The sequence below is a fragment of the Phoenix dactylifera genome, chromosome 3 (genome assembly GCF_009389715.1).
Source record: "Phoenix dactylifera cultivar Barhee BC4 chromosome 3, palm_55x_up_171113_PBpolish2nd_filt_p, whole genome shotgun sequence".
In the NCBI taxonomy this organism is placed as follows: domain Eukaryota; kingdom Viridiplantae; phylum Streptophyta; class Magnoliopsida; order Arecales; family Arecaceae; genus Phoenix; species Phoenix dactylifera.
Window position 1 is genome coordinate 18,343,172 of NC_052394.1, and position 144,179 is coordinate 18,487,350.

A 144,179-nucleotide genomic window follows, 5' to 3' on the forward strand; every position below is an offset into this window, starting at 1 on the left:
GGGCGTCGGTCTGATTCGCGCTGTTCTTCCTCGCTTCGGCCTCTCGTGCAAAAGGCCACGCACCTTGTTGTCGCTCCTCCCGCGATGCAAACGCGATCTCCCACGCGGGATGGGGCCTCCATCCACTGCTTTGCTGCTTTTTAGGGTAACGGGGTTTCATTAATATAGTAGTTGCCCACTGCCTTTTTCTTTTGACTTGGGGAGCCTCAGTTCCTTAGGCTGGGGGCTTCGAAAACCGGGCATCATTTTATAAAGATTAGCGTCTCGGGGGTCGTTCTCCTCTCGCACACCTCGTTTCCAGTTCTGGATGGGTTGCTAATATAGCCTTTGTTTGTTCTTGTTCATTTTGTTCTGGTTACGCTTCAAAGTTTGGTTGGGCCTTGTTTCGTGTAATTTCGGAATTCGGATGCATGGTAGATTCTTTGATTCGTTTACGAGTCTCTTGGGCTCCAAGGAGTGGATTCGGGTTGCTCTAGCTCCACAGAGAACAAGTCTTGACACCGACTTTGCTGCGATCAATGTCTTGAAGTGACTAAGAAGAAATGGCATGCACAATATATTCCTAAGTGTTAAAGAATATATAGATTTTTTTTTTTAAAAAAAAAAGTTCTGTTACATGCCATGAGTAGCATAGAGCAAATATTCGGTACTAGTAAACAGTGGATAAATAATGTTTAGACAACAATTGTGCGGATAATCTCCAATTATAGAAGTGTATACTTTGTTAGTATCTATGATTTATTGGAAATGTTAGTACTTGATAGTTGATGCAATTAAAGGATATCTATAACCTTACTGAATGGTACGAATTAGTTCCACTAGTTATATAGTATGAGGTACAGGGTAGGCCCACTGCTGATGGGTTAAAGAGCTGTGAACGCTAAACCTAATCGTCAAATAAAGGCAGCGTTAAGACAAATTCCATAAATCTTATGCTAGCGGTCCTGCAATTAGATTTACCATCATATAAATCATGCTCAACCATTATTTGTCTTTTCTTTTTTTCTTTGAGAAATAACCATGAAATATTAGAGTTACACCAAGTGTTACATATTTATCTCTTCGCAGATCATGAAGGAAATTTTTCCAATACAAGTTCACATCCTCTGTAGCTGAGAGTATAGCTTGGAGATCTGGAAAATTTCAACAATGTGAATATCCAGAGAACAATTACAAATAAATCATTCACAAAAACTATGAAAGGCTTAGATAGAGCGGGGAGGATTAATGTTGATCGCCTAGGCTTTTTGACTTACTTAGTATCTGAAGACCCCTCTTGCATGCTGTAAGAAGTTATCTTACCATAGAATCTGTTGTTTCTACTAGTGCTCTTGTAACAATATGAATATATAATGTGTTAGCCTGGAGATGTAGTTGGGTGCTTATGAAGGGTCGACTCGAACCGACCTAGTTTGATTTTGAAAAAGAATAAAGAGTGGTTTTGGGGTTGAGAAGCACCCAAAATCATCCGGCGTTCATAAATTTTCTCTCGCTTCTTTTTTATGAGATGGCAAAACATCTCCCTCTTCTATGCAAACTAATCTCTATGCTCTAGTGTAAAAGGAGAGAGAAAGAGAGACAATACCAACAACCATCCTCTCCTTCTCCATCTACTCTTACCATTAGTATTTATAATGTGAAACGAGGGTTTTTCTCGTGAGATCAACTCCACTGCAGAAAAACGAACGTGAAATATCCAAAATCAATTTTAATTTTATTAAAAAAATTTTGCAAGCAGTAACTCTAAACTTGGCTCATCTTTAATCTTTGTTTACCCCATGATTTTCTAAAATTTAGCAAAAGTATATAAAATCAAGTAGAATATTCGTTAAGGGCACCAAATTGTTAATAGATTCCAGACTTAAAACAATAATATAAAATTAGATTGTGAATCAGCCTGTTGACATCCCTAATATGGATGGATGCCCATAGTTAACCATTTCTTAAGTGGAATGGAGGCCCATCTGGCATAAAGTACCTAGCTTTAAATACTCGAGGATGTCCGATACTCAAACGCAGAACCTCCTCTTCTCCTCATTGCAGCAGAATTCATATTATTTGCTTGAAAGCAAACAAATTAAAGAATTCATACAAACAAGACTGTATACACATATGTGTTTGTTTTCGAGTACTTTAAAGTGAATATCAGCCTATACCTATTTAGAGTACCACTACTACAGCACTACTGCATTACTGGAAATCTATCAGCTATTCGCTGGACTTGTGTCTCCTGGTGGATCAGGAAAGAATTTCGCCGAGGGGGAAAAGAAAAGGCTACAGCTTTATCCGTCCCATCAGTACCGATGTCACTTTATCATATCTTCCCTTCTCTCTGAATGCTCGGGGATGTTTACGTCGTCGTGTGGCGTTTGACATCGGGCGAGGACCGCCAGACCGCGGCCTGTCGGACTTGGCGAGCAGCATCCGCGAACCCTCTCCTTCCCCCCCAGGAAGAGTGATGGGTGGACCCGACGGCCCGATCCCTCCGCTATTTGCCTCTCCTCGATCGCCAGCGCAGTGACATCCCCACAAGTGAGTGCTGGCTAATGGAGATCTGACTCTGTAGACTTTTACGCACCTGCGAGCTTATTTACTTGGCCTCATGAGCTTCCTCGATCTTATCTGTGCTCAGAGCCTCCCCAGACCTTTAGACGGACGGGTGGTCGAAATTAATCTACCTTTGGTACGTAGTACATGCAAGCAAGTCGTGCCGACCAACTGTGCATGCACGGATGATGGGACCATTTCTAGTTTCAACGCTCATTACTTTGAGATATAAAGATGATTCTGAGAGAAATACGAGTATCCAGAATGTGATACAAGAGTGCCATTGTGGCTGCACACTTACATAGAGCGACGGACAAACCATGCATGTCTATGGAAACAAAATGGGAACTGAATTAGAATTACTCGAGTTAAGCACTTGGGAAAGCTGAAATCTCCTAGAACTTTTGCCTATAGTTTGCTGTTGGCTGATGACTGAAACATTCTTCGAAAACTAGATAAAAACTGAATCGTTTAAATCCTAATTAAAACAGCTTTGTTGCATTGTTGTATCGCACAACTGTTATAACATCATTATTTTCACTGTTCACAACATGTTATAACGACAAAAAGTGAGCAAATAATCAGAAATAACGTATATGAAATAGAATTGTTGTTAAAAAGGAAACAAGAACATTGTCTAAATGACCATATTTAGGATGATGCACGATGTGGGTGCCAGGATGGAGAGGCTTCTTCCTAATGACATGGGATACGAAGCAGTCATTAGTTAATAAACTCTTGCTGAGTTAAATTTATGTATCTTAAGTAAAAATAGTATTGTAAATAAAAAATAATGGTTTTTATAGATAAAATGCCTATCTTTAATTTATACCTTACCGCATAATGTGCAATTCTAATCCCAAAGTATGTAGTCAGCCGGGTGAATACTATAGCATTGTTTTGGCGAAATGGCCATGAATATAAGTCCTGGCTAGATTGTTAGCCACTTTAAAACTTGAACAATTTAATGTAGGTTGGTTATGATGGCTTATTAACAGAATTAACTTTCCAAAAGAAGTTATCAAGATATAGGAAAGTTATTTATATGAACAACCATGCAAAAGAAATTGTTCTACTAAAATATCGTATAACCACCATCTAGGAGAAGCCATTGCTGGAAACAACTTCGTTTCCCATGATAAAGGTAAGAAGAGAACTTCATCTGGGCACTTTCTCACTCTCTACGACAACTGCAATACCATATTTGATCATGAAACCCAACCATAGCGACATAACTTAGAATTAGAATTAAGTCTCTAAGGCGCTAGAATGTCTTTCTATCCTAGTTAGTGCATGTCTTGCTGCTCCAAATTATGTCTTAGTATCTTAATTATTTTGTATTGTAAATTTTTAACATTGGTTCTCCTTGTAATGATGAATTATATTAGTATATTATTTTACTATATCAATTGTTAACTACTGTTCTGATAATTACATCTTCTATCTCCGAGACCTTGGCTTTTAACGCAGTTAAGCCGAGACCGGCGGCTCCAGCATTGAGCGCAGACCGTCCTTTCCACGCGGAAAGGGGCCCACCTAGTGCTTCTCTAACTTGGAAGAAACCGTGAAAACTTACGTCGGAGAAAGTAGCGGCGCCGGCGACAGGAGATGAGGGCATTGAATGCACGGTGGCTCGGCGCCGGCGACTGGAGATGAGGGAGGGCATCCACACGTCTCTTCTTCGAATGGCTGAGCAAGCAGCGGCGACTTCAAACTATATCAAACCGCCTCTGCTCCATTGTCATCTGGATGGCCCTCCGGAGGATAGTAGTAGGATAGCCCAGCATGCGACTCTTCAGAAATCATCTCCTGAGCTTCAGCTCTCCCTCCCCACACACCCTGCTGCCTCTACCACATGGCTTTCTTGGAGTGGTGAAGTCCGACTCCATTCAATTAATGAAGGAGGTAAACTTTTCTTCTATTCTTTTTTTTGCTTAAGAACTTTTCTTCTATTCTTCCCCGACGAAGACTTTTATATGGAATTGGAGCGGCGCAGGAAAACTTGTCTTCCTCCCTACAGCCAAACGTCTTTTGCTGCAGTATATGTTTTATGTGATGGGTGCATTTGAATGTGGCGCACACTAACATACATCGAGATTTATTTTAGTTATTTTAATTTAATCTAAACTTTAATTCAAGATAAGCCTCGATGATGGAATATATTTGGTGGTGGTCATGATAAAAATAAATTCTACATAACTCGTAATAGAGATAATGTCCATCTTAGTCTCTGTAATTAACTTTGTTGTGGGTGAGGCACATTATAAAAAGACATCCTATGGACTTGGTGTCATGCCCCATCCCACTAGCACAAGCGAGCACATGACAAATGGCCGCAAATCTTGTAAGGTTTGACCTATAGGATATGCAAGGTCTAAAGAAAAAATTCCACTTAATTATCAATGCAAATAAACTAGAATAATTAAAGATCCTTAAAATGACAAAGAAGTCCAACATTATTTTTAAACTCGATTCATAGTAGCTAAATAATATTTATTTCAAAAAGGATCACTTCTAGGTCCTAGTTCTCTCGCTCACGGCCCATGTACTAAATTTTGGCAACTTAAAAAGGACAAAAAAAAACAAAAATGAGCTAACAGCTCAATAAGTCACCTCTATCTTTAATTCGATTAAGCATAATATGATCGTAATATAAGAGTTTTCATTTATAATTAAAGTCATGGTGAAAAATATAAAGTGTATATATATATATATTTCAAAATGATCAATGCATCTCGTTAAAAGATAAAATTTTCGATCAATGCATTCAATCCTTCATACTCTCTCCTAATATTTATGACCATGGTTACTATAAGTCTGTGGCAAGCAATAAAAAAGTCTAGATCTTGACTACATCATACGACCCATCAACATGCATCATTGATCTAGTGGCCCAAATGGAAATATCTCTAAAATCACATGGAAAATATACCCACAATAGCGTGTACCAATGATTACCCCACTAGCATGGCATAAAAGGAAACTAGCTCCTGACTACAATATGCTATCAATCAGTATGCACTAGTGATCACTCCACAGGAGGTGCAAAAAGGAGACTAGATCCTAAACCATATAATCATAGTTAGACTAGAGAGGATACATCATAACCCATAAAATCGGCTATATTCCAATATAGTTAAAATGTAGTTCATGCCGACAAAACTTATTTCATGCTTAACCCGGTAATTCAAGATTTACTTGTGCAAAGCATACAAAACATCAATTATAAATTTGCATGAATATTATTTATCTATAAAATTCAATACTTATATTAATATCTGTATGTCAAGTTATACATAACAAAACAATTCACCTGCATGATCAAATTCTACAATAGACGTACCTATTGCTCAACTTATAAAGTACTAGAAAAACTCTCCAGCCGACAATAAACCCAGAAAGTATCTATCAATCCAATGATGCCCCATAATCTAAGGACCATATACTAAATAGCTTCTTGCTTGGACAACTACACCCCTACCAATTGAGATCCTCGAGTGAAGAGGAACATAAAATAACAAGGGAGATAAGGAACAAGATCCGTTAGGTGGTGGTGCCCGGCAACCCAAATGCAATCTGAATGGCAATAAGCAAAATCAGGAGTAGAGGTCTAATCCAAGTAGAAGCAATATAGTTGCACGATCAAATATGGCTAGATGGAGGTCAATCAATAAAATGACCACCATAGGTGATCGACAGGTGGAAGGCAATGATCAAGGCCGTTGATCGCTCAAGTAATTGAGATCAGGTGAACATCGAGTGGTGGCTATGACCACAAGATGGCCTCCATGGAGGGGTGCTAGAGGGAGAGAGAGTGCAAGGAAATGGAGAGGGAGGGTTTGGCAACCAGGACCACAAGATGGCGGCTCGCCAGATTGAGCAGTCAGAGAAAAATGAGGAGGCTGCAAAGGAGAGATAATAGAGGAGGGTGGAACCAGATGTGAGGGTTGAGTGGCTCAAGTTGACCGCTGGCCATAGAGACGACGACAGGATCAGCAGAGTTGGGAGAGAAGGGCGAGAAAGGAAGATGAAACAAGGTGGCCTCAAGGAAGATGAACCTACAACATGGGGTTAGAAGGGCAATTACTCTGGAAGGATGGTAGGATCATGGATTGAAGGCAAGAATGGTAATCTAGATTGATATAGCGTCAGAAATACCAATACCAATATTAGATTGATATAGCATCAGAAATACCAAATATGGAAATTGGTTCGATTTACCAAGGTAACAATTGATACAGAGCATCGGTCCGATATAAGTATGATATATGATATTGCTTTGTATAGGATGGTATGTATTAGTATGACAAATTTTGGTCAAGTTGACTCTCAAATTGTTTTGACATGGGCCTCTGGTGATATACTTCTATTATATGATCTCTCACATTAATTAGGAAGAAAATGCGCGGGCTAATTGGTGGGCGAACATCGAAGCCTTAATTGTTTGTTGATTCCATTAGTTTAGGCGGTCTTCGTCAATTCATGAGAGAGTTGATTTTTTTTCCTTCATGGGTACAAATTCTTGTACAATCACAAAAAAATACTTATTTTTCCGATTAAATGATATCAATTCTTTTTTGAGTGATGATTATATTTAGATAGCTATAACAAGGTATTAGATAATTTATGCGAGTTGTTAGAAGAACTTCCTCAAAACATCCCTAATCTTTTGGAGCAAATTTGTTTTCAAGTTAGAAATAGATGGTGCCTTATTATCGAGGCATGGAAAAGAACCCACTACTCCTTCACCGATCATGACACGCACCATATCGACCAATCTAGATTTTTTTCAAGGGAACACAACTGTGCACTTTCTCGACTCTGTTGTCGAGACCCCTTTTGTCTCCTTGTTTCCATGGAGATCTAATTTTCTACCGTTTGACTAACTATTACATATTTGAAGATTCAAATTCACGCGCGGGATAACATATAACTAGCATTAAGGGGCTCCAATCCATAACCCAAAAAATTTAAAATAAAAAAACCTTAAAACTTCCGTACCAAGTTAGCTGGTCTTTGAATTCGGAGCTTGTAACAGAGCTGTATACTGGATGATCTCGTATGTGGCCAATCATTCTAAAAATATTATTTAAAATATTTTGTAATTTACTATTTTTATTTTTTTAATTGTGCTCGTAATCGAATGGCATGAATCATCTAGTTTAATAAAAATAATTAAAATTTATTTATTTTTTTAAAAAAAAGACACAGATATCAGCTCTGCATTACTCAGGATTGACCCCAACCGAGAAGGTCTCCGCAAGTCCAGCTACTCCCCTGCATTCATGCTCTCCCCATCCGTACTCGAGCCTGAGCCATCGAACAATCTCTACTCATAAGTGACATCATCGAGCAGGAGCTCGGGATCCTGTCACTCGCGGTGTGGGTACCAAACGTCTCCTCCTGGCTCGCACCGTGGAGCCGGAGTGACGCATGCTTTGGTTGGTACGGAGTGGGTCCACGTGGTCGGCAGAGCGCCGCATTGGATGCCGAGAGTTCAGAACGGTCCTTATTTATCTAAAATAACTGTTTGCTCACGAGACCAGCGGCGGTTAGTCCATGGGAGGTGATGGCAACGTGAACTTGCGGCCTAGCTACGAGACAAGAGGCCGCCTGCATTCTTTGTTTCCGACAACTAAAGCTCCTCTTCGTGGCGCGGTGCCCCACCCAAGATCTTGACCTCTCAGTCTACACTCAAGGCCGACGTTTCCGGAGTAGCCCCCACGAATGAGAACCACAAGACCCCCTACCGGACACACCTATGGTCGCCTACCTCCAGCTGGAGGTTTCTAGGGCTGTTTCGCTTTTATATATCATTGAAATGCCCGTGCTTCAGTAAATTTAATAATAAAAAAATATTGGCTTTTTTATAAAACATGAAAAATAATGACTTTATAAAAAAAAGAGAGAGTGGATTTTGTAAAATTTATCTTACACGTCTGAGCAAATGCTTGTTTCGATGATATCACCTACAATCATTGAAACAAAAGCCAAACTCTTCGGCTTGAATTTTTAGTAAATTTTGATATAATTTTTTTCTTATTTTCAGGTCAGATTCTTAGCAGACACCTCTTCATTTGAGCATACTCACAGTTGACTGCCTGCCATTCATGAACTCATCCAATCACTTTAACTCAGAGCTCGTTCGATCTCTTCAGCTTAGATTTGGCTGGCAACAAGAGCGGATCTTCAAGAGAGATGGGCCACATGAATTTCTTTCTAAATTTATGTCTTACATACCATTGCTCATTTTATAAAAACTATTATATTAAATACTAATTTTATAAGCAGTGATTATTAAATATGTGCACTGTAACGCTGACAAACCGATTGCTTCTGAGCCATCATATAGGTATCTAGCTCGCTTTAATTGTTAAGAAACCTCTATGTCCAATATAACAACAATTTTAAGACTGCTTCGGATTAAAACCATATTTTTTTTTGACTCTGACAAAAAAATAATCAAAGTGCGGAGCAGCACCTGAATTAACCCGAAGACTCGAGGAAACACTCAATGTCTCTATGATAGCATAGTCCTACCAAAGTGCCACTTAAGCATGTTTTTTGTTGGTATGCAAAGATATTGGCAAAGTGGAGATCTAGAATCTCCCTGACATGTCCAATCGCGTGGAGAAGGTGACAATCGAGGACAGACAAAGACCCACCAACGTTCTTCCACAAGGTCCCAATGAAATGGATGACCATAAGCTCCTTGACTAACTTTTCTAATTGCTTTCTTATTTGGCCAACAATGGACTGGTCTTCGACTTTTACTGCAAGCGTTCATGCAGCTTTAACAGATCCGAGGGTGACCGCGAACCAGAAACGAGGAGCTGTTACTGTGGTGTGGTGGCGGATGGCTATCTTCGGTGGATCTGCAAGAACCCTTGGGTCGAGATATCTGGCGAAAACCATCCAATGCTTAAGTTAGAAAGAGATCTAGAGATATTTTAATGAAGGGATGTTTTCTGGCGAGGGAAGAAGATGCCCCTCTTTCCAGAATCCCCTCATCTTTATAGAAGGGGGTGTACCGGTTACACGCAATCGGATGTCCTTGCGCAAATCTTGGGTTAAATAAATTACCTTAAATGACAAGGGATTTCAAGCTAGCCGACGATCCGTTGAGATTGCGAGGATTCAAATATTGATAGTCGTTGTGGCGGAGACTGCGGGATTTGATTCCGGATATGAAGGATTTGGTGATCCCTTCTTTAGGCGAACCGGCTTGACTGTTGGTGGGATCGAGATCGGTCTCAACTTCTGACTAGGTCTCCTTTGACCTCGAGGTCAATCGGGCTTTGCTCAGCCGAGATCATGCCTGCCGAGGTCATGCCTGTCGAGACTGTGCTTGCCGAGGCCATACTTATTGAGATTATACCTGTCGTCGAATTTGGGTGTTTTAATCGTACGTGTGGAGTGGTCCATTTTGTCCCTTATCACTTCAATTGTTGTTAATCTGCCATCCTACTTTGCTCGCAAAGAATTTTCTATGCTTAATGATTTTTCCTTCTACTTTTTTTTGTTTTTTGTGAATATCTTTAATCTAAAACTTTTGAAGTTTTCACCTGATGGGATGTGAGTGCATGTTCCCTAGTGCGTGTACGTGTTCGAGATAGGTTTCATGTTCAGATATGAAAGTGAGGTCGTTTTTCCTGCATTATTCTGAAAAAAAAAAAAACAGAGAATATCTCGCATATGACAATCTGAGAAAATAGATGTAAAATGCAATCAAGCAAGAGAAATTTTTTTCAAAAGATAAAAAATAAAAATAAGTCAAAGGGAACTAGCAAAATAACTAGTCAAATGAAGATAGAAGCTCAAGCTGGGTGATCATATCCTGGCTTCTAAACAATGGTTTTAGGGTTCGAGTCTTGAGTGATAATATCCCTTAAAGTTGCAAACTTGAGAAATTTACCCTGAAAATTTTCTTGGAGCAAATCTTAGATTTTTGAGTCGTAAACCAGCCTAAGTTTTTTCTCTTATCTTTTGATCAGATTTCTCTCCCGGTGTCAAAAAAAGGGGTCAAAGGAACGATGCTTCATCAACTATCATCTAGAAAAATTGCGTTAGGCTCCAATCCAATGACAAGGAGACTCATGGAATCAACAATTCATGCATAACTATCTAGAATTAATGCAAATCAATGAATCTATAATTACCAAGAGTTAGACCATACTTATTTACATAGCTCATTGACTTTCTTAATAATACTATAGTCATCCATCAGAAGCCATCTCCCATAGTTGGGTCATTTGCAACAATTTTAATATTGTAATATGTTGCTCCTTTTGGTTTTTGCAATCTTGGACAATCAGCAAGATCAATTGCTGTCTTAGAAGTATAGCTTTTTAGATAAGATTTCTTCAAGTATATTCAAAGAACGTTGCTTGGCAGCACTGCACTCTTTCCTTCTCCTTAAGAGCACCAATCCTCCCCATGTTATTTGGGGGTTGGTGCGGTATTGGAGGTCAGGTGGGTGATAGCCAAGCCCTGTGTTCTTGCCCAATCACTGTACTCGTTCTCTGAGCATGGAAGGAAGGGTGCGGTGTGGCCTTTTCTATGTTTAAATCAGCAGCTGCCAATGTGCCAACAAATGATTTATATGTTGCTAGTAACTCAAATTTGCTGAGATTATGATCCACTTTCAGCTCAAGACTAGACTACCTTTCTCCTTCACTTCTTTTTTGAAAATAATATTGGAGCATCATGAATTTTAATAGCCTGAATCAAGCGCTCGGGAGAAACTTCTATAAATTCAAACCTAGAACCACCCAAGTGGAGGAGAGGGGCAACTATTGAGCTAAAACCTAGTGTTTGGCTTCATTTTAATTCCTTTGTTTCAAATGTATGATATATTTTTAAATTACCTCCGCATTTGTTTAATTATCTCAATTATTCATCTAACTGATTTAAATTGTAGATTGCATGTTTTAATAAAGAATGCTTACATGATACCCATAATTAGTCTCTCATATTTGAAAGATATATTACATGAAGCAGCAAGAATTTTCTCAGTTAATTATATACAAAATTCTCTTTTTTAAATTAATAACTTGTTATTTGGAAAAAAAATCCAATAAGATCCAAGTTAACCTTCTATTAAACTTAGTTAATTATAATCAAGTAATCAATATATATTCCAGGAAAAAAGTCCTATTGGTATTAACCTCTGAATGTAAGTTGACAAACTATTTCCCACTCCGTCTAATATAACCAATATTCTTCTTGGCTACAGTTCTAGCTTGTCAGGAATATGGTTCATGTTTTATATATATTCCAGGAAAAAAGTCCTATTGGTATTAACCTCTACTTGATCACATTCTTCTTACAAACTATAGATTTCGGGGTTGATTTTCAAGTGGTGCATTGCAAAATTAGGGCAATTCAGAATAAAACAACAGCTAAAACCAAATATATTCATCAAAGTACTTGAATAACCAAACGAGAATCTTGGAAGACAGTTTATTGCAACCAGACATCATTTAGTATATTGAAATCATCGATCAAGCAATCGCTACATTGCAAGATCTTGCAGCAATGTAAATTTGTTCGTGCCTTTTAGCGTGTTCTTCCTTTCTGCATGCACTTGGACGTCTGGTCGGGTCCCTGCAATCCAGGCTAGAGGCGGTGCGGGCGACTTATACTGCCTACCAGATCTAGCCTGCGAGAAATGCTTAAACATTTAGAGAGACTATTCCCCCTCTGGGGGTGGTGGTGGAGAGAGCGATGCTTTGGGCGATGGAGGTCCTTCAGGCGACTCACTCGGATGGACTCTTGATAGCTTGGGATATATGGGGCTCTACATCTGCTCGTAGAGCGTCCCGCATGATGTTTTTCACCTAAGAGCTCCCACCCCTGAGTTTTCTCAAGGTTAACTTCGATGGTTCCGTCTTGCAAGGCAGTGAGAAGGGAGGTGCGGGCTTTGTTGTCAGGAGCCCGAACTCCAGGGTGATTGTTGCCGGGGGTTTCCAGCTTTTTGATATATCGGTGTTAGGGGCGGAGCTGAGGGCTGCATGGGCAAGTTTGAGGTATGTACGTCGTGCATTGCAGGCTAGGGATGTTCTCCTGGAGGGCGACTCCGCGACGGTCATTGGATGGCTTTCACAGGCTTCAAGCGGGGTAGGCGAGTACGACCCATTGGTGAGAGATATCCGGGTCATGGGGTGTGACGGGATGGTTGTTCAGACGAGGCATGTGTTTAGGAAGACGAATGGGGCAGCGGACTGGGTTGCCTTCTTTGTCGCCAACCACTCAAGGAACCACCTATGGGTGGAAGAGGCAGAGTTGCCTAGGACTCTCCGTGATGTTTTGCTTTTTGATTTTCTTGGTTGTATCCGTACACGTTATGTATGATACTTCCGATTTTAGCATTAAAAAAAATAACTTAGAAAAAATGATCCTAGCCACCTAACTTGATCGAATCCAGCATGTCACCTAACTCTAAAGATCTAGAATAGTATAACACCACAGGATCTTGCCCAAAAAAACTAGTTAGACCGTAGTATTTAGGTTTCTTGGCCCTTTTATAAATACCGAAGATTTATCCATTGCATAGTCGATATCAGACTAAACCTACACTCCCACAGATTCTCAATACTCCATTTATTTAGGATCCTCCCATTTAGCATTACTCGTTAACTAACCACTTTGTGATCAACTCTTGGGAGGGCAAACTAAGGTGTCATCTCTTCAACACCTACGAGGCAACCAAGTGATCAATGGCCAATCATCGGTTCAAGCCATCTAGTAATACACTGGATCCCCTGTGCCACAAAACAGCAGTGCCCAACGATCTGTAGAGAAAGAGGGAGGGTGGGGAGCACGAGACATTCGGGAGACTATCTAGTATCTATCACGTCAGGCCGTGCTCTTAAATTCCCATAAAATAAAAATAAAAAAATAAAAAACGAGCAACGTAGCGTTTGACATTTTGCTGGTAGGCCCTCCCACCACCTTTTCCTCTCCAATCTCTTTTATTATCATTATTATTTTAACCTCCCTCGAGTCCCCAAACTCCCAACCGCTCGACTCCTCCTTTTTTTGCATCGCGGGGCTTTTTGTCTTTTGCGGCATCGCCCTCCTCAGCTTCCCACGCTGGGGCCCGCCAAGGAGCTGCCGGGCCTTGGCCTGGAGCTTCGGCGCGTTAGAAGTCCACCGTCTTTTTACGACCCACGTGGCCGGCCGCGTGGCCCAGATCAGCAGATCCAGATCCGGATCCCTGTGGGAATGTTTGTCACCGAATATATGACTCCAACTGGCCTTTAAGCATTTCCAGGGGCTTGGTACGGCGGCTGGGATAGGGATGGAGAGGTTGGATTGGATAGAGATCTGGAGCTTGTTTGTCCATGCTATGTCGCCGTGCTCGGTGAAGAATCTCTACTGTGCGATGCAAACTCTCTCAATATCCGTCGGTGAGGCATCTCTTAGAGTTCGTGTTTTTTTTAAAGATATTTTTGCTTCTTATCTTCATAATTCCCACACTCCAGTACAATAAAAAGGCGAAATAATAGCTACATGGATTGGGGAGGAAAGAATATATTGGATACAATGCTGAGAAATGCTGATCATCCATCTCCTGGACAATATGGGCTCGTTTGGTTCGCGGAAAGCATTTTGCTTCCTAGAAATATGATTCCTGGGAAACAAATTCCTAGGAAGAGGATGCCTAGGAAAGTACTTTTGGCATGTTTGGTTGACCATGGGAAAGTGACAAATTTCCAAGGTGCTTATGTTTGGTTGGCCATCTACTTTCCTAGGAAAGTTATATATAATTCCTATTATGCCCTTAATAAAAATTAAGTTTTTAATGCCTCTTTAATGCTTCTTTAATGCTGAAGGGACTTTTTGGGAAAAAGTAAAAATGGAGTGATTCCCGCCTCATGGGAAAGTAACTTTCCCATGTTTCTCATGGGAAAGACTTTTCCATGAAATGTGGGAATCACATTTCCATGGGAATACTACTTTCCCTTCTCTCTCCTTTGAAAACTCCAACCAAACAAGAGGCATCTCATTACTTTCCCGTTGACCACACTTTTCCCCCTTCTTTTCCCGCGAACCAAACGAGCCCTATGAGCTTTCTATGCTGGTCTGCGGTCAACGCTGTGATGAAGAATGTGGTATAATGATTAAGCCGAAGGTTGATTTTTTGTCGCTAAGTACTTCAAAATGACATCCTCAGATTAATGATCCCTTTCAAGCTCTAACTTCAAGGTAGAAGGTACAGAACATAAAAAGCAGCTGCTGTTTGAGTGGTCTCCCTCACTTTGTCAAGTATTTTCCTAGCATCCTTCCTATTTTTGTAAAAACGATCTCTTTCTAACTTTTCTCTGGTGCAACATCATAGCAACAAGATTGATGTGATTAAAGGGAATCGGTACCGCACCCTTTTCTAGGAGAGAAAAAGGAGAGATCTACTTGAAAAGTCTGTGGTGTATTGAAAAGCTCAGACCAGTGGCTGTTTTTTTTTTTTGCTGAGACCAAGTGGCTGTTTAAATAAGAAGCTATATGTAATAGTTGGGCGATAGTCTCGACGAATTGTTAATTGGAAAAACAGAGCTAAAGACCAACAGGCACTCTTAGCTAGTTAGCTTTTCAGTGTATCTCTTTCTTTTCTCTGGTAAACAGTGCAAATCTCTCTCTCTCTCTCTCGCCGCCCACCCCCCCCGCCCCCCAATGCACACATTATTCAACTACCATATTTGCAAAACATGAGATTCACCTTCCTCCTTCAAGAAAACAACTTTGAGGTTATGTTTAAGTTCTTAGTATGACAAAGGCAAAACAAGTTCAGCCTATGGCCAACATGATTCTAGCTAGATTAGGTGACACTAAATGAAGACAACTGAGAGCGAGTTATCTTATATCTTAATTTGTAATGGAAGTTGCTCTAATTTCAACCCTAAGCAACTTTAGGTGCTCGCTTTTATTAGCTACCAGTTGAGTTTGATGAGATGCGAAGAAAAATATAGGCCTATAGCATGTCAACAGCCTTTTTCAGCTTATTCTCTTTGAAAAGAAAAAGGTTGCCGACTTTATCTACAATTCTTCGAGGCTATCATGCCTTTGTGCAGACATTGTACAACGGGCGGTCCAAGGCACACCCGATCGACGTCATTCATTCGGATACCGAGGCTACTACTGTTAAATAAATAAAAATAAAAATAAAAAATCTTCGGCCCTATCTTTTTGTTTGTTTGTTTTTTTTAACAAAAAATGAAGACTATTTTGCCTCAACAAGACACCCTCGCACTGTTTTGTTAGCACCCAAATTGTAACAAAAAGTTTCATCTTCTGTTTAAAAAGAAGAACAGTAGTTCCATGACCGTCACCCCACAAGGTCTAATTGGTATCTCTGTCGACCATCTCTACAATATTAATAGGTCTTGTCACGTAAAACATTGTCACCAGTTTGGTGTCGTATCTTGTCATGTCGTGATGCATGTGGATTATGGCAGCGAAGCATGAGATGATTGAAGCATTATGGGCAAATGCCAATAATTTTCATGGGCATGCACGGCTCGTAGCATTTGAACTGTTGTGCCTTCCATCTTCTCCCATTTCCTCACCCGACGCCATCTGCTTCGCTTCTCCTTGTCCGCTAACGCTTTTCCACATCTCCTCTCCCAGTCTTGATATGAGATCCTCCGTCTCTTTCACGTTGTATATATCCGTGCCATGAAGACTAGATGTACCTGCTCCACGTGACACTGTCATAGGGAATAGCTTATTAATTATATAATTGGAGCTATTAGGTTGGCTTCCTAAACCTTCTGCAAGTGATTACCATAAACTTTCTTCAGTGGCTTGGCCTGGGAAGCGTATCCCTGTCCCTGATAGGATAGGCTTGAGCTTGTCCAAAAACTACCTAAAAGCATTGCCCCAAAAACGAACGCTCATATATATATATATATTATAGTATAAAATTATGTCATGTAGTGAATGTTGGAGCATTGTGCTGCAACATTTACATGTGCATGCAATTATTTTTCTTGAAAGTATAACAAAAATATATGAGTTATATTTTACTTCGCTTATGATAATTGGATACAAAATTATAGATGTCTTTCGCTTAAAAAACTCATCTCCTTTTTTTTTTTTTACAATTTTTTTGACAAAAATAATGTAATGTAATGTCATATTGTACATATGACGGTTATTATTAATTCTAAATCTGAATGTGGGTAAAGTATGGACCGAAGGTAGCTTGATGCATTACCTGGTTATCTTTCTGATGATAGCTGATGTGAGTAGATGTATTTATTCAAGAGATGTATGAGATAGCCGATATAATAATAAAAAAAAAGAAGGTGGCTTGAAATTGTAGAAACTGTCAGGTTAAACACTAACCCTATTCTTGACGGATGGGTGAAGGAAATTAACCTCGAGGTAAAGAATTGCTTGATCCTGTACAGTTGAGGAATTTAAGCTGAAAATTTTAGAGGACACTGAATTTATCCCTGGGCTGACAACATCTTAGAACCAATCTTTTTGGGTAGATAGGTTGTCCGAGCCTATGTCGAAATCGAGGCTTCCAAGGCAACAGCCCATGTTACTTGCAAGAAAATAACAGGCCTTTCTTCTGACGAGAGATCAGAGACCTGGTTGGTGTAGGAATGACTCCACCGTTATACGTGGGCTAAGCACGAGAACCAGACGAAGCTAGGCCCACCAACCAAGCCTTAATTGGGCCAGGCCTGTTCAAGCCCTGGAATGCAATGTTCGTAGCCCTGGTTGCACGTCTTGTTCACGAAGGGACATACAGCTACATGAGCCGCGCTTTTACTTGAGAAATTGGTATTCCAGAACTCTAGTTATTTTCACATGAATTATAGAGATACGAAAAAAGATGGGAAGAATATATATCACTATCAAGTCTAAAAATTATTATGCCACGTAATTTTTTTCCCTGTTATCATTATGTTAAAGTTTTTTTTTATTTGGACACATATAACCAATTGAAACCCTCGGCATGCGACATCCGCTGAGCTACAAAAATTGTGCACATGCATGCATCTAGCTTCATGGGTTGTTTCATTATAGTTTTGGGCTTCCAATGCCAATTTTTTGTCAGACTACAGGTTGATCGGTACATATTTTCATGCACTTAGGCTATCACAGAGGCCGAGGCCTTGTTTGAATCGTTTGACATTTGCTATTTGGATGGGTAGCTAAGAAACTATTTCACTTGGACAATATTCCAATTCCAAGTTCATGACGTTTGTTTCTATGCTAATAAATGGTGCATTTTGTTAATCGTATCCCACATTTTGTTGCGATAGTGTTAAGACCACATCCCATTTGGACTTTTGAAGGTTCACTTGTAGAGAAATCTCTGGAAGTGCATGGCTTAGCCTAAAAGAAAAGTTGGGAGAAAGATGAGATTGCAAATAAGAAAAAACCATGCCTTGCAAAGTATATATATTATAGATATTTAAGCAAATTTGATGAGGAAAATGTCAAAATCTATAAAACCATATTATAAAGATACATTTTTTTGGCTCCAAAAATAGAAATTTGGTATAGATATTATAGATAAAAAGATTTTAGTAAGCATTGGATGGACAATGTAAAAGGAAATCATAGAATAGGAGGTTTATCACATCCATAGCAGATATATTTTACTAGTCATCGCCTAAATTAGAGCAGACATTGTTAAGATCATTCCTATAAGGAAAATAATTGACATTATAACAAGGGGATATATGGTACAGTTAATCTATTACAAGGAGAATGAATGCCAAAACATGCGCAAGCTCCAAACAATCCCTTAATGAAACTAACAATTAAATTTGTGTACAATCTGTACATTTGAAAAGAAGCTAATAAAAGAAATAATAAAGAAAATCACAGCAACGTTTGAGACGCTCTAAAGCCATCAAAAGAACTAAGAGGAATCATTTGGTCGCATCTAATGCACGAATCCCATCAAGATGGATTCGACACTACCATGGCCTCTCGAGAAAAATTCATGCCTCAACATGGATCAGTTACTTTTTAACAAGCCCGGCACAGAATTAGGTCTTACTTACCTTCCATTCCAAGTAACGTTGAGCGATGCTGGCGCCGCCCCACGGTGCGTCCCGGCGACCACGGACATCCGCTGGTTGGCATTATTCAAGTACTGCTTCACAGCCCCACCGGTTGGGCTCTCCGCCGACGCTCCCGGCACGTCCGGCCCCAACGCCCCGCCGACGTACTGCTGCACCACCAGCACTGACACCGTGGCCGAGAAGTCCGAAGAAGCCAGCAGGTCACCAATCGGCCCCAGCTCCGGGCACTCCATCCACTCCGCCAGCGCCGCCGTCATCGGGGTCGCCTCCCCCTGCCCCCTCCCCACTATGTACAGATCGTGTATGCTCTCCATCGCCCGCAGCGCCGCCACCGTCTCCTCGCTGCTGTTCACCACTCTTTCAGTGTACGCTACCGACTCGTTGCTCACGTTGCGCAGCCGGAACTCGTTCATGCACTCGTCGTCGAGCTGCCGCTGGCGACTGCTGTCGGTGACGATGGTGATGACTCTGGAGTCGCGGGCGGCGGCGGAGGGGGAGGTGGGGACGGCGAGGTCGTCGCCAGGGAGAAAGCGGATGACGAGGAGGGTGACGCCGGGGTGCTCGACCATCCGGGAGGCGTAGGCGAGGGCCTCGCGGTCGTCCGGGCCGCCGAAGAAGAGGAGGGCGACGTGGTGGGTGGGGGGGTGGGCGGGGGCGGCGCGGGAGGCAGCGGAGAGACCCCGGTCGACGAGGACGGCGACGGAGCAGGGGGCGGTGGCGAGGACGCCCTCGTTGAGGGTGCGGATAGCGGAATTGATGGGCTCCATGGCGCCGTCGACGGTCTGCTGCTTGTGGAAGGGGAGGACGATGAGGGTGACGTGCTTTTCCTCGGCGAGGGCGCAGATGTCCTCGTGCATGGAGCCGTACGTTGAGACGGTGGTGATGGCCTGGACGGAGACGCCGCCGGCATGCTGCTCGTAGCTCTCGAAGGCGGCGAAGATGTGGTCGGCCTGGGCGTGGGTGCCGGTGGTGGATGCGGAGTGGCCGCTGCTGTGGGGCTTGGAGGTGGCGGCGGCGCTATGGGCAATGAGCATGGACGAGGCGCGGTTGGTGAGCTCGACGAGGTGGAGGGCGTACACGAAGATTGGAGAGCGCTTGGTGGGGTGAGAGAGGTCGAGGAGGGAGATGAGCGCGGGGACGTTGCGCGTGTTGTGGACGCAGGCCAGCATGCGGAGTTCCACGTCGGGCTTCGAACGCTGGAGGTTGCGCCGCTTGTAGCCGATCAGGCGGCGGGTCGGCCGGTGGACTGCCATCACCACCGGGGTCACCATCGCCGTCATCACCACCGAGGCCAGCACCATCACCGCGAACGACTCGTCGTCCAGCACCTGATGATAGAGCCCGAAATGAAACACACAAGAAACCAGATTTTTTGTTGACTTGTAGAAAGAACTTAACGATGAACAGGCCAACCTGATCAATTCAAATAAAATCCAATCATCCAGTTTTCAGCAATATTTTTAAATATTATATTTTGTCAAAAATAACCTTATTACAAATCATTTATGTTTACAATATAAAGATAATTGAGATTACAATTAAATATCAATGTTATTTTTTGTGTAAATAATATCAATGTTATTTAAAAAATGAATAAATAACTGCTATAATAATCACAAATAAGAATTTCTTTTATTTTGAAATTGTGAAGTAATATTTCTGCAATGTTAATATTTCTGGTCCAGTTATGCCATATGGAGAACCAATTCTACCGGTAAAATGTTTATCATTTTACATGATTATTAATGGAATATGAATATGAACAAAAATAGTTGCTGCATACTGAATTCAATTTCTTTATAATTTTTCATTTTGTATTGAAATTACATTTTAACTATTGTGGAGGTTTGAAATTGTTCATTATATTAATAGAACAAAAATATTATTTAAATATATGCCACCACCTAAGAAGGAAAAAGATTTGTTGAAGTAATAACGAAGAACATGGAAACTTGGTTGGCTTGGATATCTGATGATCCGAGTTGATTGATGGCTCAAGAAATTTTAGTGCACAATTAGATATAAAATAATTATAATAATATACAATACAATATCTAAGTAATGTATAAATACACATTAGCATATATATTGAATATAAATATAAATAAATAAATTATATAAAATGAAATCATATAATGAATTTTAAAATAAGTTAAAGTAAACTAAAGATAAATATAAAGTACGAAATAAAATTTTTCATAAATTTAAGTGCATGCAATACAAATCGAAATATATTTTATAAGGATATTTCTAAATATTAGAAGATCCAATCAATGTTCCAGCCTAGAATCCTACTGAACCAATCCGGATCAGACGATTCTTAACGGTTTATTTGGTTATTTTTATAGAATTAAGCTGAAAATTCTATAAAAAACTTTCTAAAAATCTAACCAGTAGAATAGTCAAGTACCTCTTTGTCCCTTCCGATGTTGAGGACGATCATCTCCACGAGCCCTCTGGTATTCATTAGGAAACCCAGAGCCACCCCGTCCCGGAACGACATCGTAAAGAAGATCGCAATCAAAACGGTGCCCAGAATTTTCCCCACACTTGCCAGGAGGAAGACCACGGCCAGAGGCACCACCGCCTTCATGTCCCTTACGGTGGCCAGGTTCGTCCTCAGTCCACTAATAACAAAAAACAACGGCAGCAACAACCCGGTCACGAAGTCCTCCAGCTTCTCTATCAACGCCACCCCAAGCGACCCGTTGGGTATCACCAGCCCGAACACAAAAGCCCCGAAGACCGAGTGAATCCCGATGGCGTCCGTCGTCAACCCGGCCAGCATGACGCCGGTCAGTATCAGACACACGTAGAAGTCGCTGACTCCCTCACCCTCCGGCGTCCGCTTCATGACCCACCGCATCGCCGGCCGAACGGCGTAGAAGCAGAACAATACGAAGGCCACACCCGAGAGCAGCACCCAGAGGGACGCCAGCGCGTTCCCGCTGGAATTCCCCTTCCCCGCGGAGTCGCCGCTGCCGGACTCCGCGAGGGCGATGGAGAGCGCGAGGAGGATCCATGCGCACATGTCGTTGACGATAGCCGACGACATGGCAATGCGGCCTATCTCGGTGTTGAGGAGCTTGGACTCGGCGAGGATGCGTGCGAGGACGGGGAAGGCCGTGACGGCGAGAGCGACGCCGATGAAGAGGAGAAAGGAGGCTTGGTGAATGTTCTGGGAGACGTGGCGCTGGAGGCCGTAGGAGGCTGCGACGCCGATGCCGAACGGGAGGACCATGCCGGCCACCGCGATGACCAGCGCCCGCCGCCCGGTCCTCTTTATGACCATAACATCCATCTCTACGCCGACTAGGAATAGGAAGTAGAGGAGGCCGACGTGCGCCACAGTCTCCAGCGTTAGCAAGCTCCTGGTCGGGAAGACCGATTCGCCGATAATTTTCACCTTACCCAGGCACGATGGTCCCAAGAGTATGCCTCCCTAAGAGTCAATACACATGCAGCATTTGAAAGTAGAGGAGTCTTTTATTTTTCAGTTTGAATGGGACGGTCGAATTGACCAGAGGAGAGAGATGAGGAGGTTACGATGATCTCGGCGACGACACGGGGCTGGTGTAAGGGCTTGAGAAGCAGGACGAGGACGCGGGTGGTGACGACGACGAGGATGACCTGAATGATGAAGAGGGGGAGCGAGTATTCCAATGGGTTGTTGCCCTGCCAGATGCCGTTGGTGGTGATGAGCGTCGGGGAGTAGCAGACGACACCGCCAGTGACGGGCTCCTTCATCTGATCGGTGAGGTTCGCGGATGCCATCTTCGGTCATGTCAGTGTTCTTTCCACTATGCCTCGTTGTGGAGGTTGTGGCTAGGGGAAGCAAGGAGAGATGGAGGAGGAGCAGGAAAGAGGGGGAGGGCAATTGGGAACGGTAACGGTCAGGTGATGTCTGGTTTGACTTTGACCAGGGCAGGAACGTAGCCACGTACGCTGCTATTTCTCGGTCGGTAGCCCGACAGTTTGGGGTGGAGAGGTTGTGATGGGTCTATTGGTCGTCCCGAGATCAGCGAGGGGAATGAGAGGGAAAGAACTCGTCAGTTGATATGGTTTGTAGTGTAGGGCACGTGTGATGCAAGGGAAGGAGGTACGTCCGGTGGCAAGGAAGGTTTGGTGGCTAAGGTTAAAATCTCATTAGGATGCTGTTTTTTTTTTTTTTTTTTAAGTCAACTAAATTATGTTGGGGGAAGAAGGAGTGATGGATAGAGGAGAAGAGGTATTAAAATCAGTGGACTGGTTTTATATGTTTCTGTAAAACAGGGAAAAAACAGAGGACTCGATTTTTTGTTCTGTTCTTCAGGAAATATATAGCAATGGCGGCAGGCATATTTCAGCCTCAGACTACCAACTAATTAATGCCTCCTTGAGGCTTACAACGTGGACTCCCTAATCAAATAAATAACTACATCAAACCAGAAATTAAGGGGATAAATCGCATCTAAAAACCAACCTTATCTAGGAATTTAACTATGATTGAAACTTTTCTGAAACTCTGCTGAAACTCTACCGAAACTCTTCCGAAATATGGTTAAACATTATCTGATGTGTAGTAACAATTTTTGAATCAATGTTCAACACTCCCCCTTGATTAAAAATTGCACACACCAAACTGCGATATGAAATATGAATGCTTCTCCCAAGGGGGTGACTTTGTTAATATATTTGCTACTAGTTCATTTGTGCCAAAACTTCAGAACTATCAAACCACTTGCAATTAGGTCCCGAATGAAATGAAATCAAATGTCAATGTGTTTCGTTTTTCCATAAAATTGCAGAATTTTTGGTCATGGAAATTGTTACCTTATTGTCACAGAAAATTTCAGTTGCTTCTTTTGGCTCTTGTTTAAGATCAGTAAGGATTCTTTTTAGCTACACGGCTTGACACGCTGAAGATGTTACTGCTACATACTCAGCTTCTGATGAAGACAACGCCATGGTTGCTTATTTTCGTGAGCTCCATGTGATAGCCCCTGAACCAAGACCGAAAACACTTTCCGAAGTATTTCTCCTATCATCGAGTGAACCTGCCCAATCACTATCAGTGAAGCCAAACAATTTGAAGTTGGAAACTTGTGAATACCATATTTCAAAATCCACCATGTCGGCAATCTAGAAAGCATGCCAACGGAGAATGCAAAATCAAGCCTAGTATGAGTTAGATAAGTCAAACCACCAACTAAGCTTCTGAAACTCCTTGCATCTGCCCTTTTTGTCCCTCTTCAAGCTGTAACTTTTTATTAACATTCATAGGAGTAGCTGTCATCTTGCAATTCAGCATATTAAACCTTTTAAGAAGATCCGTTGCATACTTCCTTTATGAGACAAATACTCCATCTTCTCCTTGCTTCACCACAAGGCCAAGAAAGTAATGCAGCAAATCAAGATCAGACATTTCAAATTCCTTCATCATGCTGAATTTAAATTCAGTGTTAAGAGAATCCGATGAGCCCAAATAAACTATGTCATCAACATAGAGACAAACGACTAGAAAATATGTATTACCTTCTTTCTTCATATAAAGAGTTGGCTCATTCTCACTCCTTTCAAATCCATTTTCTTGAAAATATGAATCAATTTTGTTGTACCATGCCCGTGGAGCCTGTTTTAATCCATAGAGTGTTTTTTTTAATTTATATACCTTCTCTTCCTTGCCATGAATAATAAAACCTTCAGGTTGAGAGACATAACTTCTTCCAGTTTGCTATTCAGAAAAGTAGATTTTACATCAAATTGATAACCTGGCCAATATAATTGTGCTGCCAAGGTTAAGATGATTCTCACCGTTTCAAACTTTGCCACCGCAGAGAATGTTTCTTTAAAATCAACACCTTGCTGTTGAGAGTACCCATTTGCCACAAGTCTTTTGCTTTGTGCTTTTAAACCATTCCATCAGCATCATAGTTCATTTTAAATATCTATTTCAAACCGATAGGTTTTCTTCCTTCCAGCAAATCTATCAAATCCCAAATTTCATTTTTCTCTATTGCCATAAGCTCTTCCTTCATTGCATTGCACCATTCTTCTTTTTCTGTTGGTTCTTCAAAGGATGTAGGATCTGTAAGATACAAAGCAAATGTGCAACTTTCATGAATTTCCTTCAAGGATATGAATTTTCTGGGAACCATTGCATCTAAAATTTCTGCCTGAGATAAATTCCAGCTGCTGGAACCTGAGAAAGATGAAATTGACGCATCGGAGGGGTTGCTGGTGCTGGAGGTTGACGAGGAAGGTGCTGAATTTGCTGTTTCATCTAATAGATTCTCCATCCATATTTGAACTTGATCTTTCTCATTGCTGCCATGCTAATTGCAGCTTACATCTTCATCAAACACAACATTTCTATTGATGATTTACACTAATTGGGTTATATAGCCGGTATGCTTTGAATTGCGTACAATAACCAATAAAAATACACTTTTTTGATTTTTTATCTAGTTTATGAAGATTCTGTGAGTTAATCAAACTATAAGCAATACAACCAAAAATTTTTTAGTAGCTTACTGAAGGCTTTGTACTCCTCCAAGCTTCATATGGTGTTTGATTCAGAATTGCCTTTGTTGGCGAAATATTCCGTTGTAGCAACTGCTTCTGCCCAAAACTGAATTGGAAGTTCTTTGGCTTTAAGCAAACTCCTTGCCATCTCAACTACGGTTCGGTTCTTGCGCTCAGCAACCCCGTTTTGCACTCGTGTGTAGGGTGCTGTCAATTTCCTGTAAATGCCATGTTCCTCACAAAACTGGGTAAAGTCCTTAGATAAAAACTCACTGCCTCCATCTGTGCGAAGAGTCTTTATGCTTGTATCATCTTGCTTTTCGACCAATGCTTTGAACTTTCTGAAATTCTCAAAAGTTTCTGATTTATACTTCAAAAATTACACCCAACTAATGCGGTTGTAATCATCGATAAACAGTAGAAAATACCGACTCCCACCAAATGATTCGGTGTTCATCGGTCTACACAAATAAGCATGAATTAATTCAAGACAACTAGAAGCCCTTCATGATCTTCCAGTTTTCTCAAGGTCAACTTCGACAGATGCGTACTTGACGGTGGCAAGGGGTGGTGCAGACTTTGTCATAGAGGCCCGGACTCTAAAGTGATTGCTGCTGTCGGGTGCTAGATCTTCGACACCTATATTCCGGGGGTGGAGCTCAGGGCGGCGTGAGCTAGTCTGGGTTATGCACGGCGTATTTTGTGGGCTAGAGCAGTCCTTCTCGAGGGTGACTCAGCCACGGTGATCGGCTAGATCCAGGAAGCACTGGTGGTGTAGGTGAGTGCCACCCCCTACTTCAAAATATTCGGACCATGGATAGTGGCGACGATACTTTCCAAGTCGAGCATGCTTATAGAGAAGTTAATGGGGTTGCGGATTGGGTGGCCTTGTACGTGGCCGATCACTCGAGAGAAGTCCTGTAGGTCGGAGAAAGGAGCTGCTTAGAGCGGTCCGAGATTTTTCTGTTTTTTATTTTTTATTTAGATGTATCCATACTAGAAGTGTATGCGCCATCTGCTGTAGCAAAAAAAAAAAAAAAAACTTGGCTGTAATTTCCCGTTGTATATTTGTACGGTTCTGCATGGTCTGCAGCTCTCACGCAAAAAAATAATGCACTACTTGCAACTTGCAAATAACATAGAGCTCAATTGTTGGCACCTTCCATCGGCCGTTAAAAGTTGCCTCAGAGTAGTGTTTCAAGGGAGATTTCCTGCATGCAAGGGAGGACGGGAAGGAGAAGTGAGATGCATTAGTGTAATTGTCGGACAATGCTTCTTTTGCTATTTGCTTCATGGAGTCAAGCTGCGATTGATTTATGATATCCGCTGACTTTTAGGCGAGTATATCTCCTACCGGGCCACTCATGTCTACAGAGAGGCTAATAGTACGACCGACTGGGGTCGCATCCTTCGTAGCTCAGTACTCCCACTACAGTAAAATTAGATAAAGCCGACCCATTTTTGCCGACGCTAGGAAAAAGCGTCGGCAAAAGTTACCACCGGGTCAACTTTTCCCGACGCTTAGTAAGAGTGTCGGAAATTTAAAGGAATAGACGACGCTTAAAAGCGTCGTCACAGCCCTCTAGCGAAATCGTCGCTGGAAGGGGTGGGAACTGGACCTAGAACGACGCTTTTAAGCGTCACGTTTGGCCCTTGGAAAACACGACGCTTATACGCGTCGAATATATCCAGCGTAGAAGCGTCGATCAAGGACGACGCTTATAAGCCTCGTCTAAGGGTAGAATCCCTCAAAACTCAGCGCCCGACCCCGATCGAACCCTCATTCTGCGCTGGCTACTTCCCCTATTTCTCCTCTCCGGCTTCCGTCTTCCTCCTCTCCGGCACTGCCCTAGTCAACCGTCTTCCTCCTCTCCGGTGCCGACCGTCGGATTCCAAGCCTCCTCTCCTCCTCCCTCCTCTCCGGCGCCGACCGACCAACCCCGATCTCTTCCACCTGAGGTATTTTTCTCCTCCTCCCTCTTCTCCCTCCTTCTCGGAACCCTCATTCTGCGCTGGCTACTTCCCCTATTTCTCCTCTCCGGCTTCCGTCTTCCTCCTCTCCGGCACTGCCCTAGTCAACCGTCTTCCTCCTCTCCGGTGCCGACCGTCGGATTCCAAGCCTCCTCTCCGGCGCCGACCGACCAACCCCGATCTCTTCCACCTGAGGTATTTTTCTCCTCCTCCCTCTTCTCCCTCCTTCTCGGAACCCTCATTCTGCGCTGGCTACTTCCCCTATTTCTCCTCTCCGGCTTCCGTCTTCCTCCTCTCCGGCACTGCCCTAGTCAACCGTCTTCCTCCTCTCCGGTGCCGACCGTCGGATTCCAAGCCTCTTCTCCTCCTCCCTCCTCTCCGGCGCCGACCGACCAACCCCGATCTCTTCCACCTGAGGTATTTTTCTCCTCCTCCCTCTTCTCCCTCCTTCTCGCTTGTTCTCCTCCTTCTCCGCCTCTTCTTGTTCGTGTGTTCGTGGGTGTTTTTTTCTTTTTTTACAGATTCTCTAGCTTTGCCTCCGCCCGAGGATCTCCTCCTCATCCCTCCTCTCCGGCGCCATCCGAGCAGCCCTCAAACCTCAATCGACTCGGCAACCCTGATAAGTATGATCGTTGATGCACATTGAACAATTATTATTAGCAAATAAGAAAGAAGATACTCTAGAAAGTTATCTGTTATTGGCATCTGCAAGTGGGACTCAAGAGGTATTAGCGTATGCACATTTATCTGTTAGTGTTATGTAGTATGCTCATATGTTTGCATTTCTGAACCACTCAGTTACTCAAATATGTTCTAGTGGTGTAATATGTATAGTTGAGAGCATAAATTTAATTTTCTGCCCATTTTGGTGGAATCATCTAGCATAGAGACAGATATAGTTGCAGTTATCCTCTGCTTTACTTTGGGAATGGCTTGTTTTGGTCTGCCCTCTGCCTTAAGTTTATGCAACATTGACCACTGAATGTCGATGCTGTTAAAGTGACCTGCTACAACTATGCTATGGTAATGTTCTGCTCTTTGTTTGTTTTGGCTTTCGTAATGTGAAACAGCTGTCATCATAATTGTGGAATGGAGCTTTTGGAGTGTTGTATGGTAGCAAGTGATTTGATCAATTCGATTGAGACTAATGCAATAAATAATGTAGTTTTCATCTCATCAATAAACACTTATTTTTAATTATTGTCACACTCAGTAATCTGGATAGATAAAAAGAAGTTGGTGAAAGAATATTCCAGACTAGATGATCTTGACTCTCTTTTTTATGCTTGTCAGACATTTGTTCAGAAGATGCTTCTATCATATTATTGGCAATTTACATCTCAAGGATGAGTGAAACAACATTATAGATGCAATATATAATATAAAATGCAAGACTTCTTATTGAAATGCAATATCAATAAGATCCAAGGAAAGATGCGAGTGATTTCAAAACTTTTATTCAAGGTATTGCATCTCGGTACCGAGCCCCGTACCAGTGCCACTCTGTTACTATATCAGTATGCCTGGTACGGTGTCTGGTTCGATGTACCGAGTGTTGGTATGCCTCCCGTATTATGTTTCAGTTAACTTGGCGTTGGCATCAAGCAACAAATACTTTACATGTTAATAGTAAGGAGTGCTACATCTTAGGTTGTTTGTTTGAAAATTTAGTCATTTTAAAGTCCAAATGTTAGTTTTATTTTATTTGGCCAGAGTATATATTTGAAGACAAGAAAAAATTCCTTAGTTCTTCTTTCCTAAGTTCTGCACAAAGATCCATATTTTTCATAGCAATGGATGCATCAATTTGCTAGATAATAAGAAGTAATCCCAATATCCCATGGTACTTTATAGATGTTCCTGCTTGCTGCAAGGTCACCCTTGTTTTTCATTACCCTTGTTTTTCATTTGAGTCTGATTCACCAGTTTGTCAGCTGATATATGTAACGACATATTATGTGGTCTAGTGTTCAAATGCAGCTCAGGAAGGTCTTTGTAGCTGGATATTTCATTCCTAGAAAACTTTAAATGGTTGAGGATGCAGGATTAATGATCTACAACAACTTTATACTGCTAGGGGATGAAATTATTATCTTGCTGCTTTTAGAGTTGCATTTGGATAACAATTTCAGAAAGGAACTGCTGCATTTGGATATCTACACTTCTTTTTTATGCACACCAGGTAACAATATGCCCCGGGGAAGACGATTTAGAGATGTGGAGTTCCAGCATTCTCAGGTGGGATCTACTTCTGATCAGTCCCTACAGTCCCAGCAGCCATGTGAGCACCAGCAGCACGAGTCAGGATCTCAGCACGAGCCTCCTGCTGATTGCCCGGAGGATGAGCTCCGGATCCAGGGTAATTCGATTTAAAGTTCATATTTTATGTTCTTATTTGTCTTCAACTTTATAAGACATATTTTATTTAATTTTAATAGATGGACAAGGGACGGTGAGGACGAGACGGGGACCCACTCAAGCAAAGGATGTGTGGAAGCTTCCTCCGGGTGAGAAGATCATCATCCGATGCAACGAATTGGGGCAGCCCATCAATAGAGCTGGAAGTCTTCTATCACGCTTCTTAGGATCGGTTGCACGCAAGGGTCAGCTGTGTCCGCTCAACTATACGAAGTGGAATGACATGCTTCCTTCGTATAAGGTTGAGCTTCTTAAACTTATAGAGGTAATGAATTGAATTTATTCTTTTTAATTCGACACCTTCTGTATGTTAATTTGCTTTGTACCATAATTTTATTTTAGAGGTTTAATATTATTATAACATTCTGTACCTTGTTGTAGGGTAAGTTTGTACTCCCTCCAGAGAGCCATGATTGGGTGCTAAAGTCCCTCAACCGCAAATGGGAAGAATATAAAGCAAAATTGAAGACGGACTTCAAGCGCGAGGGTATGACAGAGGAGGAGGTTGCTCGTGTGACTCCTCCTGATGTATACCCTCAGCAGTGGAGGGAGCTTGTTCACTACTGGTTTTCTGAAAGAGGACAGGTCATGTATATTGTTTCAATATCTTCTATTATCTTTATTACTAATATAGATTGCAAATATATACATTGAATCATATTATACTGTGTGCTTTTATTTTGGCAGACATATTCTAATATTGGTAGAGCTGCACGAGCATCTCAAGCAGTTCCTCATACTTCAGGCTCGAAGAGTTATGCGAGACGTAGAAATGAATTCGTAAGTTCTTTTGAAACTATTTGAAACTCTACTAACATATAGCACGTATCATGATATATAGTTTACCAATATACTTTCCATATGTGTAGATAGTAGAGCATGGAAGAGAGCCTGGTGAGGTAGAGTTTTATAAGATGACCCATACTCACCGAGATGGCAGCTTTGTCCGGGACGAGTCGAGAGATATAGTTGTATGTATTCATTTTTTATTTAATCATAAATTTTTTATTAATTTTACTTCTTTTAAATTATTAATGTGACTGTTTATTTTTTTGAGAGAGATGTAGGAAAGAGCTACAAATCTTATTTCAGAGCGCGTCGGGGAGTCATCATCATCCGACGCGGCCAGTCGCGTCGAGGCTCAGGTCTATGCAGAATTGATGGGCCCAGAACGTTATGGACGCGTGAGGGGTTACGGTATCGGAGTTACCCCCACTCAGCTGTCTGCAGTGAGCCGATATACCCAAGATGCCAGACAAGGTACTAGCACTGCAGAGGTTTGTAGTTTGAAGACAGAGATGGCACAGATAAAGCAGTCATATGAGACAAGGATAGAGGAGATGAGGCAGAGTCATATGACTGATATGGCGGAGTTGAAGCAGAGCCAAGAGTTGAAGATACAATCTTTGCAGGATCAGCTTGACCATATTTCATCTTTTTTGCAGAGATTTGCTCCTCCGGTACATAACTAAATATATTTGAATATTTTATATAATTATAATGTATTCTTGTATGAGCGTGATGATTTTCGTATTTTTCTTGTAGGTTGATGATACTTCATCTACTCGTAGAGATGATGATGCCGTCGATCCTTGATACATATCGTAGATTGTGTACTTAGGAATTTGAGATGTATATTTTTAAAATGTTTTTGAAGTACAATGTAATCAAATATTATAATATGAATGTAATCAAAGTTCTTGTTTGTGACGTGTATTTTGTTATATATGTGATTTAGTGTATTTGTTTTGTTAGAATATAATGTGTACAGGGTATTAAAAATTACTTTTAAAAGCGTCGGCAAAAGCGACCGGCACAACACGGGAAAACTGGCACGCCTTTGAAGTTTGCCGATGCTTAAAAGCGTCGGCACAACACTGGGAACTGGCACGCCTTTGAAGTTTGCCGACGCTTAAAAGCGTCGGCACAACACTGGGAACTGGCACGCCTTTGAAGTTTGCCGACGCTTAAAAGCGCCGGCTAACGCCACAGTTAACGACGCTTAAAAGCGTCGGCATAGGCCACATTAGCCGACGCTTAAAAGCGTCGGCATAGACCGCCGACGCTTTCTTCACGCGTCGGCCTAAACCGGCCCCACGCCCACCTGCCCGACGTCGGAGCCACGCTTTGGGGAGCGTGGGTGAGAAATTCGCCGACGCTTAAAAGCGTCGGTATAGGTGAAATATAGTGCCGGGAGATATCAATTATTTTGTAGTGTCCGGAAGTTTCACTTGGAATAACCTATCTTTGGTTCTACTGTCCTTGTATTCTCTTATCCTTTTTAATCTTATTAGCTACATTCATTGTGTGTGGGTGGCCGTTGTAAATAAATAAATAAAAAAATAAAAATCACTGCACCAGTACTACGATTGGATAGAACCTATAAGCATCGAAGACACGGCAATAAAACCAGTTTATTTCAAGTTTGTAAGCGTTTGCCAAAAAAAAATCACTCCCTGGTTTTCTCTAATTTTTTTTTTAAAAAAAATTACACCCTGCTGCCTTTGGCCCATTGCTCTCCCTTGTTCCCAAATGGCGGCCAAGGCTTCCCGGGACTGTCCGGCGACACGAGCATGTCGATCGCTGGGCCTCCGCCGCGCTGCACCACCAGCACCGATGCCGTGGCCTCGAAGTCGGTCGACGCCAGCAGGTCCCCGATAGGTCCCAGCTCCGGGAACTCGCTCCAATCGTTCAGCCCCTCAATCAGCCGCGACTCCATGTTCTGTCCCCGCCCCACCACAAAGAGGTCATGGCCACTTTCCTCCACCCTCTGGATCGCCGCCACCGTCTCCTCCGCGTTGGTAGCAACCACCTCCTCGTACTCCACCATTCCCCTGCCCCACCTCGCCTGGAACTCACCCAAGGAATCCTCGTCCAGTCGCTGCTCCCTCTCCCCCTCCGTCATCACCGTCAGCACCCTCTCGGCCTTAGGTGACCCCGCTGTCGCTGCCGCCGCCCCCAGGCGGTGGTGGTGCTGTTGTTGTCGGCTCTTCCCGCCCCCGTACATGAAGCGAATCACCTTGAGGTTGATCTTAGGGTGCCCAGCCATGCGTCCCGCGAATGCCAGAGCCTCCCGGTCATCGGCCCCACCGAAGAAGAGCAGCGCCACCCGGTGCCCTGACGTGCGACGGTCGCCTGCTCCCAGGCCCCGGTCGATAAAGATGCCAACGGAGCACGGGGCGGCTGCGAGGACGGCCTGGTTGAGGCTGCGAATCGCTTGGTGGACCACCTCCATGCCACCGTCGACGGTCTGGTGCTTGTGGAAGGGGAGAAGGATGAGCGCCGCGTGACGGTCCACGGCCACGGCAATGATGTCCTCGTGCATGGTGGCGTAGGGAGAGACGGCGGTGTGGCACTGGGCTGTGACGCCGCCGGCATGCTGCTCGTAGCTCTCGAAGACGTGGTTGATGGCGTCGGACTGGGCCTGGATGCGGCCGAGAGCCGGGAGGTGCTGCTGGTGGTGGGGGTCCTTGGCGGCGGCGGGGGGGGCAGCAGAGTTGACGGCGAGCATGGCGGCGGCACGGCCGGTGAGCTCGACAAGGTGGAGGGCATCGACGTAGATTGGGGAGCGCTTCGTCGGGTGGGAGATGTCGAGGAGGGAGACAAAGGAGGGGGCCTCACGAGGGGTATGGACGCAAACCAGGATGCGGAGCTCAGAGTCCGGGTTGGTCCACCAGATGGTCCGCCGTTTGTAGGACACCAGCCGTCGTACCGGCTTTACCACCACCGTCAACAGCGGGCTCACCGTCGCCGTCAACAGCATCGACATGAGTACCAGTATGGTGAAGGTCTGGCCCTCGATGACCTACAGTGCACATGGTGGGGATAGAAGAAATAGAATGAAAGTTGGATTCGAACGTAATAACATGAGCATATAAAAGAAATTTCCTACACTAGAAAATAACTTTGAACATTTCTCAACTTTAAATTTTAAATATTGAACAAACACAAACATTTTTCTGATAACCATTTTATACTATATTTTTCAGGTAACTTTCATTTATTAGATTTTTCCTAATCATCATTCTTTTGGTCGGATTAAAACTATCCTCGAAGAAGAAATTGGATAATTACGTTGTTAGTGCTGAAACAAAATATTCAATATAGGCTGTATTTTATTTGCAAAGATAGAAGTCATAAATGGTACCAATTTTGTATTTCGGTCCATGTTCCTATTTGATAACTAATTTTTGGATGCATAGATAAATAATATTTCAATAGATATCAAATTTTCATAAATGATATAAAACTACGCATAGGGGACGTAGATATCACTTTCAAATTTGTGCCTAGGTAATAACATAATTTTTTTCATATATTCGATTTATGAATATATGCTGCACCAAAAATATATTGATAGAAAATATTAACTATTATTTTTTACATAAGATATTTTATATAGTGTAATATAATGTATAATTTTTCTATTATTAATATGAACCTTTTATTATTATAATACGTGACTGTAGTTATCATATACAGTCAATAAAATAACTATATTTCATGATATATTTTATGTTAAATATTAGAAATACGTATCAGTATATTAATAATATCAGAAATATAATATATTATAATAATTTGACATTATAAATTCATATTATAATATAAGAAAGCCTAAGTTATACAGTGCATGTCTCGGTTATGCATGTACATGTTTGTCTCTGGCAATGTTAAGGAGGACCAGCTCGATGACCCCCTTGGAGTTCATAAGAAGTCCCACGGACAAGCCGTCATGGAGAGGCATCTTGCACAAAGCGGCCATGAGCATACTCGCCAGAACCTTGGCCGCTGCGGAGAAGAGCACCATCAGCACCAACCACGCCACCCCGTCCCAATTCTTGATGGTAGACAAGTCCGTCCGGAGCCCGCTGATCACTAAGAACAATGGCATCAGCAGCCCGTCCACCAGGTCCCCCGCTTTCTCGGCGATGGCCTCCCCGAAGGGTCCGTTGGGCACCATGATGCCGAGCGTGAAGGCCCCGTAGATGCCGTGCATGCCGATGCTGTCCGTGATGAATGCCGCTGCCAGGACACCCACCAACATCCCGGACAAGTGTAGCTCGTTCGCCTCCTCACCCACCGGCGCCTGTCGCGCCACCCACAGCACCACCGGCCGCACGAGGATTCGGCACATCACGTAGAAAGCGATCGCCGACAGCACCGAAAATATCGATTTCTCCACCTCCGAGTCGGTCTGCGCGAGCGCCACCGCCGTCGCCAGCAGCATCCATGACACGATGTCGTTGAGGCCGGCGCAGGAGAGCGCGATCCGGCCGACGTCCGAGCCGATCAGCTTCATCTCCGCGAGGATTCGGGTCAGCACCGAGAAGGCGGTGACGGTGACGGCGACGCCGATAAAGGCGAGGAACGCCTCTCGGTGGGTGCTCTCGTGGAGAAGGTCGTGGACGATGGGAGCCATCTTTGACGAGATGGCGAGCGGCGGCAGGACGCAAGCCGCGGTGAACCCTAACGACCGGGGTCCCCCGCTGCTGAGTGACTCGAGCTCGACCACCTCGAGGCCCACCAAGAAGGTGGAGTAGATGAGGCCGATATGGGCGATGGCGTTGAGGGTTACCAGGCTCCACAAAGGGAAGGTGGTGAGCCCGAAACCCGGGATCCGTCCCATCACCGACGGGCCCAGCACGAACCCACCCTGCACCATTGGGTATATCAATTACAGCATGCATGTAGACAAGCACGAGCGTGCGATTGTGTGCGTGTGCGTGGTGGGGTTGTGGAAATATTTTAAAATCTTTTACCTATATTCCAAGTATTTTGAAATATATAATTTCAATAAAATAATATAATATGCTGATTTTTGGAAAGACTTGATGCACGGATAGGGACATCTAGATATAGATTTTTTTATATACAATTATAGCTTAGATTTTCGATTTGCAACTTGAATTATTGAAATTTGTGCTGGGTGTAAAATATTCAATTTACACCATGTGTATATTACAACAATAGCTGATATACATGGGCATACGTTATGCACATTTGAGTTAAACAAAATAAAGTAAATTAAAATTAAATTACATTACTTACAAGCTATAGAAATGAATTTAAATAGAAAAGTAATATCATGTTTGATAAAGTATTTTTGTGCAAGCATGATTTAATTTGGAAGAAATATTTTCATATCTTTATCATGTTGTCTATTTTGATGCAATATTCTAATTTTTTCACATGTTATCTTTCCTCTTTTACTAGTCGGGAGATATTATATATTATGCGAAAAAGGCCAAGTTTGGTTAAAAAAACACCATCATACATAATCTGAAGAAGTTATTTCTCAAGTTCGAAATTTTGAATTTGCTATATACGTGTGTGCATGGGTATATATATTTAAGTAATTAAGAGAAACGAAAAGATTTAATTTACCAAGATCTCGGAGATGTAACGAGGTTGGCGGAGGGGGCGGAGGAGGAAGTTGATGGTGCGGGTGGTGGCGATGATGAGAATGCATTGGAGGAGGAAGAGAGGGAAGGAGTATGCTAATGGGTTCTCGTCATGCCAGATGCTGTTGTGCATGGTCGTGGTTCCGGCATAGCAAACAAGGGGAGTAAACTCTGCCTTTCCTCCATGGGAACTTAGAAAGTCGACCGGCGAGCTGCTCGCATACGTCGAATTGCTCATCGATAACTTCCGTTAACCAGCAACCTTGTTGTCGGGGAACGGAGCGCTTTTGGAGTGCAAGCGGCCCTTGTGTTTGGGGGAGGGGAAAGAGAGGGGGTGCAAACGTTGGAAGAGGCGAGAAATAATGCTATTCTTTTGCCGAGTTTGGAAGAGGGGAGAGAAGGGGGTGCAAACAATGGGAGAGAGTGGTCTTTGGGGTTGGCAGAGGCGAGAAGTAATGCTATTCTTTTGCCTGATTAGACCGTGCTTGAGGTTTGTCTTTACGGCGACTTTGTAGGTGGCGTGTGCTTTGGGTCAAAACAGCCCTTTGGTCAAATGTATTTAATCATCAATAAAAATTCGTTACTCGTGGAGCTGACGGTCGTCCACCGAGAGTCATTGGTTAAGGACGTCAAAGCTGTCGTCCCCATTGAAGCTTGCATTGGAGATTTCTTGCTGTTGGGAATAGGCCTGAAATGAGCAAAGTGGCAAATAGATTCATTTTTTAGCAAAAGAAAAAAAAAAATCATGTCGGATGCTAGCTTCATGGAGATGCATGAGGTTACTGGTTAGATGCGTGAGACATGGAAAAGCGTGACTGAAAAAAGTGCCATTTCACAAATATATTTTTAGTTGGGTAGAGTAGTAACGTTGGTTGGTTGGTTTATGAGTTTTATTTTATATGTTACTAGCAATCATACATGTGAAAACCACATCATAGAAAACCTCGGATAAAGGCCGCGATCATGGAGATCTTGGGAGTAGGCAAGCGGGAGAGTATGTTGACATATCTGGGCGTGCTGATACTTGGACGACGATTACGTAGAAGAGACATTTCCTCTCTTGAGCTCAACATTAGACGCAGGATTGAGAGGTGGCAGATGCACACACTTTCCATGATGGACAGAGTCACATTGGTACGGTCAGTACTTAGTTCTATTCCAATATATCTTTTGTCCAACTCTATTCTCCCTGAAGCCTCGTTGAGGTCAGTTGAGCGGCTCATTAGGCATTTCATCTGGGGGAGGCGTGGTGACAGAGGCAATATCCATCTAGTGGCATGGGATGTGGTTTGTCAGCCGGTCAGGCATGGTGGCTTGAAAGTGCTGTCGTTGGTGGCGAGACGGGAGGCGTTGGTTATGCGGCTTGCAGCTAGTTTTATATTGGAGTCCAAGAGTTTATGGTCCTCCCTGATGAGGGCTAAGTATGATGCACTGACGGTTGGTGTTAGGGCAAGGCGACTCCATTCCCTTATCTGGATGGAGTTTGTGCTAGAGCTCCATTGGTGCCTCCGGCAATCCGGTGGGCCATCGGGACGGAACGTCGGTGGACGTTCCTGAGGATAGCTGGACGATTGAGCTACCGATTAGTAGACTACCGACCATGGTGGACTCGGGCAGACTGATGGGACACAGGGTTTATGATTTGCTGGTCCCATGTGAGGGGAGATGGGATGAGGATATGATATGGGTGACTTTTGGGGAGCAGTTGGTGGAGAGGATTTTAGCCTTACCGATTTTGTCCCGGGTGGAGCCAGACAGATTGGTCTGGCTACCGACAGGCCGGTCGAGGGTACGTGCCAGAGATATTCATGCTTGGGCTAGTAGGGAGTCGGATAGGCAGATTGATGGTAGTTGGATATGGAGGATGAGGGTGCATCCCCGGATGGCAATTTTTCTTTGGAAGGCGGCCTGGGGCTGCCTTCCGACCAGGAGTATGTTGGCCAGGCGGGAGATGAGGATGGCTTCGCTTTGTGAGGTGTGCTTGGATGCTGAGGAGACTATTAGCCATATACTTCTTTGATACCCTACAACTGTGTAGTGTTGGAGATGTGCATCTACACTACTCCCTCCATTGTGGGAGTCGCTGGAGGATATGCTCCGGTATCTGAGTGAGTCTATTTGGAGGCCGAGCGCTGCAGAGACATGTACTCTAGCGGCTTACTTAGCCTATCACATATGATTGGACAAGAATGATCATCTGTTCGAAGGCGAGCGATCATCCCCACGGGCTGCGATGGAGAGTAAAGCTGCAAATGGGTCGGGTCGACCCGGGACCCGACCCGACCCGACCCGCTTTAGACCCGACCCGACCCGAATTTTAGGACCCGCGGGGCCGGGTCGGGTCCTAAATTTAGACCCGATCTATTTTTCGGGTCGGGTCGGGTCCATCCAATCTTGATCCGGGACCCGACCCGACCCGTTACTATATAAAGCTAAATGCCTAAATCCTGCCTTCTCGCCTTCGGCCGCCCACGTGGTCCTACTCAGGCGCCGTACTGCATTCTCCAGTCCACTGTCCATTCTCCATCAGTCCGTCGTTGTCCGTCTCCATTCTCTCGATCTCTTCTCTAGAGACTTCTTCCTTGGACGCTGGTTCTCTTCCCCTGTTCCACTTACCATCCGATCTTTCATCCTTGAGGGTTTTGAGGTTCTTCGGTTCTTCCATCCACCGATCACTATAGGTACTCCATGAGTCTGTCCATCTCTATTCTCTTCTCTAGCAACTTCTTCTCTGGTTCTCCGCCACATTCCATCTAGTCTTTGAGGGTTTTGAGGTTCTTCAGTTCTTCCATCCACCGACCCCCGTTCCTTAGGGTTTCCAGGTTTTCTTCTATTGACTAAACTACTAGCCTACCCATTCACACCTTTGCCGCTTCCATCAACTGATCAACCAACTCCGAGCGGTGAGAGCCTGAAATCTTGCTGCATGGGAAAGATTGACCTCTAAGGCTCTAAATCCCTCTAGATCGACAGACTCCGAGCTTCTTTCCTCAACGATCTAGTCTTCCTCAAACCCTAACTCCCTCAAAAGTTAAAACCTCCATCAGCTTCTTCAAGATACCTCATCTCAAAGACTAAAACCCTTTCTATTCCGATTTCTCTCCTCTGTCTCTTGATTTTCCATCCTTTCAGCAAGAACTAGAGAATCTCCAAGGAAGAGAAGAAGAAGATGCACGGTAAGATCAACTTCTTTTTTATTTTTCATCTTTTTATATTTTTTCTCTCTCTTTTTTTTTTTCTCAATATAGTTTTGATTTGCTCGATCTACTGCAGTGTGGTGTGGATCCCTCTGCGAAGAAAGACTGGTAAGACCGTAAGAGTGGTGCTGCAGCAGCCACTGTGGCTCCTTCCATTTCCACTGCCCTGCAGCCCAAAAAACCAAAAGAAAAAGCTAAGCCACTATCTTTTTTTTTTTTTTTTTAGTTCGTTTTCTCTTAAAAAAATAATCTTACTATTTATGAAAATGTTAATTAATTAATTTGAGTTTTTTACCCGATTTCGGATGGGAAAGGGGAGGGGGGCCGCCCATTTCTTTAGCCGTCCCATCATCATTAAGGGCGACATGATATTCGCCACGTGTCATAGATGCCATTTACCCGGACCCGACTAGATCCGGACCCGACCCGACTCGAATGACCCATCGGGGTAGGTATGGACCCGACCCGACCCGATCCGTTTTTCAACCGGGTCAGGTCTGGGTCCAAAATTAGGACCCGAACATGCAACCGGGTCGGATCGGGGTCACCTAGGACCCGACCCAACCCGACCCATTTGCAGCCCTAATGGAGAGAGCCCTACGGCAGGCGGTGGAGATATCTATGATGGCCACATCAACACCACCTGGGAGGGCCAGGGATATCTGGGGTACATGTATTGTTGTTTCAGCATCCAGGTTCAGTTACTTCTCTTGGGTACCCCCACCTCTTAGTTATCTTAAGGTGAATTTTGATGGTGGCATGGTGGAGGATGGCGCCTCTTGGGGCGTGGATTTTGTGATCAAGGACCAGGAGGCAGTTTTATTGTAGCTGGAGGACGGAGCACACCTGGTATGACGGTCGTGAGAGCGAAGCTGCGGGCAACTTGGGAGGGCATTTTATATGCGAGACAGGTGCTGGGGGCCGATAGCCTTTTTCTTGAGGGTGATTCTTTCATGGTGATTGACTGGATACGAGGAGTAGATACGTATGAGGATGAACACCCTCTGATACAGGACACACAGATTGGTGCGGAAGCTGACCTCCTGTCAGATTGCTTTTGTATATCGGGAGGCAAATAGTGCAGCAGACTGGGTCGCCTCTTATATTGCCCGGCATACTGGAGAGGTTCTTTGGACTAGCCTAGATTGCATCCCACACTCTTTATTTTGTTTACTTTTTTTTGATATGCCAGGCTGTATTCACGTTAAAGGTATATGAAATGAAATACTATTTTAATAAAAAAAAACCACATTCTAGAGAATGGAGAAGAAGGAGCGAGTTAACCTCTTATATGGCCAACCATTTCGGAGATACTTTTTGGGTGGGGGAGAGAGAGTTATCCGGTGTGCTCTGAAACTTGTTATTTTTCAACTTTTTTAAGTGTATTCTTATCCGCACTGTATGATTCGTCCGTCCTAGGAAAAAAAAGAATGAGCAAGTTTAATCATTTTATTAGGAGTCAAATTAAAGAAAGGGATACAAAATCTACTTTATTTAGGAGTTTTGGAAGAGAGGTATGATGGGAAAGAAGGCGAGAGTTCTAAGTCCATGATAGCGAGACAACTCATTTTAAGGATAAGAATGATTTTCTTGAATAAAAAATTGACAAATGGATCCAAGAAAAATTATCTCTTGATTTTGATACTATTATTTTTGTGAGGATTACTAGTACAAGGGTGTGTACGTTTTCATCACCTACATGTCATATAGTCTTCATACATGTGTTTCTTTTTTTTTTGTGAATGGACTTAATACATGTGTTTTGACTAGTCAAATAATGCGACTGGAAAATACAAGCTTCCCACTTCCCGGCTGGTTTAACCTATTCCATCCCAACTCCAATATTCTCATCCATCTACCCAGTGTTCTACCCTAACTCCCGCGTCCATCCTCCCGCCGTTCCTTAAGCCAACAAGATGCCTTATAGTTATCCTTGATAAAGTGTAGACACGAGGAGATTGTTGTCTCCATCAAAAGTGTTTTAAAAGATCATCACTAAAGACATAAATTTTAGCAACAAATTATAAATTATCACCAGTGATTTGACCAATATCGACTTTGATAACAAAATTATATCAGCATAATATATTATTACTAAAAATATAGATGTCATTAGACGAATTTATAAGTTTGTCATTAAAGATGTACATCTACAGTTACCTATTTAAAATATTATTACTAAAGACATAAGTTTTAATGATGAATCATAAAATCATTATTAGTGAGTTGACCAAAAATAATTTTGGTGCTAAAAGTATTTTTCTACCTTAAAAAAGTTCTATTAAATGATTATTTTTTTGTGACAAAATGAGAAATAGTTCCAAAAATATATATATTTTGTGCATTTTATTTCGTCATTAAAGGTACAAACAAAAATAGTTTATTATAATCATTCATCAGTAAATACAGAGTTTTTTGTAACTAGATTTATATTTTGCCACTAAAAGTCCATCACTAAAATTCAGAATTCTCGTGATAACATAGCATCAACAACATACTTTATCTCTGGCCGCGAAGATTAGATTTCTCATGACAACGTTTCTTGCTTCCATGCCTCACTTTGACCTTTCTATTTTTTTTTGATAATATTTGATTATAATTTAACAAAATCTCACTAAATCATAACGGTTTATGGTTAGATAGCAGAAGATCTAATTCCCAATATTTAGATGCGCATCGTAGAGAATCTCTCCCGTGGGCGCCAGCCCTATCCCCCTCCATCCATTTATCGGCACACGAGGCAAGAGAAACCGGCGTGCGCGCAGAAATAAACCGGAGAATTTCACCTACCCCTGCTACTGTCTCAGATTAAAGATTAATTAAAATACGCTTGGATGGATCTCTTACATCAGCTGTCGCACTGCCCCGGTTTCTTCCCATCGTGTCGGTTCCTACTTCCCTTTTCCACATGGGACACCATCCATTTCTCCTTTTAGACTTTGCTTTTTAGCTTTCTCCTCCCGTTCTCTTCTGCTACTATTCTCCTCTCCCTTTGCCCTCTCGAAGGTGCGAAGATGCTGAAGCGACTGCTAACGAAGAGCAAGAAGAAGGCCCCCTCGGCCCTCTCGACCTTAGATCGTCTCCACGAGGTAATTATTCCCCTCTCTCTTTTTTCGGTGGTTTCTTTTCTTCGTTCCTTTTTGTGTGGGGAACTAAAAGAGGGGGTCAAATCCATTTTTTTAAAAAGGAATTTTGTTGTTGTTTTTAGTTTCCGGAATAGTAAAAGCGCCCATGGGCTCTTTTTATTTTATTTTGGCTCCCGTATGTGGAGGCTAAAAGATTTGTTGCATAAGTGAAATTTGAAGATTTCTTTGGTTGTGGAGAGGTACAGAGATCCAGTTTTCAAGACAAGTTGGTCCGTTTGGCTGTGATTTTTGTTCTTTCAGGAAGAAAATCTTTTCTTTTTGGGTTTTTTTTTTTCGCGCATTTGATTTGGTGGCCATGGCAATTATTTGATTGTTAGATCGCATGGTGGTTTTGGTTGATATTTAGGGAGACCAGCTTTTCTGTACCTGCCCGAGTATTCAACTTTACTTTCATGAACAAGTTAAAGGTGTCGTGCTCTTGCACTTCCAAAAGAAGCCAAAGAGAAGATGATAAAGCTCCGACTGTAAGCTACAGTATGCAGGAAAAGGATTGAAGGATGTGGATAGAACTTTGAAAACCAGTCTAGATGTAATTTAACGCTTGCATGTTAACTGAATTTTTATTTGTTTTTGTTGTTCAAAAAGATGATAGGAAGAGGATGAACTAATTGCTTACTTTTGCAATGATTTGGGGAGAAGTGTATTAAATGCTCAGTGCAAGTCACCAGCTAATTTTGCAAGCAGTAGCTCTTATTATCATCTATTTTCTGTCTACAAGCCTCTGTTTCCCCCTTCCAAACGCCTCTTTTATCTGAAGTTATAACTTATGATTATTCTTTTTTCTTTCAGCTGCTCGAAACGTTGGAGAAGAAAGAGCATGTTCTTCAAAAGAAAATCTCTATAGAAGTAGAAAAGGCTAAGGATTACACAAAAGTGAAAAATAAAAAAGGTATGTGCGTCTATCATTTTTATAACATCAGAGATAATTTACTCATAATGTTAAAAATTCAGAGATGTTTTTTCATTTAGGAAGTATGGTTTCCTTGCCTTGTATGTGAAGGCATGACAGTCATAATTCGTAGAGTGCATGTACATGGTCACTGTAGTAGCTACCTATGTGAAAAATAATTGTGATTAAATTATCAGAGAATTGGTTATCCAACTTGTATGGCAAACATTTGTGTAATGTATTTCAACTGCACTATTTAACCTTGCTGTGGATCACAAAATCCATTCTGTTTCTTGCTACTAAAGTTAATAGTACCAAGAATGTGATTGCTGTCCAAAGATGTCCTTGAAACATGGTATATAATATCGTACTGAACCATCCGGTTTGACATTATTTACTGTCTACTACTTACGAGAGAAGCGAAGTAACTAGCTAAACAAAACATCCAAGGCCAACCATAATTTTGGAGGGTCTTTTCTCCTTAGTTACATAGTGTACAACATAGTCTAAGGAAACATCTCTAAAGAGCAAGGTTTTTAAGTGCCTTTGGCATGGGGTGTATCAATAGGCATGTACCTGTGCCATGCTGAAGCATGTTTGGAGCCATGTCAAAAAGATGAAAAAGAGAGGACCTAAAAGTTTAAAAATTTCTATCTTGATGAAAAGAAACTAAGAAAATATTTGAAAGGTTGCCATGCCAACCTAGGGCCAGTGTAGATACTGGCTTGACGTGGTCCATTCCGACTGGCAGTTGGTGGCACTTGCTGTGGAGTCAGTTAATTGTTCTTTTATCACATCTTCACAACTTATTTTGCAAAAGCAGCTTTTGCTTTCTTGCAGCTGCTATTCAATGCTTAAAGAAAAAGAAGTTATATGAAGCACAGATAGAACAGCTGGGGAAATTCCAGTTGCGAGTTCATGATCAGGTATAAGTATTAGATGTAAACCAGAATTCTTTTCATTGCACAACTATTACTTGATATAAATATATTATGCATTTGTATGCAGATGATTACGCTCGAAGGGGCAAAGGCAACTACAGACACCATAGATGCTTTGCGAACAGGATCATCTGCTGTTAAGTCCATTCAACAGTCGCTGTAAGCTTTCATTTGCTTCTGACCTCCAAAATTGGGTTTTGTTAAGTGAACAATTTACATATTAATCCATTCAGTAGGACTTGTATTTGCATTGGCTGAACGAAGTTCTCAAATTAAGCTTCTATAATATCCAAGTCACTATTTGAATCGATATGGCAGAGGAATTCAATTATGCTCATCCATTGAGGTTCTTTGCTGCATGCTTCCCGTTGATTCTAAACACTTGGTTAAGTGGCTCACCGTAAATAGTGTTGTGTTTTACTTTCCAAACCATTTAAGAAATGAATTTTGTTCTATGAGCTTTACAAATTTCATAGATTTTATCTATTTTTTTAATGAAGCTGACATGCTTGCTCCTTATCAATTTCACAACACGCCAATCTATGAATGTATATAGTTGCATTCCTTTGAAATGAGCTGCACTCTCAATATGCTCATGCAATTCCATTTGTTAAAGATATGGGACAAGCATTATGAGTTCAAGATGCTCATTATGAGTTTAAGCTGAACACTAATCCCAATGTTGGATAGTTTTTCAAGCTGGTGGCCTGGTTCATTGATGAAGCTCTGTTAACATACTATACACCATGCTAGAGAAATAACCCGGCAACAATGATGCAGGAGTGTTGATGATATAGAGAAGACCATGGAACAAGCAAATGAGCATTCAGAAAATATGAGGCAGATACAGGAGGCGCTTGCAACGCCAGTGGGTGCTGCAGCTGACTTTGACGAGGTTTAGCGATGTCTTCTTTTAATTTTTCTTTATAGCTGCACATTTCTTGTAGCATTTCCATTTTATTACATGAACTTAGGGAGAAATTATCACAAAGCAACTCAATTACTGGAACAAACACAGGCAATAGAGTGGACCACAGAAACTGGTCTAAGTAGAGAATGAAAGAACCAAATGATTGTATTTTCATTTGGAAACTTTGCATTAATGATCCTTTTTTTCCCCCATTGGACTTTCATCACCAAAATTTTCATGGTAATTATTTAATTTTAAGAGCTAATCCATGTCATAACCAACAGGATAGGAACAGTTGATATCATTTCAAACAGAAGTTACAATCTTAACGTAGAACTTGATGACTTTTGGACTGCAATCTTGATTTCTGGCAAGGAGGTGTCCTGTTTCCCAAGATTTGAGTTGGATATTGGTTAAATGTACTTAAAATAAGTCAGAAACTTTTCACTCAGTTATATGAAAAAAATCTTGGAACAGGATGAACTTGAAGCTGAGCTTGAAGAGCTTGAAGAAGAAGAATTGGAAGAAGAGATCCTCCAGCCACCTTCTGCAGTCCCTGCAGCACCATTGCCCAATCAGAGTCAACCCAACACGGAATCCCCACATCCAGCCAGTGACGTGGATGAATTGGCTGCACTTCAGGCAGAAATGGCTCTGTAGCTTAAGGATGCATATCGGCATGGGTTTCAAGGTCTCTTCATTTATCTGGCTATCCATCTCAAACCTTGCTTCTGATCCTTATGATATTGGCCCCGACTCTCAGGCTTTGTTGTACATAAATATTAGACAAATAGAACCTGACTAACTACACCTGTATCAATATTGACCTCAATGTATTAATGCTTGAGTAAATGAACTTTGTTGCCTCCTATTACTTTTAACTTGATTTTCTTTTTTCTCTCTCTCTTTCTTACAGGTTTTTTTTATGCACATGCGTGCACTTGTGCTCCTCCTGGATTGCTTTATTTAATTTTTCTGTAGCAAATTTGAGAGTTCTATATAGCAGTTTTCTTTATCAGCTTCCGCAGTAGACTAAGCTTGATGAAGAGAAATTTCAGATAAAATGTTCAACCTTAAAAAAGTGAATTATGATTCTTTATGAATCATAGCATGTAGAATTGTTCTATTCATCTCCAGCTGCTATATCTGGTCTCATGCGTCACCAGAAAAGAATGAGAAAAAAAAGAAAAACAAAATCTCTTACGTGCCTTGCGGTATGATCTCGCAGCTTTACAAATCCACCCTCCTGTCGACTGTCGAGCCAACTTTCAGATACAGCAAAACCCGGCGTTTTTGGTCCGTCTGGGAATTGTAATATCACAAAATCCAGTATTCTGTCCATGTAATAAGTTCAGCTCTCATTTTCCCCTTCTCCTACGAACCATGCAACGGCAAAGGAGATCAAATTTGAGTTTCTTTTTCAATACAATTGTAAAAGAAAAGGAGAGGTGGTCGCACGAATTGTTTCCAAACTATACAGATGGAAGAAACAAGGATTGGAAGATTCACATGAGAGAAAATCTTGCTAAGAAAGGTTCGTCTCAAATCCTGGTGGAAAATTCCAGTCCATCTGGGACACAGTTGCGGCTCCACGTGGCATTTAAGAGGACTCCGTCAAATGAAATAATTTTATTTCACCCCACCGAAGGAACACATCCGTCTCCTCCGCCGCCTCCCATTTCCCCAAGAACCTCTCGTCTTTTACCCATTAATCAGACGGTCCGGATTTCTCCTTTCGTGGACCAATCCATTAATCTCTCCATCCCTCTCTTCCCCTCGCCGCTCTCCCTCTGCCCGCTCCAAGAAAAAAGCCGAAGCCGGAAGAAAGATAGCAAGAAAGCGATTAAAGGCTTCTTCCCCGCCGCTGTCGCTCTCCATCTGCGGTCACTCTCGTTCTTTAAGCGAATCGAATCACCCTTTTAGCCCGCCATCGGCCCTCCAAGATTCCCATAAATAACTCCGCCGTGTCTTCTTTCTTCTTCTCGAGCGGAGATCGGAACCTGTGATGGCGGGATTCCAAGAAGCATCGTTGAACCCTAGAGACTGAAGAAACCCTAGATCTCGATTGGTTTACTCTTTGTTGCTGCTCCCATTGGATCGGAGAACGGGGCCATGGAGAGCGTCGCGAGCTCGAGACTCGTGGCGGCGTGCGTGCTGGGGGGCCTGGTGCTCGGGGCCGCCGTGCTGGCGGGGAAACTGAGCCGGGGGTTGCCGGTGCTGCCGCCGCTGGGGATCCGTCGGAGGAAGAAGAAGCCCGTCCGGGTGTACATGGACGGGTGCTTCGACATGATGCACTACGGCCACTGCAACGCGCTGCGCCAGGCGCGAGCCCTCGGCGATGAGCTCGTCGTCGGGGTCGTGAGCGACGACGAGATCACGGCCAACAAGGGGCCACCGGTCACGCCCCTCCACGAGAGGTCGATTCTTTTGCAGCTCTAATAGCGGCCTTTTGTGAAAAGATCTTTAATCTGCTTCTTTTTTTTGCCTTATATGTTTGAATGGCAGCTGGGGATTTAGAATTGATAGCATTCTTTTTTCTTGATAGTTGTAATAAATTTCCTGCATTCGTTGTTATCATAATCTGACATGTTATTGCCTTTCTTTGCATCTTTTATTCTTGATATGTGAAGAAAACATATTGAATTCGTTGTTATTGAAATCCGACTTGTAATTGACCTTTCTTTTCCTTTTGTTTTTTGGCTTTAATATGGAAAGCAAATGACGAGTTATTTTCTTTTTGATTTGTTCTTGTTTACAAATCACCATGTTTTTTGTGATCTTGATTATTTGTTAATATTTTAATTATGTCTTGCATCGATATTATGTCATAGATGCTGATAGAGGAGCAATTCTTCGCCAAGTTGCAATTAATGGTTGAAATCACATGATATATTACTTATATTATCTACACATGTTTTGATGTTCAATTGATGGTATATTGATGGGCACATTCCAGTTTTAGACCATTTGAATGAAAAATTTTTCTCACTATTTATGGATTCTTCTTCTTCGCCAAATTTCAATTAATGGTGAAATCACATGATATATTATTACTTTTATCTGCACATGCTTTGATGCCCAATTGATGATTATTGGTGGGCACATTCCAGTTTTGGACTATTTGAATGAAAAAAGAAATTTCTCATTATTTGCAGAGCTGTTGGTTGTCCATCTACTATATATGTAGTAGGAAAGCCTTGAGCACAACATGCATGCTGGTCTCGAGCTTGTTCCATGTTTGGGGTGTGATTCAGCATCCCGCCAGCCCAGAGAAAGGAGGAAAAAAAAAGAACCACCATATTACATTCTACTATCTCTCTCTCCCCCCTCCCTCCCTCTCTCTCTAACACACTTTAATAGATGGGGCTCACCAACTGATCCAAGTCCCTGATCAAAGCATGTGCATGACATGCATAGGCCTCCAGTTTTCTTTTAAGCATCTTCTTGTTATTTCCTCCCTTTGACATTACACAAATTCACTATTTTATTTCCACCTATGTCCAATAGACTTAACATTGAAGTGTTCTCCTGTTATTTGTGATTAACTTTTATGCTCACCAACTGATCCAAGTCCCTGATCAAAGCATGTGCATGGCATGCGCAGGTCTCTAGTTTTCTTTTAAGCATCTTCTTGTTATTTCCTCCCTTTGACATTACACATATTCACTATTTTATTTCCACGTATGTACAATAGACTTAACATTGAAGTGTTCTCCTGTTATTTGTGATTAACTTTTATGCTCACCAACTGATCCAAGTCCCTGATCAAAGCATGTGCATGGCATGCACAGGCCTCTAGTTTTCTTTTAAGCATCTTCTTGTTATTTCCTCCCTTTGACATTACACATATTGACTATTTTATTTCGACGTATGTACGATAGACTTAACATTGAAGTGTTCTCCTGTTATTTGTGATTAACTTTTATGCATTCTTACTTGGCCCTTTCTAGTAAGAGTTCTCTGTTATGTTATAAGCTTTCTAACACATACTCTCCCACAGCTTTGAACATGCTAGTTTACATCCTTCCCTTTGTTTTCTAGATCTATGGACATAGATTTTTTCACCTCTGCCTCCTGGAATCTTCATCGAACTGCTTGCACAATGTTTCTTTCTCCACTACTTTGTTGTCAATTATGTGCAACTCTTGCTCGTTCAATATACTTAGTCCATACCATCTTTTCTTGCTTTACCACATATTCTCGATACTCTTATTTTCATCGTGTTCCTTTTATTTGCTCGATCCTAATCATCACTCTTAAAATCTCGAACCATAAAATGTTTCATTGTCTTACTTGCGGAATGCTTGCTCAAGTCATTAGTGAACACATCAATCACATGATGCCACACATTCATCTCTCCACTTTGCTCATTCCATACTAATTTAATTTTTCCTTGGAATTTTTATCCCCCAGCTCATTTAATGACCAATGCGAAAGAGAAACGAAGAAGAAACCAATCTCCACCACCCCACTGTTGAAATAACACATCCATAAACATTAAATGACATTTAATTAGATTGAGTGATCACTGCTTAATTCCCTCTTTAGTTATCAGGATCTCAATTTTATGTCAGATGGCCCTTTCCTTTGGAACAGTCATATACATGACTCTGATGATTTTAGATATATCCAGTAAAAGGTCATGCTGTGGAAATATATCACATGTATGTTACAATAAAATTAAGTTGATAGCATTGTTTTACTTCATCAAATGTCAAGTATTGTTAGTTGGTTGGAGTATAGCCATCATTTAGAAACTCCTTTTTTTTTGACTTAGTCATGTACATAGCATTTGCCAAGTGATAGCATAACATATGAAAGGACAATAATCTGTCATGTGCAAAATAGTTCACACAAATAAAAAACAATGGCGGTGAAAGCATCAAAGCCTGTTATGCTTTATTTTCAATGGTACCTCAGCCATCCATTAGATATTTTTCTACTAGAATTTTTATGCACTTGATGAAATCAAAGTAATCCATAAATTACAATTGGTTTTAGTTAAAGACACATCACGTGATAAAATCACATCCATTATAAAACGCGATCATGTGCATTTGACCTGCTGGATGTTAGGTCAAGATAATTAAACCTATCGCACAAAAATCTCTTTGGCATCAATTTTCTTTATCGCTTTATTTTCTTTTTAATTTCAATCAAAATAATGTAAAATATAAATTATTTCTGTTTTCTAAATCTTAGGCCTGTATTTTGAAAAACCATCTATAGTTTCAAATTAGCAATTAGTTTTGATATATTCTACCTTGAAACTGTATAGTGTATAATATAAAACATATTTTGACGCCACCGGATTAAGTCTTCACAATTCACACTAAGATATCTTTATGATGTTTAATAGATATGTTCGAACAACTTAGTTTGATCAGATCCATCTCTATGATTTTAGTCATAACTGGAAATCCCTATCTAGTGTGATTAGTGAATTATTCCTTTTTTCCCTCCCTGGTTGCAGGATGATAATGGTAGGTGCTGTGAAATGGGTGGATGAGGTCATTCCAAATGCTCCTTATGCTATCACAGAAGAGTTCATGAACAAGCTGTTTACTGAGTATAATATAGATTACATTATCCATGGGGATGATCCTTGCCTACTGCCAGATGGTACTGACGCATATGCCCTTGCTAAGAAGGCTGGTCGTTATAAGCAGATCAAAAGAACCGAAGGAGTGTCAAGCACAGATATTGTTGGTACTGATTCTACTCCTTTTTCACCCTTCAACTTTGCCGACTTCCTCTGTGTGGAACTCTAGTTAGATTATCTCTAATTAAATCATGAAATTATTAGTTGTTGCCCCGATTTTTCTTCATTACGATGAAATTAAATATGCTGAGGTGATATGGACCTGGTTTGCATTGACATTTGCCTAGTTGAACTGCGATATAATGATAAAACTGACAGTCCAATGATATCTCATGCAACCTCTTGTCCCAATGGTTTGACATCAAGCTAGATGTTGGTGGCATTGACATTGCCAAGGTCTCTTTCATGAGTTAACATTCATAAAATTACATACTCCTTTCGTGCAATGTTACTATAGGAGAACTTCAACCAATATTTATTTAATATTAACAAAATATATGGTAATTTCTAGTAATATTTTCATCGAATTTGTTATCTGTTCATTTACACTATGATAATATTAGTCCATTAAAATTGAACTGGCATGACCTTGTCATGAGTGTATATTCGTTTTTTAAATTTTATCTTGAGAATAATGGTGGGAGATGAGAGTACCACCATGCAGAACTAACTGTCTCTAATACCTGCGAAACAACACCAATAATCCAAATCCAGAGCACCCCCTCCTGCCATATGGAGGAGGGGTATAATCACTGGGCTGCAGCACAGTTTGCCCATCATAACTGTAACTGCAAATTGCTTGCTGATATTTATATGGCAATCGAATCCTTGTGGTGACCTCTTCTAATGGTAAATGAAAATCGTGAATACATAATGAAGATTAGTTGACATATGTTTTATATGGAGGATAAATATGAAAAGTGTCCATTGAAGGATTAATTTTATGTTTACTACCTTTCCATGACCTTGAAATTTGAAGGCCTAAAAATGGTTCTGGTATATGTCTAAGTTTGCTTTGTAATATAGAAAATTGGAGTGATGTTTTTTGCTTGTATGCTCTTATCTCAACTATGGTCGATTAAGTTTATTATATTGCAAGAGGCCAAATACCTTGCAAATTTGCAATCATAGCTAGAAAGTTATCCTGTGTAAATTTTGGTAAATTTATATATGCGACTCAAGATGTATCTAAACATATTACATGAACAGGTCGTATGCTTCTTTGTGTGAGGGAGAGATCAATTTGTGATAGTCATAATCATTCTTCTTTACAAAGGCAGTTCAGCCATGGACATGGCCAGAAAATTGATGATGGTGGATCTAGTAGTGGAACTCGGATATATCATTTCTTGCCAACATCTCGGCGAATAGTGCAATTTTCGAATGGGAAGGTATAGTCACTGATATCTCATCCGAATTTTACTAACCTGATGAAAGTACCAAAAATCTATCTTTTTGTCCACAGAAGGATGATATGTTAATGGAAACTAGGAACCTTTCCTCAGGAAGGTTGTTCGTGTGAATTCCTTTTTGTTCTAATGATTTATTAGACCTGTGTGGTGAAGTACTTTAGGGTTTAACCTAGTGGTTTAGGAAGTTACTTTGTTGATGGATATAAAACTGGCCTGCTTGCCAAAGAAGTATTGTAATAAAATAGACACTTGTACAAGAGAATTGAGTAAGCTAACACTTATGTACTCTCCGCATACACCTGTTTGTAAAGTTGATAATCCGCTTTATGTCGCTTTCTACTGTCAATTAAACCTGATATGATCTGACATGCCATCACATGTAGTCCTGGTTATGACCGAGCAAAGATGGTTGGCAAAATACTGTTCTCTTGTTTTCTGTTTTTTGGATGCTTCTAACTACAATCATAGAGACTTGTGTACTACAAGGCGACAAGATAAATACTAAAACTTGAAGTTGCTAATTAGGAAATGAAGGATTATATACTCCAAAGGCAACTGGCAACACAAGATTTAAATGCCTTGGCCTTTAGTACAGAGCAGAAGTTATTGGATGCCTTTGCTCGAATGCTTGTGCATTTTGGGTTAATTACCTGTGGAAGCTCTAAATGGTTATATTTTTTTAGCATATTGGGTTCACCTGTGGTTTCAGTGAAATACTTTTGTCTTTTGGGAAATACCCCAAGTGTTACCAAATTTTATTGAAGCAAATCCATCCATTTCGTTTTCTGTGTAAATGTATCCCACACATGTGAAGTGCATTGCTTGGCTGCTATGCTCATTGACTTGCCATATAATTTTGATAAAATTGCTTATTATGTTATTGGAGCACTATTGGACATTTTGGAGAGTAATGAACAATTGAATATGACTTTAGTTGATCAACCTTTCTTACTTTGCACAGCTGTTTTTGTTCAAAAGGGATAGTCACTTCCTCATCTTGCAGCAAAATAGATCGAACCCTCGTGATCATCAAACGTTTAGCATCAAAACCCTTACTTTTGATAAATTCTCCAGATTGCTTCTCTTGAGCAGGTTTTCAGGTATTTTTAAGGGCTAAAAGATTTTCTTTAAAAAAAATCTTGACATCTTGGCTTAGCAAGAGAGAGGTATCAAGCAATACCAGCAAACATTCCTTTGGTGGGGGTGGTATAGTAGTGTTTTCTAGGACAAGTGGTAGATGTCATTATCCTTGTTAAAAATGCCAATTGTAGAAGTTAGTTTCAACGTAATATGTACTCCTTTGTTTTCTTATGTCTTTTTTTCTGTTTAAGGTAATATGAATAATCTAAATAAGTTTGACGGATTGGAATAGGTAGAATCTTGTACCTTCAAAGTTGATAACAAGGTTGTACCATCACAAAAATTTTAAAATTATCAGTATCAGGGTCAACCATCCTTCCCTGAATACTCCATTTACCCTTGTGCCTGACATCTCCTTAAGTTCACCTAAAAGAATGTGATTTCCGCTCACTATATTACCAAAGATTTCCTGATTCTGCACTCACTACAATCCATGCAACATAAAATTCCAAAGCATCCGCCTACAAATTTTACCATGCCTTAAGCAAATGGCTGATTATCGTCAAGAGACTTCAAGCCTTGACTGCATTACTTATTGAAGGTTGTCCGAGGGATTTCTTGTTTTTAACTCATACCCTTACTGGGCAATAAACCTGCTGATACTTTTTCATCCATCCTTTGCTCGACTTAAGTGCATCTGTTTTCCTTTGAAAACAAAGGACTAAGATTCCATGTTAGATCTGGTACTCCTGGATTTAATTCAGACTTTACCTTATTGAAACTTGACACTGGTTCAATATCTGGACCCATAACTCCGTTATGGGTATTGAATCCAAACCTGGTTTTTAAACTTGATAGGGTTTTGGTTAAGGAATCTTGACCTGATTATATCAAACTTTTTTGACCAAGCATACTTGGAAAGTTGATGTTGGCCTAGAAGATTGGTATTTAACTCACATGCCTGGAAATTGAACTTTACATTTGTTTATAATGGAAATAAATAGGCCAAATCTCAGTCCACATCTAAGATTTAAAGCCATTAAGTTGAGGTGTACCAAAGGTGACCTATTCCTACTCCCTTAGTTAGGATCAAGTTAGGGTTTATTTACCATCTAAAATGTGTAGATTTTTCCTGACCGGTGTCAAATATGCTTTTTCGTGAATTATCAGATTCTTTGGATGAACCAGTCTCTAAGCCACTTTGGTCGGTCAATAACAGAATGGAGTACAATATGCTCTTCTTTTTTCTGAATTCTGCATGTCTAAGTTTGTTTTGTTTGGCTCCACCTGGAGATTTCCAGAAAGACAAAGTCCGGAAGATTTTCTTAGATAGCTAAGTTCTATAATAAGGCTAATCATAAAGAAAAGATACTTCAGATCCCAGAAAATAAATTTCTGACAAGCACCTCAACAATATATTCATATATTCATATATATATATATATATATATGTATATAGAAAATAAAATTTTAGATCCTGGATGAAATCTCGTTGTTGATTGAAAGCCAATATTTTTTGGAACGACTTTGGAGAAGCAAGAAAAGCTTAATCTTTGCCCAAAAATAATAAGTCTGTCAGTGAATATAATAAAATTTGTTGGGATGCTTAATATATGAAACATTAAGTTACACATCTGGATGTGAAACAATTTTCTATTCTTACCGATTGATTTGTTTTTTGTTTTATTTTGGGAATCAAATACCACAACTGAAACTAGATTTACTTTCTTCTTGGGCTGAGCAAGTCATCTTCCAAATTGGAGTTGACAACTTGAATAAGACTAAGGGAATAGTTCTCTAGTACTTCTCTAAGAGCTTGTTCCTCTATAGCATGTTGTGTTTGCTTTTTCAATCCAAAAATGTAGAGCAAAAATTTAAAAGCACTTTGCATATTTGACCAATTTTTTTTTTTCTGGTTGTTATCTATATTCATGCAAAACCTTCTTCATTTCTGATCAATTTTGTCCCTGTTAAAATTTGCATGCCTAAGTACGTGTGACAGGCGGTCCAAGTAGCACTCCCCTCTTCCCTTTTGTCGACAAAATTAGTTTCCTATTAGATGCTTCTTGCATATATTTCTATGTTATGGTAAATATATTTCAGATATAAAAAGCTTCTAATTTAACCAAAGTAGACATGAGAAAGATTGTAATGCTGCTCTTATAAATTTTTGAATAAGTAGTGTTTGATCTTTTTCTTGCATTTTAACTATGTATTCATGAATCTGTTTCTTTTTCATGTCATATCATGGGAGTTCTGTAAGTCATGTTCAAGAGCATAAATGCTTAATTGGATTCTTCATTAGTTTAGTCATTACTAAGAATAAAAAAGAAATCAAACTTGGTGAAATTTTAAGGAAAATGTGAGCAATTCGGAGATGAAAGGAAAACCAAGGAAAACGAAGAAACATGTGGTGAAGAAAAAAATAACTATGCTCGAATAAATTAGAAACTATTATACAATATAAGAAACTTTGTTATCTTTTCCTATCAAGTCTTCAAAAACCTTGAAACCCGTAGTGAATATAATTTAAAAATGAGATAATTTTTTCCTCCCAATGAATTGATTGAATCTATGATTGCTCAGAAATTGATTATCATGGTGCTGTTTTATTTGTTTTTAATCATGGTGAGTAAATACGGCTTCTATATCCTAGATATTCATCCTGAGAGTACTTTTTGCTCATGCAGGGGCCTGGTCCGGATGCTCGCATAGTTTACATTGATGGTGCATTTGATCTGTTTCATGCAGGACATGTCGAGGTATTCACTATTTATTCTCCATTGTTCCTTCCTTTTTTGTTCTTCCCTAGCATTATGGATACTGATGTTTGGTGATAAACTGAAGGCATTTCCCGTATGACCACATGAGCTTTGATAAGAATTGTCTTAGGTCCTTCCTCATGCTTCATTCAGATTCTTTTTTTCCTTATTGCAGTTCCTTCAACTACAATCCCATTCCCTTCGTTGTCATGCCTGCTTTTAGCTTCTGCTACTCATTCTTGAATTTCATTTCCCTGTTCCCTATCTGGGCTGCTTTTAAGGCCCTTTTGGATGTAGATACTGAATTCGTTTTTTGCACCAATTAGATCGCTGCATGTTGGTACTTTTATGTAGGCTAATCAAAATGAGAGTTTTTTTAATGTCTATCATATTTCCTCCCATCTCTCATGCATTTTCTTGTCACTTTGTAATTATCTACCTATGCCATTCATATTTTGGGTGCATTTTGAATGCTTGATTCGTCCTCATTTTAAACTGAATATTAATGCTTTATTTGAATCTGAAAGTTCCCCTGAAACATTTCGCTCCAATTACTGGATCTGCACGTTTCCTATGTTAGCAGATCGTAACAAGTTCCTTGCTGTAGTAGATTGTAACATGTCAGTAAACTGTATATCTTTCTATATCATGCTTTGTTTGCATTATGTCAATTTAATGCTTACTCTTATGCAAAAAAGCTAGTCGTACTTCTAGCTTAGTGTTGACAGTGCATTTTGTTCTATTTCTTCTTATTGAATTGGGCTATCTCGTTTGCTTTTGCTTTATTTCTTGTGCTTTATCTAGTCATTCATTTTTCCCTGATATGCTAGATTAGTATCACCTGATTGTTTCAACCTTTTTTAGAGATTTGGTGGCACTACTTTTTTCCCCCCCATCCATCTTCTGATCAGTGTGGTTGAATGCATTCCATTGTCATTAAAGTGAAGCTGGTTGCCATGATATGTGAAAACATAGGCAAACCTTTGCTTGGCAGCCAACCCTGTGCATGGCGTGCATGGTTCATACTGATTACATGTCTGTTGTTAATTTTTACTTCATTCAGCTAAGCTATTTTATTATTTTGCATGGTGCTTATGGACCGTTCTCTTTGTGATGAGCTGTTATCATCTTCTGTGTAGATACTGCGGATTGCTCGAGGACTTGGAGATTTCTTGCTTGTGGGGATTCATACTGATCAGACAATCAGGTTATATGCAGTCTTCCTTTTTTATTTCTTTTATCCCCCTTTTCCAAATAATCATGTGATCCTTATAGGGTAAGTTGTTTGTATGGTCTATATTCTTCAAATTCATGCATTGCCTGCCTTTATGAAGCTTGGATATTTATGATATGCTACTCAACAGTCTTAGGCTCTGCTTTATGAGAAAGGAGAATATTCAGTCTTTTCATAGCTCTTATGTGAGGTTCATATAACAAGTCTCATTAGTGATTATTGTTAATCTTCGAGATCAGCTATCTTCAAACTGATTGCTTGTTGTTCTTTCCTAACAATGTGGACAATTAAGGAAAACTTCCATAAAACACTCTAGTGAATCTTCTTCACCCTAATAAGACCTTCCACTCTTTCAGTTTTTTACCTAGTATATACAAGTTCATATAACCAATCATATGATGGGGGAAAACTTTTGCCTTTCACATCAAAGCTTGGTCTTCTCTGACTATATCATGCATAATAAAGGTAAATGCAGTCTGCCCTTAAAACAGTGTTCAACTTAATGAACTAGTTGCTAGAAGATCTAAGTACAGCAGTTTGGACTTGAAATGCTAATTGAAGCCCAAAATTTTATTGTATTAAGCATCAACGTTCGTGCAATGCAAATGTATGATCAGGGGTGTATACAAGCTGCCTCAAGTGAGCCAGGCCTAGCTCAAACTCAGCTCATTTTTGTAATTAAGCCAAGCTTGATTGGGCTTATTTAGTTTATGTGCTGAACTTGAGCTGCTGAAGAAAGCTCCTTTAAGAGATCTTGGTGAGATCTCAAAGTCCCTCAAGGCTATCATATATAGGCTTCAGGCTAACTTTCACCATTATACCAATATAGTAGTTGTGATATACTTGTTTATATGTTAATACAAATTATATTAGTCTTAGTAATTGTATTATAAAATACTAAAATAGTATAAACTATATATAAAATCTTCGTAGTTGTGTTTTAACCTGAGCTCGGGTGATCCAAGCTTAGCTTTATCTTGGTTCATTTACTAATGGAGCAAGCCAAAGTTAAGCTGGATTTTGAGCTGCCACTTGAGCTGCTCATGAACGGTCATCTATTTTACAATGTACGTATTACTCCGAGTACTACAAGGAGATCAGGATACCACGGTATATATGTCCAAAAAACATAAACAAGGAGGAAAAAACTTATTCATCTCTATGAGACATGCTTGTAGTAGCTATGTATTGGATGTGATGAACCTTGGTCACAGCATAATACGTGCTGGATGTTTCAGGTTAATATCCCTATTTTTTTTTCAAAAAATGATTCTGGGTATCGGTAGGACTCATTTTGGATGGATTCCTGATATAGCCAAGGGTCTATGGATCTAGTAGATATTATAGATTTACTTGTTGCTTTACTGGCCATGTCAACTGTTGTTATAATTTTTCTTAATTACATAAATTTTTTAACGAACTAATACTTGTTTTTCTATCCCATGGACAGTTCTACTCGAGGAGCCCATCGGCCGATCATGAATCTTCATGAAAGAAGCTTGAGTGTTTTGGCCTGTCGTTATGTAGATGAAGTGATTATTGGTGCCCCTTGGCAAGTTTCAAAAGACATGGTTAGTTGTGTTTGTGTGATTCATGCTCAATGTTTGATGTGCTGTTGCTTTTACACTAAGTTGATTTGTTCCCAATTCCACTGTATTTAATTACAAAAAAATATGTTTCCCTCAAAATTAAAAATGAAGGAAAGAAATGAAGAACTGATTCATGTTGACTTTGCAGCGAAAGGAATATCTAAGACAATATCATAAATCAAAATCTTTAGGCTGCATTGTGAACGCAGAGAATGTTGACCAGAGCATATCGTGTACCTGCAAGTTTTGCATAACCATGATTACAAACTTAACAGGGTTGGCCTTGAATCGCACCTTGAATGTTTTTTCAATCATTTGGGTTAGAGAGAGCATTTTGTCTTTGAGTCAGACAATTGGTAATAAATCTCTCTCACACTCTCTCTCCATCCACTCTGTTCCTAGTTAAATCAGTTCCTCTTATTCCCCCACTTATCCCCTGCCTCATTTCATGAAGGTTGTGGAAGAATCCATTGGAACAATCTTTTGAAAGGTTATATGGGTATACATGGATTTTCTATTTGTTATCAGCAGCTTGTTTCAAAAGAAGTAAACACATCTTCCCTTTGCACATAGGCTGGAAGCTCTCGTTTCATCCATCTTTCTGAGTTTGTTGGAGGAGTTGGTAGCCTTGGTACGGTGGACATTTCTTTCTGTATGCAGTTTGGGTGTTTGACTGAGAAATTAGGGTTGTAGTCATATAAACTCCATGTCAGGTGTGCCAGAATGCAAATAAATCTTGGATTTATAGGTTCATCTACTTTCTGTGTCCGTGTATTTCAATTGTTTGCACGTTCTCTTACATCTGTAGTTTTCAACATAAGTTTTTTGGGTTTTATGAACTAAAAATCATAGGACAACAAAGTGATCAAGCCAGATGGACAGTAGCATTAGTTTCTCATGGGTACTCATAAAATGTCGTCACAAGTAATTGATGTATCTTCTATGATATTTTGATCTATCTAATCACATTTTAGATCTATGTTTTATTGGTGAAGGAGCTTGGGATGTTTCCATGTGATTAAAAATGAGGTTCTCTTTATTGTTGTTCTCCCTGTACACCTTGAGCTTGATTGCGTCCAAGAATTTCTCAACTGAAATCTTAGTTTATGTCGGGATTGGGGACCCACTGATATGAGACATCTAGAATGTCAGCCATTGTCATATTGGTTGATGTATGCTAGGATATCTTGATATATCGGCTGATACGAGATTAATGCATTGGCTAGGATATTTTGGCATGTAAGCGGAAACCTTGGCTCAGATAAAACTAACATGGTGATAGTAATGGCAGATACTTTTTTTATCATATCAATTAGGATACGGAAATAGATAGTTTATTTTTTGGGCATTTTGAAGTTAGCTATATAGATATATTGGCCAAGATCCTTGAGATAAAGAACTTCTTGATATCTTGGACGAGATGAAACCATAGGATAATATTTTTTAATTGGCTTTTTTTTTGGTTTTGCATGATAAATCAATTTGTATGATGATTATTATTTTATATAATAAAAGAAATTAAATGTTTGATATGACAATATTGACTACCTGAAGGATAAGTATATGTAAAAAATTTTCAGGATTCGCTAAGTGTAAGCTAACTGTTCCATTTTTCATGATAGGGCAAGGCACATTGTGTAATGTAATGTACAAGAAAAAATTCGCATGGCAAGAGAAGAATAAATACATTTAAGATAATCTAAATATGTCATGGCTTTATTCCTCTTCTTAGGAATAGAGGCATTTCATGAAAACTATAAAAAAAAAGTATTATTGATATGACAAATTGACCATATGAATAGAAATAATTAAAAATAAATAAATAGATGTCTGGAAATGAATGACAGATCATGACATACTGCATAGATATTTTCATAGTCAATGTACATTGATCTTTTTACTAAAAATTGAAATACATAAAGGATAATTGATATTATTGCATATTTATTTTAAGTTAAATTATTTATTATTTATCATTATTACACTGCTATATGATGCTTATAGTAAAAGATATTTTAATTTGTTTTTAAAGAGTATGATTAATTATTTAATATTAATTTTAACTTGTCATATAAATAATAAAATTATATTACAATTACCTATATCACATATAGGTAACTTTTTTTTTTTTAGTAATTTGATCACTATTCATTATATTATCATCCATATTTACTAAATTAAGACATTACTGTAAAAATTGAGGGTCATTTCCAATTTTGGCCAGTATTTCGATACCCGGCTGAGATATAGCAGATAAGGTCTTCTGATATCTAAGTACATAAAAAATAATAGTCAAATAGCTTTTGTCCAATCAAAAATAATCTTGGCCAATATAAACTGACATCTTGGTTTATCTTGATATTGGCCTCCTTATGGAGATGACAGTGATCCCTGTCTTTAACAAACTCAGGTTGCATCCTATAAGCATTTGAAGGGTTCAGGCTGATATCAATTATGTTGCTTTGTTGCCTTTCTTCTGCATTCTGTCATTTTTTTTCCTCTTTACAACGAACTTTCTGGGTCATGTCTATTGAAGTATTTAAGAAGGAATATGATCATGGATAATGGCATCTCACCCTCTTCAGTCATTGTAGCTAACTACTAAGTGGCGAATCCTATCTTTGGCATATTTTTCTAGCTTTGTTATCTGTCTGTTAGTGTAGTCATTTTGAAGAAATAAACCAGAAGAAGGAAGCAGCATGTGCCAAAAGCTGCTTTACACTATCTTCATTTCTTCTTTAAAGGTAGTATCACCTTACCAGTTAAAACAAAGTTGAATATCGTAGTTGAAATGAGGATAACCATGAGCAAAACTGGAGTAGAGAACCCAATTACTATTTTTGCTACCTTCACTATCAACTCCATGCCTTTTGCAGAGACTTACTCCGGTTTTGAAAAAGAGAAGTATGAAAAAGTTCAAAGTTCATGTGTTAGATGTCTAAATTTTCTGGTCCTCATTATTGACTGCTTGAGCAAGCAAATAGTAGAATATTTTCTTCCTGGAGTTATGACATGTGCCTCCTTCCTTTATTGTTGGTGCTGCATTAGCCTCTAGACTTTTGGCCCAATTGTTTTGTGCTGAAGAGCCAGAGGCCAGATCATCCCTTAGGCTATTAGTGGGTATGGTGGGGTGCTCTTCCCCAAGTTTGTTTTAACAGAGTGCTGGGCACACAGCCTGTGACCTTGTCATGTGCACTGCTAAACCAAGAATCCGTTATATGACTTTAGCAACTAAACTTTCCCTATACTGGAATCCATCACACCACTTTTGCAACTTCAACTGTGCCCACACAAATCGCAACCCGTTCATGCTTTTTGTTGCGTATTTGTGTTGCCAACAGATCATGTAGTTGTTCCTCAAATTCATAACTTGTCAAAAAGGAGAAATTTTACTGGATACCTTAGATAAATTTGTTCTTGATTATCGAACATATCAACACAAGTTTCTCATGGTGAAATTATTGTTTCAACAGCTCAAGCAGTTTTTTGTGAGCTTCATTTCTTTTTAATTTTCATTGAGATTATGCTGCATACCTTCTTGAGGTATCAATTTTGGCTCTCCTCTTTCATCTTTTGGCTAAAGACTAAGAAAATATAACCTAGATTGCTTGTAAGACTAATTTAACATTTCTAAACTCGTTTTATTTGCAGATTACTACCTTCAACATCTCGATGGTTGTCCATGGAACAATTGCAGAAAATATGGATTTTCTGAAGGTAAATTGTGTTATATTTTCATACATGATTGTCATAAGAATATGAATAATCAGGTTCCAATCAGCTGTATGTATCACTTTTTTCAGGAGAAATCTAATCCATATGCTGTTCCAATGGCTATGGGCATCTATCTGCAAATAGAAAGCCCCCTCGACATCACAACTAGCACGATCATCAGGAGGATTGTTTCAAATCATGAAGCGTATCAGGTAATGTTCCATTTAACTCTATTAATTTCAGTACTCGAATTTCTATTGTGCGTTAATGTTATTATTCTGCATCTTTTGTTATATGAGAACCATTAGTATAAGTTGTTTGAGCAATTCGGCTTGTGTTGTTTGTAGTCAGTGCTGCCTCATTCATTATGTAACTGAGCTTGATTAGAAAATGTTGCCAATCACTTGATTAAGTATTCGTCTCCTATGTGGGCAGTTATTCCTGATGAGTTTAATTGTGACTAAATATTTGTAACCTGTTCCTGTCATGACATGTTGTCCTGATTTAGTTGTCTTTCAAAGTGACTAACATATATCAAAATGATAGATGGTGAACCTAAGTCATCCCTGACCTATGCATCTTTGATCGGGGTGTGAAAGCTGGTCATGTGCTGCCTCCTACCATTAAGTAGCCTGCTAGTGTCTTCAGGTGATGGTTCTAGTTATAGTTTCTGTTGACCTTCAGTTTGGTATATGTTCAGTTGGATTACTCAGTACTGACAATCCAAACTGTTCCCAACTGAAATACTCCATCTTGCAAACATCTTCCTATGATGAACCATGCAGTGTTTCTTCAATTGGCTACAAAATTCTCTGTTGCCCAGGTAGCATTTTTCAATTGGAAAGAAATCATGGCCATACATGTGATGGGTGAATGTCACTCCAGGTGATGAAAGGCTACTTAAGCATATGTTTTATGACGCCTCCAGCAGTTATGATTATTTTATCGTCGGGAACTGAGAATATTTTGGGTTTGTTTAAGTTTTATTCTTAATTTAAGAATGTTTGTTTCTGCAGAAAAGGAATGAGAAGAAGGAAGCTAGTGAAAGGAGGTACTATGAGGGTAAAACTTACGTATCTGGAGATTAACTCCCAGGAAATTTGGCAGCAGAAATTCCTTTTGAAAACCTTTCATTTCTAACACACATAGGTTTCAAACATCATGCCATCATGGAGTGGTGGAAATTTTGCATTGGTTTGACTTTCTTAAAGTCTATAGGCATTTAGATATAGCTTAGATAATAGGCGGGCAGACTGCTGCTAGCGTTGGAGTAATAGGATTTCTTGGGCTCTTCTTTTCTTTTGCTTCCACAATTTTTTTCGTCTTCCTATTGTACCGTGCTATTTCCAGCACAGAGCCATTTGTATTATTAGATAGCGGAGACTGTATTTATTTTCCTACTTCAATGTGATCATCTTATAATCTTCATATATTTTGTCTTGTATTTTCACGCGGAGGGGGAGAATTTGTCCACCAGTTGGGCTATGGGATATTTTGGCCCAACTTGTTTTCCCTGTACATTAACTTGTGATTTCAGCTAAAGAACTGCTGCCTATGTGTGGTGGTATCTGTGCTTTGTTGTGTTCTATTTGTATCCGAAATCCTCCACCGTTCAGTGTCTCAAGCCAACATCAGACGTGTAAATAGGCAATAGTACCTTGAGAATTACTTGGAGGGCTGCAAATGTGTTGGGTCAGCCTGTGAGTCTGTGTCCTGACCCGTTCTTGACACGATTAGACCTGATCTTATACGGTTTTGGAGATCTGTGGGTCTGGTCAGGTCAAAAATTGGTCCACATTTGGAAACTGTCTGGATGTTGTATTTTCTGATCCAACTGACCCGTATAATAAATCTGGGTCTAATTTTGGTCAGAAAAAAAATAGGTCTGACCTAGACTTGATCCAGCCCAACTTGAAAACGCAGTTTATGTCCACAGTCACAGTTATTGCCTTCTCAATTCATCGAATTAAACGTTATTTTAAACTGATACATGTTTGTATCAACAACTCCATATCTTTTTTCGCCTACTTAGTTATATTTAAGCATTCATATTTTTTGTTTTAATAAATTTATATTTATAATATTCTCAAGTATATCAATATTTATTTTTTAAGCTCATAATTTGTGGACTTGTATATTAATAATGATCACTTTCTTGGATCAAATGAAAAAACTTTTTTGAATGGAAATTCATGTTTATGTTGGATTTTTGTTTTAGTTAAATGATTTTAATAGATTTATATTTCATTATCGAGTGCTATGTTTTGGTTGTAAACTAAGATCTAATTGTTTGACTTGAATTATATATCAAACCTAGCCTCGATCTAAACCTTGATATTTTGCACCCCAAGATTTGTTTGAGTCAGACTTGGCCTGATCAACCAATAGGTGTGTGGGTCCGAAATCAGGACCCGAATATAAAATTACGTTGGGTCTAAGGGGGATGCTGCATAACTGTTTAACCCATTTAACGTGTTTCAACTCATTCTAGATTGGGTTAGCTTATCTATTTAATAACATGGTTAAATTTAGGTCTGGTTTTTGGTCTGTTTAATAAATAGAAGAGGCTCAGGTTGGTGGATTTTTGATCTATCCTCGACTCAATCCATATGTTGGCCAATCCAACCAGATTGCCATCTCGAGTTGGGTCAGAGTCAGAAATGTATGTTCAAATCCCTTTGCAGCTCTAACTAGTATAACCGCCAAGGAAAACTGTTCCTCTCAGCCTGAACAAAAATGGGCCCACCATTCTGAGTGATCTACTGCTCGATTTGCTTCAGGATTAAGAGATTTCCACGGTCCACTCAATCGTGCAATCTCATAATCTGGCGATGTGTGTTGTTTTTTTTTTTAATTGCAGACTTCTGAGACTGAGATATTGGCTTGTGTTGGTATCAGGCATTCAAATGGACAGGAGAACATGGCTGATGTTTTGATGCGTATTGTCTTGGCTGGTCATAATGTCAATATCAGTCGAGATTTGTTGATTTATAGTCAACCAGTCCTGCTTTCCCAAACAAAAAAAATTCTTAATCAATTTTTATGGTTTTAAAATTATTTTTAGTAACTAAATATGTAGATATCTTTGAAAATTTTTAAAACGGTCGTTAACCTCGGCTTAATCATATAGCCGGAGATTTTGATATGATGTGAATGGTATAGGATTTTGGTGTCCAACCTTTTCGGTGAGGTGCTCGTGCTCTTTTGTTTTTAAAGATAAGATAGATTGGACACTGTACATATTGATAGCGACCCCCCTGCAGGCACCCGTTCATCTGGTTTCGTCAGATTTAAGTCGATTACATTCACCTCAACAAAGAAGAATCTTATAAGTGATGGCTCTTTTTTTTTTTGTTTTTTGTCTTTAGATTGGTATGGACACGGGGACAGGATTAGTTAGTCATCTTTTAAATGACTCGGCCACCTAAAGATGGTTGGTGGAATGTAGGAATCTAATGATGTGAGGTTTTGAAATTTGAAAAGATTCTGGTTGGGGTCAGGTCACATCTAAGGATGCTGTAATTTTACGAAGCTACGTGGACCAACTATTTTCCAACAACAGGTGAAAGGGACGAGGACAATCTCTAGATATGAAAATACTCCTTTATTATTCAGATTCTCTATGTTCTAAAATTATTTTAATAAAAAATCAAATAAATAAATAAATAAATAAATTGTTAAGATGCACCACTCCATCACTAATTCAATGTGATGGCCGGTCGCCTAGACCCTCGCGTGGCCCTTGCGTACCTCATGCTTGTCTCAATCCTAATCATTACTTGCAAGTGAGCGGGCGTTAGTAACAGTAATCATAAGTTAATAATATGTTGCTAAAAAGATTTTTCTTATTGAATATTGATCTAATAATTTTCTTGTTATAATTTCATATATGTGATACATGAATTAAAAAATAAGTTTCTTTTGATGGTAAAATGACAAAATCACTCTCATCCTCTGAAACTTGATGCAAATTTAATTTGCTAATTTAAGTCTTCTTTCGTGATATGATTTTTCAATGTTGTCATGCTAGAAGAGCCATTGGAATGTTGTCAGCACAGGAGAATTATGGCACCTTTTTTTATTAAAAAATTTAAGTTTGATGCTAATTACTTTAAAAATAGGTACGAACCTCGTTGGATGGTTGTGCTATTATAAAATTATATGTCGATGTAGTATTACAATTAGCAGGAGAATGATCCCTTGCTTGGTACTTCTATAATTCTACAATGTGAGATGATTTATGTTCTATTACTATATGACGGAGATCTTGATTTTCGTGAGATTAAATTTTTTTAACAATTTAGAAAGAATGTACAGGCATTGATACATTGTTAGATGTTAATCAATACTAATGCTGTTATCTCTCTGATGGAAAGGAATCCAGTGTAGGCCCAAAGATGATATTATAATTTTGAAATTTAAAATAATTTTTACAGATGAAGACTATAAATCTTGTTAAAATTACTAGTAATACTGTTTTTTGCTCAAAAACTAATGATGCTGCTTGTCATGGCTTGGATGTCGTCCAACAGAAGTTATAGACAAATTTCTGTCTCCCCATTTTCAAAAGAAGTCAGAAATGTGAATGCTTAAGGTGGATTCATGACTTGGCCCGAGTACCATAAAAAAAGACAATGACCCGAGTACTGTCTTTTTTTTATGTATTTATTTCTTTTAAGGAAACAAAGAAAAGGAAGAAGGCCAGTGGGCCATGTTCTCGCGCACCCTCAACCTCTTCTTACCATGCCTTGGAGTTCGATAAATGCCAGTAAAGTACTCATCTTTTTGGCCACCAGTTTCTTGGAGCATCCCACCGTCACATGCCGTTAGGTTTGACACATACTTCAAATGGTAGCCTTTATAGCCTGACACTACACTACGACGGACAAGAAGTATGAGAGCCCAAATGCAGAATAGAGTATATGAGATGCGGCGGCTCCATTGTAGATCTAACCACGGTTCTGGTTATCGTACAGGCGATTTCGGTTCTTAAAAAATCTAAAATCTAAACCGAAATTGAAAATAGTCGGTTCGGTTCCAATTCTACAACCGCCGGTCCCGATTTCGATTCTAGACGGTTCCGGTTCCGGTTCTAGACGATTTCGATTCCGGTTCTAGACGGTTCCGATTTCGATTTTTCATCATAAATTATAAAATTTTGAAAAAAAATAGATTATGTAATTAATTTAAATTTTTTTTTGAAATACAAATAAATTGTGTAATTAATACAAAATGATAATTTGTACCTCATTTTATTATTTACTATCAAAGTAAATTTTAATAATATAACTAGATAACATTATAAAAAATAATAAGTTACATTAAATAAATTTGGAACTAAAAAAATTAGGCTTGAACTTAATTAAAATTAAGCTGCCTACGTATCCTCGTGGGGTTTAGAGGAATCAAAGCCCTCGTAGTTCACTTACCTTCATGGTTGAGTAATTAACCCCCTTACCTCAATGATCAATCATTATCATTGCTGCCGGTTGGAGACAATCCGCTAGTTCCAATGTCAAATAAGTCTGCACTGTCCTCAAATGTGTTATCTTGTAATTTACGTTCTGCCTTTCTCCAATCGTCAACACATACTTGGGCTTCCAAGTTATTCGGCCTTAAATAAGATCGTCGCTCATCTAAGATTTGATCTCCAGTAAAATAGTCGTTTCCCAAAATGACCTCCAAACTAGCCGTTTTTTAGTTGTTAGGAGGGGTAAAATAGTCATTTTTTTCAGTTCGAACCGAAACCGAACCGTCGGTTCCGGTTCCATCAAACATGGAACCTTAACCGAACCGTATTCCTCAAGGTTCCAGTTCGGTTAAAAACCGTGAGATACGGTTCCGGTTCTTTCTGGTTCAGTTTTGGTCCAGTTTTCTGATTAGAACCGGACCGTGGTCAGGTCTACTCCCTTGTGAGACAAGAACGACGCAATAGCATGGCCTCACCGTGCACATTGGAAAAAATAGTGGAGAAAAAAAATCATGGTGACTTAGTTATTCTTATCTTTTGTAGAAATAAATTTTTTTTTTTATTTTAGAAATTGAGTAAATGAAGGTGATAGCTTATCAAACTGATAAAGATCTTGGCAGCTGGACTAAGTGATCTAGGATCGATTTCTACCTTCACCAAGGTTTGGGTGTAGGGTATGAAAAAGTCTAGTACATAACTTCACTGCCCCACCCCACCCCCCAAAAAAGGCAATGAGATAAAAAGATAAAAAATTATGAATAAGACCACGAAATCCATCATATTAAATCTACGATGTTGAAACATAAATCAAAATCCTCAATCTTCAATCACTCTCTAAATTTGTATTGATGTTGAGTCAAATAAATAATAAGACAACACCACCACATAGATGTGCTTTCCCCTGCTTAAATTCCATTCAATGCGAATCATAAAAAGATGCATATAAAGTACAATATGTGATAGAAGTAGGTTTCTCAGCTCGCACAAAATGAAATACTGAGACCAAAATATCCTCTTCAACATGGTTAAAAAGTTTAATGCGTGTTGGAAATTGGCCTGAAATAAAGCCACTAAAGTGGCAACTTTATTCTAATGAGGTTGGCTTGTCCACTATGTCGATAGAGGCTCATTTAATTTGGTGACACAAAAATAATGGAGATATGAGACCAAGTTGGCCTAAAGCTCTCCTATTTATAGCATTACCCATTTTTTTCTACCACGAGTTTCCTGAGATGATATTTGAGAAAAGAGATGTTTTTATTCAAGATCGATAGCTGTTTGGGCTAACCAGGACCAAACCTCAAGAACCCCAGCTGAACAATTGTTGTTGAAAGGCCACATCAAGGTCCATCCATGGTATAACCTCTTCGCATAGGTCTGCTGCTTTATTAGTGAGTGGCAACATGCATACTTCTCCTAAATGTAAGAGGTTGCATGAAACAAACTATATACGTCGTGGATCTTTTCTTTACATAAATAAATAATAACAAATAATATATCCTATTTTTAGAAAGTTGATGAGGTGAGAGGATGATATAATTTAAGCATTACTTGCTGAATGATTGCTTTATGAGGGATACATACATAAATATTTTGTGTATTTATACATAATTTTTGAATTAATAGATTTTTATCTATGTTTCCGTTCGTATAAGGGGGACCATTCATCTCTATCGGCTTAGGAAAAACTTATTTGCATTCTAATTGATCAATATGACACTTCAAAATATGTTATATACATAGCAGGCAGGATTTCGTTTAAAAATATTAATTTTTATGTGATTAGAAGCTGCTTTAATAGGAGCTACTGAAACAAACAAAACCAAATTTTACTAACAGTAGAATAGAGTCTAAAACAACGATCAACTTGGAAATATAAATATAATTTTCATTGACTCGAAAATACAATTCAAAATTATCGGCTTCGCCTGTTGGTCACATTTTTTGATGGTTGTATCCAAAATTTGGTTTCAAATATTATTTCATTAAATTTAGATGGTTCCAACATGCTAGGATAGGGAGACATTTTTGATTCAGATATTGTTTTCATCATAGTGATTAGTCTTAGCTAATCAGTATTCCTCTCCACTTGTTTAGGTTTTCAAAATTTGTGGAAGTGTCCCCACTATATTTCTAAGAATAACCTAGAAATCTAGTTTTCGTCAAAAGTAAAGGTTTTAGGCACCTTCAGAGTAGAGCTTCAGCCGTTGGTGAAGCCCATTAGGACAAAGCTTAGATAATTGTCCAAATGAGCCAATCCTAAAACGTTGATCTCAAATTCCCTTCACACCCCCTAAACCCAACTCGAATATCCCAACGATTGGCTGCGCTCAACTTCTTTTGGCACCCTCAACTGCTCAGCTTACAAAACTGAGATAAGATGTAGATCTCAGTGGTAGAATCCAACCCGAATCCAACGGTTGACAGCCTCAGTCTTCAGCTTCTATTTTTGTCGGGTGGTGGGCCCACCACGCCATTGCAATAATCTCATGAAATGTCTTTGAGAAGACAATATAAAAAAAAGTTATTTTCACAGTCTTATCATATAAAATTATATAAAACACAAAAAATACTAATTATGTAAAATAAAAACATAAAATAAAATATAATATTCTTCAACAAAATCTAATATAATTGTTTAATGCTTAAAAAAATAGCTTTTGTTATTGTTTTTTTAGAAATACAGTGTACGGCTAGTTTGGTAAATGGGATACCTTCCTCCCTCCCTAGCGCTCCTCCCCTCCTTTACCCACACCCCCCCGCTCCACCCCCCCACCTGTCCCTCGTGGTCACGCTCGCAGGGGAATTCCTTCGCCCTTAATTAATTACGCTCCGGAAGGGAATCTTTTGGGAGGTGGTGGTGAATGTGCTCGCCGTCGTGGCTGTGCTGCTCCTACTCCTCGTGCGGTCAAAAAATTTATACTTTTTAGAGAGTGGGAGAGCGAGACAGAGGAAAGGAAAAAACGTCACCTTTAACCCCTTTCCTTCAAGTTGAAGTCTCAATTTCTCCTCTCTCTTTTCTCTCTTATGTGGGCTTTGGGAGCCATATGAGACTTGGAATCGAGAGGGGGGATTGGTTGGTGTAGAGCGGAGGAGCGAAGAATGAGAGAGGTCGTGAAGGATGGGCAACTGCGGAACCCGGGAGGAGAATGCCGTCGTCGCTGCTCACGCCCAAGGTATCCAAACCTCTAAACCCCCCCTTTCTCTCCCACCAAGTTCCCATCTTTGGGATTCCACCCCCCCCTCTCTCTCTCTTTTTCCCCCTCTCAGCCTGCTCTTATTCCGCTCCCTTTTTTTTTTGGCCATTGTTGATTTGTTTCCATTGATTTGTTTGGGAACTGAATTTTATCGTCATTGGATTACTAGAAAGTTCGGTTTTTTGGGTGGGATCGGACTTCATGCTGGTTCCTGAGGATTTTGTATGTCCTGATGTTTGTTTTTTTTTGCCCCTCTTTTATATTGCTGCATTCTGGGTTCTGTTATTATTTTAGTTTTATCTTTGTTTCGTTGTTCCTTCAAGGTGAAGGAGCGGTCCTTTATTTTTCTTCTTTGGATATTACCTTTTTTTTTTCATACTAAAGGGATGACCTTGATTTTGCTAGCTCGTCAAATTTGGAATTTTCTTCTTTAATTTAGCTTAAATTCGTTGGGGAGTTCGGACCTTTTTCTTCGAGTTACTTTTTGAATCGAAGGATCACACCGACAGGGAGTTGTTGGAATCTGATTTTCATGAAGGCGACTTTTTTTTTGTCTTGCAAAATTTGTCATTTTCATGCAGCTGTCTTCAGATCTTTATTTTTTAGTTTTTCAATGACTATATTCCATTTTGGTTGAGTAACAGAAGGTCGAGTTGTTTTGCTATTTCTCAGTCTTCGACTTAATTTTACTATAAATACTTTACTACATTGGATCGATAGTTTGGTTGGTTTTACATCATCCTTGTTCTCTCCCTTGACCATTTGAAGTTCTAATTCCGCATGCTTTTATGTGCAGTGATTAAATTTCTTCTAGCTTAATCATTCGTAAATTGTGTTTCTTCCTAAAGATTGTTCCCATGTTGTCTGTGCTTCCTTATTAACCTGTCTTCTATGCTTTCTCACTTTCAGTTCAGCAGCTCCAGATGTTCCAACTTCCTGCTAAGAATGCACTTCCTGAGAAGAAGCACCACCGCTCTTTCTCGGACATGAGCGAACCTTCAACCCCTCGAAACGTCGAAGATGCAAGGAATATTGCAATATACACCAATGTGATTGCCTTCACTTTGTTTGAGCTTGAGACAATCACAAAGAGCTTCCGTCCAGACTACGTTCTTGGTGAAGGAGGATTTGGGACTGTCTACAAGGGATACATAGATGAGAATGTGAGGGTCGGTCTCAAATCCCTTCCTGTTGCCGTCAAGGTCCTCAATAAAGATGGTCATCAAGGGCATAGAGAATGGCTTGTAAGTGGGCTTTCTCATCATCTTATGTTTATCCTTTATGCTCTGGTAAAGTCTCTAGAGGCTCTATAATTCATCTGGGTTTGACATGTTATCACATGGGTGCTCGATAAGTTACTCGTACATCTATTTGACTTGCTCCCATGAGCCGACTTCCTCCATCTCCCCATCTAATGTGCACGCATGATCGTGCTTGTGACTGAAGTCATTGAGCAAGGAAAAAGATGCCTCTCTTCATTGATGATGAGTACTCGAGCCTTTGATTAATTCCTGTTGCTTGAACATAGGATATAATCTAGATTTCAGTGCAAAGGTTTTGAATTATTTGCTTGCCAACATGAAGATACTGTTTATCAAAACAAAAAAAAAGACAGATGCTGCAGTTTTTCAGATGCCATAAGATATACATGTTTGAAATTTTTGAGTGCACATAAATATTGTTAAACAACCAATAGATATGTATGGGAAGCTAAAATTGGCTAGATGTCCCCTCCAATGTGTACTGTTCTTATTGGTTATTGCGTCCATGGAAATCCTGCCCATTATTCCTTCCTGCTGGCCCTTTTTTTCTTCTGACAAACAGGAGAAAATGTGGCTTTGGCCACTGCTTGGACATGAGGTATAGGACCGCTAGTAGCCGGGGTGGTGCCAGGTGTGACGTACTCACACTTGGAACTCGAGCCAGAGCCCAGAGGGGTAGCTGAGCCGGGCCCATGGGTGGGGAAAGCATGAGTAAAACCGGTCGGGGTGCCCAACACACGGCCATTTCTGCCCGCATCGAACATTCTCCTGGCGGGGCGGGGGCCTAGTGGGGGCTGCTATGCGGGGGTGGGCTTGTCCCTTCCTCCCCCCTACCCCTTTTCGTTAAAGCAAAAAAAAAAAAGAAAAAAAAAGGAGAAAATGTGAACCAGTAATTATTGGTCTGAAAAGATATGCATGCATTGGCTTTCTGTATGCTTGTTTAGTATAAATCTCTACCAGATAAGTATATGTATTTACCGATACGGATGGAATATGTACGGTATGATAGGTACTAGCAAACTAGGTACTCTTACGAGAGATTATTCTTGCTTCTACAATGCAGAGCCACCCCAATGTCATAGCTCGAGTAGCCTCCCATATTTCTTATCAGATATTCCTTAACTTTTTATCACTTTCATTCCTTGAACATAACCTCACTTTCTGTTAAGGGCATTAAAGTACGAAGCCCAGCAAATGGACTCTGTAAACATTTGAATCATGACATCCAGTTAAGTTTTTACAATTTCCTGGCCACATCAAAGAGGTGTCCCTGGTTTGAACAAGCAACATAATAGGGTTAATGCTAATATTAAGATAGTTAGCTCTGTTATTTGGCAGTTTGAAATGTTTCTTGAGTTTGACTCTTATCCTTGTTTTACCAGACAGAGGTTAATTTCTTAGGACAGCTCAGGCATCCTAATCTAGTGAAGTTGATTGGATATTGCTGCGAGCATGATCACAGGCTGCTTGTCTATGAGTTTATGTTCCGGGGGAGCCTTGAGAATCACTTATTTCGAAGTACATAACTCTGCATTCTCTTTTTTAGAGAAGTTTTTATTCTTGTTGCTTGATAAACTTATATATGCGGTTGTTTCTTCCAGATCTTTTTGAATCCTCTGCTGCTTCTTCATGATGTCTCCATGACTTTCAGTTCAATTGTAAGGTTGACATATGCATGCATGAAAAAAGAAAAGGGTGTAGTTTTCTTGGAAGATTAAACTTTTAAAGAACTAGTTCCTTGCAGATAGTTGTGAGTTGTGACACTCTAAATTTATATCACATTTTACAACACTTGTCCATAATCCTTAAACTGTGCACATAGGTTTCATTTGGAAACTACCTTGTGATAAGAGAGGATACTGCAAATGATTGATAATCCTTTATCTGTCTGCACAGGCTTCTTTTGGAAACTACCCTGTGACAACAAAGGATACTGCAAATTATCCATAATCCTTTTAACTATCTATATAGGTTTCATTTGGAAATTACCTTGTGACAAGAGTGGATACTGCAAAAACAAAAGGGGAAAGTTATGAAAACTGAATGTGGAAGTTATTCTAAGTTTACCTCTAGTATAGAGACAAACACGAATTTGTAATGAACTCTTTAACCAGATAGGTTAATTCACCTGCATTGTTGAATAATATCTGTGCTTTGACTCATTATTGTATACATGATTTGTGCTTTATCATTATGTTGGAAGGTGCTCTTCTTGTTTATTTATGAATGACCCATTGGGGCTTGCTGTTGACTTTGCCTTAAGATTATTAACTTTATTAGGTAGCTTTCTTAGTGACATTAGAGGATTAAAATGAGACCTGATCTCCTCATGAAACTATCTAAGATGGCCTTTTGTATAGCACTGCCTTTGTCTTTCTTCAAATCATGAAAAATATTATTTAATATTAACCACTAAATGAAATAAAAAGTTTCACTGTAGGCTTTAATCCCTTTTCTTTGAGGGTTCATATGGTGAATCCTATTGATTTAGCCCTTTCTCCTCAATTACTACAATTCAATTTCTGTTACCTCCATAAAGGAACAGGAAAAAGTAAATAAGAAAACTGATGTGGGTTTTATTGCTAATTGATCTAGACCAAGGTTCGCCATCTCGTTATTGGATCCTGTATCGGTACCATCCTACTACAGTGTCGGTATGCTCGATACGGGGGTCAGTTCGGCATACCGAGTGTTGGTATGCCCCCTATACCATAAACCGATTCGATATGGTCGGTATATGGTACTTACTGGTATGACAAATCTTGATTTAGACCATTCTATTTTGGATGGTGGTATACTTGTGAATATGTTAACTTTCTTGCAAATTCCAAAGTCTAGGATCTGACACTATCAATTATGGGTGTATATGGCAATGGTGCCATATATACCGAGCATTAACCAGACAATGAAGTTGGCCAGTATATAAAATGGTGTAACAGCAGAAAACTTCTATAAGGCGATGAAGAACAAGCTAATAAGGAGCAAAGCCTAAAATTCAAATCAAACTATAAGAATAATGTGACAAGTAAGGTGATCTTGAAATTTATTGAGAGACCAGACTAAGCTATAAAGTCAGGAAGGTAAAGGGGGTGCCCAAAATGATGTCAACTATGGGATGAAAAGATTCTATAAAGGAGCTCGCTGAAGTGGAATAGACAAACATATATGCAAGAAGAAATGATGTTAATAACATGCACAGGAATACCTAGTCAACTTAGGGCCTTTTTGGATGTTGGTCTTCTAGTGGAGCATCACCTTTGAAATTATGATAGAAATGCGGTGAACGAAGGTGATTAGGGAGGCTAGAGGAGTAACTAATTCCTACATTTCATGGATTAGATAAATCACCTCATAGACATGATTAGTTATCCCAAAGAAACAAGGGTTACTTAGCCCCAAACTCGTTTGGAGTTACCATGGCAGCCCCAAACTCGTTTTGGCATAGTTCTAGTCGTGTTTTCTAAAAAAGAAAGGTCCTGTTGGAAGACATCCAAACAGGCCCTTAAAGATGCTAAAAGAAGAATAAAACCTCTTAGTAGGTTAGAATTACAAGAAATGGACTTACCATGTGAATGGGTTTAGAAAGAGTTCTAAGGCTGCACAAGAACTAGGCATGTAGAAAGTGACCAAGAGGGACCAAGTGATGTAGTAATTGGTGAGTTCATTGGAGCCTACTGTGATTTAAATGGACATATCCTAAAAGAATCAAAGAGTATCAAGCCCTATTTGGATGCATAGGAAAATTCTAGCCAATCAAAAGACGCTAGTAATGGAGTGGTGCATCAAGTGAATATTCCACAACATTTTTACTCTAGAGTTCTAAACTATTTGGACGCGACCTAAACAAAATTGTAAGAAAAATTTTCTATCAGTTCAATTATCATTCCCCATCATATTCCCCCATTCTAGCTAGCCCTGATCCTCAAACCGCACTCCATTACCATTACCACAACCGTCTTGTCTCTCTCTCTCTCGCCCCATGTTTTCAAGTATTATCTAGTAGTGATGGTTAAGACGGTGATGGTGAATGTGATGTCGTTGATGGTAAAGATGGTGTATTTGGTGGTGGCAGTGGTGATGGTGGTAAGGTGGTGATGGTTGCTGAATTGGTGATGGTGATGATTTAGTGATGGTTATTGGTGAAGGCGGGGGTAATGGTGGTGGATTTTGCGATGGTGGTGATGGTGGCAGTGGTGGTAGTGATGGTGATGTTGATGTTGATGGTGATGTTGAAGGTGGTGATGCAGGGGGTGGAATGGAGGTTGGGGTTGGGTTGGTTAGAGTGGGAGAGGGGATTTGGGGTTTCAACCAAGGTACGCTGCCCTGCACGGATGAGTTGGCCCGCACCCGTGCGGGCGTGCTGCCCTGCGCGCGGGGGAACCGCGCGTGGGGTGATTCCCAGTGCGGGGAGTCGCGCCCGCGCGTCGTGGAATCGCGCCGCATGTTTCCGGGCCACGCGTTCTGCACCACAACGTGCGCGCTGTGGTTTGAAATCTACAGTGCGTGCGCTGCAATTAAAAAAAAATCGGTATCCGGTTCGCACCGGTACGCCTGCGTGCCGGTTGGTACCAGCCCGAAAATGGCTGGAATCGGTAACCACGCTGTCTGGATATCGGTTCTGGGCCGGACCGGTCTGTACTGGGCCGAACCGGCCGGTATGGACTGGTTTGGCAGACCATGGTTTCAATCATGTTGGGGGCAGCGGCAATAGCTGGCTGACTAGAGTTGGGGTGGTGTGGTGGGGATTGGAAATAATTAAGATAGTAGTGGTGCTTGGGTTCCACCAAAGTTGGAAAGGGACGTGGGTGTTAGCGACAATTTTGTAGTGGTGATGTTTGGGAACTGTTGGAGTCATGAAGGGAAGTGGGATGTCAACAATGATGGGGCAGTAGTGTTGGTTGGGGCTGACCGTGGTGGGTCGCCATTGTCATCTCAATTGGACATGGGTCACCATTGCAATTCCTGTTGTTTTCATCATTCTTGACCATTCCATATTCATCGGTGCTGGTTGTTCCTATTGCCATTGATGGTGGATGTTTGATTGCCTTCAACTGATTGACAAGAGAGGAAGGGAATAAGGGGATTGGATATTAGAGTCCAATGGGGAAGGGGGAAGCTCCTGGTAATCAGTGGATGAAATTCTAGAGCTACTTGTGGATGTTAGAAGCATGCTGTAATTACAGAGTTTTGGGGCTATACTCCATGCTTTTTTACACTCCAAAATCTTTATCCAAACACTTTGGAATTTCTACTACAAAGTCTCAATATTCTCTATCTTAGCCTAATATGTTGTAATTTTTGGTTATCCAAACAAGCCCTCAACAAATAGGACTAAAAGTAGGCCTTTTCTAACAATAAAGAGATGGAAGATCATACAGGGGCCTGGTATGATATTCTTTGCCGACAAGGGCAAATATTCAAGGCCAATCAGTTTGAGAGAGCTCAAGAAGGTAAAATCTGCTACAAGATGAGCACAATGACAGGATAATTGTTGAAAAGCCAAAATAAGATGCTTAAAGAGCCAGATAATCTCAAACAAACAGGTTATAAGCCACTGAAACACTAATTGAGGCAATAAAAAGTTGTCGAACACTTGAAGATGTGTTAACAAATTGTTTTTTATACATATTATGAAATTTTTTTTTAAATGGAGCTGCTTTTCAGCAAGTTGTGTGGAGAGTATATAACCTAATGAATCTTTTAGATGATGAAGAGGGTCAGACTTTTAACTCCCATGGCATGTTGGGCTGTAATAATGAAATTCAAGATCAGATACTATTTTCCCCATGAATCTGCATATGGTAGTGTGGTTGCTTTAGTGACTATATATGTGTGCGCTTGCCTGTGTGTGCGTGTTGAAGAGGGTCAAACTTTTGACTCTCATGGCATGTTGAGTTGTAATAATGAAATTTATGATAAGATACTATGGTACTATAATTGTCATATTCATTCCAAATTCTCCACAAATCTTCCTATAGCAGTCTCGTTGCTTTAGTGACTATGTGTGTGTGAGAGACTGTTGATGTAGGCAAAAGGTGAAAGTCAAGGGGTTTGCATATGTTGTAAGAGGAGTAGGCTGTTTATTGGTCAATGAATAGAACTTATAGAAGTAATAAGCTCAAAAACAAATGACTTCTAGCCTGCCATTTAAGGATGAAGACTATTAACTTAAGTATCTATTTTTCCCTATTCTTCCAAACAGGAAGATGATTTATCTTGACATTAACAAATTTAAGCTTTGAGTGAGATAACAAAGGAATGAGCCAAATGAGTGTGCAGATCCTATAGGATTTGATATGGTAGATGCTAAAATTGCTATTTCTTAGTTAGTTGGACTACTTTTTGGTTAGAAAGTTCGGGGTAAAAAGTTAACCTGGTGCAATTGATCCATTTTCTTTTATGGGCAGTTCATAATTGGGAACACTGAAAGAAATATTTTAGCATGCTATAGAGTCAAGGGACCCATACAAAGAAAAATATGGCCTTCCATGCTGTGCAAATTCTGTGCACCAAGCAAAGGCAATGAGTTAAAATAAATTAAAAAACAAAGAAAATAATCTAAGGTGGATAGCCTGTTTTATATCTCTAAATTTCCTTACAAAACATTCCATAGGTAACTTATTAATCTTGGCTATGATGGGAATGTTTGTTACCAGTGCATTTCTTTCCTTCTGGTTCTGTTTAACAGTGTATTCTCTTTGTCCAATCCAGCATGCCATCTTCATTCATTTTTCACGATCGATCATAACTTCTTGCACATGGTTTCATGAAAACTTCTATTTAGTCATTGTACTCTGGATCAAGGTTCACCATCTCGGTACCGAACCCTATACCGGTGCCACACTAACACAATGCCGGTATGGTACAGTACAGAATTTTTTTGGTATACTGAGTATGTCATCTGTACCGGGTACCAGTACCGAATTGGTACGGTACGGTACGTCCCGTACCATCCGGTTCGGGTCAGCATGGTGTTCTGAATTCTTTGTTTATTTTTCTTGCAACCCGAATTATGTAATAGTAGATCACTAGATTGATTTGCATTGTTACATTGCCAACTACATTTTTGATAATTAATATCAGATTTTGACTACAAGAAGTTCACCTGCTTTCTTCTTTGGTCTGTCTTCTGTACAATAAACTATATTAAATCATGGTCTTTCATTATTCTCATGAAAAATTGTTCTCTGAACCTGGCTTGTCTTGCTTGATGCATCCAGAGACAGCTGCTCCATTATCTTGGGCAACAAGAATGTCAATTGCTCTTGGTGCTGCTCAAGGGCTAGCTTTCCTTCACAATGCGGAAAGGCCTGTCATTTACCGAGATTTTAAGACATCAAATATTTTGTTGGACTCTGTTAAGTGGCAGTCTATTTTGTTGCTCTTAGTTTCTTTATCATTTATATGTTTTACATGTATCACTCAAAATAATAAACCCTTTTGACATGGTTTGCTGCTGCTTCTCCTGCATGTCTTCACAGGATTATACAGCGAAGCTTTCTGATTTTGGCCTTGCAAAAGCTGGACCACAGGGTGATGACACCCATGTGTCAACACGGGTAATGGGAACCTATGGATATGCTGCTCCTGAATATGTAATGACTGGTATTGCCTCTTCACAACTTGGATTTTTTCCCCCATATGGCCTTTTATTTGTTCTCAGTATATAATTTGGAGATTCCTTTGATTATTAATCTTGTATGATGATCATGAGATCTTCTTGAGCAACATGATAAGTAGAATCTATCAAACCTATGTGCCTTCTTCAGTTTCTCCCTTCATTTTTCAAATGGAATATACCATCGATTCATTTGCTTCTCGAATTAATTGCTCTGAGTTCATTTTGAATCATACTTGATTCTATGAGCAGGTCACTTGACAGCTAGGAGTGATGTCTACAGCTTTGGGGTTGTCCTTCTCGAGCTCTTAACAGGACAGCGGTCTGTGGACAAGACCCGTCCCTGCAAGGAGCATAGCTTGGTTGACTGGGCTCGCCCCAAGCTTAATGACAAGAGAAAGATGCTGCAGATCATTGACCCCAGGTTGGAGGGTCAGTATTCAGTGCGAGCTGCCCAGAAGGCCTGTAGCCTGGCATATTACTGCTTGAGCCAAAACCCAAAAGCAAGGCCCCTTATGAGTGATGTTGTGGAGACTCTTGAGCCCCTTCAGAGCAGCAGCGGGAGCAAGGTTTCAGGTCATGCCCCAGTGAGCGATGGCCTTCCTGACTACCGGATGCACCGCAGGATCACGGGGAATGGTGTTGGATGTAGAGCAAGTCCTAGCCCAAAATGTTCCCCCAGTCCTGTGGCAGCATGCAGGGTGAGGTGAGTCCTATATTTTTCTTCTCTGGAATAGGTTCACTTATTGTATATTGACAATCTAGTTGCGCTGTTTGTGTGGGTTTTTGCTTCTCTGCTATTCTTGTGATGTAAATGTGATCCACCCACTGTTGCTGTTTGTAAGGTCTTTTATTTTCACTACCCGTCTTTATGTATCTCAACTGAGGCAACCCTTACCAAATGGGCTGGGGTTTCATTTTACTAATGGAAGCTAGTTGAACTGAAAAAAACTGATCTTAAATCTATAAGGAAATAAAATTTGGAAGTCTTTATGCAGTACGCTATGGATAATGCATTTGAGTAGTTTCTTACTTGTAGGGGCATGTTAAAATCAGGATGTGGAGAAAGACTGGTAAAAACTCACTGTCCACTGCACAGTTAGCTTCCATCTTTATAAGATCTTCACCTTTTCAAACTGCTGAAAATGGCAGTTTTGGCTATCCCATCTATAGCAAACCGCAGGCAGGACTTGACCGACTTCTCAAAGGCAACAATGTTAATGCTGTTTCATCACTTATCCCTTTCCTTTCCATCCCATTTACTTCCATTATATGTATATTTTTTAGCATGGACTGCATTGCCTAACATGTCCTTAATAGCACCTTCCTCATTTCTAAACTTGATGCGTGTTTCTGGATTTTGAAATCAGGCATACTAAATGCCATGAATCTTTTGGTCTTCCGAGTAGTTTTTTTCCCCCACTCTTCTAGCTAAACTTCTGTTAGCTTATTTGAGTGTAAAACTACAATTTGCAAAATGTCGAATGCTTTTACCAAAGTACTCATAATTTCTGCGATTGTTATCCCTGGCTAGCTTGCATGTTTAAAGGTCAGGGAACATGTACTTCATCTCGGCAATTGCTGTATACTTAATTAGCTCTGGACACGGCTAATATATCTCGAAGTAGAGATGGTCCGGGATGTTCCAATCTCGCTGCACGGCTCTGAAGTTCTCTTCTGGTGCACCGGGCGTGGAGGCTCTTGCAGCTAATTTGGGTTGGGCTCTGTGCCAAGAAATTCTGAGGCCATGCCTTGCGTATTCGAAGAAGTCTTTATGGTCTCTCTTTCGTAGGTTCACAAATGACGCGTGGCACGCATGAATTAACGAGCAAACAAACAAAATAGACCCTTAACTAGACGCTAAATATGTAATACTTGGTAGCCACACAGGACATTTAATCGCCACCAAAGACTATGACAAGATATACTCATCATATTTTTCTCCCTCTTTTGATAAGGAATATAATGATTGTCGTTGATACGAAGTAGCTTGCTTCTGCTCCCACTCACCAAGAATAAAACAGAAGAGAATTAAATCACTGGATTTCAGCTGCGCATTGGTTTTGATAGTTTTGGCAGATTACAAGCTTCTTTTGCCACATATGGAGGGCCACTTTATCTTTTCCCGAACAAAATCAGTGTTCAATAAGAATACAAGAGCTATCCAGGGAAAAAAAAGGTGACGACAAGATAAGTGGCTTCCCATAGAGTCCTGTGGGCTACTCGTACACAAAACCAACATGAGGCCACCGGAATCTTATCCACCGTCTATGGTGGAGCTGCCACAAGATTTCCGAGTGCAAAGCTATTTCCGTATGCGGGGGAAGCATCGTCACTTTCTTGATCAACCTCTAACAGAAAAAAGTTTGAAATGCTTCTGAAATGGATAGTTAGAAAAGAGATTCCTTATTGCATGGACAGCTGCATGACTTTCGTGTCATTATATATTCTCTCGCGGTGCGCACTATCCGAGCCACATTGAGTACCACGAAGAACAGAGGCTGATAGGAACAGCCAAGGGAGTGAAATGGATGTCTTGGTAAAAAGTTTTGTTACATTTGTACCACAATTTTCGCTTTGCACTGGCGAGGAATATTGATCTCCAGGTTCTCTCAACATGAAAGCTTATAGGATCGTTTTCAAATTTGAATGGCATGGCTTCTTATCTGCCCAGTAAATCATCAAAGAAATAGACTAACTTGTTAAAAATGACAGTGATGTCAACCTGCCCTTCTCCTATTTAACCCTTGTCTTTCATTAACTTTGATGGATACTGACCTTGCAACCCCATCATTTGTAAGTCGTCGGCCCGTTGGCAAGAGAACGTAAGATCTAGCAGAGTTACTGCGCTGGCCTTTAGCGGCCTCCTCGGTGGGTGCTCGTCATTCTGGGCTTCTGCGTGCGTCTTTGGATTTTTATGCTGGAGCCACAAGGTTTTCTTCATGGTATCAACATGAGTTTCGAAAGGGCTGTGAAACATTTATTTATCCATTATCCAGCTCCTTGCTTGATCAGTTTTTTTATTCCATTTTTATATGAAAGTTATTTTTTTTGTCATTACACACACACACACACACATATATTATATTATATTATTTCAAATATTAGTTTATGTTATCTTTTTGAGAAAAACTCTACAGTTTATGTTTGTTGGTGACAGTGGGCGGACAACGATGGATCCTCCTTCAATTAATTGCCCATTTCTTACTCAAAGTGCGTGCGGAAATTATCCATGTAGTGGTTTCCATGTGTCACCGGACTCTAGAAGCCATTCTGCAAAGAGAGACACTGGGGAGCTGGTTTTTCCCTGGTGGGGTTTGGTGTGGAAAAGTTTCCGAGTTCTTTTGTCGCACGCCAGTCCGTCATAGCAAATTACGGGAAAGCACTTGAGAGGTTTGAGTTCGATCAAAGTAATAAAGCAAAATACTTGCGAGTGGCTTGTATTGAAGTATCTTGCCCATCCAGGGTCCTCTTGCAGTATATCCTTTGGAGAAATCTTAAGCTTGTTGGCTTTAATTACAAAGAGAAACAAGAATAAGAAAAGACTAATTTCGACAAAGGATAGATAAGGGCGTTCCTTCCTATTCTCAGAGAAACAATGGGTACTAGAAATGCCACTGCACCTGTTATTGAGCATTCAGCACCTGATAATATATTAACCCCCTAACCAAGAACACAAAATATCAGATAGCTTTGCCTAGTACTTTTTCTTTTTAAAGATTTTTTTTAAGGACAGATTTATGGTTATCAGAGGGGAGTAGAGATACAAGGTTCCCAAATACATAATACATAAATTGTCCATGCAAAGCCTAGCTTTTATAATACCTAAATCATGTTAGATCATGACCAAATACGTTACCTACACTGAATTGCACCCACACTGCATCAAATCATGCATGAAACTGGGTTAGACCAGCATGGTGCGATATATTGGCCATCTTAATAGGTGGCTGATATGAGATGAACCAAAATCCTAATTTATATTGAGTCGGAATGAAAGAGTACAGACACAAAGAGCAGATATATTGCTAGATTTTTATCTTTACAAAAACAGGATATTCAAATACCGATCAATATAATTAAATCAACATTAACTTCTCTTTTAAATTAAAGCATTGGTTCTGAAATGTATTTTGCAATATACTAATTCATCTTCTCTGAGATTGTAAAGCGGGATGGTTGGTTGATTGATTTCCAATCATAATAGGCTGAAATTAATATAATTATATATTACATCTATCAATTAGTGATGGCACATATTTTGTCATGTTCGGATCAATCGTGACATACATATCTTATTGCAACATTCTAAAATCTAATGACATCTTTCCTTTGTAATGTATAAGAGCTAAATTCTAGTGTCAATCTCATCCTTCAGTGCCCAGCGGTGCTCCGAACTTGACATTTCGGCTAACATGAAACCCTGTCTCGTACTCACCCGATTTCGGCTAGATTTCCTCCTATCCTGATCCTAAAATAAATAAAAAAGAAAAGATTGTGCCACTCTGAACCAAAGCCAACTACGGTAATCCGTCCCACCCGAAAACCGCTGCTTCCAGCCCGCAGCTATTCTTGGCCGGACTCGAGCTAATGTCCTCTTCCGAGGGGGGCGACCACCGAGCTGCAGGCCAACGGCTCATTTTGGCTACTTGGCTCTTTCCCTCGCAACCAAATGGACGGGACGGATCCTGCAACCAGAACAACACGAAATTAAGGGGTGGATCACAAAGGGAGGGGATGCGTGGAGAAATGTGCCAGTTACCCTTGTATAAGGGCATCTCATTCATCCACCTGTTTGTGCTACACCAATAGCTAATATTGTCATTTCACTTCTATGGTTGATCCTTGCTCCTCCTCCCTTTCCACCAACAAAAAGAAGAAGAAGGAAGAAAGAAATCTATGAATTGAAACTTCCTTAATTTCCCCAACAGGATCACTTCTTAGGGAATCCAAGAAGGAGAAGCTGCTGCCCTCCTCCCCTCTACCTGTTATATATATCACAACCCCTGCAACTCTCTCTTCCCCCACACATCTTGACAACCATGGCCAAACTCACCCCTCCCCTCATCCTAACACTCACTCTTCTCTTCACTACCCCACTCCCCACCAAAGGTGATCCCTCCCTTCATCTCCCTCTCCATCCCAAATTTTCTGCACTCACCGATTCGCTAATTAACCTTTCATAAGCCACATGCATGCAGGAGCCTTTGCTGTCGAGTACCGCCCCATCGACAGAGCCGTCGCCATGGATGGAGATGCCAACCGCCGCGAGTTGGCTCCCTTCCAACTCTGCCAGGAGTGCCGCTGCTGCGCCACCAACGATCCGAACAACTGCTCGTCGATGCCGTGCTGCTTCAGCATCGACTGCAACCTCCCCGACAAGCCCTTCGGCGTCTGCGCCTTCGTCCCAAAGACCTGCAACTGCACCTCATGCAGTTGATTCTTCTTAATGATTTAAGGTATACAAAAGATTCATGTTAGGACTTCCTCAGATGGTGTCTCGCAAGACCCATATGGGCGGACGGATACATAGTTATGTGATAGAAAAAAGACATGATTTTGGATGATGATGGCGTAGAATAAAACTGGTCGCCGGGATGGGGGTGAATAAAAGTTTGGTGGGTTTGCGCTGGATTCTTTGTCATGCATGCGTTGGAACTGGAATGTCTTATGCGCAGTTACTTAAGAGTTTTTGTTCTTCTTCTTCTTTTTTTTTTTGTGTGGTTTCAATATGTCATGGTACGCATGCTCTTGACTGCATTCTGAGGGATATGTGCGCATGGATGGCTTAGATTCTTGTCCCTGGAAGTAGGTATATTTGCTTAGAAACGCCATGTACCATGTGCGGTCACTAGAGAGAGAGAGAGAGAGAGAGAGGAAGAACAAGAAAGCTAAGCAAAGGAGAAAAAAATTCTTCAATTAGTAGTATTTTATATTTACTCCATTTGCAATGAAATTTTCAAAAATTGACACACTGCTTCTCATTCTGCACCTAAAAGAAAAGAAAAAACATAACCTGATTCATTAATCCGGGGGAAGATATTGAATTTTTGGATTTGAAACAAACTTCGGAATTCACCAAACAGAAAACTTCAAAAAGCATGTCTGAAGTAGAAAATGATCAATGGAGCAATTCTTGAACATAGGTTCCAGTCTGAAGACTACAACGAACACAAAGATAACTTATGATTCTAAGAAAATAATTTACACTAGGAGTAATGGAGTAAAATAAAAATCATCTTACTTAGTTTTCTATGAGAATCATGGCAAGTTTAAAGTGATGGACAAGAGAATAATTTCAATTACTAGACATACAGTTAGCAAGATGCTCACTTTAATTTCATTTTCCACCATTTTGGTCTATCAATTTCTATATATATTCTTTTGATGTTAAGTTATTCACCTTATAAATTTGTTGATAAAAATTTGTTTGAGAAATGTAAATTTTATTTATTGCCTTTTTAGCTTTACCTATGAATATCTAATACTTATTACTTTATGAATATCAAGGTGCTGATGAGTTCGAATCCCCCATAATAATCAGACCTAAACTATGGAGTGTCTGTTCTCCAATCACCATCATTCATAATTGGCATGGTGAACATGATTAGATCCGAGGTATATGGACAGTAAGTCGGTGTGGCCCATCCAATCATAGCCATCGTGCCAATCATGAATGGTTGTGATTGGATACTTGACCCTCTCCAATTCAGGTATGAACTGGACAGGACCCTGACTAGGTATTGATTTCGCGTAGAGCTTGTTTGAGAAAACCCTGTAGGATTTGATAGATCTGTCATAAAGAGAGTGCGAGGGAGTGCAGGAAGAGGAGGGGGAGAGCATGGGGATGCAAGATTGTGATTAGCTATCAAGAACCTATTTTGGAATATCCTACAGGATCCAAGAGGATCTACTAAAGAGAGAGTGAGTGCGGGAGCAGAGTCCACGGTTCTGGAAAATGGGATACTTCCAAAATCCAGATTAGTGGAGGAAAGGATCTGCTAATAAAGAATTGCACAAGCCATGTAAGACCAAAATCAAGAAAAACTTATAAAAAAAAAGACTGATGACCTTCAACAGGCAACCAAAGTCTATGCTCTACTTAGCTAAACAAACAGCTCCAGCTCACTCACACACACACACACATATATATATTACAAGTCTCAACATAACACAGCACGAAGCAATGTTTCATTTTACCAGTACTACTTGTGTGACTTTCAGGTCAGATCGGGTTGGACCAAATACGGATGAGTTCAGACAGGATAGGTCAAAAATCTATTAATTTGATCCCACTCGAAATTTTCTCAAGCATCATATTAATACTGTTTATCACTGTTCACAGTCCCCCAACCCCCTTTCCAAAAAAAAAAAGGAAGAGAGGAGTAGGTCTGTAAACTCCAAAACTGTGTATGTGTAGGCTATTGTCAGCTGTAAGATTCGTGCACAACTATGAGAATTCAGTGGATCTTATCAGAATATTTTGTTCCTCTTAACATATCTCTCTCGTTAAGTCGAACAGCAAATTTAAATATAAGGGTCGTACCATAAACCTGGTAACCAATCAAGCTTTGGTTGTGTTATGGGGAAGTGATCAGTTGTTTCCATCTCAATCTACATTCTGTTCCAATTACATAAACGACCATGCATGCTCAGATTTTGCTTTAAACATTTTGTCGTAACTAGTAACATAGATACGGTGGAGCTCGATTGTTATTGGAAGGATGGGGAACTTAAAACTATTTTGTTAATTTAAGAATTATTAGTGGGGTTTTTTTTTCCTCTCAATAACTTGTCTATGTTTCTCGGTTTAACTTTCTAGCTATATTCAAACTTTGGCCCTCTCTTGGAATAGAGAGGGATCCAGCCGAGATTCATATTGGTTAACAATCATTGTTCATTTCAGAAACTACTATGATTATCTGAAAGATGCTTGCCTGTAATTTTTAATTATCCACAAAAAATAAAGAAAAGAGCTGCCTAGGTTGCGTAGCGCTTTCATTTCTGGGATGGAACAAAAGTGTCTGTGCTTGTTATGGTGGCACATCGATTGTCCATATTAGCCAAGTCTGCTTTCCCAAGAGAGCATCGCTGTCATGGAACCGTGCGAGTAGTATATGATTCCTCCTTATCTATTAACTCGGTGACTTCGAAGCCATGCCAAGCCCGGTCAGTCCCTCGAGCTAATGATTAAGTTCTTGTGGAGGACAAGATGTGCTCGACAGTACGTGGAAGATAGTCCACGGCTTAGCTGGATTGGGTGGATTGTCTTTTTCTTGTAGGTTTCTAGATCAAATCATGGCTGTCACTAAACAATGGGGGGGGATGAACAAACCCACCTGGCCCAATGGGCCGTTGGATACACCTCTCCCAAAGGTTGAATTTTGCTGCCAGTTATCTTCCTTTGGGAAGAGATTGATCTTTGATGCCATTATCAAGTTATGCCTAAGATAGCAACCATTAGGCCAAGTCTTTGTTGGTATCTAACAACTCACTCAGAAAGCACTAGATTCGATGCCTACAATAATAAGCGGTCCTAAATTCTGTTTTTTTCTTTTCCGGAAAGGGAGTGTAGAAACTCAGAGAGGATTTCCTTATTCATGTTCTTCTCTGCTTCACAATTGCCGGATCTAAGGAGCAGCCGGCCCTGTTTTTCTTTTCTCCTTCCGGTTGTTGCCATCGTCGGTGCTCCTCACCAATACCCTTCGGTCGCCGGCCCTCCTCCCTTCTTCCGCTGCTTGAGAGGGCCATGGAAGCTCCTCTTTCCAATTTTTTGAAAGGGGAGGAGTTCCCTATTTTCACTCTTGCACTCTCTCTAGAAATTTTTAAAAAAATCTCTCGCTCACTCTGATTTCTCTCTCTCTCTTTCTCTCTCCATGCTCTAGAGGACAAGTGATGGACACAGTACGTAGAGGGTTCAGGATTATTGATTGTGAATTTATGATGGTTGAAGTAAGAATTTTTCGATGCAATCACCTACATGATTATAGAAAGTTTTGCATATAGATATATCCGGTATGATTGTGGATATATTTTATATATTGGTATGTACATTATGTGTTGATTATTTAATGTTGTATGGCTTATAATATTACTTAGTCTAGCTTTGTATGAAATTTTTTAATTGGAGCTTAAATAGAAATAATTTAGAGGAAGAAAAATCATGACTTTGATATATCGTACGATGGGGTATGGGCTACATCTCGATTGGTCGGTTATGCAAAAGACGTGGTGCATATGTTGTGACAGCCTTGAGCTGAAATGCAGTATTGTGTTTTGACCTACCATGAGCTAGAGCATGGTTGTAACTAATCCACTTTTGAAAAATCAAATCCAAATAATGAGGTGCACTTTGTCATAGTTGTGACATAATTAATTTGAATTTTGCATAATTGTACTAGTGGAAAAGAGAGGAGCATCTGGATTAGCCGGCCATGTGTGAAATATGGTGTATTATCCATTGGCTAAGATATGATATTGTAGTTGCCAGCCATGATGGAAGCATGCCATGTGCTTAGCTTGCTACGGGCTAGAGTATGGTTGTGACTAGTCCCATGCGAAATCAAATCAAATGCTAAATTATGTTTAATTTTAAGTAAACCAAGTTTTTACATAACTATAAGATCGGGGTGAAGAAGAGCATTTGGACTAGTCGGCATACGCAAAATGTAGTAAATATGATTTCAACTGTGGGTTAAAATTGCGAAATTATGGTTGCTGGCCATGGGCGGAAACATGGTGTGTTTGGCCTGCCATGGGCTAGAGCATAAGTAGGACTAGTGCAATACCAGGATGATAATGCTATCATGATTTGACCTATGTTAACTAGTTAATGATAAGTAATCTCGTTGGTTACTGTTGAAATATGGAATTGTTGATTGGGTGATATACGATGTGTATCATAAAACTGTAATGAATTATGACATGCATCTCGAGACTGCTATTATGGTGATATATATGCAATTGAGTTGTTATAGGGTTAAAACTTTATGTGTATGTTGGCATGGCTTATATACGTGCTATATAAATATATACACTAGATTCGTTATGCATTTATTCAATTACCAAATTGTTGATGTATAAATCTTATTATTTTTCTATCAACTATATATTTATTAAAAGTTGTTTTTCATCTATATGCCGGTGTGCATGTGTAGAGAATTCTTACTGAGTTGTAAAGCTCGTATCCGACTATTGCTTTTTTTTTTTGTGGAGTCGTTAATTAGTTAGTGCTTTTTTTTGATACCAGATGAACATTTAAAATTTTGTAATTGAGTAAACATTATTATTTTGATAAATGATGGATTTATTTAGTTATATTATTGTGGCTGAATTTTATGATTGATTTTGTTCATCTCATAGGTCACCATGGATTTTCTGAAGCCACCATGACCTGCTGTTCATATAGTCGTGTCAGCTTCGTGGGATTCGACGTTGACTTTGCCTGTATTTTCCCACTTCCATGTTCCAATTGGCTTTAGAAGTCACTAGGGTCCATGCTCCTCGTGGTGCAGGTCATGGTGGCTTCAGAAAGCGTGGATGTCTTTTCTTTAGATCAAAAAGGAGTTCTAACGAAGAGTGATGCGGAATCGCCGAGCAGTGACATGGCCGCTATGCCAAAGAGGGTATGGTGCCTTCTGTTGATGGAGTGGCCGGCCTTCTTCGGGGTTGAGCGTCCAAACCTGCATTCTTCCCTCTGGATCTGGTGTAAATTTTGGTAGCATGAACGAAAGAGTGGACGTTCCCACCCAGATGATGGTGAGGGTGTCTTACGACGGTTGCATTTCTTTGGTGCTGCCTTGGAAGGAGCGGAGCCAGGAATGGTCGGTAGGTGGCAAGGATTGGCTGGGAGGTCGGTGGGGAGCGGCGATGGAGCAACTGGAGAGTGGCATTGATGTAGGTGGATGAACGCCATATAATTTTGTATGCCATTTTAAGAATATTAAATGGACGAATTTGCAAAAGTTATTGAAATGAAAATTTCAGATCTCTTTTTCTTCTTTCCAACAAGCCCAAGAACATTAAAATCAGAGTTGTAGTTGGGAAGTTATAGGTATTTTAAGAAGCAGATGTCTTTTGACTTTTTAAATTCTCTGAAAAAATTTGGTTTTAGTTTTGATGTTTTTTTATTATGTAAGTTACTCTTAACCTTTTATTTTTTTGTCTTTTCATGTTACTTATGGCTTGCCTATAAATAGTCATGAATTGTAATAAGGAGACATCCAAGTTTTTGAATTAAAGTTATCTTCCTCCTTGCAAAAAAAAATATTTTTGTCTTTTTTTCCACTTCTATTGGATTGCAAATCGATCCGAGCGGTATCAGGCATCCCTTCTACAAGTTGAACAATGTAGAAGATAAAGGAGAGGAGGGCAAAAGGACTACAAAGTAATAAGCTGACCACTTGTTAAAGATTTCTGTTCTTCTTGTTAGAGATTTGGCTATCACACTCCTTCCAAATTGCACAATGTGCAGAAAAGGAGGGATAATATCCTGATTGGTTGGCCCAGCAAGGATGGTAGATTAGCAGAGAGGATGGAGAAGATCAGTACTCCAATTCAGACGGTTCGAGGTTTCAATGGAGCTGTCACAAAAAGTTGAAGTCGACTGGGAAGCTGGACCTGGGAGTTGTCCAACGCCACTTTATGGTGTTTGGGCCATACTTAACTGTGTTACTACAAACTACAGGACATCAACTAGGTCCCTATTAGACTCAAAGTCCAATAGTTTGTTGAAAAGGCAATCTCCATGGAGAAGGTTATTCATTTTATAACAGAGATGTTCTAAAGGTGTGCCGCAAGAGCCAGCCACGGGAAAACTGGTCTTCTAGGCTTGTAATTAAGACTCCAACGTGGGTCTTTCCAGAATCGTACCTGTGGAGATTGGTTAGATTGCATAGAAATCTATCCGCATATTAGAGCATTAATTTTCAAAAAGGTGAGGCGGAAGCTTTAAAATTTGTAGATGTAGGGAAGAAAGCTGCTGCCTTTGGGAGTTCTTGGTATATTTTTATAAAAATGAAAAAAAAAAAATGAATGAGATTTTTTGGGAGCTGATTGGTATCAACTATTACATTGAAGTTGGCTGATTTCAGTTTTAAAATTGAATTTGAGAAACTTTGGCCATTAAAGTAGAATGATTTCATTATATCACATTCATTAGCGGGTTACAAATTCAATTTTAAACTTTAGCTATTAAGATATAATGATTTCAGTTTTACGTTTTTAAAATCTCATTCATTGCTTAGTTAAAAAATTTGAAAAAAAATGTTTGCACATTAAAACTTATTTAATCCAGATGCTCCCTATCGGCATGTAAGTAGAGCAAGGCTGAATAATCATGGGCTCTAGAAAAATTCTAACTTTAGTTTTGCTTTCTCACTATCCTCCATTATATTATCTATACCTTTCGCAATTCTTTTTCATCAAGGGTGAAGATATTATATTTTTTGGGTAAAGAAGATGCTATTCGAAGTGCTTCTCACCTTACAAGTGCACAAACTTGTAAGGTATACAATTGGGTGGTTGGGCTTGTTGTATATTGGGGAAGGCGTGCAAAAAATTATTGATATATTGCATTGGAAAATTTCTCAGATGGCAAATATTGTATCAGGAGAGCTATCTGGTCCACGCCTCAACTTTGCCACATTTCTGAGGTAAAACTATTTCGGGCAATTTCTACAAAATTTTGGGTAATGCCTCTCCATTTTTTTCCAACAATTCAAGACAATATGATATGGAGAATACATATGTTTCTTTAAAGAATATTAATGTTATACAAAATTATATTGGCATTAGTGATCTCAACAACCCATTTGACTTCTGCAGTGCTAAAATTAAGAGATGAAGGCAAAAGACTCTATTTTATCTTATACTATTGAATGTTGCCTATGGTAACATGGTTTGATTGGAAAGAATTCTAAATAAAGAAAAACTGAAAATATATTTAAAGAAGAGCTTTCTCATATTCTTCTATATGAATACATATATATACATAAATACATACACACACACACACACACACACACACACACACATATATATATTTCAAAAATTTGTTGATGATTTTTTTATTTCTTACATTATTGTATTTTATGTACGTTTTTATATTTTTTATTTCATTATAGTTTTATTTTTTGAACTTATTCTAAATTTTATGTTTTATTTTTATAATACTTTTGGTTGATGAATTTTCATTCATTTGTTGCGTATATTCTTTTTATTTTTATTTTTATGTGATTTTAATTTTTTAAAATTTAGTACCCATATTTATATATTCAATTTTTTATAACTTCATCATTTATCATATCAATGCATACTTTTTACAATTTAATATTTTAGTTTATTTTTTTCTACTTCCATTTAATTTATCTTTCTATTTTCAACTCATTAATCTAATTTGAAATTTTCTTTTGCATCTTTAGTTATATGTTTGTATCTCATAACTCATCTTGTGCTTTTGTTCCATTATTGGTATTTTTGCATGTTTTGGTAGAATCACTTCCTAGAATTGAAAAGATTTTTTCATATGCAATAATTACTCATAAAAGAAATTGTAAGTAGAATCTTGTACTACATGGGGTTTATACAATAGGTGATACCACATCTACAAGATATGAAAGAGTGATTTGTTGCTAAAATAGAAAGTGTATCTGGTTTTTTGTTGTAGGATATCAATAAATATGATAAGGCAAATAATTTATCATTAGAGAAAAATACAGAAATCCATAGAATTTAGGTCCTATTTGATATCACATTTATTCCTTATTTTTTAATTTTTAAAATAAGAGCATTGAAGCCAAGGCAAAGAAATATGTTTGGCACTATTGTTTTTCAGTTTTAAAATTATTTTTGTTATTTATAAAAACAAGAAATCATTATTTCTACTATTTTCAAAATAAGAAATGACCATACCATCACTACTGCAGTCACTATCATTACCACTACCACTCTTGGTGCCTCCATCTCAATGTTGCCACCATCACTGCAATCATCATAGCCTCTAGTTGTCACCATTATTGCTAACTCTACCATATTATTGAATAATCTCCTACACAAACTACTACAACCTCCACCAAAATAATCATGTTTAATTATATTTTTGAAACTACTCGGCTATACTAAACATACTTATATGTTAAAATTTAGAAAAATAGAAACTAAATTTCTATTTTTTAATTAAGAAATTAAAAAATATAAAAGTGATGCCAAAGAGAACCTATTATGGTGAAAGTAAAATTTACGGCCAGTGTAGAATTTTACTAATGGAAAACTAATGGAAATTATAGTGTCTTTCATGTACTTTTAAGAAAGTCTTGATCCTCTATGAACGAAAAGCAAGATGTTTTTAATCTTACTCCATCGCTCCTAGTCTTTTTATCACAACCGCAAGCTTTTTATGTTTGGTGCTGTACTTATACTGGAATCACATTGAGGATTGCCCCACCAATCATGATCTACTTCAGATATACCTATTGAAACATTTTTCAAATCCATAAGTTGAGTATGTTCTCATAAATTAGTGTATCAGATATGGTTCTGTTGTGCATAATAGAAAAGTGTGCCAATCTATGAAAATTTCGCTGTAAATGTACGTAGTAACTAATGCTTCTCCTGCTCCTCCCTTTTTATCTTCTCTCTCTCTAGATCACACATGCATTACGATCTCCACGGGCAAATCAATCTACTTCCTTTGACAAGAATAGAAGCCATCATATACTCCTCGGCATGCAGTCAATAACATGCGTACCATGCAAAAAGAAGGCAAAAACGAATAGCCGAAAGTTAAAACTGTTCAGATTAGAAATTAAGTTCCGATTCCAACACATGCATGACAAGGGAATCAATTCAACGACACTAAACTTATTCACCGACGTCGATGACCAAATTTATTCTATCCCAATGCAATTAGATTTTTATTAATTCTATCGCACGCATCTAGAGGGATCCACTGCATAAGTTACAGTCGCAGGCCTCGGGCACGAAGGCGCAGGTGCCGAAGGGCTTGTTGGGAAGGTTGCATTTGATGCGGAAGCAGCACTGCATCGACGGGCAGTTCGTCTTGTTGTTGCCTTGACAGCACTGGCACTTCGCGCATTGACGGAAGGGGGGGTTGGCAGCATCAACACCCGCGCCGATGACACTGTGGATGGGGCGGTACTCGACCGTGCCCATCGGCACGAATTGGTCGTTGGTCGGTTGCGGCTCCAAAGCAGCAACGTCTCCTGCATGCATGTGGCTTGTAAAAGGTTAGTGAGTTGCAGATGAGAGCAAAATTAGAAGGGATCCACTGGGAGATGAAGGGAGGGATAACCTTTCGCGGCGAGGGTTGTTAAGAGAAGAGCGAGGACGAAGCTGAGGTGGGGGGTGACCTTTCCCATGGCTGTCGAGATGGGCAGGACGACGGAAGGAGAGAGAGGGGGCGGGGTATAGGACTTAAGGGGGGTGAGGTTTCATTGTTTTTATAAGCAATCCTTTGTTAATTAAGGAAACAGGTTTCAATTAGCTGATTTGTTTCTTTTTTCTTGGGAGGGGCTCGAAATGATGATAGGAATTAATTGATTTGTTTCTTTTTTCATGGGAAGAAGGGGGGGGGGTCGAAATGATCATAGGAAGCGTATTATCTGGCTATATATTCTGCAAAAGACCTGGCATGTATAATCTGGTTATATGTGGTAGGTTTTAACAAAGGAAATAAGGTGAATATTTACTTTATAAAGGAAAACACAGGAATTGATAGACCAAAATGGTGCCAAATAATATTTATAGAGAAACTCGTGGATTTGCCTGGATTTACTCTTTGAAAACGATGTGAAGCTGGCTATCTCTATGTTAACTGCAGCTATTGTTTGGATGTGTTGGAAAGAAAGGAACTCTCGGATCTTTCTCCATGATTCTTCCTCTCTGTCTCTTTTGGATTCGACTTTCTAGATTGATCTGTGTTCTTCCTTTGTTGAAGAAGGAAGTTTTTCTCTCTGCTTTTGTAAAATCACTTACGCTCAAAGCTCATTTACATCTTGTATATATCACAGAGTATATCTTGTACATTCTGAACTCTTTTATCCCAATAAAAGCTAGCGGCAAATGGGATAAACTCCGTTAGCCTCTATTACATCAAAAAAAAAAGAAAAAAGAAAAAGAAAAAGAGAGAGAAAAAGTTCTATTCTTTTAATTCGATAAAGTGATTGATATGTAGCTATATATGGATCTCTTATCAAAGATGTTTCATAGCGTGTTCTTAGTGTTAGATGCATAATGTGAGAAAATCGATCTTTTTTCCTCAAAAATCCTTCTTAAAATGAATTTACCGTTAAGAGGAAAGAAAAAGGAGGAATTAGGATTTAATGAGCCTTCAATTAGACCATTATTCTGATTCTAACTGTTCATTGTGTTTTTTTTTTTTTTTTCAAACCGATAGTTGTAAGAGTATGAATATCTATGTGGGGATAGCAACCGGCAAATATGGTGGGCTCTCTCACCATTTTGCTGTCGCGCGCACACACACAGAGAGAGATGAGAGAGAGAGAGAGAGAGAGCAGTGCGCGGATGACGGGATGAGTGGGGTAAGCTGGCCTTAAGCCAAAATATTATGTAGACTAAGGCTCAGAGTGGAAATTGGTTCATAACTAATTGGGTCAGTAAAACTAAGGGAAGTCTTGATCATTTTAAACAAATTTCTTAAAAATTTACTGAAACTATATAATATATAAAAGTAAAATAGATTTTTATTTTTTATGAATATAGTAATTTTCTTAATACACAATTGAGATATGACTAGTACATATTCATTAAATATATAGTTGAAGAATGTATGGAATCTTAAGGTGTGCTTAGCAACGTTTTCACAATTCTTGTGAGTCAACTAAATAATTTTGGTCCAAGCAATTTCATGCATGGAAGCAGTCTCAGGTGAGAATTATCAAAATCTCTTTATCTTCTTTTCTTTTTCTTTTTTTGAAGTCCAAGAAAAGTTTGTTCCTTTGATATTAATTGATCTCATATATAATGAGTATATAGAATGAAACCATATCCTTGGTGGCGCAAATCCAACGGGGCATGCAACAATCACTATGGGCCTCTTCATATACACTACCCTGCCTGTTTGGCCTGGATTCCAAACCGACAAAATGAAGACTTGTTCTCTCTTTGCAATCGCACCATTATTTAATTTCCAATTTTCTGCTTTTTATTTGGCTTGTAAAGTGTATTAATCGCATTCGGCAAACTTTTTTTGGAAAGTGATTCAGGAGGATCATCGAGTCCTACTTTAACCACTACGAATATTCAGGAGGATCATCAAACTCGATGTAGATCACTTTGGCCACTACAAGTATTAAAGGAGATCACCCAACTCGACGTGAAATACTTTGGCTACTACAGATATTTAGAAGAATCACTAGACTCAATGTGAAACACTTTGGCCACTACGAGCAGGGCTGGACAGAGTTCAAAAATAAGATCTGCCACATCAAAAAGCTGAGTTGTTTGCCAAACTTTCGGAGGCCATAACTTGGTCATAGGATGCCCGATTAAGATGTTCTTTTTTTAAAAAAAATTGGTATTTTTTTAAGATCTACAACTTTGAGCAAACCTCCTAGGAGGTTAAAATAGGCCAAAATTTCATCATTTAGGCTCCAAAATGGATTGGTCAAACTAAAAGTTTTTTTTTTGGATAAGACTTTGACTGGGTGTAACTCTCTATCTGAGAAGAATCAGGTAGAGCAACAGAAGGCAGAGTTGATATAGAAGTCGAGATCTACCTATTCAAATAAATTTATTTTTTATATAATATTTTTATTAATAATATTTATTTTAAAATATCTAGTCTTATTCGAACTAGTACACCAATCCAATCTAAATTGTGAAGCAGGGAGCTCACTAATATTATAAATAGGAGTTATGTATCTCAATTTAAGAGATATGAAGGATCAATGAAAGACAAGAAGATTTAAAGTCCTACTTTTGAGATTTCGCCATAAATCGTATGAAAGTGAAAACATAAATTGTGAAATCTCATATCAAGCGTCCAATATAACTCAAACATATATGCATACAACATACATTGTGTATCGTCACGAATACTCTTAGTGGTTTCATATGACTTATCATCTATTTCTCATTTGTTAAATTAAAATAATAGAGGGAATTTAGTGATTTTTGAGAGGGCATTTTAGTGAATCCATGAGATTCTATAAATTTTGTCAAAGCAAAATGAAGAGGCCGAACGAGATGAGCTGATCAAGCAGCCAAAACTATCCAATGTTTCGAAATTGGAGCTATAGTAGGAGCTTGAGTAGCAATCAAAAGTTTTCACCATTTTGGTCTATCACTTTCTATGTTTTCCTCTAATGAATTTATTCACCTTCTTTCCTTTATTAGAACCCTACTACATAGAACTAGATTATGCCAATTATTTATAGCATATAGCCAGATATGCCTCCTATCATCATTTTTGTAGAACCTTACCCTCCCCCCACTCCTAGAAAAAAAAAAAACAATTCAGTGAATTGTAACCTCTTCCATAATTTGCAAAAGGTTAATTTATAATAGAGAATGAAAAAAAGAAACAAATCAATGAATTGTAACTTCTTTCTTAAGTTACAAAAGGTTACTTTTAATAGAGAAAGAAAAAAGAAGAAACAAATCAATGAATCGAAACATCTTCCTTAATTTGCAAAACGATTAGTTATATCCTCTCTCTCTGGATATGTTATCCAACTCATCTTGACAACCACGGGCAAGGTCACCCCTCACCTCATCTTCACTCTCACTCTTCTCTTAATTACCTTGCCCGTGAGAAGTGATACTCCAAAAAAAAAAAAAATCAATGAATTGAAATGTCTTCCTTAAATTTCAAAAGGATTATTTATAATAGAGAATGAAAAAATGAAACAAATCAATGAATTGTAACTTCCTCCTAAAATTGCAAAAGGTTACTTATTATAGAGAATGAAAAAAACAAATAAACAATGAATCGAAACTTCTTCCATAATTTGCAAAATGATTATTTATACCCTCTCTCTCTCTCTCTCAATTTATTATCGAACACATCGTGACAACCATGGGCAAGGTCACCCCTCACCTCGTCTTCACTCTCACTCTTCTCTTAATTATCTTGCCCGTGAGAGGTGATCCTCCTTTAAATCACAGTCAGTCCCTTCTAATTTTCTTCTTATCGCTAACTCACTAATCTTTTACAACCCACATGCAAAGCAGGAGATGTTGCTTCCTTCGAGCCACAACAGAGAATCCAATATCTACCGACTGGCATAGTCAAGGACCAGGTCCAAAATGAATGCGGATCGTGCCGGTGCTGCGCTTCCAATGACCCCAAAAATTGTTCAGATATGCAGTGTTGTTTCCAGGTCGTATGCACCATTATTCCCCCATCTGGCGGCGTCCAATGCACCAAGGTGGTCAAAGCCTGCAACTGTAACTCATGCGGTTGATCCTTCTAAACGAATGATGATAGAATAAATTTAGTAATTGAATAAATTGAGTAGCTAGCATGGGTGAACAAGTTTGAGGTTGTTGTTTGGATTCTCCTATGGTACATGTTTTGGAATTGCAATTTAATAAAGCATAGTTATTGCCCAGAGATGCAGCCTAAGAGAGGAGAGGGGGGGTGGGGGGTGAATTGGGCATTTTAAAAATAAACTTTATAGATTTAAACTTAGATGCAGCGGATTGATATCTTGCTTGAGCTCTTTGGATACAATGCTTGTTTCCTAATCCCCTGTAGTCAGCGAGCGCACTAGGTACTACCAATAGCCTCCCTTGGTGCGGCGTCTTAGATAACTATAGAAAGACTAGTTAGGATTAACCTCGGGTACTACTAGTAGCCTCCCCGTTGGGATTATCCCTAGGTGATCAAGCAATGTCTCAAATAGCTAAGCAAGATGGGATATGTTTGCATAAGAAAGAGCTAAAGCAATTATTAAAGTAAAGCAGTAAATGTACAATTGCAGCAATGTAAATAAGGCAATCACAAACACAAGATTTTATAGTAGTTCGGTGCCAACCTTATACCTACATCCACTCCCCAGGACCGCTTGAAAATTCTACTATAATCTCTTCGATTACAGCCTAGTTGTTTTAGAAACTCACAACCAACTTGTTATTTTCATGGGATCACAACGAGCTCAGTTGGTTTTACTGGCTCACCAACTACAACCTATCCGTTTGTTTTTCGGGCTCACAAACAACTTAGTTGGTTTTGCGGGCTCACCAACCAAAATCCATCCGTTTATCTTTCGGGCTCACAAACAACTCAATTGGTTTTGCGGGCTCACAGACCAAAATCTATACACAGTCCAATTAAGATTTGGACAAAATCTTTCTCCAAGTTTCAGAACCTACTGAAACTTGTACAAATAAGATTGAAAGAATTTAATGCACAGACTATTGCTCAAACATTAAAAGAATAAATACAAATAGAGATAGAAGCAATAGTGGTGTTGAGAGATGTCCTTGAATGCTTCACCAACTTCCAGAGCTGAGGATTGATGTTGAATGATTGGCTTTAATGCTTTCAACAGTTTGTTCACTTCAATACTCTGGTTTTTGGGGCTCACTAATGATATTTAGAGTTTGGTAGTTAAGCTCAAATTTAATCCACTTGGTTTTCTTGTATTTATAGCTTACAAGTCCTTAGGAACTGTTTTAGAGCCGTTGGAGACGAAATATAGCTATTGGAGTGAAAAGCAAACTAGTCGTTGCCATGGAAAACTAGCCGTTGCAGCTTCATTTCGTCGCCTGGGCTCGACTCCTAAATTCAGAGGTCGACTCGTGTTCCTTATGAGTCGACTCAGCAAGACTTGGAGTCGTCTCTTGCTTGCCTGCGACTTTAGTTGCTCTCTGGAATTCTCTGTACCTCTTAAGGGATCGACTCCCTCAATGTTGGGGTCGACTCGAGCTGTCTAGAGGTCGACTTATTTCTGCGTGAGGTCGAGACTTAAGCTTGGCTGTTTTCAACTGCTCTCTGTCTTTGCCCTGTGCCACTTAAGGGGTCGACCCGTTTCGCTCTGGGGTCGACTCATGTTTTTTATGAGACGTCTCGTGAATCCCTCGAGACGGCTCTCTCAGTCGGACAGAAAGCCTCTCTTCTGTCTCCTTCTCTGCGGGTTTGTCTGGGGTCGACTCATCTTTTGCTGGGGTCGACTCTTGCTCTGGGGTCGACACTTGAGAACCTTGAGGTCGACTCGCCTACTGTTCTTGGCTCTTCTTTTCTTTAACTTTGTCCACTTGGGGTCGACTCTTCGACAATGAGATCAGCTCATTCAAGGAGTTTTCTTGTAAACTTTTGTGGCCTTTTTGCTTCCTGACTTGGCTATGATTCCTGCAAAATATTTGATTCTTTCTTTCTTGCAAAACACAATCATTAGTAAATATAATTCATAAAGTTTTGTGATCATTAAAATTAATTCTAGGGTCCACAATAGTTACCTTAAGTTTTCGCTCTTCCTATTTGCCTTCTTTATACCTAGGTTCGTGTTATGTTCTTGATTGCATTCTAAGGAATACATTCACATGGTTGCTTACATTCTTGTCGAAGGAAGTAGAGAAATTTGTCTAGGGAGATCATATTTCATGTGCAATATAAAGAGAGAATAGAAAGGGAGACGGAGATGAAGAAATATTTACAAAATTTGCAGCAAAATATTCACAGATTGGCTCACTATTTTTTAATCTACATAGAAGAACCATATCTGATACACTAATCTACAAGAAAATATTCAACTTTTGGATTTGAAAAAAAATATTTTAGAAGGTACTTCTAAAGTAGATCATGCATGATTGGTGGGCAAATCCTTGAATGTGATCCCAGTATAAATACAGCTTCAAAGATAAAGATCTAGAGGTTATCATAAAAGAACTAGGTGAAATGGAGTAAGATAAAATAAAAAACATCTTGCTTTTCATTCTTAGTGGAGGAAGATAATCTTAAAGTACATGCAAAACACTACAATTTTATTAGTAAAATTTCTGCAGAGACTGTAAATTTTATTAGGATTGTCAAAATCTCTAAGACCACTGGTCAAGACTCGGGAGAGAATTCAGAAGCGTTCGAACGTGTGAAGTTGAGCTTCTTTGTTCCATAGTTTGTTTGACGCTGATGAGGTCCATATGAATGAATCTATCACTCGTTCTGTGGCTCTTGTGACACCACAAGCGTTTTGTTGTGAACTAGCTAGCTCTACTATGATGATGCAATTATTGATGTCATTTCTCTCGCCACCAACACCTGTCATCCTAAGGTGAAATTTTTAGTTGGACTAGGTCCACATGTTCACCGCCGAGCTGGTAAGTCAATCCAACTATGAGGCGCAATACACAAACGCGGTGTGTATCACGCTCTTTTCCTTTTTGTTTGCCTTTGTGCATGTTACTTTGCAGTTGGATTGATCAACCAGCTGCCTTTTCAAACTTCTTTTGATTAGATGCCTCCCCCTTTACTTGGAATGCCTTCTCTTCACGCTTCTCAAGCGATCTATTCAACCTTGCTTCATGGGCTTGCAAGAACCCATTAGTTCATCAAATGAAAATTTAGATAGGTCTTTGGACTCCTCAATTGCAGCAACTACGTGATCAAACTTTGGAGTTAAACTCCTCAATACTTTTTCAACAACAGTTTGATCTGTAAGGTTTTCACCATAGGATCTTATCTGACTAACAATGGCACTAACTCTAGACAGAAAAGCTTGCACCGATTCATTATTTCTCATAAGCAATGTTTCAAACTCATGACCCTTGGAACTCCATCTGCAACGTTATCCATGCTTGCTTCGAGGTAGTAGCTCCTGCAAACATTGAGAATATTGACTTATCGATGGCTTGCTGAATGAAGAATAGTGCCTTAGAGTCCTTCCTGTTCTCCTTCAACCGGGTCTCATCATCAGGATCAACGTACCCATTTTCTACTAAGTTCCATAGATCTTGGGACCTGAATGGAGTTTTCATTTTAATGCTCCAATACTCATAACACTCTCCTTTAAAAACTGAAATTTGGGGTTGTGAAAGGCTGAATGTGTTTTCGTTGGAAGCCATGATCAGAATACTATTCTGATACCACAAATATTGGGAGAAGAAGAAGAAGCAACGGGGTAGAGAAAGAAGAAAACAGAAAATCAGATTTTATTTCACGAAAAACAGAGGAAAACAGGGGAAACAGAGGGTTTTATTTTCAGCATGGGGACACCAATCTATAAACCATGTGTTCAATTTTTTTGCCAATCAAAAACACTTCTAAAGACGCTTTCTTAAGAATCTGTCGAGAAGTTCCAAATAAAACTAAAGAAGATCACAAATTATATAACAAAAAGTTTCCAACTATTTTTTTTTTAAAAAATAAAATTTCTAACTGACAAATGCTGAATGGGACTGGATTGATGCATAGATCTGGATCAAGGTTGCAATGCTTTGTAGCTATTTAGATTCATGCTAGGAAAACCCCATGCATGAGACCTAACTGCTTTTTAACCGAAAATAAGAGAGCCTTACTGCTTAAAACTCTCGTTCACAACATATACATTATGATAACAATCATGATTTTGTTGATCACTTGCCTCAACAGAAAAGGTTGAGATCTTTCTTCGAGAAAATTAAAAAAGGAAAAAAAAAGAAAAAGTTGAGATCTAGTAATAGAAAGAAAGAGCAAATTGCACCCGCCTAGCTTCTGTGAAAACTAATCATGTCTTCATAGTCCTTTTGTTTTAGTCTTAGGTTGACAAGCAACCAGCCCCCCAGCAGAGCGACACCAAGACCTCCGAATCAAAAAAAAAAAAAAAAAAACATCAGTACGTGTACTAATGTTTATTTTGGTACAACTTGTATTATTTTAAACACTTGCACATGAGTCATGTTACTTGCACAATTTTATTAAAATTACAAGATACTATTTTCCAAGACCTTCACAAGCCAAAAGTTATGACACGATCTGAGTGAATCCATGCACGACATTCCAATGTATGAGATGCAAAATAATAGAAAGAATCTCTAAATATTGTCAGGGATGGTGAACCAGAATGTTATTGTAACAAAATAGGATTTCACCCAAAAATGGTTAGTCGGAAGGTATTTTTTTTGGATTCTTAGGCCTGTATAAGTACCCAAGATCTTCTCGACGAATAACCGATGTGGAACTAAATACACGCCTACAAAAGTCCTCAGAATTATTGTCCGGAGAATCAGAAGAGGGTATAGCGGTAATGCATAAAAACATTGTAGCTCTTGAGTACGAAATGAGCTACTAGTTCTAGAACAATGAAGTGAATGGCCTACCCTTGCCTTTTTCTAAATGATAACCGCTCGAACATTATTGATCTTGCCTAATGCAAGGTTTCAATTTACTAGCAGATTCTAAGCATGCATGATCGATGGAGTGGATTCAAATGTGATGATGGGTCAAAGACAAAGACTAGATCTCATGTTTTCTCGATAAAGCAGCGGTCGATCTTCCAAAGCAACAATGAGGCCGAGGCATTCATGGGCAATCCCAATAACCAAACTCTGACACCCGACTTCCGAATCGAAGGTTGCTTCAGGAGAAGATGCTGCAATATCTGGAATGGCATGGGCAAGGAAGTGGCGCAGATATGTCGGAAGAAGGTGAAAACCTTAGTCATGCTTGGCAGCGATGAGTTCAGTATGGTGATTTACCCAGGAGTTGATTGTGAGATGATAATGGCTTTCGTTGTTGTCATGGACCGCATCTGCCAGAAGCCCTTCACACCTTGAATGTGTTCTTGAAAACTAGAGGTGGTGTTTCAGGTTGTTCATAGTATGAGGTGTTGCTCCCTGCCTTCGAGGTGTGCGAGTGGCGCCGCCTAGAAATCATCTACGTAGATGCAGTTGCGAGCAAACCGCACCAGATTTTTGCACAATAGCTCGACAGATTTAACATAGAGTTTCATGAGGAGAAAAAGAAAAAAATTCCCCATGTCTTGAAACATTCGAATGATTTAGAAGAAATTGCTAATAACCTCATTTTTTTAAACCTTTAATTTAAAACAAAATGATATAAACGAAGCGCAGACGAGAACATGCAGGTAGAGCACTTCAGATTAGCAGGAAGTTCAGAGAAGAGGTGGAGAAAAATTGTGAAAGGCCAAAGAAGTTACACAAAAGGATTTGAATGACAATGGTTAATGAAGAATATAGCACCTGAAAATAAAGAGGGCAAATGGATTTACAATGATAACCCCAAAAAATGACCTGGAATGGCTACAGCTCCTTGAACTTATCAGCCTTCATTATATTTTACTTGTATGATGGCTAGTAAGCATGAAGAATGAATGAGAAGATGGGTAGTTTACATTTTAGTGGGAGGAAACATTCAGCATTGCCTTATTAGGACTGCTGTCAACAAATCCAAGTTAACAATGGAGGTGGCAGATGACTATTCTTCACTATAACATACCGCTTTTGTACATAGCACCATGATCATGTGTGGGTCTTCTCCATCAATTTTCTCTATAACCTTCCAATAATTGATTAATCAATTTAAAGAAGGATCAACTTGCATGAGTTACAGTTGCAGGCCTGGGGCACAAAGGCGCAGGTGCCGGGGGGCTTGTTGGGAAGGTTGCAGTAGATGCGCAAGCAACATAAAGATCTAGAGGTTATGACAAAAGAATTAGGTGAAATGGAGTAAGGCAATCTTAAAGTACAAGCAAGACACTACAATTTTATTAGTAAAATTTTTGCAGAGACTGTAAACTTTATTAGGATTGTCAAAATCTCTGAGACCACCGGTTAGAACTCAGGAGAGAATTCAGAGGCGTTCGAACATGTGAAGTTGAGCTTCTTTCTTCCACAGTTTGTCTGATGCTGACGATCAGATCCATATGAATATTCTATCACTCGTTCTGTGGCTCTTGTGACACCACGAGCGTTTTGTAGTGAATTAGTTAGCTCTACTATGATGATGCAATTGTTGATGTCATTTCTCTTGCCACCAACAACTATCTTCCTAAGGCGAAATTTTTAGTCGGACTAGGTCCACAGGTTCAGTGTCGAGCTGGCTAGCCAATCCAACTGTGAGGCAGCATACACAAACGCGGTGTGTATTGCGTTCTTTTTCTTTTTGTTTGTCTTTGTTCATGTTGCTTTGCGCACATCCTTATGAAATAATCATAGGAAGCGTATTATTTCGATATATATTCAGTAAAATACCTAGCATAATCTGGTTATACGTGGTAGGTTCTAACAAAGAAATAAGGTGAACTCTTATCCCAATAAAAGCTAGTGACTAACGAGATAAGCTTCGTTAGCCTCTATTACATGTAGAGAGAGGGAGAGGGAGAGACAGAGAAACTTCTATACTTTTAGTTCGATAAAGTGATTGATATGTAGCTATACATGGAGCTTTTATCAAAAGATGTTTCATAGCGTGTTCTTAATGTTAGATGCATAATGTTAGAGGATCTTTCTTTCTCAAAAATCTTTCTTAAAATAAATTTACCATTAAGAGGAAAAGAAAAAAGGACGAATTACGATTTAATGAGCCTTCAACTAGACCATTATTTTGATTCTTACTGTTCATTGTGTTTCTTTTTTATTTTTTTTCCCTTCAAATTGATAGTTGTAAGAGTATGAATCCATGTGGTGACATCAACCGGCAAATCTGGTGGGCTCTCTCACCGTTTTGCTATCAGGGGGGGAGAGAGAGAGAGCAGCGCACGGATGAGTGGGGTAAGTTGGCCTTAAGCCAAAATATTATGTAGACCAAGGCCCAGAGTGGAAATTGGTTCATGACTAATTGGGTCGGTCAAACTAAGGAAAGCATGGATCATTTTAAACAAATCTCTTATTAATTTACTAAAGCTATATAAGCTAGAAAAGTAAAATAAACTTTTATTTTTGATGAATACAATAAGTTCCTCAATACGTAATCAAGATATGATTAGAACATATTCATTAAATATATAGTTGAAGAATGTATGGAATCTTAAGGTGCGCTTAGCAATGTTTTCACAATTCTTGTGAGTCAACCAAATAATTTTGGTCCAAGCAATTTCATGCATGGAAGCAATCTCAGATGAGAATTATCAAAATCTCATGATCTTCTTTTCTTTTTCTATTTCGTTCTCTTTTCGTGAAAGAAGTCCAAGAAAAAAATTCATTCTTTGATATTAATTGATCTCATATATAATGAGCATATAGGATGAAACCATATCCTTGGTGGCGCAAATCCAAGGGGTTATGCACCAATCACTATGGGCCTCTCCATATACACTGCACTATCCTGCCTGTTTGGCCTAGATTCCAAACCGACAAAATTCCTAACCGCGGAATCGTGGCTTTTCCGTCCCGGGGATGAGGAGTTGTTCTCTCCGCAATCCTACCATTATTTAATTTCTAATTTTCTGCTTTTTATTTGGCTTGTAATGTGTATTAACGGCATTCGGTGAACTTTTTCGGCATTTATCCTGCCTTTTTTTTGTCGAGTCCCATTTTAACCACTACAAGTATTCAGATGGATCACTAAACTCAATGTAGATTACTTTGGCTACTACGAGTATTTAGAGAGATCACCCAACTCGATGTGGAATACTTTGGCTACTACGGATATTTAGGAGGATCATTAGACTGAATGTGAAAGACTTTGGCCACCACAAATAGGGCTGGACAGGGTTTAAAAAATGAGATCTAGCACATCAAAAAATCGAGTCGCCTGCCAAACTACCGGAGGTTATAACTTGGTCAAAGGATGCCCGATTGAGATTGTTTTAAAAAAAATTTGGTATTTTTTTGAGACCTACAACTTTGAGCCAATCTCCTATAAGGTTGAATTGGGCAGAAATTCTATTATTTAGGCTCCAAAATAGACTGGTCAAACCAAAAGTTTCTTTTTCGAGTAACACTTTGACCGGTTGTAACTCTCAATCCAAAAAGAATTAGATGAAGCGACAGCAGGCAAAGTTGATGTAGAAGTCGAGATCTACCTTCTCAAATCCAATCCAAATTATGATAGGAAGGACTTACTAGCATTATAAATAGGAGTTATGTACTTTAGTTTAAGAGATGTGAAGGATTAATAAAAGAAAAGGAGACTTAAAGTTCTACTTTCAAAATTTCGCCATCTTTTTCTAATTTTCTCTTGAGAGATTGGAGTTGAGAAAGTTGAAGAAAATCTTCCTTCTTATCAATTAGATCGAAAAGATAACCACACTCTATCTAGTATTTTTTTGTCTTGTTATTTGGAAAAAATACCACATTTTAAAGCAGAATGTCGTTTGGGGATCTGAGATCTCAAAACTATGAATCTAGCCCTACTAGAAAAATGGAAATGGCATTTTTTTTAACTATTCTCTAACACCTTGGGAAAAAATCATTCAACATATATACTACTGCCAGAGAAAAATGGAGAGATATTGCCTGAAGGTTAGGAGAAGTTGCCTCGAAATAATTTGTCCAATGAAAGGTGGAAAAGTTAAGCTAAAAACTAGGTTTCTTTCCTGAGATGGTTGTGTTGTTTGTAGAATTTTCCAATGTAGCAGATGTCATACCCTGAGACCATCACTTAGGTTGGTTACGTGATAAAACCGCATGAACCTAGAGTGGTACCCTAAATATTATGCAAGGCCAAAGACGAATAAATTTTTAATAACTCTAGAAATTTAAATCAAATGTTAATAGCCAAATAATCCAACTAAATAAGTCCATCATAATGAAATATTCAAACTAATTCAATTACAAAATTTATAAATATTTATTTGGTATCAAAAAAAAAATTAACTAACTAATGGCTCCATTTTAACTCCATGCCCAAGCCAATCGAGACTATGCATCTTGTGACTCTGAAAGAGAAAAAGAAAGAGGAGGTGTGAGCTTTATAGCCTATTAGAAATTTCCACACACCCACACTAATATAATAATAAAATTTCAAAATAGCCAATAAACAGTATGAAAGTGGAAACATAAATCGCCAAATCGCACATCAAGCATCCACTATAACTCAAACATATATGCATATAACATACATTGTGTATTGTCATGAATACTCTTAGTGGTTTCATATGACTTATCATCTATTTTTCATTTGTTAAATTAAAATAATAGAGGGAATTTAGTGATTTTTGAGAGGGCATTTTAGTAAATCCATGAGATTCTATAAATTTTGTCGAAGCAAAATGAAGAGGTCGAATGAGATGAGCTGATCAAGCAGCCAAAACAATCCAACGTTTCGAAATTGGAGTTATAGTAGGAGCTTGAGTAGCAGTCAAAAGTTTTCACCATTTTGGTCTATCACTTTCTATGTTTTCCTCTAATGAATTTATTCACCTTATTTCCTTTATTAGAACCCAAGTACATAGAACCAGATTATGCCAATTATTTATAGCATATAGCCAGATAGGACTCCTATCATCATTTTCGTACAACCTTGCCCTCCCCCACCCCCTCTAGAAAAAAAAAACAATTCAGTGAATTGTAACCTCTTCCATAATTTGCAAAAGGTTACTTATAATAAAGAATGAAAGAAAGAAACAAATCAATGAATTGTAACTTCTTTCTTAATTTACAAAAGGCTACTCATAACAGAGAATGAAAATAAAGAAACAAATCAATGAATCGAAACATCTTCCCTAATTTGCAAAACGATTACTTATATCCTCTCTCTCTTTGAATGTGTTATCCAACTCATCTTGACAACCATGGGCAAGGTCACCCCTCACCTCATCTTCACTCTCACTCTTTTCTTAATTACCTGGCCAGTGAGAAGTGGTACTCCAAAAAAAATAAATCAATGAATTGAAATGTCTTCCTTAATTTTCAAAAGGATTATTTTTAATAGAGAATGAAAACAATGAAACAAATAAATAAATTGTAACTTCTTCCTATATTTGCGAAAGGTTATATAAAATAGAGAATGAAAAAAACAAACAAACAATGAATCAAAACTTCTTCCTTAATTTGCAAAATGATTACATATATCCTCTCTCCCTCTCTGGATGTGTTATCCAACACATCTTGACAACCATGGGCAAGGTCACCCCTCACCTCGTCTTCACTCTCGTTCTTCTCTTAATTATCTTGCCCGTGAGAGGTGATCCTCCTTTAAATCACAGTCAGTCCTTTCTATTTTTTTCTTACTCGCTAACTCCCTAATCTTTTACAACCCACATGCAAAGCAGGAGATGTTGCTGCCTTCGAGCCGCAACCGAGAATCAAATATCTACCGCCCGGCATGGTCAAGGGCGATGCCAAATCTCAATGCGGAACGTGCAAGTGCTGCGCTACCAACAACCCCAATAACTGTTCAAATATGCAGTGCTGCTATCACGTTGAATGCAGCTATGTCGGCCAGCCTGACGTCGAATGCAACATGGTGATCGACGCCTGCAACTGCAACTCATGTGGTTGATCCTTCTAAATACATTAGGATAGAATAAATTTAGTAATTGAATAAATTGAGTAGCTGGCACGGGCGAACAAGTTTGAGCATGTTGACTGGATTCTCCTGTGGTACATGTTTTGGAATTGCAATTTAATAAAGCATAGCTACCTTAAGTTTTCGCTCTTCCTATTAGCCTTCTTTATACCAAGGTTCCTGTTACGTTCTTGATTGAATTCTAAGGAATATATACGCATGGGTGGCTTGCATTTTTATCAAAGAAAATAGAAAAATTTGTCTAGGGAGATCATATTTCATGTGCAATCTAGAGAGATATTAGAAAGGGAGAAGGAGATGAAGAAATATTTACAACATTTGCCGCGAAATTTCATAGATTGGCTCCCTATTTTTTAATCTACACAGCAGATCCATATCTGATACACTAATCTACAAGCAGATATTCAACTTTTGTATTTGAAAAAATTATTTTGGAAGGTAATTCTGAAGTAGATCATGCATGATTGGTTGGCCAATCCTTGAATGTGATCCCCATATCAATACAGCTTCAAACATAAAGATCTAGAGGTTATGATAAAAGAATTAGGTGAAATGGAGTAAGGTGGTCTTAAAGTACATGCAAGACGTACACAACAATTTTATTAGTAAAATTTCTACAGAGACTGCAAATTTTGTTAGGATTGTCAAAATCTCTGAGACCACCGGTCGGGACTCAGGAGGGAATTCAGAGGCGTTCGAATATGTGAAGTTGAGCTTCTTTCTTTGATAATTTGTCTGATGATGACAATCAGGTCTATATGAATATTTTTTCACTCATTCTGTGGCTCTTGTGACATCACGAGCGTTTTGTAGTGAACTAGCTAGCTCTACTATGATGATGCAATTGTTGATGTCATTTCTCTTGCCACCAACAACTATCTTCCTAAGGCAAAATTTTTAGTCGGACTAGGTCCACAAGTTCAATGTCGAGTAGGCAAGCCAATCCAACTGTGAGGCAGCATACACAAACGCGGTGTATATCACATTATTTTTCTTTTTGTTTGTCTTTGTTCATGTTGCTTTGTGCATGTCCTTGTGAAATAATCATAGGAAGCATATTATTTCAGTATATATTCAGTAAAATACCTAGCATAATCGGGTTATACATGGTAGGTTCCAACAAAGAAATAAGGTGAACTCTTTCATTCCAATAAAAGCTAGCAACTAACGAGATAAACTCCGTTAGCCTCTATTGCATCAAAATAGAGAGAGAGAGAGAGAGAGAGCTTCTATTCTTTTAATTCGATAAAGTGATTGATATGTAGCTATATATGAATCTTTTATCAAAAGATGTTTCATAGCATGTTCTTAATGTTAGATGCATAATGTGAGAAAATCTTTCTTTCTCAAAACTCTTTCTTAAATTAACTTTTCCATTTAGAGGAAAAGAAAAAGGGGGAATTATGATTTAATGAGCCTTCAACTAGACCATTATTTTGATTCTAACTGTTCATTGTGTTTCTTTTTTAGTTTTTTTTTTCTTCAAACTGATAGTTGTAAGAGTATGAATCCATGGGGTGACGGGAACCGACGAATGTGGTGGGCTCTCTCACCGTTTTTTAATTAGAGACAGAGAGAGAGAGAGCAGCACGCGGATGAGTGGGGTGAGCTGGCCTTAAGCCAAAATATTATGTAGACTAATGCCGAGAGTGGAAATTGGTTCATGACTAATAGGGTTGGTAAGACTAAGGGAAGTCTGGATCATTTTTAACAAATCTCTTATTAATTTTCTGAAACTATATTATCTAGAAAAGTAAAATAGACTTTTATTTTTGATGAATACAATAAGTTCCTTAATACGTAATTGAGATATGATTAGTACACATTCATTAAATATATAGTTGAAGAATGTATGGGATCTTAAGGTGCGCTTAGCAACATTTTCACAATTCTTGTGAGTCAACCAAATAATTTTGGTCCAAGCAATTTCATGCACGGAAGCAATCTCGGATGAGAATTATCAAAATCTCTTGATCTTCTTTTATTTTTCTTTTTCATGCTCTTTTCGTGAAAGAAGTCCAAGGAAAAGTTCATTCCTTTGATATTAATTTATCTCATATATAATGAGCATATAGGATGAAACCATATCCTTGGTGGCGCAAATCCAAGGGGGCATGCAACAATCACTATGGGCCTCTCCATATACAATGCACTATCCTGTCTGTTTGGCCTGGATTCCAAACTGACAAAATGAGGACTTGTTATCTCTGCAATCCTACCATTATATAATTTTAAATTTTTTGCTTTTATTTGTCTTGTAATGTGTATTAACCGCATTCGGCGAACTTTTTTTGGAAAGTGATTTAAGAGGATCATCGAGTCTCATTTTAACCACTGCAAGTATTCAGAAGGATCACTAAACTTGATGTAGATTATTTTGGCCACCACGAGTATTCAAGGAGAGGCCACCACGAGTATTCAAGGACAGTACCTAGTGGTCTTAAACCTTAGATTATAATATCATTCCTCTTACAATCTCTAGTGATAATAAACCAAGGCTCTGATAGTTTTTCTATCATAGTTTCCTACTCACACTCACCTGAACCTAAACCTCAGGATATCTTAACCTTAAGCTCTGATACCAAATCTGTCACGCCCCGAACCCAACTCCCGGGTCCGACACGCGACCGGCTGCATGAGCCCTAGAGTAGTGCCCTAATGATCATGCAAGGCCTATGATTAACAAAAATTCCAATAGATCCACAATTAATTTAGTAATTCAAATAGACAAACCCGACATGTCCAAATAAACAATCGGTTCAATTACATGATTTTCAAATGTTCATCAATAAAAGATAAGCTACTTCTAACTATCTGGCAGTTAGACTCTATGCCATCCGGGTCGACCACGTGATACGGCCACATAATCCCTAAAGTAGAACCCTAGAGATCATGTAAGGCCTAGAAGGTACAATATTCACATAAATGCCAAAATTAATGATTAATGTAATTAAATCAAATCCAACCAAAATGTACTGATTAATTACATAATTCAAAATATCCATAAGCAAATGATAATTTAACTTTTATCTATCTAGCAGTCAGACTCCATGCTGATCTCATTTCTCATCCCACCCGATGGACTCTACAAATCCAGTGCCTCTGAAAAAGGAAGTAAGAGTAGTATGAGCTTTTCCAGCCCATCAAGAATCCCAACAGCCACACACAGTAATAATAATAAAATAATCAAATCATCAAATAAATGTCATTTCATCTTTTCAAAAGCTCAACAAACAACAAATATATATAACCATTTTATATACATAAATTCTTTTTCATATTATGTGATCCATTCACGTAATACTCTGATTCTCAAGTTTTCAGACTTTTCACTTCTGGCTTTGGACTAACCAAATTCATGTCCCAGTCCAAGACTGCACAAATTCCATGCATAAGCTCGTGGCAGCTATCCCACGCGTAAGCCCGTGGAGGCTATACTACGCATAAGCTTGTAGAGGCTATCCCACGCGTAAGCCCGTGGAGGCTATCCTACGCATAAGCTTGTAGAGGCTATCCCACGCGTAAGCCCGTGGAGGCTATCCTACACATAAGCTCGTAAAGGCTATCCCACGCATAAGCTCGTGGCAGCTATCCTACGCATAAGCTCGTAGAGGCTATCTCATGACAAGGTTAGTCCAACCCATTTTACATATCTAGTTTTACATGTTTAATCACATTTCCATCACATCACATATTTACATAAATTCTCAAAAATATGTTAATTCTTCACAATTTAATTATTTCAATATTTTCATAACAAAATGCACATCTCATATGTGTCATACAAGCTCATAAAATTAATATCAACATACTGATAAATTATAACCAACGATAAATTCCATACATGCATAAATAGAGGTGTTCAGTTGTAGGGATTCTTACAGAAATTGTAGACTAACATAAACACAGATCCGAATCACAACCTACGAGCTGGGGTGCTGAGTCCCCTGATCCAAACCTCCTGCTACCGCTGACTCTTCCCCTACAACATCAATTACAAACCACGAACTAAATTATTTAATATTAAAATATTCTGAACCATAACTTACATATACTTTAGGGCCTATTACCAAGTCCCCAATCATCTCAACCCCTCTAGATCTAGGGCAGTCGGGGTGGCTCGACTCCCACCTTATACCACCGGCCTATGTCGTCGCCAGCTATGGCCGCCGCCATACCGGCGACGGTAGCCGATCTCGGTGAAAAGACCAAAAGAAGGGAGTGGATGAGAGAGAAGGGAGGAAGACCCTTCTCTCTTCACAGGTGTTTTTCCTTGGTCCTAGGGCAGCAACCATGGTGGCTATGCCCTCTTCCTTCCCCAACCCAACAACTCGGCCACCACTCCGGCGATGATGGCCGGCCAAGAGAGGGAGAGAAGAAGAAATTTCTTCTTCTTCCCCCCCAAGAACCGGATGGACTTCCCTTCCCCCCCTTCTCCATCATCAACGGAAAGCCACCATGATGGTGGCTCGGCTCCCCCCACCCGACGGCAGCCACGGTGGCCCACGACCGCCGTCGCCGTCGCCGCCGGTGGCTAACCGACGAGAGGATAAGGAGGAGAGGACGGGATCACGAGGAAGAAGACCTCGGATCCGCCATCCCCCATCTCCAACCAACCTGAAATCCCTTCCACAGTCCCGATCTAGCCCATCTGCTATGAATCTCGGCCAACCCCGGCAGTCGGCGGCGGCACAATCCGGAAGAGAGAGGCCGAAACAGGGGTACCCTGTTTTGGGTCCCTCTCCGGCGATTTCACCGGCTAAAACCTAATTTCACACGACCCTACCCCTAGCAAAGGAAGCACAAGGGAAGGAGCCACGCTTACCTCGGTCCGACGGGGTGTTCCGGCGATCTTTCCGGCGAGAAATCCAAAGGAGCGAGCTCGGATCAACCTCCTCTCTTCTCCCGATTTGTGGATGGTCTTCACCGAAGGAAAGGGGGCTTTGGGGCTTCCTCTGCGGCCGGCCGGATCTCGGAACCGTCGCCTCTCCGGCGCTCGGTCTCCTCCGACGGGTCACCTCCTCTAACACCGCCGCCTCCCTCCTCTTCCCGTTTTTTCTCCCACGATCGTGCCTAGGGCACGATCGTAAATGGTGGATGGGCCCGGTCTTTTCGGGCCGGCCTGTCCACCCCTCTTTTTTTTTCCCTCCTTCTCCGGGGTATTACATACTCTCCCCCTTAAAAAATTTCATCCTCGAAATTAACTTACTTGAAACCTCAAACTTAAAAAAAAAAAAAATGCATCCATTATATCATCCCGAGATCTCAAATAGTCTCCCTCTCGGAGTACCTACTCACAAGATTTTGACATACAAAAATCACAGCATCTCAAAACTTGATCCTTTCTATTTATCACACGTAGTAAGTTCTTTTGATATCCTTCAAAAGAATTCCAAACTCCCAACCTTGGATTAAAATGCCATAATTATATCCCAAAGAAATTAATTTCTCTTGATTCTACATAGAGATCATAATTGGCTTAACATAAATAGGAGAAATCTTTAGTATCAAATGCTCTTAATATTCTATAATCATTTTTCTTTTCTTAACTTTGCCTGTGATTAAATGATCAACCTTTATCCTAGGAAAACCGCAAACCTGTTCAAATAGGTATATTAACAATGTCAGAGCTAGGAGTCGAAGAACTATGTTAAATTATTCCAGGCCCAAGCTTAATCACAGACCTATCAATCCGTTAACGCTAAATTTGAGATGCCCCAAAATTCTTCTTAAAATTATCAAAAATAGGAGAGCCCACAACTACTTCCAGTAGGCAAAGAATCAACGACATTCCTCTCTACTAGAAAACTAACTCAAGTCCTTCTATAATAATACCTTTCATATCAAGGTATTATTATTATTATTATTATTATTATTATTTTAATCGGTTTCAAAATAACTCAAACCACTACACTTCCGCTGCGCACTCTGATCTAACTCATCAAATTCTCTAAAGTCACAAAATGATTTCTGACCAAAGTATCACTTTGCATCAAGACTAAGAAAATCCAAATTTTAAATTTTCAAGTAGAACTAGAGCAAAATCTCTAGATCTTTTTATCCTCGATTTATATAGAGTATACTTACCATAACTAACCCCAATCCTTTAGTCAAGTTTAAGGTCACCACGTGATCTCCACAACCTTCTGAGAATCCAAAATATCTAGGTTTAGTTTAAAGGGGGTAATTCTTGTATTCCCTTAGCAATTTAATTAGAAAATCTACATTGATTTTCCTTCCAACAGAATTTACTTCAAATTCAATAGGTTAGAACTGTTGAGCCAATATCACTATGAGTAGGAATTAACTCTATCAACCTCCAAATCCTTCTTCACCAAAATCCTTAATGTCTATGATCAATGCTACACATAATAACTCACATAAGCATCTCAAAATCGAAATCTCTACTCAATATTGTATTTTACAATGACAAAGATTTCTGGTTAGATCATAAACCTAGACTTGAGTTTCAAGTTAACACATCCAATAGTCTCCAACAATTATAAGAAAAATTCAGGAGCCCAATCCAAATATACAAATTCAAATAATTAGAATACTCCACCAATTTGCATACTATATGGCCTTAAGAATTTAATCCACTAATAAAAATACGCCAATTTACAATATTCAAACATGTCAATTCCAAATATAATCCACATATAGATTTAACCTCGAAAAACATTCTTTTCAATATTATAAAATCTTCTTAGCTCACTTCAATACTAAATCAACATACAAATCCCACTCTAATAATTAGCAGCAAAACCAAAAGTACGATCACATCGAAACCCATATCAAGTTTGAACTTCCAGATCATTTAAATAATATCTGAACATGGTATAACCGATATGCCATTGCTGACCTACACTTATCTTAGGTCAAACCTCTCTTATCATGATCAAAGACAATTTATACTTTCCTTCCACACTCATCGAAAACCAAATCCGATGCATCCATTTTATCACAATGCCCAGGTATCTTACACCGTAAGCACTGAATTTAATTATCATGTCCCAAGTGATCATAACCTTAAGCTATGATATATTTCTGTCACGATCCCTAGTGATCTTAAACATATACTCAGATTCCAATTTGTCACAATTCCCAATAATCTTAAACCTCAAACTCTAATGCCACTAAGGCCACAGTACCTAGTGGTCTTAAACCTTTGATTATAATATCATTCCTCTTATAATCTCTAGTGATAATAAACCAAGGCTCTGATAGTTTTTCTATCATAATTCCCTACTCACACTCACCTGAACCTAAACCTCAGGATATCTTAACTTTAAGCTCTGATACCAAATCTGTCACGCCCCGAACCCAACTCCCGGATCCGGCACGCGACCGGCCGCATGAGCCCTAGAGCAGTGCCCTAAAGATCATGCAAGGCCTATGATTAACAAAAATTCCAATAGATCCACAATTAATTTAGTAATTCAAATAGACAAATCCGACATGTCCAAATAAACAATCGGTTCAATTACAAGATTTTCAAATGTTCATCAATAAAAGATAAGCTACTTCTAACTATCTGGCAGTCAGACTCCATGCCACCCGGGTCGACCACGTGACATGGCCACATAATCCCTAAAGTAGAACCCTAGAGATCATGTAAGGCCTAGAAGGTACAATATTCACATAAATGCCAAAATTAATGATTAATGTAATTAAATCAAATCCAACCAAAATGTACTGATTAATTACATAATTCAAAATGTCCATAAGCAAAAGATAATTTAACTTTTATTTATCTAGCAGTCAGACTCCATGCTGATCTCATTTCTCGTCCCACCCGATGGACTCTACAAATCCAGTGCCTCTGAAAAAGAAAGTAAGAGTAGTATGAGCTTTTCCAACCCAGTAAGAATCCCAACAGCCACACATAGTAATAATAATAAAATAATCAAATCATCAAATAAATGTCATTTCATCTTTTCAAAAGCTCAACAAACAACAAATATATATAACCATTTCATGTACATAAATCCTTTTTCACATTATGTGATCCATTCACGTAATACTCTGATTCTCAAGTTTTCAGACTTTTCACTTCTGGCTTTGGACTAACCAAGTTCATGTCCCAGTCCAAGACTGCACAAATTCCACGCATAAGCTCGTGGCAGCTATCCCACGCATAAGCTCGTAGAGGCTATCCCACGCGTAAGCCCGTGGAGGCTATCCTACGCATAAGCTCGTAGAGGCTATCCCACGCATAAGCTCGTGGCAGCTATCCTACGCATAAGCTCGTAGAGGCTATCTCATGATAAGGTTAGTCCAACCCATTTTACATGTCTAGTTTTACATGTTTAATCACATTTCCATCACATCACATATTTTCATAAATTCTCAAAAATATGTTAATTCTTTCCAATTTAATTATTTTAATATTTTCATAACAAAATGCACATCTCATATGTGTTATACAAGCTCATAAAATTAATATCAACGTACTGATAAATTATAACCAACGATAAATTCCATACATGCATAAATAGAGGTGTTCAGTTGTAGGAATTCTTACAGAAATTGTAGACTGACACAAACACAGATCCGAATCACAACCTACGAGCTGGGGTGCTGAGTCTCCTGATCCAAACCTTCTGGTACCGCTGACTCTTCTCCTACAACATCAATTACAAATCACGAACTAAATTATTTAATATTAAAATATTCTGAACCATAACTTACATATACTTTGGGGCCTATTATCAGGTCCCCAATCATCTCAACCCCTCCAGATCTAGGGCAGTCGGGGTGGCTCGACTCCTACCTTATACCACCGGCCTATGTCGATGCCAGCCATGGCCGCCGCCATGCCGGCGACGGTGGCCGATCTCGGTGAAAAGACCAAAAGAAGGGAGTGGATGAGAGAGAAGGGAGGAAGACCCTTCTCTCTTCACAGGTGTTTTTCCTTGGTCCTAGGGCAGCAGCCATGGTGGTGTGCCCTCTTCCTTCCCCAACCCAACAACTCGGCCACCACTCCGACGATGATGGCCGGCCAAGAGAGGGAGAGAAGAAGAAATTTCTTCTTCTTCCCCCCCCAAGAATCGGATGGACTTCCCTTCCCCCCCTTCTCCATCATCAACGGAAAGCCACCATGATGGTGGCTCGGCTCCCCCCACCCGACGGCAGCCACGGTGGCCCACGACCGCCGTCGCCGCCGGTGGCTAACCGACGAGAGGAAAAGGAGGAGAGGACGGGATCACGAGGAAGAAGACCTCGGATCCGCCATCCCCCATCTCCAACCAACCTGAAATCCCTTCCACAGTCCCGATCCACCCCATCTGCCATGAATCTCGGCCAACCCCGGTGGCCGGCGGCGGCACAATCCGAAAGAGAGAGGCTGAAATAGGGGTACCCTGTTTCGGGTTCCTCTCCGGCGATTTCACCGGCTAAAACCCAATTTCACACGGCCCTACCCCTAGCAAAGGAAGCATAAGGGAAGGAGCCACGCTTACCTCGGTCCGACGGGGTGTTCCGACGATCTTTCCGGCGAGAAATTGAAGGGAGCGAGCTCGGATCAACCTCCTCTCTTCTCCCGATTTGTGGATGGTCTTTACCGAAGGAAAGGGGGCTTTGGGGCTTCCTCCGCGGCCGGCCGGATCTCGGAACCATCGCCTCTCCGGCGCTCGGTCTCCTCTGGCGGGTCACCTCCTCTAACGCCGCCGCCTCCCACCTCTTCCCGTTTCTTCTCCCACGATCGTGCCTAGGGCACGATCGTAAATGGTGGATGGGCCCGGTCTTTTCGGGCCGGCCCGTCCACCCCTCTTTTTTTTTTTCCTCCTTCTCCGGGGTATTACAATATAGGATGAAACCATATCCTTGGTGGCGCAAATCCAAGGGGGCATGCAACAATCACTATGGGACTCTCCATATACACTACACTATCCTGCCTATTTGGCCTGGATTCCAACCTGACAAAATGAGGACTTGTTATCTCTGCAATCCTACCATTATATAATTTTCAATTTTCTTCTTTTATTTGTCTTGTAACGTGTATTAACCTCATTCGACGAATTTTTTTTGGAAAGTGATTTAAGAGGATCATCGAGTCTCATTTTAACCACTGCAAGTATTCAAAAAGATCACTAAACTCGATGTAGATTATTTTGGCCACCACAAGCATTCAAGGAGATCACCCAACACAATGTGTAATACTATGGCTACTATGGATATTTAGGAGGATCACTTGGCTGAATGTGAAAGACTTTGGCCACTACGAATTGGGCTGGACAGGGTTTAAAAAATGAGATCTACCATATCGAAAATCCGAGTCACCTGCCAAACTATCAGAGGTCATAACTTTGTCATAGGATGCCGGATTGAGATTTTTTTTTAAAAAATTTGGTATCTTTTCCAAATCTACAACTTTGAGCCAACCTCCTATAAGGTTGAATCGAGCCGAAATTACATTATTTAGGCTCCAAAATGAACTGGTCAAACCAAAAGTATCCTTTTCAGGTAAGACTTTGACCAGGTGTAACTTCTAGGCAAGAAGAATCAGACGGAGCAATAGAGGGTAGAGTTGATGTAGAAGTCAAGATTTATCTTCTTAAAAAATTTTAGTTTTTTTATATAATATTCTTATTAATCTTATTTATTTTAAAATATATAGTCTTATTCGAACTAATGCAGCAATCCAATCCAAATTGTACAAGGAGGAGCTCACTTGTATTACAAATAGGAGTTATGTACTTCAGTTTAAGAGATGTGAAGGATCAATAAAAGAAAAGGAGACTAAAAGTTCTGCTTTCAAAATTCCGCCATCTTTTTCTAATTTTTTCATGAGAGATTGGAGTTGAGCAAGTTGAAGAAAATCTTCCTTCTTGTCAATTAGATCGAAAAGATAACCACACTTTATCTAGTATTTGTTTGTCTTGTAATTTGGAAAAAATACCACATTTTAAAGCAGAATGTCGTTTGGGGATCTTAGATCTCAAAACTATGAATCTAGCCCTACTAGAAAAATAGAAATGGCATTTTTTTTAACTATTCTCTAACACCTTGGGAAAAAATCGTTCAACATATATACTACTGCCAGAGAAAAATGGAGAGATATTGCCTGAAGGTTAGGAGAAGTTGCCTCGAAATAATTTTTTCACAGAAAGGTGGAAAAATTAAGCTAAAAACTAGGTTTCTTTCCTGAGATGGTTGTGTTGTTTGTAGAATTCTCCAATGTAGCAGATGCCATACCCTGAGCCCATCACTTAGGTCGGTTACGTGATAAAACCGCATGAACCCTAGAGTGGTACCCTAAATATTATGCAAGGCCAAAGACGAATTAATTTTTAATAACTCTAGAAATTTAAATCAAATGTTAATAGCCAAATAATCCAACTAAATAAGTCCATCATAATCAAATATTCAAACTAATTTAATTACAAAATTTATAAATATTTATTTGGTATCAAAAAAAATTAACTAACTAATGGCTCCATTTGAACTCCATGCCCAAGCCAATCGAGACTATGCATCTTGTGACTCTGAAAGAGAAAAAGAAAGAGGAGGTGTGAGCTTTATAGCCTAGTAGAAATTTCCATACACCCGCACTAATATAATAATAAAATTTCAAAATAGCAAATAAACAGTATGAAAGTGAAAACAAAAATCGCCAAATCTCATATCAAGCATCCAGTATAACTCAAACATATACGCATATAACATACATTGTGTATTGTCATGAATACTCTTGGTGGTTTCATATGACTTATCATCTATTTTTCATTTGTTAAATTAAAATAATAGAGGGAATTTAGTGATTTTTGAGAGGGCATTTTAGTAAATCCATGAGATTCTATAAATTTTGTCGAAGCAAAATGAAGAGGTCAAATGAGATGAGGTGATCAAGCAGCCAAAACAATCCAACGTTTCGAAATTGGAGCTATAGTAGGAGCTTGATTAGCAGTCAAAAGTTTTCACCATTTTGGTCTATCACTTTCTATGTTTTCCTCTAATGAATTTATTCACCTTGTTTCCTTTATTAGAACCCTAGTACATAGAACCAGATTATGCCAATTATTTATAGCATATAGCTAGATATGCCTCCTATCATCATTTTCGTACAACCTTGCCCTCCCCTGCCCCCTCTAGAAAAAAAAAGCAATTTAGTGAATTGTAACCTCTTCCATAATTTGCAAAATGTTACTTATAATAAAGAATGAAAGAAAGAAACAAATCAATGAATTGTAACTTCTTTCTTAATTTACAAAAGGCTACTCATAATAGAGAATGCTAAAAAAAAAACAAATCAATGAATCGAAACATCTTCCCTAATTTGCAAAACGATTACTTATATCCTCTCTCTCTTTGGATGTGTTATCCAACTCATCTTGACAACCATGGGCAAGGTCACCCCTCACCTCATCTTCACTCTCACTCTTCTCTTAATTACCTTGCCGGTGAGAAGTGGTACTCCAAAAAAAATAAATCAATGAATTGAAATGTCTTCCTTAATTTTCAAAAGGATTATTTATAATAGAGAATGAAAAAATGAAACAAATAAATAAGTTGTAACTTCTTCCTATATTTATGAAAGGTTATATATAATAGAGAATGAAAAAAACAAACAAACAATGAATCAAAACTTCTTCCTTAATTTGCAAAATGATTACATATACCCTCTCTCCCTCTCTGGATGTGTTATCCAACACATCTTGACAACCATGGGCAGGGTCACGCCTCACCTCGTCTTCACTCTCGTTCTTCTCTTAGTTATCTTGCCCGTGAGAGGTGATCCTCTTTTAAATCACAGTCAGTCCTTTCTATTTTTTTCTTACTCGCTAACTCACTAATCCTTTACAACCCACATGCAAAGCAGGAGATGTTGCTACCTTCGAGCCGCAACCGAGAATCAAATATCTACCGCCCGGCATGGTCAAGGGCGATGCCAAATCTCAATGCGGAACATGCAAGTGCTGCGCTACCAACAACCCCAATAACTGTTCAAATATGCAGTGCTGCTATCACGTCGAATGCAGCTATGTCGGCCAGCCTGACGTCGAATGCAACATGGTGATCGACGCCTGCAACTGTAACTCATGCGGTTGATCCTTCTAAATACATTAGGATAGAATAAATTTAGTAATTGAATAAATTCAGTAGCTGGCACTGGCGAACAATTTTGAGCATGTTGATTGGATTCTCCTGTGGTACTTGTTTTGGAGTTGCAATTTAATAAAGCATAGCTACCTTAAGTTTTTGCTCTTCCTATTAGCCTTCTTTATACCAAGCTTCCTATTATGTTCTTGATTGAATTCTAAGGAATATATATGCATGGGTGGCTTGCATTTTTATCAAAGAAAGTAGAAAAATTTGTCTAGGGAGATCATATTTCATGTGCAATCTGGAGAGATATTAGAAAGGGAGAAGAAGATGAAGAAATATTTACAACATTTGCAGCAAAATTTCATAGATTGGCTCCCTATTTTTTAATCTACACAGCAGATCCATATCTGATTCACTAATCTACAAGCAGATATTCAACTTTTGGATTTGAAAAAATTATTTTGGAAGGTAATTCTGAAGTAGATCAAGCATGATTGGTTGGCCAATCCTTGAATGTGATCCCCATATCAATACAGCTTCAAACATAAAGATCTAGAGGTTATGATAAAAGAATTAGGTGAAATGGAGTAAGGCGACCTTAAAGTACATGCAAGACACAACAATTATATTAGTAAAATTTCTACAGAGACTGCAAATTTTGTTAGGATTGTCGAAATCTCTGAGACCACCGGTCGGGACTCAGGAGAGAATTCAAAGGCGTTCGAATATGTGAAGTTGAGCTTCTTTCTTTCATAATTTGTCTGATGATGATGATCAGGTCTATATGAATATTCTATCACTCATTCTGTGGCTCTTGTGACATCACGAGCATTTTGTAGTGAACTAGCTAGCTCCACTATGATGATGCAATTGTTGATGTCATTTCTCTTGCCACCAACGACTATCTTCCTAAGGCGAAATTTTTAGTCAGGCTAGGTCCACAAGTTCAACGTCGAGTTGGCAAGCCAATCCAACTGTGCGGTAGCATACACAAACGCGGTGTGTATCACATTCTTTTTCTTTTTCTTTGTCTTTGTTCATGTTGCTTTGTGCATGTCCTTGTGAAATAATCATAGGAAGCATATTATTTCAGTATATATTCAGTATAATACCTGGCATAATCGGGTTATACGTGGTAGGTTCCAACAAAGAAATAAGGTGAAATCTTTCATTCCAATAAAAGCTAGCGACTAACGAGATAAACTCCGTTAGCCTCTATTGCATCAATATATATATATATATATATATATATATATATATATATATATATATATATATATAGAGAGAGAGAGAGAGAGAGAGAGAGAGAGAGAGCTTCTATTCTTTTATTTCGATAAAGTGATTGATATGTAGCTATATATGAATCTTTTATCAAAATATGATTCATAGCGTGTTCTTAATGTTAGATGCATAATGTGAGAAAAACTTTCTTTCTCAAAAATAATTCTTAAATTAACTTTTCCATTAAGAGGAAAAGAAAAAGGGGGAATTATGATTTAATGAGCCTTCAACTACACCATTATTTTGATTCTAACTGTTCATTGTGTTTCTTTTTTAGTTTTTTTTCTTCTTCAAATTGATAGTTGTAAGAGTATGAATCCATGGGGTGACGGGAACCAACGAATGTGGTGGGATCTCTCACCATTTTTGAATCAGAGACAGAGAGAGAGAGAGTGAGAGAGAGAGAGCAGCACGCGGATTAGTGGGGTGAGCTGGCCTTAAGCCAAAATATTATGTAGAGTAATGCCGAGAGTGGAAATTGGTTCATGACTAATTGGGTTGGTAAGACTAAGGGAAGTCTGGATCATTTTTAACAAATCTCTTATTAATTTTCTGAAACTATATTATCTCAAAAAGTAAAATAGACTTTTATTTTTGATGAAAACAATAAGTTCCTTAATACGTAATTGAGAGATGATTAGTACACATTCATTAAATATATTGTTGAAGAATGTATGGGATCTTAAGGTGCGCTTAGCAACATTTTCACAATTCTTGTGAGTCAACCAAATAATTTTGGTCCAAGCAATTTCATGCATGGAAGCAATCTCGGATGAGAATTATCAAAATATCTTGATCTTCTTTTATTTTTCTTTTTCGTTCTCTTTTCGTGAAAGAAGTCCAAGGAAAAGTTCATTCCTTTGATATTAATTTATCTCATATATAATGAGCATATAGGATGAAACCATATCCTTGGTGGCGCAAATCCAAGGGGGCATGCAACAATCACTATGGGCCTCTCCATATACAATGCAGTATCCTGTCTATTTGGCCTGGATTCCAAACTGACAAAATGAGGACTTGTTATCTCTGCAATCCTACCATTATATAATTTTAAATTTTTTGCTTTTATTTGTCTTGTAATGTGTATTAACCGCATTCGGCGAACTTTTTTTGGAAAGTGATTTAAGAGGATCATCGAGTCTCATTTTAACCACTGCAAGTATTCAGAAGGATCACTAAACTCGATGTAGATTATTTTGGCCACCATGAGTATTCAAGGAGATCACCCAACTCAATGTGTAATACTATGGCTACTATGGATATTTAGGAGGATCACTAGGCTGAATGTGAAAGACTTTGGCCACTACGAATTAGGCTGGATAGGGTTTCAAAAATGAGATCTACCATATCGAAAATCCGAGTCACCTGCCAAACTACCGGAGGTCATAACTTGGTCATAGGATGCCCGATTGAGATTTTTTCTTAAAAAATTTGGTATCTTTTCGAGATCTACAACTTTGAGCCAACCTCCTATAATGTTGAACCGAGCCGAAATTACATTATTTAGGTTCCGAAATGGACTGGTCAAACCAAAAGTATCCTTTTCAGATAAGACTTTGACCAGGTGTAACTTCTATGCAAGAAGAATTAGACGGAGCAATAGAGGGCAGAGTTGATGTAGAAGTCGAGATTTACCTTCTCAAAAATTTTTAGTATTTTTATATAATATTTTTATTAATCTTATTTATTTTAAAATATATAGTCTTATTCGAACGAATGCAACAATCCAATCCAAATTGTAAAAGGGGGGACCTCACTAGTATTACAAATAGGAGTTATGTTTCTTTAGTTTAAGAGATGTGAAGGATTAATAAAAGAAAAGGAGACTTAAAGTTCTACTTTCGAAATTTCGCCATCTTTTTCTAATCTTCTCTTGAGAGATTGGAGTTGAGCAAGTTGAAGAAAATCTTCCTTCTTGTTAATTAGATTGAAAAGATAACCACATTCTATCTAGTAACTTTTTGTCTTGTTATTTGGAAAAAAATACCACATTTTAAAGCAGAATGTCATTTGGGGATCTGAGATCTCAAAACTATGAATCTAACCCTACTAGAAAAATGGAAATGGCATTTTTTTTAACTATTCCCTAACACCTTGGGAAAAAATCATTCAACATATATACTACTGCCAGAGAGAAATGGAGGGATATTACCTGAAGGTTAGGAGAAGTTGCCTCGAAATAATTTTTCCACAGAAAGGCGGAAAAGTTAAGCTAAAAACTAGGTTTCTTTCCTGAGATGGTTGTGTTGTTTGTAGAATTCTCCAATGTAGCAGATGTCATACCCTGAGCCCATCACTTAGGTCGGTTACGTGATAAAACCGCATGAACCCTAGAGTGGTACCCTAAATAATATGCAAGGCCAAAGACGAATTAATTTTTAATAACTTTAGAAATTTAAATCAAATGTTAATAGCCAAATAATCCAACTAAATAAGTCCATCATAATCAAATATTCAAACTAATTCAATTACAAAATTTATAAATATTTATTTGGTATCAAAAAAAATTAACTAACTAATGGCTCCATTTGAACACCATGCCCAAGCCAATCGAGACTATGCATCTTGTGACTCTTAAAGAGAAAAAGAAAGAGGAGGTGTGAGCTTTATAGCCTAGTAGAAATTTCCACACACCCACACTAGTATAATAATAAAATTTCAAAATAGCAAATAAACAGTACGAAAGTGAAAACATAAATCGCCAAATCTCATATCAAACATCCAGTATAACTCAAACATATATGCATATAACATACATTGTGTATTGTCATGAATACTCTTAGTGGTTTCATATGACTTATCATCTATTTTTGATTTGTTAAATTAAAATAATAGAGGGAATTTAGTGATTTTTGAGAGGGCATTTTAGTAAATCCATGAGATTCTATAAATTTTGTCGAAGCAAAATGAAGAGGTCGAATGAGATGAGCTGATCAAGCAGCCAAAACAATCCAACGTTTCGAAATTGGAGCTATAGTAGGAGCTTGAGTAGCAATCAAAAGTTTTCACCATTTTGGTCTATCACTTTCTATGTTTTCCTCTAATGAATTTATTCACCTTATTTCCTTTATTAGAACCCTAGTACATAGAACCAGATTATGCCAATTATTTATAGCATATAGCTAGATATGCCTCCTATCATCATTTTCGTACAACCTTGCCCTCCGCCGCCCCCTCTAGAAAAAAAAACAACTCAGTGAATTGTAACCTCTTCCATAATTTGCAAAAGGTTACTTATAATAAAGAGGTTATGATAAAAGAATTAGGTGAAATGGAGTAAGGCAATCCTAAAGTACATGCAAGACACAACAATTTTATTAGTAAAATTTCTACAGAGACTGCAAATTTTGTTAGGATTGTCAAAATCTCTGAGACCACCGGTCGGGACTCAGGAGAGAATTCAGAGGCGTTCGAATATGTGAAGTTGAGCTTCTTTCTTTCATAATTTGTCTGATGATGACGATCAGGTCTATATGAATATTCTATCACTCATTCTGTGGCTCTTGTGACATCATGAGCATTTTGTAGTGAACTAGCTAGCTCTACTATGATGATGCAATTGTTGATGTCATTTCTCTTGCCACCAACGACTATCTTCCTAAGGCGAAATTTTTAGTCGGACTAGGTCCACAAGTTCAACGTCAAGTTGGCAAGCCAATCCAACTGTGAGGCAGCATACACAAACGCGGTGTGTATCGCACTCTTTTTCTTTTTGTTTGTCTTTGTTCATGTTGCTTTGTGCATGTCCTTGTGAAATAATCATAGGAAGCATATTATTTCAGTACGTATTTAGTAAAATACCTGGCATAATCGCGTTATACGTGGTAGGTTCCAACAAAGAAATAAGGTGAACTCTTTCATTCCAATAAAAGCTAGCGACTATCGAGATAAACTCCGTTAGCCTCTATTGCATCAGAATAGAGACAGAGAGAGAGAGAGAGAGCTTCTATTCTTTTAATTCGATAAAGTGATTGATATGTAGCTATATATGAATCTTTTATCAAAAGATGTTTCATAGCATGTTCTTAATGTTAGATGCATAATGTGAGAAAATCTTTCTTTCTCAAAAATATTTCTTAAATTAACTTTTCCATTAAGAGGAAAAGAAAAAGGGGGAATTGTGATTTAATGAGCCTTCAACTAGACCATTATTTTGATTCTAACTGTTCATTGTGTTTCTTTTTTATTTTTTTTCTTCAAACTGATAGTTGTAAGAGTATGAATTCATGGGGTGACGGCAACCGACGAATGTGGTGGGCTCTCTCACCATTTTTGAATCAGAGACAGAGAGAGAGAGAGTGAGAGAGAGAGAGAGAGAGTGAGAGAGAGAGCAGCACGCGGATGAGTGGGGTAAGCTGGCCTTAAGCCAAAATATTATGTAGACTAATGCCGAGAGTGGAAATTGGTTCATGACTAATTGGGTTGGTAAGACTAAGGGAAGTCTGGATCATTTTTAACAAATCTCTTATTAATTTTCTAAAACTATATTATCTAGAAAAGTAAAATAGACTTTTATTTTTGATGAATACAATAAGTTCCTTAATACGTAATTGAGATATGATTAGTACACATTCATTAAATATATAGTTGAAGAATGTATGGGATCTTAAGGTGCGCTTAGCAACATTTTCACAATTCTTGTGAGTCAACCAAAATCATGAGCATATAGGATGAAACCATATCCTTGGTGGCGCAAATCCAAGGGGGCATGCAACAATCACTATGGGCCTCTCCATATACACTGCACTATCCTCCCTATTTGGCCTGGATTCCAAACTGACAAAATGAGGGCTTGTTATCTCTGCAATCCTACCATTATATAATTTTCAATTTTCTGCTTTTATTTGTCTTGTAATGTGTATTAACCGCATTCGGCAAACTTTTTTTGGAAAGCGACTTAAGAGGATCATCGAGTCTCATTTTAACCACTGCAAGCTTTCAGGAGGATCACTAAACTCGATGTAGATTATTTTGGCCACCACGAGTATTCAAGGAGATCACCCAACTCAATGTGTAATACTATGTCTACTATGGATATTTAGGAGGATCACTAGGCTGAATGTGAAAGACTTTGGCCACTATGAATTGGGCTGGACAGGGTTTAAAAAATGAGATCTACCATATCGAAAATTCGGGTCACCTGCCAAACTACCGGAGGTCATAACTTGGTCATAGGATGCTGGATTGAAATTTTTTCTTAAAACATTTGGTATCTTTTCGAGATCTACAACTTTGAGCCAACCTCCTATAAGGTTGAATCGAGCCGAAATTACATTATTTAGGCTCCAAAATGGACTGGTGAAGCCAAAAGCATCCTTTTCAGGTAAGACTTTGACCAGGTGTAACTTCTATGCAAGAAGAATCAAACGGAGCAATAGAGGGCAGAGTTGATGTAGAAGTCAAAATTTACCTTCTCAAAAAATTTTAGTTTTTTTATATAATATTCTTTTTAATCTTATTTATTTTAAAATATATAGTCTTATTCGAACTAATGCAGCAATCCATTCCAAATTGTAAAAGGGGGAACCTCACTAGTATTACAAATAGGAGTTATGTACTTTAGTTTAAGAGATGTGAAGGATCAATAAAAGAAAATGAGACTTAAAGTTCTACTTTCGAAATTCCGCCATCTTTTTTAATTTTCTCTTGAGAGATTGGATTTGAGCAAGTTGAAGAAAATCTTCCTTCTTGTCAATTAGATCGAAAAGATAACCACACTCTATCAAGTATTTTTTTGTCTTGTTATTTGGAAAAAATACCACATTTTAAAGCAGAATGTCGTTTGCGGATCTGAGATCTCAAAACTATGAATCTAGCCCTAGTATAAAAATGGAAATGGTATTATTTTTAACTATTCTCTAACACCTTGGGAAAAAATCATTCAACATATATACTACTACCAGAGAAAAATGGAGAGATATTGCCTGAAGGTTAGGAGAAGTTGCCTCAAAATAATTTTTCCAAAGAAAGGTGGAAAAGTTAAGCTGAAAACTAGGTTTCTTTCCTAAGATGGTTGTGTTGTTTGTAGAATTTTCCAATGTAGCAGATGTCATACCCTGAGCCCATCACTTAGCTCGATTACGTGATAAAACCGCATGAATCCTAGAGTGGTACCCTAAATATTATGCAAGGCCAAAGATAAATAAATTTCTAATAACTCTAGAAATTTAAATCAAATGTTAATAGCCAAATAATCCAACTAAATAAATCCATCATAATCAAATATTCAAACTAATTCAATTACAAAATTTATAAATATTTATTTGGTATCAAAAAAAAAATAACTAACTAATGGCTCCATTTGAACTCCATGCCCAAGCCAATCAAGACTATGCATCTTGGGACTCTGAAAGAGAAAAAGAAAAAGGAGGTGTGAGCTTTATAGCCTAGTAGAAATTTCCACACACCCACACTAATATAATAATAAAATTTCAAAACAGCAAATAAATAGTATGAAAGTGAAAACATTAATCGCCTTATCTCATATCAAGCATCCAGTATAACTCAAACATATATGCATATAACATACATTGTGTATTGTCATGAATACTCTTAGTGGTTTCATATGACTTATCATCTATTTTTCATTTGTTAAATTAAAATAATAGTGGGAATTTAGTGATTTTTGAGAGGGCATTTTAGCAAATCCATGAGATTCTATAGATTTTGTCGAAGCAAAATGAAGAGGTCGAATGAGATGAGCTGATCAAGCAGCCAAAACAATCCAACGTTTCGAAATTGGAGCTATAGTAGGAGCTTGAGTAGCAGTCAAAAGTTTTCACCATTTTGGTCTATCACTTTCTATGTTTTCCTCTAATGAATTTATTCACCTTATTTCCTTTATTAGAGCCCTAGTACATAGAACCAGATTATGCCAATTATTTATAGCATATAGCTAGATATGCCTCCTATCATCATTTTCGTACAACCTTGCACTACCCCGCCCCCTCTAGAAAAAAAAACAATTCAGTGAATTGTAACCTCTTCCATAATTTGCAAAAGGTTACTTATAATAAAGAATGAAAGAAAGAAACAAATCAATGAATTGTAACTTCTTTCTTAATTTACAAAAGGCTACTCATAATAGAGAATGCAAAAAAAAGAAACAAATCAATGAATCGAAACATCTTCCCTAATTTGCAAAACGATTACTTATATCCTCTCTCTCTTTGGATGTGTTATCCAACTCATCTTGACAACCATGGGCAAGGTCACCCCTCACCTCATCTTCACTCTCACTCTTCTCTTAATTACCTTGCCGGTGAGAAGTCGTACTCCAAAAAAAATAAATCAATGAATTCAAATGTCTTCCTTAATTTTCAAAAGGATTATTTATAACAGAGAATGAAATAATGAAACAAATAAATAAATTGTAACTTCTTCCTATATTTGCGAAAGGTTATATATAATAGAGAATGAAAAAAACAAACAAACAATGAATCAAAACTTCTTCCTTAATTTGCAAAATGATTACATATACCCTCTCTCCCTCTCTGGATGTGTTATCCAACACATCTTGATAACCATGGGCAAGGTCACCCCTCACCTCGTCTTCACTCTCGTTCTTCTCTTAATTATCTTGCCCGTGAGAGGTGATCCTCCTTTAAATCACAATAAGTCCTTTCTATTTTTTTCTTACTTGCTAACTCACTAATCCTTTACAACCCACATGCAAAGCAGGAGATGTTGCTGCCTTCGAGCCGCAACCAAGAATCAAATATCTACCGCCCGGCATGGTCAAGGGCGATGCCAAATCTCAATGCGGAACGTGCAAGTGCTGCGCTACCAACAACCCCAATAACTGTTCAAATATGCAGTGCTGCTATCATGTCGAATGCAGCTATGTCGGCCAGCCTGACGTCGAATGCAACATGGTGATCGACGCCTGCAACTGTAACTCATGCGGTTGATCCTTCTAAATATTTTAGGATAGAATAAATTTAGTAATTGAATAAATTGAGTAACTGGCATGGGTTGAGCATGTTGATTGGATTTTCCTGTGGTACATGTTTTGGAATTGCAATTTAATAAAGCATAGCTACCTTAATTTTTCGCTATTCCCATTAGCCTTCTTTATACCAAGGTTCCTGTTATGTTCTTGATGGAATTCTAAGGAATATATACGCATGGGTGGCTTGCATTTTTGTCAAAGAAAGTAGAAAAAATTGTCTAGGGAGATCATATTTCATGTGCAATCAAGAGAGATATTAGAAAGGGAGAAGGAGATGAAGAAATATTTACAACATTTGCAATGAAATTTCATAGATTGGCTCCCTATTTTTTAATCTAGACAGCAGATCCATATCTGATACACTAATCTACAAGCAGATATTCAACTTTTGGATTTGAAAAAATTATTTTGGAAGGTAATTCTGAAGTAGATCATGCATGATTGGTTGGCCAATCCTTGAATGTGATCCCCATATCAATACAGCTTTAAACATAAAGATCTAGAGGTTATGATAAAAGAATTAGGTGAAATGGAGTAAGGCAATCTTAAAGTACATGCAAGACACAATAATTTTATTAGTAAAATTTCAAGGGGGCATGCAATAATAACTATGGGCCTCTCCATATGCACTGCACTATCCTGCCTGTTTGGCCTGGATTCCAAACTAACAAAATGAGGACTTGTTATCTCTGCAATCCTACCATTATTTGTCTCGTAATGTGTATTAACCGCATTCGGCGAACTTTTTTTAGAAAGTGATTTAAGAGGATCATCGAGTCTCATTTTAACCACTGCAAGTATTCAGGAGGATCACTAAACTCGATGTAGATTATTTTGGCCACCACTAGTATTCAAGGAGATCACCCAACTCAATGTGTAATACTTTGGCTACTATGGATATTTAGGAGGATCACTAGGCGGAATGTGAAAGACTTTGGCCACTACGAATTGGGCTGGATAGGGTTTAAAAAATGAGATCTACCATATTGAAAATCCGAGTCACCTGCCAAACTACCGGAGGTCATAACTTGGTCATAGGATGCCGGATTGAGATTTTTTCTTAAAAAATTTGGTATCTTTTCGAGATCTACAACTTTGGGCCAACCTCCTATAAGGTTGAATCAGGCCGAAATTACATTATTTAGGCTCCAAAATAGACTGGTCAAACTAAAAGTATCCTTTTCAGGCAAGACTTTGACCAGGTGTAACTTCTATGCAAGAAGAATCAGACGGAGCAATAGAGGCATAGTTGATGTAGAAGTCGAGATTTACCTTCTCAATAAATTTTATTTTTTTATATAATATTCTTATTAATCTTATTTATTTTAAAATATATAGTCTCATTCGAACTAATGCAGCAATCCAATCCAAATTGTAAAAGGGGGGACCTCACTAGTATAACAAATAGGAGTTATGTACTTTAGTTTAAGAGATGTGAAGGATCAATAAAAGAAAATGAGACTTAAAGTTCTGCTTCTGAAATTCCGCCATCTTTTTCTAATTTTCTCTTGAGAGATTGGAGTTGAGCAAGTTGAAAAAAATCTTCCTTCTTGTCAATTAGATCGAAAAGATAACCACACTCTACGTAGTATTTTTTTTGTCTTGTTATTTGGAAAAAATACCACATTTTAAAGCAGAATGTCGTTTGCGGATCTAAGATCTCAAAACTGTGAATCTAGCCCTACTAGAAAAATGGAAATGGCATTTTTTTTAACTATTCTCTAACACCTTGGGAAAAAATCATTCAACATATATACTACTGCCAGAGAAAAATGGAGAGATATTGCCTGAAGGTTAGGAGAAGTTGCCTCGAAATAATTTTTCCAAAGAAAGGTGGAAAAGTTAAGCTAAAAAGTAGGTTTCTTTCCTGAGATGGTTGTGTTGTTTGTAGAATTTTCCAATGTAGCAGATGTCATACCCTGAGCCCATCACTTAGGTCAATTACGTGATAAAACCGCATGAATCCTAGAGTGGTACCCTAAATATTATGCAAGGCCAAAGGCAAATAAATTTTTAATAACTCTAGAAATTTAAATCAAATGTTAATAGCCAAATAATCCAACTAAATAAATCCATCATAATCAAATATTCAAACTAATTCAATTACAAAATTTATAAATATTTATTTGGCATCAAAAAAAAATTAACTAACTAATGGCTCCATTTGAACTCCATGCCCAAGCCAATCGAGACTATGCATCTTGTGACACTGAAAGAGAAAAAGAAAGGGGAGGTGTGAGCTTTATAGCCTAGTAGAAATTTCCACACACCCACACTAATATAATAATAAAATTTCAAAATAGCAAATAAACAGTATGAAAGTGAAAACATTAATCGCCAAATCTCATATCAAGCATCCAATATAACTCAAACATATATGCATATAACATACATTGTGTATTGTCATGAATACTCTTAGTGTTGCCCAAGGAGACAACCCAAGAGGGGGAGGGGGGGTGAATTGGATTTTAATTAATTATTGACAAATTAAAACTTAATGAGTAATTAATTAAATCTATTGCAAGCAGGTTAAATAGATTACTAGATGTAGTGAATGGAGAGAGTGGAAGAGACAATTAATCAATACAAACATAAGAGACTTTATAGTGGTTCGGATCCAACTCTTGCTCCTACGTCCGCTCCCCAAGCCGCACTTGGGAGTTCACTATAATTCCTAGGATTACAGCCGGTTGTTTTACAAGTTCACAACCCAACTTGTTGTTTTCGCGAGATCACAACGAACTCGGTCGGTTTTCACAGGCTCACCGACTAGAACCATCCGATTATTTTTTCAGGATCACAATCAAACCCTTACACCGTTGGTTTTAACTTTGGCTCACCAACAAACTTTACAACCCTTGATTCAATCCTCTGATTGAATCAAGTAAGAAAAACAGTTTGGGAAAATCACAAGAAAAGCTTCTAAAAAGCAAATGTGAACAATATTAATAGAGAAAGGTTAGAAGCCCTCAAACAGATTTTGGAAGGGGAAGTAGGGGCTTCTCGATTTCTGAGTCTCCTCTTGAATACACAGAAGATTGAATGACAGTAGTAGAGCCTTGATTGCGAAGAAAGTACTTGTCGGGTTGAGTTGAATGCACTTCTTCCTTCTTTTGCTTGTATTTTCTCTCTAGAGAATCTTGGTAGTTGAAAAGCTTTAATGCACACAATGGAATAGCTCAATCCTAGTCTACTACTGTTTACTCTGGCTATTTAAACTATTTTCTATGGAAAATAGCCATTAGACACTGATTTGTAGCCGTTCTGTACAGTCTGCACATCCTGACAATGTATCCGTTGGGGTCGGAGTCGACTCGCTCAATCTGGAGTCGACTCGGCTGTTGTTGGAGTCGACTCATGCTTCACTGGAGACGACTCATCCACTGTTCAGGATTTGAATTAAAGTGTTGTCCCATCCTGGAGTCGACTCGGACCAAACCTGGAGTCGACTCGCCAATATCTGGAGATGACTCGGCACTTTTGGAGACGGCTTGTTCTCAGAGTTCCAGAAATCCATTTCTCTATTTTTCTCTCTCGAGTCGACTCGGGTTCTCTTGGAGTCGACTCGGCTCTCAGAGTTCGAAAAGCTGATCCTCTATCTATTGATCTGAACTGCCTCGGAGTCGTCTCGTACTTGTTGGAGTCGACTCGGCTGACTTGGGGGTCGACTCTGGAATTCTTGGAGTCAACTCGTACACAGGGTTACTGAGTTTGGTTCTCTGCCTTTCAGTCTGCTTTTCTCTGAGAGTCGACTCGGGCATAATTAGGAGTCGACTCGCCAAACGTCGAAGTCGACTTGCATCCTTCTGGAGTCGACTCGGTAACAGGGTCTAAAATCCATCGCTCTATCTTTCTGTCTGTTACTCCTTGGAGTCGACTCGAAACTGTCGGAAGTCGACTCGGCAAGCATCGGAGTCGACTCGAAGCCTTCTGGAGTCGACTCGCTGATAGGGTCTGAAAACTATCTTTCTGTCTTTCTTCCTGTTCTTAGATGGAGTCGACTCGTAGAGTATCGGAGTCGACTTGAGCTCGTGCCAGAAACTCTAAACCACTTGGAGTCGACTCGTAATCTTCCAGAGTCAACTCGGGATTCAGACTTTGGTTCATATAGAGTTCAATACTTGTCCAAATTATTTTGAACCATAGCTTGAGGCACTAAATTAAAAAATACATAAATATTTGCCTGAAACAATAGATTGAATTCATTAGTATAACATAAAATATAATCAAATGCTTTGAGCTCATCAAAATCAAATAGGGGCTTAATCAATCACTCCACACTTAGTGGTTTCATATGACTTATCATCTATTTTTCAATTGTTAAATTAAAATAATAGTGGGAACTTAGTGATTTTTGAGAGGGCATTTTAGTAAATCCATGAAATTCTATAAATTTTGTCGAAGCAAAATGAAGAGGTCGAATGGGATGAGCTGATCAAGCAGCCAAAACAATCCAACGTTTCGAAATTGGAGCTATAGTAGGAGCTCGAGTAGTAGTCAAAAGTTTTCACCATTTTGGTCTATCACTTTCTATGCTTTCCTCTAATGAATTTATTCACCTTATTTCCTTTATTAGAACCCTAGTACATAGAACCAGATTATGCCAATTATTTATAGCATATAGCATATAGCATATGCCAATTATTTCCTCTTAATTACCTTGCCGGTGAGAAGTGGTACTCCAAAAAAAATAAATCAATGAATTGAAATGTCTTCCTTAATTTTCAAAACAATTATTTATAATAGAGAATGAAAAAATGAAACAAATAAATAAATTGTAACTTCTTCCTATATTTGCGAAAGGTTATATATAATAGAGAATGAAAAAAACAAACAAACAATGAATGAAAACTTCTTCCTTAATTTGCAAAATGATTACATATACCCTCTCTCCCTCTCTGGATGTGTTATCCAACACATCTTGACAACCATGGGCATGGTCAGCCCTCACCTCGTCTTCACTCTCGTTCTTCTCTTAATTATCTTGCCCGTGAGAGGTGATCCTCCTTTAAATCATAGTCAGTCCTTTCTATTTTTTTCTTACTCGCTAACTCACTAATCATTTACAACCCACATGCAAAGCAGGAGATGTTGCTGCCTTCGAGCCGCAACCGAGAATCAAATATCTACCGCCCGGCATGGTCAAGGGTGATGCCAAATCTCAATGCGGAACGTGCAAGTGCTGCGCTACCAACAACCCCAATAACTGTTCAAATATGCAGTGCTGCTATCACGTCGAATGCAGCTATGTCGGCCAGCCTGACGTCGAATGCAACATGGTGATCGACGCCTGCAACTGTAACTCATGCGGTTGATCCTTCTAAATACATTAGGATAGAATAAATTTAGTAATTGAATAAATTGAGTAACTGGCACGGGCGAACAAGTTTGAGCATGTCGATTGGATTCTCCTGTGGTACATGTTTTGGAATTGCAATTTAATAAAGCATAGCTACCTTAAGTTTTCGCTCTTCCTATTAGCCTTCTTGATACCAAGGTTCCTGTTATGTTCTTGATTGAATTCTAAGGAATATATACACATGGGTGGCTTGCATTTTTGTCAAAGAAAGTAGAAAAATTTGTCTAGGGAGATCATATTTCATCATTTCATGTGCAATCTAGAGAGATATTAGAAAGGGAGAAGGAGATGAAGAAATATTTACAACATTTGCAACGAAATTTCATAGATTGGCTTCCTATTTTTTAATCTACACCGCAGATCCATATCTGATACACTAATCTACAAGCAGATATTCAACTTTTGGATTTGAAAAAATTATTTTGGAAGGTAATTCTAAAGTAGATCATGCATGATTGGTTGTCCAATCCTTGAATGTGATCCCCATATCAATACAGCTTCAAACATAAAGATCTAGAGGTTATAATAAAAGAATTAGGTGAAATGGAGTAAGGCAATCTTAAAGTACATGCAAGACACAACAATTTTATTAGTAAAATTTCTACAAAGACTGCAAATTTTGTTAGGATTGTGAAAATCTCTGTGACCATCGGTCGGGACTCAGGAGAGAATTCAGAGGCATTTGAATATGTGAAGTTGAGCTTCTTTCTTTCATAATTTGTCTGATGATGACGATCAGGTCTATATGAATATTCTATCTGAAAGTATGCGTGCAGAGGGCTAAGCATGAATTTCAGAATATTTTTATGCGGAAAGAACGGGTTAAACATTTTGACCCATAACATGCTTGATATTTTAGATATTTTAACTCTGGTACCAGTCGAAGACAGTCTTCAACTGCACATCACATGTGGCGCAGGCTCAGTCCCAATACATAGGGTGACAACCGTGCGTGCCTATCAAAGCACTCATCATATGAGCCCCCGGGTGGAGAGCGACGCTTCATCACACAATCACGCGTGAGAGTTCCTGAAAATCGGATAGTCTTCACTAATCCTTTGCTTTGACACCAAATATCACAAAGCCCTCAGATCCCGAGGATTGTGTGATTCAAATAAATATGCATAAATCACAACTTCTTGTGATTTGAAGATTGAGATTATATCTCAACCGTAAAAGAGATCAGATCTCTTACCTTTAGAAGGGGGTTCCTTCAAGGATGCTTCACATCCGTACAAGCGTCCGGCCTCGATGACTTGTCCACGTGAAGCTCCGAAATGATCAGCTTCCTGAGGAGTGCTAGCTTGCAGGGAGGCAGAAGGTTGGCTGAAAGGGAGAAGAAGAAGATGGACCTTCACAGCTCAAGAACTCCTTCTTGGGCTTTCACCTTCAGAGCTACTCTCTCCTTTCACTCTCTTTCTCTAGTGCCCTTTTTTTTGTGTAGAGAAGAAGGAAGAGGGGTGGCCTATTTATAGGCCAAGAAGAAGGTGAGGTGTCCCTATGAGGTGTCCTGCCAGGACACATATCACACATGCAAGAAAAAGAGGTGTCCTGCTCCGCCACGTGTCATGCATGCAAAGGGGTGAGGTGGCCTGGAAGGCGATGTCATGGATGACCTCATAAGGCAGATGAGGTCATGGATGACATCAGGAGGAGTGTGAGGTGTCCAGGCCCGCCACATGTCACACATGCAAGTAAAAGAGATGTCCTGCTCCGCCACGTGTCATGCATGCAAAGAGGTGAGGTGGCCTGGAGGGCGATCGGGATGTGGGTCCCACATACAGTATGTGGGTCCCACCTAAGCAGGACGTGGGTCCCACATACAGTATGTGGGTCCCACATATGCAGGACGTGGGTCCCACATACAATATGTGGGTCCCACATAGGCAGGACGTGCAAGTCCAATTTGACTCAAGCCAAATCTAATTTGGTTGGGGGCAAATTGAGTCTAATCAGTGATCCAATCACCAATTAACTTTTTTAAGCAACAATTGCTTAGGGCAATCAGTCAATCACATTGACTATTTTATCTCTAGACGATTCTCAATCGTCAATCAGCCATTTGATCAATTCAGAAACTTCTAAGCGTGTGACCTCATAGGTTCGAGCCTAAGCCGGTAGTACAAGAATACTTCCTGCACTAATCGAAGTAACCATCTAGCAATGGGACCCGACGACCGGATAGGCCGAATAGATGCAAAGCAACATTCTAGAACCTATGGACCATGGTTGCCGCATAATTCATCCTCTTGACCAGAAAATGCCCAGGGTGGGTTCAGAGTCTGTCTACCCTGAAACGATCCATCCAGAAATATGTTTCAATTCAATAAGTCAAGTGATAGATATTTGACTTTCCCTGGCAAGGATACTACTTAATTGAAAACACAAGGCATTCACCCTTATTCCTAAGGGAGGTCAATCCCATCTTGATTTGCAACTGACTACCACAAGTACTTGACTGGACCCAGAAACCTTTCGTTGCTGGATTAGAAATCCAGATAGTCCGGCACCAAAGTACAGTGAGTTGCTTGCAAGCCACCGGTTGCAATCTCAGGTCTAAAGGATACATATACCCATATCCACTCGGAACAACTCTTGACAAAAGAGAGTCCGTCAATTGGTAACATTCAGTGAACGTATACTACCATTCACCTGTATACTATACTAGTATCTCTATACTCTTTGGTTTGGAAAACAACCAACAATTATGATACACAATGACCTACGCCCGATAATACCATCGTCCTATTAATAGTATATCATACGGTCATGAACATTTAAGGACCTGTGTGACAAAATCATATTTCATTACACAAAGCAGTCCTAAGGACTTCATCACATCGGAGTTTGTGAAGATGTTCTGGTGATGAATAAATACCATGTTATTTATAATTGATTCAAATACATTTACAATCAACAATTGAATGGATTTAGGATATAATTCCCAACAACTCCCACTTGACCTAAAGCCAATCAGTACAGTATCGTATACCCATCTTCAAGTAATGATGGTCAAACTCCTTTACACTGAGGGCCTTAGTGAAGGGGTCGGCTAAGTTATCCTTCCCGTCAATTTTTTGAAGATCAACATCACCTCGTTCTACTATCTCACGGACAAGGTGATACCGGCGCAGAATGTGCTTGGTGCGCTGGTGTGACTTTGGTTCCTTAGCTTGAGCGATGGCCCCAGTGCTATCACAGTATAGTGGGACTGGTCCATCAGCAGAGGGTGTAACTCCTAGCTCAGCAATGAACTTACGTAACCAGACAGCTTCTTTGGCGGCATCAGATGCAGCAATGTATTCAGCCTCGCATACAGAGTCTGCCATGGTATGCTGCTTGGAACTTTTCCAGCACACGGCCCCACCTAACATGGTAAACACATAACCAGACATAGGCTTGCTATCATCACGGTCTGATTGAAAACTTGAATCGGTATAACCGACAAGTCTCAACTCAGTATCTCCATAAACAAGCCACTTATCCTTAGTATTTCTCAAATACTTGAGAATAGTCTTTACAACTTTCCAGTGGCTCTCTCCTGGGTTAGATTGGTACCTACTCACTACTCCTAGTGGATACGCCACATCTGGTCTAGTACATATCATAGCATACATAATAAATCCCACAGCAGAGGCATATGGAATTATACTCATACGCTCTCTTTCTTGGGGAGTTGTCGGGCAATCTCCTTTAGAAAGAGTGATTCCATGACCTATCGGAAGATAGCCTTTCTTGAAATTTTTCATGCTAAATCGTTTCAGCACAGTATTTATGTACGTGGACTGGGATAACCCAAGCAACCTTTTAGACCTATCCCTATAGATCTTCATCTCTAGGATGTAGGATGCATCTCCCAGATCTTTCATGGAGAACTGTGATGACAGCCAGATCTTTATTCCCTGTAGTGCAGGAATGTCATTCCCTATTAAAAGAATATCATCCACATACAGTACAAGAAACATCACTACTGAACTATTTACCTACTTATATATGCAAGGTTCCTCTCCGTTCCTAACGAAGCCATATGTCTTGATCACCGTATCAAAGCGTATGTTCCAATTCCGAGAAGCCTGCTTCAGTCCGTATATGGACTTTTGAAGCTTGCATACTTTAGATTCATCTGCAGAAATAAAACCTTCAGGCTGTATCATATACACCTGCTCCTCTAAATCTTCATTCAGAAAAGCGGTTTTAACATCCATCTGCCAAATCTCTAATTCCAGATGTGCAGCTATCGCAAGCATGATCCGAATGGATTTCAGCATTGCCACAGGAGAAAACGTCTCGTCATAGTCTATGCCATAACGTTGGCGAAATCCCTTGGCAACCAGACGGGCTTTGTAGGTTTTCATATTTCCGTCTGCGCCTCTCTTCCTCTTGAAGATCCATTTACACCCAATAGGTTTGATTCCTTCAGGTGGGTCAACCAATGTCCACACATCATTGACCTCAATGGACTCCATTTCGGATTTCATGGCATTAAACCATTTCTCAGAATTAGACATTTGCATAGCATCCATGTAGGTGACAGGATCCTCTGTGTTCTCATCGAGACCAACAGGTTCACCGTCCTGGACCAGAAAACCATAGTATCTGTCCGGCTGATGCGGTACTCTACCGGATCGTCTCACGGATGTCTCTATAATGGGTTCTGGATCTGATCTAATCAAATCCGATTCTTTAGTCTGTACTGGTTCTTCTATACGTTGAACTTCCTTAAGTGCAACATCAGAGCTGTTAGCTCCTTCACCAAGGAACTCCTTCTCAAGGAAAATAGCCCTATTACAGACAAACAACTTTTGCGTATCAGTATTATAGAAGTAATACCCTAAGGTTTCTTTTGGATATCCGACGAAGAAACAATTATCAAACTTGGATTCCAGCTTATCTGCTTTCAAACACTTGACATAAGCCTTACACCCCCAAACTCTTAGGTGAGTGATCACTGGCTTACGCCCAGTCCACATCTCATGTGGAGTTTTAATTACAGATTTACTAGGAACCTTTTTTAAATATAGCAGGCAGATTCTAGAGCATATCCCCAAAAGGATAAAGGCAGGCTAGCGAAACCCATCATGGACCGGACCATGTCTAACAGAGTCCTGTTCCTCCTTTCAGATACACCATTATGTTGAGGTGTTTCAGGAGAGGTCCACTGAGACAGAATCCCATTCTCTTCCAGATAAGTCAAAAAATCACTGGAGAGATATTCCCCTCCTCGATCAGATCAAAGAATTTTAATATACTTTCCAGTTTGTTTCTCTACTTCATTACGGTATAATTTGAACATTTCAAAGGACTCGGACTTATGCCTCATAAGAAACACATGCCCGTACCTTGACAGGTTGTCTATAAACGTAATGAAATAGCTGTACCCTCCTCTAGCACTTGTACTCATAGGTCCACATACATCAGTATGTACGAGTCCTAGAATATCTATGGCTCTCTCACCTTTTCCAGTAAAGGGTGATTTGGTCATTTTACCAAGAAGACAAGACTCACAAGTTGGAAATGATTCAAGATCATTAATATTTAGAATACCCAACTTGGCCAACTTGTTGATCCTGTTCTTGTTAATATGTCCTAGCCGGCAATGCCATAGGTAGGTATCAGAGACATTATCTATCCTGGGTTGCTTACTTGATGTGTACATTACACTAACAGGATGTGATATTGTGTAAATGCCATTTATTAATTGTCCATCAACCATAATAACACCATTCACAATGATATTACAAGAACGATTCTTTATTGATATTTCATAACCGTTTTGGGCTAAAAGCCCTACAGAAATGACGTTCATTAAGAACGACGGACAAAAGTGACAGTCACTTAAGACGATTACATGAGAATTGAAAACTAACTTAAGATCTTCCAATGCTAGAACTGGAACAGTCCTTCCATCTCCAACATTCAGGAACCTCTCATTATCCTCAAATCTCTTATTGACATGCAGTCCCTGTAATGAATTGCAAATATTATAAGGACTTCCGATATCCAATACCAGGTCAATTTATCATATATGGAGAAATTACAAGAAGTTATCATATAAGTACCTTGCCCAGCAATTGTTTGCTCATTTCTCCTGGGCCTGTTTGGATCAAGGGTGGCTACATACAGAGGACAGTTCCTTTTCCAGTGTCCCGATTTCTGACAGTGGTAGCACACCGCCTTTCTAGGGTCAGCCCGCTTTCTTATCATCTGATAAGATGTCCCGACACTTAGCACCTT

At 39.2% G+C, this 144,179-nt stretch overlaps 8 protein-coding genes and 1 long non-coding RNA gene across 10 annotated transcripts in view; 5 read left to right on the forward strand and 4 right to left on the reverse strand.

Moving 5' to 3' along the window:
* The window catches only part of LOC103717883 (protein SCARECROW 2-like), a 4,426-nt gene extending 4,004 nt beyond the window's left edge, over positions 1–422 (reverse strand). Inside the window, exon 1 of the mRNA XM_008806433.3 lies at positions 1–422. This exon is cut by the window's left edge and continues 2,064 nt beyond it. The gene's annotated coding sequence lies outside the window, so the exon portion shown is untranslated.
* Positions 423–18,313: 17,891 nt separating this feature from the next.
* Positions 18,314–22,502, reverse strand: LOC103717902 (cation/H(+) antiporter 15). Its single transcript, XM_026808771.2, has 3 exons — positions 22,143–22,502; positions 21,007–22,038; positions 18,314–19,924 (listed from the first exon to the last, which is right to left on the reverse strand). The coding sequence occupies exons 1-3, from the start codon at positions 22,368–22,370 to the stop codon at positions 18,572–18,574; spliced, it is 2,613 nt and encodes an 870-aa protein (XP_026664572.2). The 5' UTR covers positions 22,371–22,502; the 3' UTR covers positions 18,314–18,571.
* Positions 22,503–31,888: 9,386 nt separating this feature from the next.
* On the reverse strand, positions 31,889–36,269 carry LOC103717901 (cation/H(+) antiporter 15-like). Its single transcript, XM_008806459.3, has 3 exons — positions 35,877–36,269; positions 34,144–35,145; positions 31,889–33,294 (listed from the first exon to the last, which is right to left on the reverse strand). Exons 1-3 carry the CDS (start codon positions 36,129–36,131, stop codon positions 31,978–31,980), a joined length of 2,574 nt encoding a protein of 857 aa, XP_008804681.2. The 5' UTR covers positions 36,132–36,269; the 3' UTR covers positions 31,889–31,977.
* Positions 36,270–38,482: 2,213 nt separating this feature from the next.
* Positions 38,483–39,286, forward strand: LOC120110292. The gene is made up of 2 exons (XR_005511162.1): positions 38,483–39,069; positions 39,167–39,286. It is a non-coding gene; the product is annotated as an uncharacterized LOC120110292 (long non-coding RNA).
* A 2,636-nt stretch (positions 39,287–41,922) lies between these two features.
* Positions 41,923–45,857, forward strand: LOC103717882 (vacuolar protein sorting-associated protein 32 homolog 2-like). The gene is made up of 6 exons (XM_008806432.3): positions 41,923–42,179; positions 43,026–43,125; positions 43,966–44,051; positions 44,134–44,225; positions 44,847–44,961; positions 45,454–45,857. Exons 1-6 carry the CDS (start codon positions 42,105–42,107, stop codon positions 45,634–45,636), a joined length of 651 nt encoding a protein of 216 aa, XP_008804654.1. The 5' UTR covers positions 41,923–42,104; the 3' UTR covers positions 45,637–45,857.
* A 762-nt stretch (positions 45,858–46,619) lies between these two features.
* LOC103717881 (ethanolamine-phosphate cytidylyltransferase-like) lies at positions 46,620–63,801 on the forward strand. Of its 2 annotated transcripts, XR_605740.4 has the most exons (10): positions 46,620–47,393; positions 50,450–50,685; positions 51,788–51,969; positions 55,761–55,832; positions 56,972–57,039; positions 58,517–58,637; positions 62,129–62,198; positions 62,307–62,372; positions 62,459–62,581; positions 63,386–63,801. XR_605740.4 is itself a non-coding variant. In XM_008806431.4 (9 exons), exons 1-9 carry the CDS (start codon positions 47,089–47,091, stop codon positions 63,455–63,457), a joined length of 1,245 nt encoding a protein of 414 aa, XP_008804653.1. In that variant the 5' UTR covers positions 46,623–47,088; the 3' UTR covers positions 63,458–63,801. The 2 variants fall into 2 exon arrangements, 1 of the variants encoding a protein (XP_008804653.1); XM_008806431.4 differs by lacking the exon at positions 62,129–62,198 and having other exon boundaries at positions 46,623–47,393.
* Positions 63,802–70,586: 6,785 nt separating this feature from the next.
* LOC103717880 (probable serine/threonine-protein kinase PBL8) lies at positions 70,587–80,916 on the forward strand. Its single transcript, XM_008806430.4, has 6 exons — positions 70,587–71,015; positions 71,946–72,280; positions 73,681–73,816; positions 79,519–79,655; positions 79,780–79,903; positions 80,169–80,916. Exons 1-6 carry the CDS (start codon positions 70,961–70,963, stop codon positions 80,624–80,626), a joined length of 1,245 nt encoding a protein of 414 aa, XP_008804652.1. The 5' UTR covers positions 70,587–70,960; the 3' UTR covers positions 80,627–80,916.
* A 3,352-nt stretch (positions 80,917–84,268) lies between these two features.
* Positions 84,269–85,623, forward strand: LOC103717879. The gene is made up of 2 exons (XM_008806429.4): positions 84,269–85,028; positions 85,118–85,623. Exons 1-2 carry the CDS (start codon positions 84,959–84,961, stop codon positions 85,354–85,356), a joined length of 309 nt encoding a protein of 102 aa, XP_008804651.1. The 5' UTR covers positions 84,269–84,958; the 3' UTR covers positions 85,357–85,623.
* A 9,227-nt stretch (positions 85,624–94,850) lies between these two features.
* Positions 94,851–95,293, reverse strand: LOC103717900. The gene is made up of 2 exons (XM_008806458.2): positions 95,227–95,293; positions 94,851–95,137 (listed from the first exon to the last, which is right to left on the reverse strand). Exons 1-2 carry the CDS (start codon positions 95,291–95,293, stop codon positions 94,851–94,853), a joined length of 354 nt encoding a protein of 117 aa, XP_008804680.1.
* Between the last annotated feature and the right edge of the window lie 48,886 nt (positions 95,294–144,179).

What these genes read in the sequence shown, in the direction of transcription:
- LOC103717902 (XM_026808771.2), bottom strand. Translation starts at nt 22,370, where the DNA reads ATGGCATCCGCGAACCTCACCGATCAGATGAAGGAGCCCGTCACTGGC. An exon ending in GTGTCGTCGCCGAGATCATC is followed by an intron (nt 22,039 to 22,142) that starts GTAACCTCCTCA and finishes ATTGACTCTTAG; the next exon opens with GGAGGCATACTCTTGGGACC. An exon ending in ACATCGGAAGGGACAAAGAG is followed by an intron (nt 19,925 to 21,006) that starts GTACTTGACTAT and finishes CTCTATCATCAG; the next exon opens with GTGCTGGACGACGAGTCGTT.
- LOC103717901 (XM_008806459.3), bottom strand. Translation starts at nt 36,131, where the DNA reads ATGAGCAATTCGACGTATGCGAGCAGCTCGCCGGTCGACTTTCTAAGT. An exon ending in GTTACATCTCCGAGATCTTG is followed by an intron (nt 35,146 to 35,876) that starts GTAAATTAAATC and finishes CCAATGGTGCAG; the next exon opens with GGTGGGTTCGTGCTGGGCCC. An exon ending in ACATTGCCAGAGACAAACAT is followed by an intron (nt 33,295 to 34,143) that starts GTACATGCATAA and finishes TGTGCACTGTAG; the next exon opens with GTCATCGAGGGCCAGACCTT.
- LOC103717882 (XM_008806432.3), top strand. Translation starts at nt 42,105, where the DNA reads ATGCTGAAGCGACTGCTAACGAAGAGCAAGAAGAAGGCCCCCTCGGCC. An exon ending in CCTTAGATCGTCTCCACGAG is followed by an intron (nt 42,180 to 43,025) that starts GTAATTATTCCC and finishes TTTTTCTTTCAG; the next exon opens with CTGCTCGAAACGTTGGAGAA. An exon ending in AAGTCCATTCAACAGTCGCT is followed by an intron (nt 44,226 to 44,846) that starts GTAAGCTTTCAT and finishes ACAATGATGCAG; the next exon opens with GAGTGTTGATGATATAGAGA.
- LOC103717881 (XM_008806431.4), top strand. Translation starts at nt 47,089, where the DNA reads ATGGAGAGCGTCGCGAGCTCGAGACTCGTGGCGGCGTGCGTGCTGGGG. An exon ending in GTCACGCCCCTCCACGAGAG is followed by an intron (nt 47,394 to 50,449) that starts GTCGATTCTTTT and finishes CCCTGGTTGCAG; the next exon opens with GATGATAATGGTAGGTGCTG. An exon ending in TTCATGCAGGACATGTCGAG is followed by an intron (nt 55,833 to 56,971) that starts GTATTCACTATT and finishes TCTTCTGTGTAG; the next exon opens with ATACTGCGGATTGCTCGAGG.
- LOC103717880 (XM_008806430.4), top strand. Translation starts at nt 70,961, where the DNA reads ATGGGCAACTGCGGAACCCGGGAGGAGAATGCCGTCGTCGCTGCTCAC. An exon ending in CGTCGCTGCTCACGCCCAAG is followed by an intron (nt 71,016 to 71,945) that starts GTATCCAAACCT and finishes TCTCACTTTCAG; the next exon opens with TTCAGCAGCTCCAGATGTTC. An exon ending in AAGGGCATAGAGAATGGCTT is followed by an intron (nt 72,281 to 73,680) that starts GTAAGTGGGCTT and finishes TTGTTTTACCAG; the next exon opens with ACAGAGGTTAATTTCTTAGG.
- LOC103717879 (XM_008806429.4), top strand. Translation starts at nt 84,959, where the DNA reads ATGGCCAAACTCACCCCTCCCCTCATCCTAACACTCACTCTTCTCTTC. An exon ending in TACCCCACTCCCCACCAAAG is followed by an intron (nt 85,029 to 85,117) that starts GTGATCCCTCCC and finishes ACATGCATGCAG; the next exon opens with GAGCCTTTGCTGTCGAGTAC.
- LOC103717900 (XM_008806458.2), bottom strand. Translation starts at nt 95,293, where the DNA reads ATGGGAAAGGTCACCCCCCACCTCAGCTTCGTCCTCGCTCTTCTCTTA. An exon ending in AACAACCCTCGCCGCGAAAG is followed by an intron (nt 95,138 to 95,226) that starts GTTATCCCTCCC and finishes ACATGCATGCAG; the next exon opens with GAGACGTTGCTGCTTTGGAG.